Source organism: Engystomops pustulosus, chromosome 6 (genome assembly GCF_040894005.1).
Source record: "Engystomops pustulosus chromosome 6, aEngPut4.maternal, whole genome shotgun sequence".
NCBI classification, from domain to species: domain Eukaryota; kingdom Metazoa; phylum Chordata; class Amphibia; order Anura; family Leptodactylidae; genus Engystomops; species Engystomops pustulosus.
Window position 1 is genome coordinate 13,704,749 of NC_092416.1, and position 119,460 is coordinate 13,824,208.

At 42.9% G+C, this 119,460-nt stretch overlaps 4 protein-coding genes across 6 annotated transcripts; all 4 read left to right on the top strand.

The window, feature by feature from the left end:
- Positions 1 to 3,441: 3,441 nt before the first annotated feature.
- LOC140134586 (B-cell receptor CD22-like) lies at positions 3,442 to 30,942 on the top strand. The gene is made up of 12 exons (XM_072155014.1): positions 3,442 to 3,481; positions 9,134 to 9,194; positions 12,253 to 12,317; positions 13,510 to 13,821; positions 18,107 to 18,394; positions 21,245 to 21,496; positions 23,374 to 23,595; positions 24,057 to 24,147; positions 27,323 to 27,392; positions 27,474 to 27,553; positions 28,280 to 28,334; positions 30,184 to 30,942. The coding sequence occupies exons 3-12, from the start codon at positions 12,275 to 12,277 to the stop codon at positions 30,301 to 30,303; spliced, it is 1,533 nt and encodes a 510-aa protein (XP_072011115.1). The 5' UTR covers positions 3,442 to 3,481; positions 9,134 to 9,194; positions 12,253 to 12,274; the 3' UTR covers positions 30,304 to 30,942.
- Positions 30,943 to 38,594: 7,652 nt separating this feature from the next.
- LOC140065469 (B-cell receptor CD22-like) lies at positions 38,595 to 56,666 on the top strand. 2 transcript variants are annotated; one of them, XM_072113064.1, is made up of 8 exons: positions 38,595 to 38,734; positions 39,636 to 39,989; positions 43,112 to 43,414; positions 45,847 to 45,940; positions 52,038 to 52,074; positions 52,608 to 52,652; positions 54,501 to 54,557; positions 56,437 to 56,666. In XM_072113064.1, exons 1-8 carry the CDS (start codon positions 38,692 to 38,694, stop codon positions 56,536 to 56,538), a joined length of 1,035 nt encoding a protein of 344 aa, XP_071969165.1. In that variant the 5' UTR covers positions 38,595 to 38,691; the 3' UTR covers positions 56,539 to 56,666. The 2 variants fall into 2 exon arrangements, with proteins under 2 accessions (XP_071969165.1, XP_071969166.1); XM_072113065.1 differs by having other exon boundaries at positions 45,850 to 45,940.
- Positions 56,667 to 72,193: 15,527 nt separating this feature from the next.
- On the top strand, positions 72,194 to 93,872 carry LOC140065470 (uncharacterized). 2 transcript variants are annotated; one of them, XM_072113066.1, is made up of 5 exons: positions 72,194 to 72,265; positions 72,498 to 72,608; positions 76,553 to 76,693; positions 77,633 to 77,779; positions 92,895 to 93,872. In XM_072113066.1, the coding sequence occupies exons 1-5, from the start codon at positions 72,214 to 72,216 to the stop codon at positions 93,095 to 93,097; spliced, it is 654 nt and encodes a 217-aa protein (XP_071969167.1). In that variant the 5' UTR covers positions 72,194 to 72,213; the 3' UTR covers positions 93,098 to 93,872. The 2 variants fall into 2 exon arrangements, with proteins under 2 accessions (XP_071969167.1, XP_071969168.1); XM_072113067.1 differs by having other exon boundaries at positions 77,639 to 77,779.
- A 4,340-nt stretch (positions 93,873 to 98,212) lies between these two features.
- On the top strand, positions 98,213 to 116,181 carry LOC140065855 (uncharacterized). Its single transcript, XM_072113413.1, has 11 exons — positions 98,213 to 98,327; positions 100,838 to 100,946; positions 101,898 to 102,129; positions 102,408 to 102,468; positions 102,668 to 103,027; positions 105,008 to 105,361; positions 108,299 to 108,601; positions 110,799 to 110,898; positions 112,085 to 112,121; positions 113,251 to 113,325; positions 115,490 to 116,181. Exons 1-11 carry the CDS (start codon positions 98,213 to 98,215, stop codon positions 115,559 to 115,561), a joined length of 1,818 nt encoding a protein of 605 aa, XP_071969514.1. The 3' UTR covers positions 115,562 to 116,181.
- Positions 116,182 to 119,460: the final 3,279 nt, after the last annotated feature.

Sequence of the window (119,460 nt, forward strand, 5' to 3'; positions counted from 1 at the left end):
CAAGATAGGGTCTGGAGGTTTGTTCTTAAGTTGAATTTGTATGTAAGTCGAAACTGTATATTTTATAATTGTAGATCCAGACAAAAAAATTTTTGGCCCCAGTGACTATTGGAGTTTAAACATTTTTTGCTGTAATGGGACCAAGTATTATGAATAAAGCTTCATTACAGACACCTTACAGCTGATCATTGCAGTCTGGGACTATAGTAAAGCATTCAGAAAGCAAGTCAGAGGGGTTTGTCTGTAACTATGGGTTGTCTGTAAGTCGGGTGCCCTTAAGTAGGGGACCGCCTGTATTGAAAATCTTATTTGAAAATATTCATCTTTTGTATATATCTTTTTACATGTAACATTTTTTAAATGTTAATTACATCTTATTAAAACCTATTTTAAATCTTATTTTAAAATTTACACTTTTTTATATATATTTTTGACATGTAAGATTTTAGATTTTTGATTGTAATAAATTAGCAAAAAATATTTCTTTCATAATGGTGACTTTGGGATATTGATTGCAGAACAATCGTGGGGAATTTTTGTTATTATTATTGCAAAAAAGCATAATGTAAAAAAAGCAAAAAAGGGTCCGAAGACTTTTCAAATGCAATGTATACACTAAGCATAGAGCACATAGAGCACAAAAAAGAACCAAACCCAGTGATGCTCTCTGGATATTACTATTTTGAAAGTTGTCACTTTTTGAACACCACATACTGTTTAACCTTTGAAGTATTGCTGTATGATTTATGAAAATGCTTTTATTTTTATATGTTTGCTGAATATTCTGAACCTTAGATGATACCATACTGTGGATGAAAGTTGATCACAGTGCCCTCCTCTGCACCGAAGAATGCAACACTCCCTAGGCTGATTTTTTACATACGCCACCAGGGATTTACAGATACTACCGGTTCCAGGGAAAGCAACGTCCTTTGCTTATGCAATGCCCATGTGATAATTTACTAACCAATAAACTATGGACATTACTTCTTTATCCCTAACTAACCAAGCCCAGGTCCTGCCCCACTGAAAGTAACAGAATAATCCTTTGTGACTCAAATAAAGCATCTGATACCTGCCTAGCCTTGTATAGCATCAGGTCTTCACAGAGATAGTACTTATGTCTTGGTGTGATTTCTTTGAGCTCACTCAGTGGATTATATTAACAATTAGAAATCCTGAGGCTCTGTAAACTGCAACAGTATCTGACAAACCCATTGATGCAAAAAAATGTAAGCAGTGGTTGTCTGTGGATTATAAAAACATACAAAATATATGAGCTCCATTTTATGCTTATTGACAGTGAATTTTTATAAACATTTATTTATAAGGAAGTTTTTTTTTTTTTTTAATGAGAGATTTATATTCCCGGAATAACCCTTTAAGATGGTCTGTATGGGAAAGAGACAAAACGTAATTATAATATTGTAATCTTACAAATTAAAAAAAAAACAACTGCCAGAAATGTTTTATTTGGTCAACAAAAATGTAATAAAAGCTTATAAGAAATAAATATTAACTTTTTGACTGCGCCAATAAAAAAATCAACACATCTATGAAGAAATATGCCAATAAGTTTAGAAGGTTTGGTAGGAAAACTATCCCTCTATGCTACCGTGTATTAGGCAGTTCCATCTAAAGCTTTGTCTAAATTTTTAGAAGTTTAGTGATATGATGTAGTATGAAAGACAATCAAGTAAATACACCTAAAGGAACAAACTCCCAATTGTGGACATCACAGTTTCGATTTTAAATTTGTCACTGGTTTGTAATCACCGTTTTGTAAGAATTTTTTTTTTATGTCATCTGGATGAGTAAATGACTTGCATGAGTTGGCAAAAATACGTTCCATGGGAAGTTTGATGTAATATCCAGAATTGTGAAACCAAGAATTTTCAATCTTTAGTCAAAGTGTATTAAAATCTCCAGCTCAAAAAAACAACAACGCATTGATCTAATTTTGTTTCCTTTGCATGTCAATTTCTTTGGCTACAGTAAATATACTTCCATTTTGAAATCTTGGTTAAAATAACATTCAGCTTGAATTTTAGGACTTAAATGAGCTTGGATTTTACCACTTTACCTGCTTATATACAACTACTGCCTGAGACTGTTAGAGCCTGTTATCCAGAAAATTAACATTAGTAATGACAATTATCGTGTAGATATCCATGAAATCTAGATTGATTATAAATATGCTAACATGCTAGTTAGTGGTGTTGAGCAGCTTGACTCCAAAGATTGGACCGAACCATAACTTTGCGGTTCAAGTCCGCTCAACTTTGCATTTCGCATTCACTCAAGGGAGTGATGATCCTCCCACAAATGGTGGAACACATGCACCTCTGGGATTTAAAACCTTTGCGCATCAGGACGTACTATAAAGTCCTGGTGCTGTGGGGGGTATATGCAGAGAGTTCAAGGGCTGAGCTCTCTCCATACACAGCTGGTCGTGTGTATAATACAACTGACACCTGTCTGTTACTGCCGCAGTCAGTGTCAGCAGCAAACTCACCATTTCATGGGCACCACCATTTTAGATGGCTGATCCCCGCCCCACGTGACGTCACTGGAGGGCGGCAATCAGTTCTCATGGCAGCCTACAGTCTCATTGAGACTTGTAGGTTTGCCATGTGTAATGATCTCTAATAGCCAGTAGATGCCAGGCTAATAGAGATCAGCAGTAAAATTGCTATATACAGCAATCAGACCCTGCACTGATCACGGTTGTTACCGATGGGAGTTCGGGTCTGGGTTCTCCAGTGACATATAAGTTGACCTCTATCTACAGGCCACATAGATTCTAACTTGCTGATTGATTCAGATCTCAATGATGAGAACCCCATGGATCACAAGAATGGGGAGATCCATTGTACCCCTGTCGTAACCCAAGATGAAGAGAGAAGCTGGTCGTGCATGTGCTAGCTGATCCAATCATCTCTATGGCACTGATGGAGATAGCTGAGCAGCGTTTTCAGCATCCCATTCAACGGGCTGCTTAGGGCCCATCACCAGAATCCCACTGATCAGCAAGTTGGCTCCTATGTGACTTGTGGATAGGGACTAACTTGTGTCACTAGAGAACTCCTTTAAGCATATTTGAGCGTTATCTACCTCATACAGACAAGTGTGGGACAAGGGGGTATTCATACCTTACACCTCCTTGGCCATCTCTTTTCCTTTTTTTTTGTTTGTGGACTTTGGTACTGTTTTAATAGATTTTTAACATTTTTTTGGGTATGTATTTTTGTTGAATGTAATAAAGGAACTTTTTGATGCTTATAAACTTGGGCCCTTCATAGCACATGCCTTTGTCTTTTTGTAGTCATGTATGTTTTTGAGCTATTTGACCTCTTATGATCCCATAAGTGTGTTTCAATAGAGGATGTTGCACATTTCAGGAAATAAGATCTTACTCAATTGTTTGATACAGACAGCACACTACGGTGGTGTCTTTCACTCCGGGAACCTGGCTTGTAGGGTAAGTCATAAATTACCGTACCTATATATCTATCTGATGTTTATTCTATACCAGTCCTTTAACAATAGTCCTTGATGTATTGGTAACAACTGGGGACATGTATCTTAGTTTTCTTTTCTTTGGTGTATGATTAAAACTTTTAGGTCCTTTTTGCGCTTTATGTATGATCATGTCTTTTTTCTTGTGATACATGTGTATTTTTTAATGTCCTGGCAGGTGCAACTTTTGGCTTTTTTTGAAACTTTTTGTTGCAAATGACTGTAATCAACATGGATATAACCCATGTGATGTGTAATATACAGAAGAAGATACAAGCCATGTGAGGGGGTTATTTACTGGAGAGGACACAAGCCATGTGAGGGGGGGTTATATACAGGAGAGGACACAAGCCATGTGAGGGGGTTATATAGAGGAGAGGATACAAGCCATGTGAGGGGTTATATACAGGAGAGGACACAAGCCATGTGAGGGGGGGATATATACAGGAGAGGACACAAGCCATGTGAGGGGTTATATACAGGAGAGAATAAAAGCCATGTGAGGGGTTATATACTGGAGAGGATACAAGCCATGTGTGGGGTTATATACAGGAGAGGATACAAGCCATGTGAGGGGGTTATATACAGGAGAGGACACAAGCCATCTGAGGGGTTATATACAGGAGAGGACACAAGCCATGTGAGGGGTTATATACAGGAGAGGATACAAGCCATGTGAGGGGTTATATACAGGAGAGGATACAAGCCATGTGAGGGGGTTATATACAGGAGAGGATGCAAGCCATGTGAGGGGCTATATACAGGAGAGGACACAGGCCATGTGAGGGGATAATATACAGGAGAGGACACAAGCCATGTGAGGGGTTATATACAGGAGAGGATACAGGCCATGTGAGGGGGTTATATACAAGAGAGTACACAAGCCATGTGAGGGGTTATATACAGGAGAGGATACAAGCCATGTGAGGGGTTATACACAGGAGCGGATACAAGCCATGTGAGGGGCTATATACAGGAGAGGACACAGGCCATGTGAGGGGATAATATACAGGAGAGGACACAAGCCATGTGAGGGGTTATATACAGGAGAGGATACAGGCCATGTGAGGGGGTTATATACAGGAGAGGACACAAGCCATGTGAGGGGGTTATATACAGGAGAGGACCCAAGCCATGTGAGGGGTTATATACAGGAGAGTACACAAGTCATGTGAGGGGTTATATACAGGAGAAGATACAAGCCATGTGAGGGGTTATATACAGGAGAGGAAACAAGCCATGTGAGGGGTTATATACAGGAGAGGATACAAGCCATGTGAGGGGTTATATACAGGAGAGGATACAAGCCATGTGAGGGGGTTATATACAGGAGAGGACACAAGCCATGTGAGGGAGTTATATACAGGAGAGGATACAAGCCATGTGAGGGGTTATATACAGGAGAGGATACAAGCCATGTGAGGGGTTATATACAGGAGAGGATACAAGCCATGTGAGGGGGTTATATACAGGAGAGGACACAAGCCATGTGAGGGGTTATATACAGGAGTGGATACAAGAAATGTGGGGGGTTATATACAGGAGAGGATACAAGCCATGTGAGGGGTTAAATACAGGAGAGAAAACAAGACATGTGAGGGGTTATATACAGGAGAGGATACAAGCCATGTGAGGAGTTATATACAGGAGAGGACACAAGCCATGTGAGTGGTAATATATAGGAGAGGACACAATCCATGTGAGAGGGGTATATAGAGGAGTGGATACAAGCCATGTGAAGGGCTTATATACAGGAGAGGATACAAGCCATGTGAGGAGTTATATACAGGAGAGGATACAAGCCTTGTGAGAGCTTATATAAAGGAGAGGACACAAGCCATGTGAGGGGGTTATATACAGGAGAGGATACAAGCCATGTGAGGGGTTATATACAGGAGAGGATACAAGTCATGTGAGGGGTTACATACAGGAGAGGACACAAGCCATGTGAGGGGTTATATACATGAGAGGATACAAGCCATGTGAGGGGGTTATATACAGGAGAGGACACAAGCCATGTGAGGGGTTGTATACAGAATATGATACAAGCCACGTGAGGGGTTATATACAGGAGAGGATACAAGCCATGTGAGGGGTTATCTACAGGAGAGGATACAAGCCATGTGACTGGGTTGTATACAGGAGAGGACACAAGCCATGTGAGGGGGTTATATAGAGGAAAGTATACAAGTTATGTGAGGGGTTAAATACATGAGAGGACACAAGCCATGTGAGGGGGTTATATACAGGAGTGGATACAAGCCATGTGAGGGGGTTATATACAGGAGAGAACACAAGCCATGTGAGGGGGTTATATACAGGAGAGAACACAAGCTACGCGAGGGGTTATATACAGGAGAGGATACAAGCCATGTGAGGGGGTTATATACAGGAGAGGATACAAGCCGTGTGAGGGGGTTATATACAGGAGAGGATACAAGGCATGTGAAGGGGTTATATACAGGAGAGGACACAAGCCATGTGAGGGGTTATATAGAGAAGAGGACACAAGCCATGTGAGGGGGTTTTATACAGGAGAGGACACAAGCCATGTGAGAGGTTATACACAGGAGAGGATACAAGCCATGTGAGGGGGTTATATACAGGAGAGGATACAAGCCATGTGATGGGGTTATATACAGGAGAGGATACAAGCCATGTGAGGGGGTTATATACAGGAGAGGACGCAAGCCATGTGAGGGGTTATATACAGGAGAGGACACAAGCCATGTGAGGGGTTATATACAGGAGAGGACACAAGCCATGTGAGGGGGGGTTATATACAGGAGAGGACACAAGCCATGTGAGGGGTTATATACAGGAGAGAATAAAAGCCATCTGAGGGGTTATATACTGGAGAGGATACAAGCCATGTGTGGGGTTATATACAGGAGAGGATACAAGCCATGTGAGGGGGTTATATACAGGAGAGGACACAAGCCATCTGAGGGGTTATATACAGGAGAGGACACAAGCCATGTGAGGGGTTATATACAGGAGAGTATACAAGCCATGTGAGGGGTTATATACAGGAGAGGATACAAGCCATGTGAGGGGGTTATATACAGGAGAGGATGCAAGCCATGTGAGGGGCTATATACAGGAGAGGACACAGGCCATGTGAGGGGATAATATACAGGAGAGGACACAAGCCATGTGAGGGGTTATATACAGGAGAGGATACAGGCCATGTGAGGGGGTTATATACAAGAGAGTACACAAGCCATGTGAGGGGTTATATACAGGAGAGGATACAAGCCATGTGAGGGGTTATACACAGGAGCGGATACAAGCCATGTGAGGGGCTATATACAGGAGAGGACACAGGCCATGTGAGGGGATAATATACAGGAGAGGACACAAGCCATGTGAGGGGTTATATACAGGAGAGGATACAGGCCATGTGAGGGGGTTATATACAGGAGAGGACACAAGCCATGTGAGGGGGTTATATACAGGAGAGGACCCAAGCCATGTGAGGTGTTATATACAGGAGAGTACACAAGCCATGTGAGGGGTTATATACAGGAGAGGATACAAGCCATGTGAGGGGGTTATACACAGGAGAGGATACAAGTCATGTGAGGGGTTATATACAGGAGAAGATACAAGCCATGTGAGGGGTTATATACAGGAGAGGAAACAAGCCATGTGAGGGGTTATATACAGGAGAGGATACAAGCCATGTGAGGGGTTATATACAGGAGAGGATACAAGCCATGTGAGGGGGTTATATACAGGAGAGGACACAAGCCATGTGAGGGAGTTATATACAGGAGAGGATACAAGCCCTGTAAGGGGTTATATACAGGAGAGGATACAAGCCACGTGATGGGGTTATATACAGGAGAGGACACAAGCCATGTGAGGGGTTATATACAGGAGTGGATACAAGTAATGTGGGGGGTTATATACAGGAGAGGATACAAGCCATGTGAGGGGTTAAATACAGGAGAGAAAACAAGACATGTGAGGGGTTATATACAGGAGAGGATACAAGCCATGTGAGGAGTTATATACAGGAGAGGACACAAGCCATGTGAGTGGTAATATATAGGAGAGGACACAATTCATGTGAGAGGGGTATATAGCGGAGTGGATACAAGCCATGTGAAGGGCTTATATACAGGAGAGGATACAAGCCATGTGAGGAGTTATATACAGGAGAGGATACAAGCCATGTGAGAGCTTATATAAAGGAGAGGACACAAGCCATGTGAGGGGGTTATATACAGGAGAGGATACAAGCCATGTGAGGGGTTATATACAGGAGAGGATACAAGTCATGTGAGGGGTTACATACAGGAGAGGACACAAGCCATGTGAGGGGTTATATACATGAGAGGATACAAGCCATGTGAGGGGGTTATATACAGGAGAGGACACAAGCCATGTGAGGGGTTGTATACAGAATATGATACAAGCCACGTGAGGGGTTATATACAGGAGAGGATACAAGCCATGTGAGGGGTTATCTACAGGAGGGGATACAAGCCATGTCACTGGGTTGTATACAGGAGAGAACACAAGCCATGTGAGGGGGTTATATAGAGGAAAGTATACAAGTTATGTGAGGGGTTAAATACATGAGAGGACACAAGCCATGTGAGGGGGTTATATACAGGAGAGGATACAAGCCATGTGAGGGGGTTATATACAGGAGAGAATACAAGCCATGTGAGGGGGTTATATACAGGAGAGAACACAAGCTACGCGAGGGGTTATATACAGGAGAGGATACAAGCCATGTGAGGGGGTTATATACAGGAGAGGATACAAGCCGTGTGAGGGGGTTATATACAGGAGAGGATACAAGGCATGTGAAGGGGTTATATACAGGAGAGGACACAAGCCATGTGAGGGGTTATATAGAGAAGAGGACACAAGCCATGTGAGGGGGTTTTATACAGGAGAGGACACAAGCCATGTGAGAGGTTATATACAGGAGAGGATACAAGCCATGTGAGGGGGTTATATACAGGAGAGGATACAAGCCATGTGAGGGGGTTATATACAGGAGAGGATACAAGCCATGTGAGGGGGTTATATACAGGAGAGGACGCAAGCCATGTGAGGGGTTATATACAGGAGAGGACACAAGCCATGTGAGGGGTTATATACAGGAGAGGACCCAAGCCATGTGAGGGGTTATATACAGGAGAGGATACAAGCCATGTGAGGGTTATATACAGGAGAGAATACAAGTCATGTGAGGGGGTTATATACAGGAGAGGACCCAAGCCATGTGAGGGGTTATATACAGGAGAGGACCCAAGCCATGTGAGGGGTTATATAAAGGAGAAAACCCAAGCCATGTGAGGGGGTAAAGATTATCTTCTAAGTAAAGAAAAGTAATAATTAAGTGTGCAACTGAGGTGATGGCCGTAGATTGCAGATTGGTGACGATATAATATATAACATTCTTCTATTTTTGAGTGAAAAAACCTCAGCATTTACATTGTAACTTTTTCTACATGTTAAAAATATTCAATCTTTTTTATGTTGTTTTAATTCGTTTACCTTTACAGCACAAGTAAACATTTGATATAAACTTTGTTATAAACTTCATAAGTAAGAAGATTGTCTGCTTTTTTTCTGCTCCTTTCTCTTGTAGTGAGCAGTATGCGTATGACGTCCTGTAGTTGTGAAGTCGCTGTATACAGCGTAGAAATAAAGTAAGCTATTGATTAACTATTTCCATAACTAGAACATATTTCCCTTGATGATGGTCTGTATAGGGTTAAGTCCTCAGACACATTAGCAGGTTCCTTTATCTCTCAGGTTTGAAAGGCAGGGGAAAAAGAAGGGAAAAGGAACAGATAGAAGATAAAGTATATCAAAGTTTACTATAATCATCCAGACTGTTATTTTTTAAAATTTTTCTAAAAATGTAGTTTCGCTTGAAATCATTTCTTTTTTTTTTTGGTTAAATATTAGGTACAAGTAGTCCCCAGGTTAAATACAAGATAGGGTTGTTCTTATGTTGATTTTGTATGTAAGTGGAAACTGTTTATTTTAGAATTGTAGATCCAGACAATTTTTTTTTTTGCCTCAGTCACAATTAGAGTTTCAAAATTTTTGCTGTAATGGGACCAAGGATTATCAATAAAGCTTCATTACAGACACCTTACAGCTGATCATTGCAGCCTGGGACTATAGTAACATCCAGAGAGGTCACCAGAGGTCACAGTGGGCAGAGAGGTCCGTCTGTAACTAGGGGTCGTCTGTAAGTCGGGTGTCCTTAAGTAGGTTACCATCTATTTTAGTAAAAATAAATAGCACTGCAGAAGCTGAGGGTTTACATTTTTTTCTTATTGTGGTCACTGTATTAGGGTGAAAGCACTTGCCAAGGATTAAAGGTGTTTTTGTGTTATGCAGTAATTTTTGCATTAGTTTTTATTAGTATTATTACATCTAAGTACACACTGGAGATTATTTTTCTTTTTACATGGAAATTACCACAGAGAGCAGATTTCACATGTGACCGGGGGAACATTGTACACAGTTTTAAAACTAAACATTTGATCTAAACTTTGTTACAAACTTCATAAGTAAAGCAGCTTCTCTGCTTTTTTTCTGCTCCTTTCTCTTGTAGTGAGCAGTGAATATGAAGTCATATAGTTGTAAACATTGGGGAACATTGTACACAGTTTTAAAATCTTAAAGGGGGTTTTCTAGTTACTGCAACTTGAGAACTCCCTCCAGATGGAACGGAAGGCTTAAAGAGGACCTGTCACCTAAATTTTCGGCACTAGGAGTTGTTACTAAAGTAAGCAGCTCCTAGTGCTTGATCAAACGCCGCAGTGTTACAGTGATAGCGTTACCGGAAACCTCCGGTAACGCTATCAAACACTGCGACGGAGTACAGTGTAATCATCGGACAGCTTGCAAAGCTGTCCGATGTATTCATGAGGGGGTGGTCCGAGGCGCTGCCTCTTCCCCGGACCGCCCCGCTAGCTCCATAGGCCGGCAGTGACTGACACGCGCTAGGCGGCAGTCACCGCCCCTAGCCACGCCCCAACCCCGCCCCCTCATGAATACGTTGGACAGCTTTGCGAGCTGTCCGACAATTACACTGTACCCCGCCACAGTGTTTGATAGCGTTACCGGAGGTTTCCGGTAATGCTATCACTCTAACACTGGGGCGTTTGATCGAGCACTAGGAGCTGCTTACTTTAGTAACATCACCTAGTGCCGATAAATTGGGTGACAGGTCCTCTTTAAAAATAAAGGTTACACATCCAGCTACAATCCTCCCTTTGATAAATACAGCAGCCACTAGTATTGGCCATAGTAGACATGTGACCCCTGACATACCTGAACAGTCACAGTGCAGTGAGACACAGTTTAAAATATCCAGTTTTAATAAATTCACTCACCGGTGCTACGTCCTCTTAGTAGATTGGGCAGAATTTACTTCTGTTTGGACCTTAAAACATGTCTAAAATGGTGGAAGGGGAGACTATAGTAAATGTGACCGACCAGCCAATCATATGCTCCGCCACATATGAAGTAGGATAGGGGAAATATGGAAAAGGGTAGGAGAAGGCATAAATAATATCCCTCAGTGGTCTCACCACACCGTAACCATGCACGATAGACCTCCAGGGTGGACGTGAGCTACTGTGGTCGCAATTTTGTGCGGCTAGCTCACGGCAGTCATATATACGCACATGTGCATGTAGCCTAAGAGTCTTATGGCACCACTTATGAATGACAACACCCAAGGGCAAAACTAGATGTGGTTGGGGTCCAAAGCAAACTAACTTAACCCTGTATTTAAAATTCACTTAGTGTCCTCCTTGTATCATTTTAATGCCCCCCCCATAATGTTTTGTCCTTTCCGCACTTCCTCACCACCCCACACACACACACTCATAATGCCCCTTACCTCTCTCTACCAAAACAAAATACCCCCTATCGGTAGCATATCAATCTATGCCTCATTTTCCGTATCCATCTAAACATATTGGGGCTCATTTACTAAGGGTCCGAACAGAATATTTCCGTTTTGCTCCGAATTGCCCCAGGATTTTGGCGCACATGATCGGATTGTGGCGCCAGCTTTCACACGACAGATATCGGGGGGCGTGGCCGTCGGACAACCCGTTGGATTCGGAAAAAACGTGGAATTTAAAAATACCGGCAGACCCGAATCCTTGTCGGACAACACGCTGCGGGATCGCGACTGGACCGGGTAAGTAAATGTGCCCCATTGTTTTTCATATGTTCCTCAACTTGAAATACTCCTGTTTCTGGAGGCCCCCAACTTCTTTTGTGACATAGCCCCTTCTGCACAGGCCCCATAGAAAGTCCAGTTCCCCTTCCATAGAAATAATGATGGTAACATGTTGTTGTAACTATTGTTATACCTTATTACAGCTCCTATTATTCTATCTGTCTGAGGGCTCATTCACACTGCCGTCTGCGGGGCCGTACATGCGGCCGCAAATTTGCGGCCGCATGTACGTCCCCATGGACGGCAATAGCGGCACGGCGGGGATCCGGTGCCACACATGTGTGGCACCGATCCGGGCCGCACACCGCAAAAAGATAGAGCAAGCTCTATCTTTCGGCGGATGTGCGGCCGTGTGCCGCTATTTCCTATGGAGGGAGGAGGGGTCACCCCCTCCTCACCTCCAGCACACGGCGGTATGCCCGCACGGCGGGCATACCGCGTGTGAATGTACCCTGACATCTTCTATGTGTCTATGATTTGGTTTCTTGTTTTAGTTGCTGACCTACCTCACCCAGAATGGAGGCGTTGCAGCAGCTTTATCTTCTCCTCATCTGTCAGGGTAACTAGACGTCAACAATTTTTATTTTCTACTAATAAAAAATCTGATAAAACATACAATTTCCTTCCTGATTTATTCTTCATTTCAAAATTTTTTTTGTCCATTTAGAAAAGCTGCCATTTTGCATAAGCTCTACTGATGGCATATAGCATGTTGTTTCTGTAAACTGTTTCCAAGATAATTACAGGTAGTATGTTATAGAGCAGGAGGAGCTGAGCAGATTGTACATAGTGTCCTATCTGCAGGCAGCATGCTATAGAGTAGGAGGAGCTGAGCAGATTGTACATAGTGTCCTATCTGCAGGCAGCATGTTATAGAGCAGGAGGAGCTGAGCAGATTGTACATAGTGTCCTATCTGCAGGCAGCATGTTATAGAGAAGGAAGAGCTGAGCAGATTGTACATAGTGTCCTATCTGCAGGCAGCATGTTATAGAGCAGGAGGAGCTGAGCAGATTGTACATAGTGTCCTATCTGCAGGCAGCATGTTATAGAGAAGGAAGAGCTGAGCAGATTGTACATAGTGTCCTATCTGCTGGCAGCATGTTATAGAGCAGGAGGAGCAGAGCAGATTGTACATAGGGTCCTATCTGCAGGCAGCATGTTATAGAACAGGAGGAGCTGAGCACATTGTACATAGTGTCCTATCTGCAGGCAGCATATTATAGAAGAGGAGGAGCTGAGCAGATTGTACATGGTGTCCTATGTGAAAGTAGTATGTTATAGAGCAGGAGAAGCTGAGCAGATTGTACATAGTGTCCTATCTGCAGGCAGCATATTATAGAAGAGGAGGAGCTGGGCAGATTGTACATGGTGTCCTATGTGAAAGTAGTATGTTATAGAGCAGGAGAAGCTGAGCAGATTGTATATAGTATCTGATCTGCAGGCAGCATATTATAGAGCAGGAGGTGATGTAAAGATTGTACATAGTCTCCTATCTGCAGGCAGCATATTATAGAGCAGTAGGTGATGAGTAGATTGTACATAGGGTCCTATCAGCAGGCAGCATGTTATACAGCAGGAGGTGATGAGAAGATTGTACATATTGTCCTATCTTCAGGAAGTATGTTATAGAGCAGGAGTTGATCAGCAGACTGTACATAGTATCCGAAATGCAGACAACTGGGATTACTTTTTTAAAGCATTACAATGAGAATCTGTGACTGCGGCCTCATGTTCTGCTCGTTGCTTCCAGGCTTCTATCTGGGGTCTGTGTGTCAGCGATGGACGTTCCCTTCTAGGATTACGGCTCTGCTCGGCTCCTGTGTGGAGATCCCTTGTACATATCATCCTGCCAGGACGTCAGATACATCCGGCACTGTATGGTATATACCAGCAATTATAGAAGATCACCAAAAACGAATTAAACAGTTGCCGGGAGATAAGAGCTGTGCCCTGCGAATAGACCCTGTGAAAAGAAGAGATGTTGGTGAATACTATCCAGGGATAGATAGAAGTATAAATGCAAAACGGAGACATGACAAGACTTTGTGGCTCAGTGTGACAGGTAAATACACAGAATGTGATATCACACCTACACACCATGCACATGTACAATCATGCCTAGACTCTGCAAGGAATTCACACAAAATACAAAGAGATTCTTCTGCCAAGATTTCAATATTGTTCTGCATGATATTTCTACTTTCCCATTGTGAAAAGTAGGTTCTGATGAAACAAAGGGCCAGGGCAACGCATTTTGGTGCCTTAGGTGGACCAAAGAACTGTTCCTACTCTTCACCCTCAAGTTGTTAACTCGATTGTGGGAAAAACATGGAAGATCCAGGGATGATTTATGAGGTAAAAAACAGTAGGGCCATTCCCTTATAAAAATCATAACACAAAAATCAGTCAACCGATGTATTAACAATGAGGCAATTCAGAATTTTGCATGTAAACACAAACAGAAAACATAGAACACACACATATATATATGTTCAGTTTCTGTACTTTACACATGAATATATCCCTGCAGTGACTATATAATACACATAAATATATCCCTGCAGTGACTATATCATACACATAAATATATCCCTGCAGTGACTATATCATACACATAAATATATCCCTGCAGCTGTATACCACACACATAAATATATCCCTGCAGCACTATACTGTACACATAAATATACCCCTGCAGTCACTATACTGCACACATAAATACATTCCTGCAGTCGCTATACTGTACACATAAATATATTCCTCCAGTCACTATACTGCACACATAAATATATCCTGCAGACACTATATCAAACACATAAATATATCCCAGCAGTCACTTTACCATAACATAATAATATCCCTGCAGTCAATATAACACACATAAATATATCCCTGTAGACACTATATCAAACACATAAATATATCCCAGCAGTCACTATGGCATACACATAATAATATCCCAGCAGTCACTATACCATACACATTATAATATCCCTGCAGTCAATATAACACACATAAATATATCCCTGCAGTCACTATACCATACACATAAATATAACCCTGCAGCACTATAATGTACAGATAAATATATCCCTGCGGTCATGATAACACACACATATTTATATTACTGCAGTCACTATCCCGCACACAAAAATAGATCACTGCAGTGCTATACTGTACACATAAATATATACCTGCAGTCGCTAAACAACACACATAAATAGATCCCTGCAGTCACTATACCACACATAAATATATCCCTGCAGTCACTATACCACACACATAAATATAAATTTGCAGTCATTATACACCATACACATAAAAATATCCTTGCAGTCACTATACTGTACACATAAATAAATCCCTGCAGTCACTATACCGTACACATAAATATATCCCTGCAGTCACTATCCCACACACAAATATATCCCCGCAGTCACTATATACTGTACACATAAATATATTACTGGAGTCACTAAACTGAACACATAAATATATCCCTGCAGACACTATATCAAACACATAATTATATCCCAGCAGTCACTATACCATACACATTATAATATCCCTGCAGTCAATATAACACACATATTTATATTCCTGCAGTCACTATACCGCACACAAAAATAGATCCCTGCAGCACTATACTGTACACATAAATATATACCTGCAGTCACTATACCATACACATAAATATATCCCTGCAGTCACTATACCGCACACATAAATATAAATTTGCTGTCACTATACACCATACACATAAATATATCCTTGCAGTCACTATACCATACACATAAATAAATCCCTGCAATCACTATACCGTACACATAAATATATCCCTGCAGTCACTATACCGCACACATAAATATATCCCTGCAGTCACTATACTGTACACATAAATATATCCCTGCAGTCACCATTCTGTACAAATAAATATATCCCTGCAGTCACTATATGCTGTACACATAAATATATTCCTGCAGACACTATATCAAACACATAAATATATCCCTGAAGTCAATATATACTGTACACATAAATATATTCCTGCAGTCACCATACCGCACACATAAATAGATCCCTGCAGCACTATACTGTACATATAAATATATCCCTGCAGTCCCTAAATAACACACATAAATAAATCCCTGCAGTCACTATACCACACATAAATATATCCTTGCAGTCACTTTACTATACACATAAATATATCCCTGCAGTCACTATACAACACACATAAATATAAATTTGCAGTCACTATACACCATACACATAAATATATCCTTGCAGTCACTATATACTGTACACATAAATATATCCCTGCAGTCACTATACTGCACACATAAATATATCCCTGCAGTCACTATATACTGCACACATAAATATATTCCTGGAGTCACTATACCGTCCTCATACAAATATCCCTGCAGTCACTATACCAGACACATAAATAAATCCCTAATTCTGTCGACAAGGGAAAAGAAAGGTGGCACCAACGAGCATCCATTGCATTCAATTTAAAATATGATTGAGACCGTGGAGTTTCAACATCCCCAAAGTATGAATCCATTCCAATTCCTTACTCTTTGTTATCCCTTCCCTATCATCTCTATCTACATGATCTATGATCTGGAATTTTACCATATAACAGTAAATTCTCATTGTATCTGTTGACATTTTTGGATCCCACTGATTTACAATATTTTGGGTCGCAGATTTCATTGGTCTAATGCAGTGGTGGCGAACCTATGGCACGGGTGCCAGAGGTGACACACGGAGCCCTTTCTGTGGGCACCCAGCACAGAATTTACCAGATAGGACTCAAAGCTTCCTTCTGCAGTCTAATACAGCCCAGGACAGTCCACGCTCAGCGCTATTTCAATGTGACACCTACTTGGCTGCCAGGACTACAGGAGGAGAGAGAAAGTGTGGACAGAGATGGGTTATCATTGGAGCTCCTGCTTTGGGTCCCCTTATTCTTCCTCTTCAGGGGACCCTGGAGGGAAGCTACATTCCAAATGTCTCCTGCTTTCTATTGTATTGGTGTCCTCAGGGCGCCAATATGATTGAAACTTGTGATACAGCAGAGATCAATAGATTATTGCTTAAATTGTCATGTTGGCACTTTGCGACATAAAAGTGGGTTTTGGTTGTAGTTTGGGCACTCTGTATCTAAAAGGTTTGCCATCACTGTTCTAATGTATCTGAACTCCTGGATTTGGCTCATAAAAACGTATACATTAGACCGGACAAACCATTGTGACATTTGGAATAAAACCTAAGAAATGCAGAACATACATGATAGAAACATGACATAAATGTAAACACCTGATGGAATGAGTGAATGCTGATAGAAAAATAGCCTGACATGTTAAAAAATAAGGCAAATATGTTAAAAAAAAACACAAAAGAAAAGTATTTTGTAGGCCTCTTCAAAGGAAATCTACCATCAAAATCCATCTTGATAAACCAGGGACATTACCCATAGATCCAGGCACCGGGACTGTGGTAATCTTATTATATTTATTATCCATGGACTAAAATTAGATTTTAAAATTATGCTAATGAACCAATGTCTATTAGTGCTGTAGCTTCACAGGCTGATACACTGTGTCATCCTCCACTCTGCTCCTTCAGCATTTCAACACTCCATTTACCTGCTGTAATCTCACACAGTGGGAGGTAGAAGTGCCCCAGCACAAGTGTAGCAGCCTAAATGCCAAATTTTAGAAGGAAGGAAGCCATGGATAACAAATATAAGAATAATATGAGTATTACTGCCTAAAAGGTGTGGTTGAAGTGAGAACTTGAGCACCAATCAAAGCTCTTCAGTGTAGAGAAGATACCAAAAATTCTTTGTTGAGTCTTAGCAAAGACATTGGGGGTCATTTACTAAGGGCCCGATTCGCATTTTTGCGATGGGTTAACCTAATTTTTCCGTTTTGCGCCGATTTTCCCTGTATTGCCCCAAGATTTCGGCGCACGCGATCGGATTGTGGCGCATCAGCGCCGGCATGCACGCGACGGAAATCGGGGGGCTTGGCCGTACGAAAACCCGACGGATTCAGAAAAACCGCCGCATTTAAAAAAAAAAAAGTGTCGCTGGACACGCACTTACCTTCACCCGGCAATGGATCGTGAACTCTGGCGGACATTGGCGGACTTCAGCGCAGCAGCGACATCTGGTGGATGTTGGAGGAACTACCTTAGTGAATCGCCGGAAGACCCGAATCCACCGCAGAGAACGCACAGCTGGATCGCGACAGGTCCGGGTGAGTAAATCTGCCCCAGTATATGTTGATGTTTGAGAAATGTTTGTGTAATTGACTGTCTTATTTTTTCCACAGATCAGATGAACATTGATCTTTATGTACCAAAAGTTCTAACGGAAGGAGAAGTCAACACGCTACAATGTTCTGTAGATCACACGTGCGGCTCCAGTCCTCCTGATCTACAATGGAACAAACCCGGTCATTTGATAACGAAGTCAGTGGTTCTAATGGATGGATCATGGAGAGAAGTATCAGAACTGACTTATACTCCTTCCTATGAGGATGATGGGAGTCTTATCCAGTGCACGGCTACACATCCTAATGGAAGAAGTAATGACGAGAAAGGGACAATAACTATCCACTGTATGTATTATATATAAACCTATGCAATAAGAAACATGCAATAACAAGAAGAAGAAGGTGTTAGGACCAACTTTACATAATAACTTATAGTCCTCATTTTCTTTATCGCTTTGTAAGTGAAGAACATTTTCCCCATTGCATAATGAAAGTGAATGTGTCACTTACAAAATTTTGATTTCCTATAGTTATTTACTAACATTTACTAATCTGCAATTCCCACTACTTTTTGACCACTGATCATATAGTAATTAACACTCTTGTTGCATCACTACTGACAATAGATGATGTCACAGCTTATCTCCTCCCCCTCCCTGTACAATGACCTCTATATAGATAACACTGACCCATCATTACATCACTACTGACAATAGATGATGTCACAGCTTATCTCCTCCCCCTCCCTGTACAATGACCTCTATATAGATAACACTGACCCATCATTACATCACTACTGACAATAGATGATGTCACAACTTATCCCCTCCCCTCCCTGTACAATGACCTCTATATAGATAACACTGACCCATCATTACATCACTACTGACAATAGATGATGTCACAGCTCATCTCCTCCCCCTCCCTGTACAATGACCACTATATAGATAACACTGACCCATCATTACATCACTACTGACAATAGATGATGTCACAGCTTATCTCCTCCCCCTCCCTGTACAATGCCCTCTATATAGATAACACTGACCCATCCTTACATCACTACTGACAATAGATGATGTCACAGCTTATGTCCTCCCCCTCCCTGTACAATGGCCTCTATATAGATAACACTGACCCATCATTACATCACTACTGACAATAGATGATGTCACAGCTTATCTCCTCCCCTCCCTGTACAATGACCTCTATATAGATAACACTGACCCATCATTACATCACTACTGACAATAGATGATGTCACAGCTTATCTCCTCCTCCTCCCTGTACAATGACCTCTATATAGATAACACTGACCCATCATTACATCACTACTGACAATAGATGATGTCACAGCTTATCTCCTCCCCCTCCCTGTACAATGACCTCTATATAGATAACCCTGACCCATCATTACATCACTACTGACAATAGATGATGTCACAGCTTATCTCCTCCCCCCCCTGTACAATGACCTCTATATAGATAACACTGACCCATCATTACATCACTACTGACAATAGATGATGTCACAGCTTATCTCCTCCCCTCTCTATACAATGACCTCTATATAGATAACACTGACCCATCATTACATCACTACTGACAATAGATGATGTCACAGCTTATCTCCTCCCCCTCCCTGTACAATGACCTCTATATATATAACACTGACCCATCATTACATCACTACTGACAATAGATGATGTCACAGCTTATCTCCTCCCCCTCCCTGTACAATGACCTCTATATATATAACACTGACCCATCATTACATCACTACTGACAATAGATGATGTCACAGCTTGGCTCCTCCTCCTCCCTGTACAATGACCTCTCTATAGATAACACTGACCCATCATTACATCACTACTGACAATAGATGATGTCACAGCTTATCTCCTCCTCCTCCCTGTACAATGCCCTCTATATAGATAACACTGATCCATCATTACATCACTACTGACAATAGATGTCACAGCTTATCTCCTCCCCCTCCCTGTACAATGACCTCTATATAGATTACACTGACCCATCATTACATCACTACTGACAATAGATGATGTCACAGCTTATCTCCTCCCCCTCCCTGTACAATATCATCTATATAGATAACACTGACCCATCATTACATCGCTACTGACAATAGATGATGTCACAGCTTATCTCCTCCCCCTCCCTGTACAATGACCTCTATATAGATAACACTGACCCATCATTACATCACTACTAACAATAGATGATGTCACAGGTTATCTCCTCCTCCTCCCTGTACAATGAGCTCTATATAGATAACACTGACCCATCATTACATCACTACTGACAATAGATGATGTCACAGCTTATCTCCTCCCCCTCCCTGTACAATGACCTCTATATAGATAACACTGACCCATCATTACATCACTACTGACAATAGATGATGTCACAGCTTATCTCCTCCCCCTCCCTGTACAATGACCTCTATATAGATAACACTGACCCATCATTACATCACTACTGACAATAGATGATGTCACAGCTTATCCCCTCCTCCTCCATGTACAATGTCCTCTATATAGATAACACTGACCCATCATTACATCACTACTGACAATAGAAGATCACATCTTTACAGAAAGTACCACCATGTATAATATTATCTTTTATTTATGCTTGTCTTTGTCTAATTTTAATATATATTCAATACTAGACATGTTTTTATTTGATTATTATTACCATGAATTTTCAGTTGCCAACTATTTAATCATTTTCAATATATCAGAATAGAGTATTCTGCTAAAAACTTTGGGGCACATTTACTAAGAACAGTGCAGTGTGTACTATGTGCAGTTGCCTGTGTATACTGCAGAGGGCGCCAGATTCGGGAAATTCTGGTGAACGTTCTTCATGAATCTGGCGCCCCCTGCACTGCTCCGACAGAGCGCACTTTTTTATTTGGTGCTCTTTTAACATGATGCATGCAACACAATTCTATCGGACTATGCATGTCAAATTTGGTGCACAGTCCAACTGAGCACCGGAACGCCCCCTAATTTGTGTTGAATGATGACTAGTGCAGCTCCGTCACAATAGGGTCTGAAGATGTCTGTATTGTTCATTTCCTTCTTTCTCACTATAACAATGCAAGACTAATGTACAGTAATTTCTACATTTAAAATGATAAATTTAACTGTAATAAATTTCCCTCCACAGATTTGCCAAAAAATGTCACTGTTGTTGGGTTTGATGAAGTGATGGAAGGAAGTGATGTAACGTTACAATGTAACAGCGTCTCCAGGCCTGATGTATCTGAGTATGAATGGTACAAAGGGGAAACCAGATTACCAGACAGAGGACGGGAGATGACAGTGAGGAGTGTGACCAGGGACATGGAGCCCTATTCCTGTGCTGCCCGAAATACTGTGGGGAGAGGAGAATCCGCCCCAATACTGATCCCTGTCATATGTATGTATATAACCAGGAGCATGGAGTATGTTTTGTACGTCTATAAATCTGTGATTTTGAAGTGAACAAGTAAATAATCATAGCACCAGAATTACACTTTTTTTAAAAAATAAAGCACCATGACCAAGTTTCATACATACTATAAATACAGCACCAGAACCATGCGCAATTTATAAATACAACAGCAAAACCAAGGTTGGTATATAATTACAAGGTTGGGCTTTATAAAGAAATACAGTACCAGAACTGGGAATTGCACATAAATACAGCACCAGAACTGGGCTCTGTACAGATATAAACAACAAACAGAACAAAGCTTATGCCACTAGCACCGCACCATAACCAGGACCTGCTTAAATAAACTGCAAAAAAATCAAGCTCAGTACATTGACAGTGCCCCAAACATATGTTTCTATATACAATGCTCCCAATTGAACTTGGCACGAAAAAAAACCCTACGCGTTTCAGCTTGTCTATGCCTTACTCATGGATTAACACTAAAGCTTCATTACAGACGCCTGTGATAACTGTTATAGCTCATTATTGTAGCCTAGGACTAAAGTAGAGTAAATTACCAAAATCCAGAGGTCCGTTTGTAACTAAGGGTTGTACAGTGGCGTAACTAGGAGAGGCAGGGCCCCATAGCAGACTTCTGAAGGGGACCCCCTGCCGGCTTAAAAATATACATATATTACATTCCTATATACTTAACCATACAGTTCATCACTCATACACACACATTTATACACTGTTACACACATATAGGGCATATACACATCACATATACACACCTACAGTGCCATATACAGACATACAGCTTACATACACACATAACGTACTGTATTTATACACACCATATGCACATACAGCATATACACATCACAGATACACACACATAAACAATATATATACCACAATATGCAGCATAATAATGTATATAATGGAGAACATTCTTCATTCTTTAGTGGCAGGTCGGATGACGGGGCCCCCAGACACTGTGGGCCCCATAGCGTCTGCTATGGCTGCTACCGCTGTAGTTACGCCCCTGTGGTCGTATGTAAAGCAGGTGTTCTTAAGTAGGGGACCGCCTGTATATACAATGCTACCAATGTGTTTGCTTATATGCAAATTGTTTAAATGTAAATGTTTTGGGGTTATTGTACAGATACATTTGCATTCCTGGCACTATATTATACAGCGCTTTTCCAAAAAGTTTACATCTTCCAAGTGTGTCCTAAAAAGATTTTTCATGCATACGCTGCCTTTTAAATAAATAACAATTCCCTGAATTGCCCCGGGTTTTTGGCGCACGAGATCGGATTGTGGCGCATCAGCGCCGGCATGCATGCAACGGAAATCGGGGGCGTGGCCGTTGGAAAACCCAACGGATTCAGAAAAAACGCAGAATTTAAAAAAAATAAGTGTTGCTTGAGAAGCGCTTACCTGCACCCAGCATAGAGGATAGTGAACTCCAGGGAACTTCAGCGCAGCAGCGACACCTAGTGGACATCGGGCGCACTACCTTAGTGAATCGCCAGAAGACCCGAATCCCCGACTGAGAACGTGCCGCTGGATCGCGACAGGACCGGGTAAGTAAATGTGCCCCATCATCTTCATAAATTATAATTAGTATACCCATTCTTCTGTTCCCCTACCCCCCTTCCCACCCCACCCTGGAGTAGATAGAGGCACACAAAAAAATAAAATAAATAAAAATTAATTAATTAATAAAAAAAAGAAAAAAAAAATATATAAGTAGATTAAAAGAAAAAAGTAAATACATAAATATTGTCCTAATATTAAATATATTTGTGATTTAGCAATTGGAAATAGATTTGCCATTTTGGAAATTTCACAGATTTTCTCCTCTTCTGTAGATGCACCAACTGGAGTTCACGTCATTGTGGAGGATGAGGGTGAATTGGTGTGTGATTTCCGGAGCAGCCGTCCTGATGTCACTCACTACACCTGGATGAAGGATGGATCTATATTACACAATGAGACAGGGAAGACTCTGACCATAGATAACAACGGCCGCTATTCATGTATCGCTCATAACCGTGTTGGGAATTCCTCCTCAGAAGAAATGCACATACAACGTTAGTGTACTGTAATGATCATGGTCCATCATTGTAAGACTATATGAAGCAGATATACTAAAACTTTTCTAAAAGTTAGGCAGTGTAACGATTGACTAGTTAATCTTATACTGCTCCAGATATATTATCAAGCTACATCTTTCCATCCTGCACCCTGTGACGTACACGCTCAGTGGAGGCAATAAGAAGCAATGGGAGATGGATGCAAAGTATTGTATCCATCCCCAGCCTCCGCTGAATGTATATCTTGCTCAGCTGGAGGAAAGTCCCCAGTGTATCAGCCAATCACTGGTTACTGCTAATATTCACTCCCTCAACCATTTTCAGATGGAGGAGGGAGAAAAAGGACAAGATATTCCATTGTATGTAAATATAGTAATATACATCATAGCCCATAGGTATACAAAAACAATATAGCTTCCTGTACGCACACGTTAATTATATATTTTAATTTCTTATAGGTGAGACAGTGGATTTACCTCTGATTTTGGGGATAGTTTCTGGAGTATTCATCCTGCTGTTTATTCTTCTGGCCGCCTACATCTGCATCCGGTAATTATGAGAATGTGTTCACCAATCTCATCATCATAATGGAACATTTCTAAGATTCATTCCTTTCTACCTTGTATTCATTCCCATCATTAACCAAAATGTATGTATGTGGGTAAAATTAGCAAAATAAACAACACTTTGTGGCATGATCGCTGATGATTCTTAGAAAATTACAAGGTCATTTAACAAAATTCCCAGTATTTTCCCCCATTCCCAGAAATATTTGATTTTAAATCATTGTTCCATCATTTTGTTGGTATTATTATACATTTAAATATGGATAATATTTCATAAAAAATTTTCCCTCACACCATGCATCACTCTTAGAGACATAGGGGCACACTTACTAATCCGTCTGCGGAGTTCACAGAAAGTGCACTGTCTGACAATCATGCACTGTGCTGCGATTCACAAAGATCCTGCGCCCGATATCCTGCATGTGTCGCTTCCCCGCTCAGGTCCCCGGAGTTCACCTTCTTCTTCCTGGTGCATGTAAGTGCATTGTCCGTGTATAATGCGCTGTGCTGCGATTCACAAAGATCCTGCGCCCGATATCCTGCATGTGTCGCTTCCCCGCTCAGGTCCCCGGAGTTCACCTTCTTCTTCCTGGTGCATGTAAGTGCATTGTCCGTGTATAATGCACTGTGCTGCGATTCACAAAGATCCTGCGCCCGATATCCTGCATGTGTCGCTTCCCCGCTCAGGTCCCAGGAGTTCACCTTCTTCCTGGTGCATGTAAGTGCATTGTCCGTGTATAATGCGCTGTGCGGGGAGTCACTAAGATCCTGCACCCGATATCCTGCATGTGTCACTTCCCCGCTCAGGTCCCAGGAGTTCACCTTCTTCTTCCTGGTGCATGTAAGTGCATTGTCCGTGTATAATGCGCTGTGTGGGGAGTCACAAAGATCCTGCGCCCGATCTTCTGCATGTGTCGCTTCCCCGCTCAGGTCCCCGGAGTTCACCTTCTTCTTCCTGGTGCATGTAAGTGCATTGCCTTATGACACAATTTGAAAGTTAAATCCTGTGCTCAGTCCGAAATAGTCGGATCGGCCTCCGGGATGCCCCCCCCCCTGTTTTCTGTTGCATGAAACCCAGTGCAGCCGCGCAAAACCCTAAAACAGCGCACAGTCCGACGAAAGTGAGCAGCGCGACCGTTAGTAAAGAAGCCCCACAGACTCATGCCATATCAACACAATAGGGCAAATTTACTTACATGGTCCTGTCGCGATCCCAGATTCGGATGGTCTAACGAGGATGAAGTCCGGCGCAATTCATGAAGATCGTGCGCCCGAGTTCCTGCATCCGTCGCTCCCCCGCCAAGGTCCGCCAGAGTTCACCTTTTTCTTCTTGTGCTTGTAAGTGCGTGTCTTGCAACACAATTCTAAATGTTAAATCTTGCGCGTTGTCCTGATCCATCGGGTTGTCCGACGGCCCGCCTCCCAATTACTGTTGCGTGCAAGCCGGCGCCGATGCGCCAAAATCCGATCGCATGCTCCAAAATCCCCTGTTAAATGCGGCGCAAAACGGAAATCGACGGGAAACCCGAAAATGCGCTCCGCGGACCCTTAATAAATGAGCCCCATTGTGTGAATATGCACAACTCTCACTTTACAGACATAAGACAAAATTGAATCTGCACAGAGAACTCCCACCCCAATCACCAATCCAGCCGCCACTATATATCGAATCTTACTCGATAAATTGAGCCAACACCACATTTCATCAGGACTAGGCGAGGAGGTAGGCAAGACATTCTCTACAGAGGAATGGTCCAACTAATTTTTATTATCATGTAAATTACTAGAAACTAACTATAAAATCACCTCAAAATGGTATAGGGTCCCGTCCAAAATACACAATTTATTGTACATGTTCAGACGAATCCTGGAGATGTAGACAAGCACCAGGCACAATGCAACACATCTGGTGGGAATGTCCCATTATCCAACCGTGCTGGAACCAGATTTGCAGATTAACCTCTGATCTGAGAGGCCACATAGTAGACCACCACCCTGCAATACTTCTACCATCTATGTTACCCAAATTTATAATGAAGGCCGAACATTCTCTACTGGGGTATATGCTGATTCCTCCACGCACCATGAATCTCTCCCGGAAATCAACCAGAATCCCCTCAACCATTGACTGAAATCCACTTCCTGCAGAGAATGGAAGAACTTACAGCAGAATCCCCCCCAAAAAAACCTAGAAAATTACCTATAAACATGGGGTCCCTGGATAACTTTCCACCTCTCCCCAGAATACTCCTTCTTTGTAGAACAATAGCTAATGATACAGAGAAATGTCCTATTAAGCTTCTTGTAGACCACCCTTCCTCACCCAAGTTTTATCCTTTTCCCTCTAACCACAATCCCATCTTCCTACATCTGCCCTGCCCCACACACATGAACATTTGGGAAAATCTCTCCACAGTTCCCTATTTTTAATTTCTCTTGCCATAACGGCACTGATTTCTTGTTAACCCATATAACCGCTAATGTTGTAACATTTATGTACAGACTCAGTTTTTACCAGCATATTGACTGCGATTATTAAATGCCATGACCCATAAAATATTCATATGTAATGTTATATATATATATTTATGGTTGACACTTTCTTCCAATAAAGCAAGAATGATAAGAATTATGGGTAATAATGATAATAATTAGAAAAAATAGGAAAAACTAATACAGGCAGAACCCAGGTTACATACAAGATAGGTTCCGTAGGTTTGTTCTTAAGTTGAATTTGTATGCAACCCGAAACCATATACTTTAGAATTGTAACCCCAGGCAAATAATTTTTGGTCTCTGTGACAATTGGATTTTAAAAATGTTGGGTTGTCATAAGAACCAGGATTATAAATACATCTTAATTACAGACGCCTATGATAACTGTTACAGCTGATTATTGTAGCCTAAGGCTAAAGTACAGTAATTACCAACATCCAGAGGTCCGTTTGTAACTAGGGGTCGTCTGTAAGTCGGGTGTTCTTAAGTAGGGGACCGCCTGTAATGATAAATCACAAAAAAAAAAATCACAATTTTAATATCTCATTTATTTTATACATAGATATGTGATAGTGTTAAATGTGAAAGAAAAAACATTCTTATACATTTTTTTACTTGCATAAAACCTCTTAAATCTAATTTCTGAAATGTATTGACTTTAGCCGAAACAAGAAGTTTTCTCCTCCGACCTCTACTACTCCTGGACCGGTACCTGCCAGGACTCCTTATGATGTGAGTGTTTTTCTGCTTCTGCCCATTGTCCAGGTCAATTAGCATAAAAATTTCCTCCAATGCTACAATTCCTTCTTGCAGATGACTAAAGCTAAGAATGAACATCAATATGGAAATATCCAAAGTAATTCCAATACCCAATCTCCGGTAATAGGATCAGAGTGAGTTTCTACTTTAATTCATGTTTTTCCTTATTAACGTTCCAAAATCCTTGTGACCTGGTGGTCACCATCAAGTTTTTAGCATTTTCATGTGTTTCTACTTTTTTCACCTGCTGTTTGTTACGTTTCTATAAGACTATTCTATAAGACTATTAACCTTTCAGCACATAATGAACTGCTACAAATCAAATGTGGAAGACTTAACATCACAATATTCCATCCATACAATTATTAAAGGAAACCTACCTCCACGGATCTACCTATCAAGGAGGTAGAATGCAGGCCACCGGCTGTGTGGTCTCTGTTCTGAAGCCAGAGCTACTGCGCATGCGCAGAACCCAGCTTCGCAGACGAGTGCGCGCAGACACCATGAGCTACACGCTGAAGATGCATTGGTAGGCAAATGGGGCGTGGAGTAGCTGCGCCGTGCAGCCTCAGCTCCGCCTACTCCACGCCCCAGTAGCCTCTTTAGAAAATTTGAATATTGGGGGAATTCAAATTTACAAAAGTTATGGGCCACAAAAGAATTATCCCTAAAAAGGGCTCTACTACTCTACATTAGAGGAACCTGCCAACGGATCTACTGTAATAGGCAAATCCATGGAGGTAGTTTTCCTTTAACTTATTAATGACAGGGATAATTATGATCCAATCAGTACCATGTCTAGCCACATGGGGCAGTATAAATTGAAAATTTTTTTTTTTTTTTTGTTATATTTATTTTAGGCTTTCAGTGAATGTGAAGGTTGATGAAAACTATGTGATCTACAGTAATGGCGAAGTAAGTGATTCTCAAAAAGTGAAATATTCACTCATAATAAACACATATTTATTGACATAGTGCCATCAGATTTCACAGAGCTTCACCAGTCATGGGGTACAGTACATACACCAACGATATTATTATCGGAATAGTATGGACATCAGTTAAAACAATAAACAAGAATTAGCGACCTGCTCTCAAGAACTTACAATCTATTCGGAGTAACACTGGAGGTGTAAGTGTGTGTACAAATACCTATACAGTTTTCCTAAGGGCTAAAATAAATAATCTTCAGGAGTATGCTCAAAAAGAAAAAAATACAGAGAAAATAGCGCCACCTAGCACACAATTACCTTTCAGAAATTCTGGGAGTCCATTGACAACCTGATCTTATCTCAGCTCCAGATTATACACAGACCTGAAGAAGGACCCAATTTAAGGTGCAAAACACATAGGGGGTCATTTATCTTATTTCCTTCTCCTCTTTGCTCTTTTTGGGCCTGTTGTAAGTTTATTTTTTGCACCTCATTTGTCTTTGTTGCACAAATCATACTACTGCCTTTCCTAAGCATGGTCAGGACTGGAGTGTTATTGAACCCATATCGGTGCATTGGTATAATAAATATGGCACAAACATCTGTAAAGAGGCGCAATGTAATGGTAAACAACACACAGCGAATTGAGGCGTAACATTCCAAAAAAAGTGCAAAATAGGCACAAAACAGCCATTACGCAGCAAAAAGACGTAAAAACACCAACGGCAAGGAAAGACAAAAAATGATAAATGACCCCCATGGTTTTGTTGTGTACTATTTTTATCTTCTCAATATCTCCCCAACCATTTTGGAAATATTTTGGATCAGCGTAATTTCTAATATGTCCATTTTTCACTCCTTGGGGGACATCAACGACCTACCCTAGTTTCATTTGTCACAAAATAAATAATGCTGCAGGAGCCGTCACCAAACGCCATCTTTATTGATACGCCATCAGGTGTATGCGAAAGCCACCTGTTAGTTGGTATCAGGTGCTGAGGGATGAAATAGACAGGAAGAATCCATTGGGGAGGGTGGGGGTTCGGTAGTAAAAAGAGAGTTACAGTCAAATTATATTGGGTTCTTTTAGAGGTTTGAGACTTTAGTACTTGAATATGGAGATTGATAGTCCAGGGTGGGGAATTCCAGAACATTGGTGCAGCTCAGGAGAAGTGCTGTATAAGTAGAAGGTTCAGATTAGAGAAGAAATTAGTTTTGGATCACTAACAGACCAAAAAGCACTGGAAGGGCAATAGACTGGGGCGGAGAGGAGAGGTAGGGAAGGGCAGCACTGTGACAAGTGCCATTGGTTGTGACACTCAACCCAAACTCCATCAGGACCCAAATTACATGAAAACATGATCACCGTTATCATTTTTTTTTAGACATAATATGAAAATGAATACTCTAAAAATTAAGAGTTTTCACAGCCACTAGAGGGGATTACACTATGGCTGATTTTGATGCTACCCCAGGGACCAATCTTCTAAACCAACCAACAAGTTTGATACTAGTTCATAGATATAATAATCATAACATACTCATTCATCTCCTTACTCATAGGTCTTTCAAAGGTCCTTAAACTGTAGAGCCGAACTTATCTATGTATCTAGTTTTTTTTTTTTAATTAGATCGATTAGGGGGCCACAATTTGCCTACAACACAGGGCCTTTTCCATCTCTGACAACCCATGTAGGGCAATCACTAGTGGCCTAAAAGATCTGATCACAGCTTTACTGACCTACAACTTTTGGATGATATCCTAGATTTTGACAACAATTATCAATGCTTTAATGAAATTTTTTAAAATAGTCTTTAATCTTATTTTTCAGATCATGCAGCCATCAAATGAACTGGAATATTCTGAAATAGCCCATAGACAGCAGAACCAAAATCGACCAATCAGAGCCAACAATGTAGAAGTTGTGGAATATGCAACTTTAAAACATTAATAAAGCTTTCTGGTGTAAAAAAAACAAAACAAAACAACTGCAGGACCTCAATTTAGTGGCAAGAGGCTAAAGAGAAGAATATTTTGTAGTGGAGGACCAAACGTGACCATGCATTATACAGCCTATTGATGTGAATGAGAACTTACTTCTGCGTGAGGGTCCCTTCTACCAAAAAAGTGATCTCCAAAGTCGACAAACTTCTACATATAAAGCTTTTGACTCTCTATAACAGTGGTGGCTAACCTATGGCACAGGTGCCAGAGGCGGCACTCGGAACCCTTTCTGTGGGCACCCGGGCCATCACCCAAGCAGCACACCAGACAGGACTCAAAGAATCTTCCTGCAGTTCCAAGCAACTTTTCAGTCATATATTTAAGTGATACTTACTTCGCTTCTTGGGTATGTAGGAAGAGGGAGAATGAGTAGACAGGGACAAATTATCTTTGGAAGCCTTCTGCTGGCCTCAAAATTCTCTGTGTATAGAGGGACACTGGCTAAAATTATGCAAATTACCCATATTGTCCTCAGGAGGCCAATTTGATCGAACGTTGTTGAAGAACAGGGAGCAATAAGTTACTGCTTTAATTTTTGGTTGGCACCTCACGATAAATAAGGGGGGTTTGGGTTGCAGTTTGGGCACTCGGGCGCTAAAAGGTTCGCCATCACTGCTCTATAAGCTATTTGTTAAATTCCCTTTTATTTTTTTACTTGTATTTAAATACTTTTATTATACATTATATATTTAGATTTTACAAAAATAAAGTAAACATCTCAAATAAAATGTTTATGTGCAGTGTAAATTATTGGGTATATTTAGGTCTTAAGTTGATTATAATTATTATTACAGGCGGTCCCCTACTTAAGAACACCCGACTTACATACGACCCCTATTTACAAACGGACCTCTGGATATTGGTAATTTATTGTACTTTAGTCCTAGACTACAATAATCAGCTGTAACAGTTATCACAGGAGTCTGTAATGAAGATTTATTGTTATTCCTGGTTCTTATGACAATCCAACAATTTTTAAAATCCAATTGTCACAGAGACCAAAAAAATTCTGGCTGGGATTACAATGATAAAATATACAGTTCCGACTTACATACAAACTCAACTTAAGAACAAATCTACAGAACCTCTCCTGTACGTAACCCGGGGACCGTCTGTATTATTATTATTCTTTTTTTTATATCAATAAAAATTTGAGCCGTGAACCTAATAAAAGTTCATAGTGGGAAAATGTATATTTTCAGGCTAATGGCTCATTATGTCAAATAAGATCTTTGTTAAAGAAGTTTACCTATTGGACTTTGGATATTGTCAGAACCTCTGTATGGATTCTAGCTGCAAAGTTCTGAGATTGTTACCACACCCAGAGCTTCTCTGCTGGAGCTGTGATTGGCAGCTAGCCCATTTTGAAACCCCATTTCATACTTGAGTCTGAATCTAGCCTGAACCCATAACCCTGTTACTAAGCCTGTTCCCAAATTCGCTTAAGTTTGTTGATTTTTTTAAACCGGCTCTCTGTTCACCTTACTTCTGTTCTGAGCACATACTCAGAGTAGGGATTCTTAACCAGAAGTCCCTTAGGTAGGGATTTGGGGTTGTGGTTGAGTTCAGGGCCAGCACCCCTTTCAGGTGCTTTGGTGTTTTCATCCACAAAATTTCTGACAAATCAACACGAAATGTTAAAAATACATGAAAGATCCAAGTACCACACCTGAGATGTGAGAATGAGGGTTCAATGACGCTCAACCATAGCCAAATGGAATCACATGTGCAATGCTTCCCATACACGTCTATGGGGGAGCCTAAAATAGCAAACAGCCTACATCATCTTTATCTCTTTTACACAGTTGATTGGAGATTGGTGCAAATTAGAGGTCATCTCAATATGCAGCTTGACCCCATCATGGAGATAAGGTGTCCCCATTTTAAAGATCTAGCATCTCCAAAATAAACATACAAGTAAATCTATAAATATATACGGAGCCGCTCACCTGCATTACATCACATGACCAGGAATATAAAAGGCCATGCACCTGTTTGACATCACATGACCAGGGATATAACGAGCCGTGCCACTGTGTGACATCACGTGACAAAGAATATAATGAACTGTGCACCCGTGTGACATCACATGACCAGAGATATAATTTTCTGATTAAATGGCTAATCCACATACCAGAGTAGTATAGAAGTTGTATTTTTGTAGACTCATATAAGGTGATATATATATATATATATATATATATATATATATATATATATATATATATATATATATGCTGTACAGTAGGAGGCAGCATTGTACTGTTAATTCTCTGTACACAGCCAATAGTATTAGATTCCTTGTTTTGCAAAGAAGCTTAGCCCAGCCAAAATACAAACACCCATCTGTACACAGAACTGTTTCAGGACGCATCCCCCTTATCAGTGCAGATAAAGGTCCTTGATTTGCCTTAATGAAATATAAGAAGCTAATTAGAGGAAATTATGAGTAATGGTGTCCTGTGTTACTAATTGAATGAAGTCAAGCATGCTTCCCACTGCTTTGTTCAATACTATGGAATTTTTTGGAAATTGCTGAGACCAGTACTAACCGATCTCCCACACCTTCGTAGACAGTAAATTGGATACCCGTTGGCTGTGCACAGCAATTTCAAACATTCATATTGTTGAATGGAGGAGCAGAACCTGCTGCTTCATTCGAGTCGTAACGAAAGCCCCATTCGCAGAATAGGTCCCGGTAGTCAGACCCCCACAAATTAGATTGTTATAACAATAAAACTTGGTGCAACTGTAACCCCTTAGCGCTCCGAGCCGTACTAGTGTGGCGCTGGCTCGTGCAATTAGTGCTCAGAGCAGTACTAGTATGACGCGAGCGCACCCAGGCTCTTCCGTGTCCCATCGCCATGGGACGCGGGTGATGGAGGCAGGAGAACCTCCTGCTGACTTCACCTGACCAATCGGATCGGTCCCACCCGCCGATCGCTGCGATTGGCAACTCAATCCTGACTGGCCGATTGCAGCGTTTTTGGGCTAAAAAATAGTTTTTAGCTCCTCCTCTTCCTCTGGTGGCACCATTTTTGTTTCGTATTGCTGGAGAGAATAGCAGAGCGTTACTGTTTGCACCAAAGCACTATTTTCCTATCTGATACCTATTGTTCTCTATTGATCCCTATCTGTTGCCTATCTGTTCCCTCCTATGTCTCAGCAATGTCTTGTGTGTTCCCTGTGTGATCACCTTGCCTGATCACATTTGTCTTCCGTTTTTTCTGTCTGTCCATTTTGAACCCAAATGCATTTTTCAGTGCGCTGTGTTAGCGTTGTTCTGCACTGGACGTACTGTTCCGGGTGCCGTGTGAATAGCGCTGCACAGTATCTTTAGGGGTACTTAGGTTGTCTTAGTGCAAGTTAGGTACCCGGTATTATTTTTTTCCAGAGCGCCGTAGGTGTACCCATAGTTGGGCACACTTATCTATTTTTTGTGTGTGCCATCTGTGCGGCTTGTCCGTGTGGTTTGGTGTGCATTATTTTTTATTTTGTGTGCCAATTAGACTATCTATCCATGTAGTTGGGTGCACATCATCTAATTTTCTAATATAACGTTCTCTAGTTTTTTTCTGGTGCACTTATTTTTTTGTGTGCAATGTCTCACCGTACACCGTGTTGGAGGCATACAACATGCTGGCTTCTGACAGTGAGTCAGATAGTGGGGATGATGTCCCCTTTTACCTATCATCATCCTCATGCTCATCTTCCAGTGACCTGGGAGGACCCCCAAGAAGGCGTTGTAGGGTTCCCGTGCCTGGGACTTGAAGTGCCTCAGGTCCCTGACTTTTTGGGCCAACCTGAAATTAAATTTGACACGGCAGGGCTCAGAGCTGTGGACTTTTTTAAGTTTTTTTTTATAAGTAGCTGTTGAATTTAATTGTAGCCCAGACCTATCTCTACGCTGCACAGCATATGCCCAAAACCCCTCTTCATTTTATGCACAACCCTACAGGTGGACCCCTGTCACTGCAGCAGAGATGCACAAGTATTGAGGCATAATACTTCTTATGGGGATAGTAAAAAAGCCTTCAAACAGGGACTCCTGGAGCACAAACATACTGGACCACACCGATGTTCCGCATGGCAATGAGCAGGATGCGCTTTGAAGACATCCATAAGTTTTTGCACTACACTGACAACACACAGTGCCCACCCAAAGGTTACCCCAGTTATGATTGTTTATTTAAGGTCAGGCCCATATTAGTTCATTTTAGTGCCAAGTTTGCCCAGGCATATACCCCCGCCAAACATGTGAGCATAGACGAGTCCCTGGTACAATTCAAAGGGAGACTTCTATTCCGCCAGTACCTGCCCAGTAAGAGGTCAAGATATGGCGTTAAGATGTATAAGCTGTGATAAAGTTCACCAGGGTATACCTACAAGTTCAGGGTATATGAAGGGAAGGACTCCACTATAGTGCCCCCAGAATGCCCCCCCCTTCCTGGGTGTTACAGGGAAGATAGTGTGGGATTTAGTGCACCCACTACTGAACCAGGGCTACCACCTCTACCTGGACAATTTCTACACCAGCACCAAGTGCCTCGCTTCCAGAAATACTGCGGCATGCGGCACTGTATGCAGAAATCAGAGAGGTCTCCCTAAGTCGCTGCTTGGGCAAAAACTTAAAAGGATTGATTGCAGGGCACTATGCAGCGACTCTGTATTGTGTGTTAAGTACAAGGACAAGAGAGAGGTCCTTGTATTAACCACAATACATGAGCACACCACCACCCCTGCCCCTGTACGAGGTACCAGTACAGAAACCCCCAAGCCGGATTGTATTTTAGATATAAGTACAAGGGAAGGGTGGTTTTTTTGGACCACATGCTTCAGCCGTATAACGCCATGCGGAAGTCGAGGGTGTGGTACAAGAAGCTGGCCGTGCACATCATGCAGATAGCATTGTATAATGCTTACGTGCTGCATCAATGTGCCGGCCAGAGGGGAACTTTCCTGGAATTTCAAGAGGTGGTAATAAAGTACTTTCTTTTGGAGACCAGGAAGGGGGCCAGCACTTCTGGAAGCAAGGACACACATGTTGTACCAGGGCAGCATTTTACAGGCGAAGTTCCCCAAACTGCCAAGAAGGGAAGGACACAGAAGAGGTGCAGGGAGTGCTCCAAAAAAGTCATTCGGAAGGACACCATTTATCATTGTGAGACATGCCCAGAAAAACCAGGACTATGGGGGATAGCCCCGCCGCTGCAAATTCGCAGCCCGATACATCAAGAGGCTTCTGCCTCTTGATGTATCGGGCTGCCAGCAGCGCAGCGTTTAACCTACACCAGGCAGGGCCTGGAGTAGAAAAAAACGCAGCTGGCGACTTTTCACGTATGAAAAGTCGCCGGCAGCAGTGAGTGCGCAGGCACGGGGACAGTAACGCCCCGCGCCGGCCCACTCCCGTCCGGCCGCGCCCCCCGCTCGGCCGGCCACGCCCCCCCTTCACGCCCCTTCACGCCCCACTGGCGTGAAGGTGGCGGATTGGGGAAAATAATCGCAAAAGCTAGCAATAAGCTAGCATTTGCGATTATTTCAGGGCCTCTGCGCCACTGGGGGTGTGCAGAGGTCCTGATAAATATGCCCCTATGTATAAATTGTTTACGAATTTATCATACATCCCTGGATTTTAGATTACCCTGTTGTACCCTGATGCTCTATGCACAGCTTATATATCATGGTGCATGCCGCACTTTAGCTTCTACGCCCTGCCATGTGTGCAGCCTGTAGATAACTGCCCCATATAGGGCATTGCTGTACCCGGTAAAACATGCATCATGATTTTTGGGGTGTTTGTCTCCCGTGGCAGGAGCTGGGCACAAGATGGCATAATGGATATTTTTTTACGATTCACTATCCATTATGCATTTTTTGGGGGGGGTCCACCTGTGGGGTTAAATGCTAACTTTACCCCTTGATTAATTCATGGAGGGGTGTAGTTTCCAAAATAGGGTCAGTTCTTAGGGGTTTCTACTGTACTGGCCCCTATTGGCATCAACAAATGCTTCATGATGCCAAAAAGAAAAAAAAATTGTACAATGTCTTTGCTACAAATGCCAGTTACTCCCTTTTGAGCCCTGCCGTGTCTCCATCCTACAGATTATTGCCTCCTATGGGGTATTGCCCTAAACGGGGTAACCCACAGAATGATTTTTTATGTGTTTTTCCCCAGTGGCATGAGTTGGAAAAAATACTTTGTCACTTCAATGGCATATTTGATAAATTGCAATACAATTTTTACTCCGCACTACTCACTTTGTGTTGCATTTGAGCCAGAATCTTAGAGGTTAAAATGCTCATACAACCCTACATACATTCTATGAGGAGTGCCCTTTCCAAAATGGGGTCACTACTTTGGGGTTTACATTGTACTGGTACATCAGGGGCTTCCCCGACACCAATCTAGTAAAAACTGAGCTCCAAAACCTAAATGTTGCTCCTTTCCTTGTGAGCCCATCCTGTCTCTATCCTGCAGATTATTGCCCCCTATGGGGGATTGCCCTAAAGGGGGTAACCCGCAAAAGTTATTAATAAAACTTGAAACCTTCTCACATCCGTAAAAAAAATGGAAACGTAAAACAAATTATGGAAATAAAAAGAAGACCAATGGCAAAAGGTTTCTACCAAAAAAAAAAAATGTGGTTTCACTTTTTGTCTAAAAAGTAGAACATTTGAAACTTTGAAAATTGTCATTTTTTTCCCAAATTATTCAATTTTTACCCCCCAAAAATAAAGTGATCACCGAAATTACACTACTAACAAAAACTGCAATGTCTCCCGAAAACAGGGATATCTTAAAGCGTTGAAAAAAGAGACACTGGTCAAATTTTTTAAAAAAGTACCGAGCCTTAACGTACAAACAGGCTGCGTCTATAAGGGGTTAAGGAAAACCTGTTGGGAGGACCCCCCCATATAATGGCACCATCATATGCAATATCAGCTCATGGCATTTCCCATAGTGAAAGGTCATTTAGATCCTTATATGCAAATTTATGTTAACTAGTCATGCAGTCATGGAGCAGCTTCTTCTTGTCATACACTAAGTCATTGCCCAAATCCACACAAGATTTGGCAGCCTCCTAAGGCTACATTCACACGACTGTATGGGGGACGTATATACGGCTAATATACGTCCCCCATAGACGGCAATGGGCGCACGGCACCCCACGGGAGTGGTACGGTGCAGCACACGTGCAGCACCGTACTGCTCCGTACCCGGGAAAAAGATAGGACACGTCCTATCTTTTTCCGTAATACCGCGCCGTGCGCCATACATCCCTACGGTACGGTACGGTGGGCAACGGCAGTGTGAATGCAGCCTTAAGCTGGTGGCAAACAGTGAGGGACATACCAACCACATGTCACAGTCATGATTTTTCTCAGTGACTGTTTTACTACTTAAGGTAAATTTTGTAAAAATATGAATCATCAAATCTTGTAACTTGTAAAATTTTAGGAAAGCAAGCATAGCGAATGTACTATAGGAAAAATGATTGATTGATGTTGTATTTTCTGGACGCAGCATAGGGTGGACACACCTTGTGACCGATTCCTTATGCAATGTTTATTTTACCTGTGGGTTGATTTGGTTGCCCATTGACTGACTTTAAGGGACATCTACCACCAGGATAAAGGACTGTAAATCCAGCGCACTGACATACTGATGTGTGCCCCCTCTGGCAGGATCTGTTCTTCTTTTAGCTTCTTATGCCTGGTTTTTACAAAAGAAGGCTTTTGAAATTATTCAAATGATTCAGGCTCTATAATGTTAATGGAGCCTGGAACCCCTCAAGCTAATTTGCATAAATTTTACTTAATGCCAGCATTTTATAGATTCTTCTGCAATTTTTTGGAGCCAGATATACCAGGGGTTCAGGAATGGACTGTGTGTGTAGGGGGGAGGTCATTTCAACTTAGCAAAAAGGCTAAATTCAGCCGTACTCAACACTGTTGAGAAATACATATCATTGATTTATTCCATATTGCAGTGAATTTACCCAAATCTCTAAAAATCTGTTTTTTATAGCTAATACATTTTTTTTATGTTGCTGTTTATATTCTGTTGAGGAAATCACCCTGGACACCTCCTCCGTGCAGGGTGTACACAGGGGAAGTGAGGCAAGAGCAGAGACAGAAGCACCAGGCTGGAGGAAGCCGCAGAGTTACACCAACAACAGAGGTAAGTACCAAGCGCACCTTCCTACTGATAGAACAGGTGATGGGGGACACTTTATTTTGTTTACACCTTATGTATTTTGCAGGTAAATGATTACATCATTGGAGAATCCCAGCATCTGATCATCAGGATTTCACTTACTATTCCTCTGCTATCATGAGAGGGAGATCTGTGCTTCTAATTTTCATTCTTTTCCAAGGTATTGAAAAACTTTTACTTTGTTTTTCTTATTTCTGAGAATAAACATAGCACCCTGCACCTTATTTTTTCAATTTCACGGTGCAGCTCCATACCTATTTTTCTTTTAAATTCTTTTGTGATACGCTCAAAGGAACCCGGAGGAATCAATAGATATAATGGGGCACATTTACTTACCTGGTCCAGTCGCGATCCCGCAGCGCGTTGTCCGACGAGGATTCGGGTCTGTTGGGATTCACTAAGGTGTCGCTGCTGCTCCGAGGTCCGCAGGAGTTCACCTGCTTCTTCCTGATGCATGTAAGTGCTGATCTTGCGACACAAATATTAAATAATATCTAATCTAATATCTAAATTCCGCGTTTTTTCCAAATCTGTTCCGAATTTCTGTCGCGTGAAAGCCGGCACCGATGCGGGACAATTCGGCGCAAAATGGAAATATTCAGGTAACCCGGCGAAAGTGCGGCGTTCGGACCATTAGTAAATGAGCCCCAATGGGATCACCGGAGTTCACAGAAAGTGCATTGTCCGTGTATAATGCCCTGAGCCGTGATTTGCTAAGATCGTGCGCCCAATATCCTGCATGTGTCGGTTCAGACAGACAGAGTTCACCATCTTTTTAGAGGCGCATCTTAGGTCTAGGGGTGCAACATAATTTAAAAGTTAAATACGGCGCTTGGTCCGAATCTGTTGGACCGTCCGACGGCACCCCCCCCCCAAATTGTGTCGCATGGAAGCCAGCGCACAAGGTTCGCATGCACCACAATCCCAGTGCAGACACCTCTTAAATACCTGTGCAAGCCGTTTTAGCCCCGAAAAAGGTGAACAGTAAATGAGCCCCAATATTCTGTGTATGGTCAATGATATGGACAATAATTTACTTCAGGTATCTTTCTATCAAACAGTTTGCGCTGGTCAAGAAAAGAAGTTTCATTTCCCTGATAAAATTCAGGCCGTACTTGGCTCTTGTGTAGAGATCCCATGTTTCACTACAGCGCCCCCTACAGCAGGACGAAGTAACAAAGTGGTTTGGCATGTGCAACCGGCTATGTCTAGAAGTAGGATCATTTATAGCACGGATGTGTCCGAGATTTCCACAGTTTTCAGAGGCCGCGCTGAACTGGTGAGACGGACAACTGAGAACTGTACCCTCCGAATTCACGACGTGAGAAGACAAGATTTGAAATCTTATTTTCCCAGAGAATCAAAAATCTCTATTTTAAGACCTGCTTCTGTTTATGTGAACCTAGAGGTCAAAGGTAAAAGATGTTCATACTCTATTTACCTTCCTTTATTCTGTACCTTCTCGCTTTCTGCCCTTCAGCCGCCCTTTTACTTACTCCCCGATCCTGCTCACAATCCTAACCCCTCCATTACCCCTTCTTCTCCTCCTCTATTTTGATCTAATTTTCTTCAATCTCTGTTCCTCTCTTTCTTGTCTTTCCATCTCCTTTTCACCTTTGTTTGCAACTTACTTTCCCCCTTTTATCCTCTCTTCATTCTTATTTTGTCCATTCTTATTCTTCCTTTTCTTACTCATCTTTCTTATCTACAATCTCTCATTTTTCCTTCCCACCAGCCATCACACCACATCTCATTCCTTGCTTCATTTTGCATATGCCTCTTGGTGAGCTCACACCTTGTTCTCTGATAAATATAGAATCTGGATTATTACATAACGCATTAGGGGTCATTAATGTTTAGTCCGTAGATTTGTTTGTGTCTTTTACAGTTTCCTTCAGATTTTGGAGAGATTAGGCAGCTAATTGTGTGTGTTTTTTAAATTATATTTTAAAAAGTCACACACAAAAGTTGCAAACATTTGTCCAACCCTTTACATTTTTTGCCTACACCTGCTCGGGGAATGGAGTTTATTTGCCCCAAAGTTGCAACTTTTTACGTGATTTGTGCTGAACTTTTCCAATTTACAAACTTTTGGATTTTAGAGATAGATCAGGCACGACACTGAAAAATTCTGGTGCAGCTAACTTGGCTAGGCGAGTGGAAAAGTTGCAAATATGAGTTCTCTCCCCAATTCTGCACCTGGGTGTGTCAATGTAGCCATAGTGTCGCTGGATTATCATACTTGACTTTGATGGTAGATTTTCTTTAAAGTAGTCAAAACAGCACTGCCTATAGTTAGGAATCTATCCTGGAATAGATGTACTGGTTTGTCTTTAATCATCATTTTATTAGGCTTCCTGAAAGTCATGCTTGATTTTAGGGGGGCTGCCTTTCAAGGTAGCAAAATGAGGAATTGTTTTCCTTGTCCATCCTGGAAAACATATTTGCATATTTCCCAGAATCCCCCCAGTGGAGCATCAATGGTCTCCATACACCTACAAGGCAGCCATAATTTGCAAAGTCTCCATATGGAAAGCTCTAACTTCTTGACTCTTTACGTCGTTGTGATAGGAAGATAAATGGTTAACAAAACATATAGAATGTCAGGAAAGTAAAACGTCAGCATTTGATCTGCAATAGGATAAGAATAGACATCGTAGGTCATTGTCTGTATTAAAATGTCTACTGCTTGGCCAAATAATGTGATCCATGTTTGGTAAAATGCTGAGCTGTCATCTTTTGATAGTGGTATAAACCCTATATACTAGGTTATACTCATATTACAGTAATATGAGGTATTTAGTAATAGTAGTAATGTAACATTCATTTAGTAGTAGTGCATTAGTAATGATGGTAGTAATATAGTGATAGTATAGAAGAAGTGTTGGAGTAGTTATTATAATAATATCAGAGATGTAATAGGAAAGTATGAGATAAGTAGTAGTTTAACTATAGTGGTAGTGCAAAAGGAGTGGGATGAGTAGTTAGATGGTTGTAGTAGTGTAAAAGTGGTTTTCCCACAAATCAAAGTTAGGCCCTATCTACAGGATAAGGCCTTACTTTCTGATCAGTGGGGGTCTCAGTGATGACGAAAACAAGTGGTCAGATGGGGTCCCAGTAACCTTGGTTGGACTCTTTGTCGCTCCCGGAGAGTAATGGAGAAGACAGCTGTGCATGACCGTTCTGCTCCATACATCTCAATAGAGCCGACGGAAATTGCCGAGTGCCGCGCTCAACGATCTCCGTCTGCCCCATAGAGATGATTGAAGCAAAACGGTAATGCGCTGCCATCTGCTCCATTACTCTCCATTACTATCCTGTGGATAGAGCCTACATTTATTCGTGGGGGAAACCCTTTAACAGTTTAGCAGTGGTGTTATAGAAGTTGCATAATAATATAGTAATATAAAAATATGTAACTATTGTTTAGTAGTAGCATCAAAGAAGTATAGAATATTGGTAATATATAACTAGTTAAAAATAATATAATCGTTCTATTATAGTATTAATGGAAATACTGCTACTAGAAATAATAATGATAATAATAGTACAGTATATACTCGAGTATAAGCTGAGACCCCTAATTTTACCACGAAAAACTGAGAAAACCTATTGACTGAAGTATAAGATAAGGGTGGGAAATGCATTGGTCACAGCCTCCCAGTATATAGACAGCCAGCCCCCAGTAGTATATAGCCAGCCAGCTCCCAGTAGTATATACCCAGCCTGCCTCCTGTAATATACAGCCAGCCTGTCCCATGTAGTATACAGCCAGCCTGCCCCATGTAGTATACAGCCAGCCTGCCCCATGTAGTATACAGCCACCCTGCCCCCTGTACAATACAGCCAGCCCACCCGGCCCCCTGTAGTATACAGCCATCCCACCCTGTAGTAAACAGCCAGGCCTCCCAGCCCCCTGTAGTATATACAGCCATCCCAGCCTGCCCCCTGTAGTATACAGCCAGCCAGCACTTAAAAAAAAATAAACTTACATACTCACCCTCCGATGGCCCCCATGCTCAGTGACGCTTCCCAATGTCGGCACGGCTCCTCTTCTGTCTACCCTGAAGCTCCTCTTCTGTCTTCGGTCTTCTGTAACAGCCTGGCGGGCCGCGTCTCTATGCCTGGCTGCGGGCCGCGTCATAGTATGCGCCAGACGGGAGATAACATGGCCGTGCCCTGCCGGCTGTTACAGAAGATCGAAGACAGAAGAGAAGCCACGGCGACATCTGGGAGCCGCGCTGAGCATCGGGGCCTCCAGAGGGTGAGTATATAAGTTTATTTTTTTTATTGACTCGTGTATAAGCTGAGGTGAGGTTTTTCAGCACATTTTTTGTACTAAAAAATCTTGGCTTATACACAAGTATATACGGTAATATAGTTTTGGTGCAGTCTTTTAACAATAGAAGTAGTAAAATATTACTATAGTACTAATGTTGGTAGCATATCAGTGATGTAAAAAAAACATAGTAGAATGATCCCTGTGCATTGACCCAATTAACCAATGAGGTCACTAAGTTTTGAATCTTCTCTGCAGATAGCCCACCAGTGCCGGTACTATCCATGCCCGGGGAAATGAGAGTGGGTGAAACTATTACAATCACTTGTATGGCAAATTTCACCTGTGCCTCCAGCCCACCTACCTTTACATGGAACCTCAATGGCCCTTCTGTTACAGAAAGATCAGACCTTGGGAATGGAATATGGCAGACTGCAAGTAATCTGACATACAAACCCACAGAAAACGAGAATGGGTCAGTAGTTCGATGCACAGTCACGCATTTCGGCGGGCCAACGATATCAGCTACTGCCATGATCAATATTAAAATCAATATTAAAGGTGAGTGTAATATATACAGGTTATGTAATTTACGGATTTGCATTGAATTTATATATTTAACTATTATTTTTATGTTTACCCTGTTGTGTTGTTTGCTGTAAGTTATGGGGCTATCAAAAAACTGTAGCCTCATAGACAGTGATGCAGCCTATGGCTTGTCAGGGCTGGGAGTCTGTGGACCATCTGGACCACTGCGGGAGATGGTACTAGCCGACAGCTGGGACTGGAGTCTAAGTGGCACTTGGTCTTCACCAGAGCCCGCCACAAAGCGGGATGGTCTTTCTGCGACAGGGTACCACCAGGTCGTTCCACAGGTACTACTAGCCCGCGTTGGCTGCCTAGGTAGTAATGTAGGAGACAGTACCCGGGGAGACATCAGAAGAACAGGACAGGAAGGCACACTAGGACTCACGTCAGGAATCACAGGAGCTGACACACGGACCAGGAGCACAGCAACGGATACACGCAGGATACAGAGGAACGCAGGATACACAGGGGAGCTTTCTCTTCAGATCCGGCAAGGGTTGAAGATCCGGAAAGGGTCGCAGGAAGGGGCAGGAATTTATATCAGGCCAGCACCCTAGGAGACGAGGATGCGCGGGCCGAGCCGCGGGAGCTGCGGAGCAAGGGAAGTTGAGAAGCGCCGGGTTTCGGGGGCACATGGAGGAACACAGGTGCGCCCGCGATCCAAGACAGGGATCGTGGGAGCACCTGTGACATGGCTCAATGGTATTCCATGTTGTATATTTCCTCCTTAGGAAAACAGTTAGAATTACCAAATTCTACATTATCTCAACACAGAGGGGGTAATTTTCTAAGGGCCCGATTCGCGTTTTTGCGGCGGGTTAACCGAATTTTTCCGTTTTGCGCCGGTTTTCCCTGTATTTCGGGGGGCGTGGCCGTGAAAAAATCCCGACGGATTCGGAAAAACCGCCGCATTTATTAAAAAAAAGTGTCGCTCGGCACGCGCTTACCTTCAACCAGGATGGCTCGGTGAACTCCAGTGCGTTCCGATGCTCTGGACGTCAGAGGAACTGCCTTAGTGAATCCCGGCCGGACCCAAATCCACCGCAGAGAATGCGCCGCTGGATCGCGAATGGACCGGGCAAGTAAATCTGCCCCACAGGGTCTTTCTCTGATGCAAGTCATGAAATTCTTGGAGGGGGTGGAACTCAGTAGTGTCACCACAGGTCTGATCTCCTCTCTTCTGTATGGAATCTCTTCAGCTATTCCCTACAGTACGTCTGAGTACAACAAGGAGTCTGGTCATGTCTATACTGACATGGAGTTGTCAAAGGAGTTGTCCGGTCATGGCAAATAAGGCCCTATCCATAGGGCCTAGCTTGGTAAACGGTGGGGCTTTTCCCCACCGATCTCGTGAACGGGGGTCTGTTGTACTCTCCTTGCACCAAAGATAACCAGAGTCGTGCAAGCGCCGGTCGTTCAATTTATCTTTATGGAGCTGATGGAGATAGACGAGTGCAGCACTCAACTATGACCGGACAACCCCTTTAATAACCAGAAAAATCTGTCTACAGATAGGCGTCTCTTCTTTTTAGAGGAGGTGCTGACTTGTCTTTCATGGTAGCATTGCAACAATGGTATCAGATTTTGCATATTGTAACTTTTCCCAGAGAGCACTGCCTGTAGAACTCCCCATGTGCCCTGATATCTCCCCAAATAAAACTAAAAATTTTGAGAGAGAGATAATGATGGAGGTGATGGTGGATATGATCATGATGATGATGATGATGATGGTGGATATGACCATGATGATAATGATGATGATGGCGGATATGACCATGATGATGATGATGATGGTGGATATGACCATGATGATGATGATGGTGGATATGACCATGATGATAATAATGATGATGCTGGATATGACCATGATGATGATGATGATGGTGGATATGACCATGATGATGATGATGGTGGATATGACCATGATGATGATGATGATGATGGTGGATATGACCATGATGATGATGGTGGTGGATATGACCATGATGATGATGATGATGATGGTGGATATGACCATGATGATGATGATGATGATGGTGGATATGACCATGATGATGATGATGATGGTGGCGGATATTACCATGATGATGATGGTGGATATGACCATGATGATGATGATGATGATGATGGTGGATATGACCATGATGATGATGATGATGATGGTGGTGGATATGACCATGATGATGATGATGATGATGATGGTGGATATGACCATGATGATGATGGTGGATATGACCATAATGATAATGAGGATGATGGTGGATATGACCATGATGATGATGATGATGGTGGATATGACCATGATGATGATAGCAACAATCACTGTGAAAATGACAGAGCTGAAGATGATGATGTAAAAAATATGAATAGGGGAGGTGGATCTGATGCTTCTGATATCTTTACAGCAGACGAGGACCAGAAAGCAAATCCTTACATCGGGCCAGTGATCGGAATTCTTTGTGTGATCTTACTTTTGGGGATAGGCTTCATCATTTGGAGGTAAAACTAGATAATAATAATTAAATACAAATATTATATGTGATTCTTATATGGCTTTACAAAAAATACATAAATATATAATCGAAAAATTTATTGAAACCTGAAATGCAACTTGAACATCAAAATTCATCATGATGAACCAGGGACACTCACTTAGATCCAGGCACCGTGACTGTGATAATTTTCTTAAATTTGTTATCCACGGCCTCCTTCCTTCTAAAATCAACTATTAAAATTATCCTAATGTGTCTAATGGGCTCTGGGGTCCCTTCCTGCTGCAGCTTCACAGGCTGATACACTGTGCAAGACCAATCCACCCCAACTGTGCGCTAAATCTTCCACTGATGCAGTGAGATCACATCAGGCAGAGGGAGTGGATAGTGCTGAGTGTGCAAGAGAAGGATGAGACAGGGTAACAGCCTGTGAAGCCGCAGCATGAAGTGTCTTTTGTAACACCCCCCGCAGAGCCAGTCCATGTTGTAGCTTCACATGTTGATACACTGTTTCCCCCTCCCCTTTCTCCATCACCACTTCCTCTTTCTCTGCCTGATGTAATCTAACACAGTAGGAAAGGGTCCTGTTTGTGAAGCTACAGCACAGAGGGGCTTGGTAAAAAAAAAACCCATATGCCGTCAAGTTCATTAGCATAATTTTAGAAGTTGATTTTAGAAGGCAGGAGGCCAGGAATAACAAATATGAGAAGATTACTACAGTCACAGGCCCTATTTTATCATGCTTCATTTTGATGGTAGTTTTCTTTGAAAAACACAAGGGCAACACACTTTAAATTTACACTTTTACAGGGATATGAAAAAAATATGTTTGAAAAATTGCTAAATATTGGGGGTCATTTACTAAGGGCCCGATTCGCGTTTTCCCGACGTGTTACCCGAATATTTCCGATTTGCGCCGATTGTACCTGAATTGCCCCGGGATTTTGGCGCACGCGATCAGATTGTGGTGCATCGGCAACGGCATGCACGCAACGGAAATCGGGGGGCGTGGCTGAACGAAAACCCGACGGATTCGGAAAAAACGTTGCATTTAAAAAAGGAAATTGTGTCGCGGAGCTTGCACTCACCTTCATCCAGGATAGGATCGTGAACTTCCATGCATTTCAGGGAACTTCAGCGCAGCACGTCAGAGGAACTGCCTTGATGAATCCCGGCCGGACCCGATTCCAGCTCAGAGAACGCGCCACTGGATCGTGAACGGACCGGGTAAGTAAATCTGCCCCATAGTGTTACTAAAGTTACTAATCTACTATAATATAGTACTATAGTCAAGGCATAATAGAATAATTGTAATATACGTGCCAGCATTGTCTTCTGTCTGCAGAATGTGGCTTAGAAGGTGTTGATTTTCCTCTGTGTGTGAACTGTGTCTAAGGTTGCTGCTGTATTGGGACTGGTTGAACCACACCTGGGTCCTCTGAAGCCTAGCTCTGTCCAGCAAACTGTTAACTTGAGTTATGGCCGGTGCAGTCAGCTGCTGGGGGTGACGCCCAGGAACTCTATATATCTGCACAGCTCGATTACACCTTCCTGGCTTTACTAGTCTCCTGCTACCTTTCCCTAATGCTGTTCAATATTGCTCTGCTTTGTTATTTTACTATTTACCTTGCTATTCAACTCTGAGCTTTGCTGCCTTCTTTGATTTGACCCAGTTCTGTCTGATTTTGCTTGTCTGGTATCTTTTGCCTGTCCCTCTGTGTTTGGTTCTCTTCCCTGTGCAGTCAATAAATGAAGGGATTGTCAACCAGAAGTCCATAACCAACAGGGTTTGCGATACTTGTTAGGTAGGTGACAGTTGTTGTGCGTGGGTCTAGAGCCTGCACCATCTTCTCTACCTCGACAGTGACATATATCGAAATTCATGGTTCCATCCAATGAGTGAGTGGCTGTTACCTGGATAGGACCTGAAATGGGCGAAATAGCAACTGGCTCCTCCGCCCCTTGTGTCCTTAGAAGATGTAATTCATCCAGTAGGATGATATATGGAGATATTTAAAAAAAAAAACGCCAAAGGATGGTTTTTTATTATGGTTCAATTTGGATAAAGTGTTTCAGATCCAGGGGAAACCAAGACAGGACAGAATCAAATCTGCTGTCTTGGTTTCCTCTGGATCTGATGAAGAAGGTAGTAGTATGCTCCCGAAAGGTTGAATCAACATTGAACCATAATAAAAACCATTATTGAACACGTTACTCCATATTGTGGGGTCTATCAGTTGGCTCTGAGAGGAAACCAGCTGTAATACAGAAATGGCGCAGCTCATTTGCATAAAGGATATGTGACAAATGGACAAATGAAGATGAGATCACTAGCCTGATGACCAGATGGTTTTTTGGCATCGGACCCCCACCAATCTGGTCGTGATACCTTATCCTTATCTAAGAAACAGAATCTATATCATACACATCCCATGGACAGAGGAAGCAGAATGTTTGTAAAAATCTTGTAAAATTCCTCTCGCCTTTTTCTGACCTCTTTAAGATCTCAGTGGAAAAATATCTGCATCATCACTTTTTTTTTAATGACATTAAAGAACATCAAAGAGGAATTTGCTAAATGTTGTGCAAGATGTAACTAACCTAAACAATTACTGTAAATACCAACTTTTCATCACTTCTTAGCCACAATCGCTTGTTTACCTCCCGGAAATAAGGAGCTTCTGCTTTTCTTTTTTTTATTGTTATGTGTTTAATAACAAATTACAAGCGGTCCCCTACTTAAGGACACCCGACTTACAGACGACCCCTAGTTACAGATGGACCTCTCTCCCCCCTGTAACCTCTGGTGGCCTCTCTGGATGTTACTATAGTCCTAGACTGCACTGATCAGCTGTAAGGTGTCTGTAATGAAGCTTTATTGATAATCCTTGGACCAATTATAGCAAAAAATTTAAAATCCAATTGTCACTGGGATAAAAAAAATTCCGACTTACATACAAATTTAACTTAAGTACAAACCCAAGGAACCTAGCTTGTATATAACTACCTGTATTGCTGAAAAGTGTTGGACCCTCCAATAGTTGTTCCATTGCATTGACTGTAGTTTGATTATATTTTTCTGTTTTGAAGTTATCTTTCTCTAATAATTGCTTTGTATTAAATTATTTAAAAAAAAATGATAAAATTCTGTTCTGGAACAAAATCTATGTGTTTAACATTTTCTAGTTGCCTATAAACTCTGTGTAAATGTTAAGAAACCCTCATAGCTTGTTATCATTTATGTATGAATCAAAAGGTGGCACATTTAGGAGCGGATATCAGTTTTTTTTACAAATTTAAATAAGAAAATATATAATAATAAAAATAATAATAATCAGAATTAAAATTTTATTAGTAGTATTATATTAGTATTCATTTTCCATATTTCTTCATTTTGGATGGTATTTAAAAAAATGTTACTGTGTGAAGATGATTTCTCATAAATGTAGTCATGTTGTCCCTTAGAAACAGGTTAGCTTCCTCGGATATGACCACCTCTCATTTGGCCAGATATGCACTACTTGTCTTGTCTGACCACCCGGCTTCAGAGTTCTTTACTACAGGACGGCTGTGGGACCTGCAGTAACTCCCGGACATTTCATATACAAAAACCTTTTGTTTTTTTTTTGTGCAATCACTCCAGCAGAGGTGGTCGTATCCAAGGACACTTTTAAAAGATCTGTTAATTAGAAACACTCCAAAGAGTACCAAATGTTTACATTACACCACAGAAACTATTCAAAACAGCCCTCGTTATGCTCATTAACCGTTTTAGCATCGAACATGAAATAAAACAACCACTTTATAGCATAGATATGTTATATATGTTCTATGGGTACGATTACGGTGATATCCCATTTATATAGCTTTTTTATGTGGGAATAATTTTGCTAAATAAAACAATAAATAAATCACTTGCTTTAGCATCAACATCTTATAAGTGACTGAGTGATATTAGGGCTTATTTGTTGCAAGTGAGTTTACATTTTATTGGAATCATTGTGGTCTAAATGTGACATTTTGATATTTTTTATTGCTTTTTTGTTTGATTGGATGCACAAATCAAAAATCCAAATTTTTTAACTTTATTAATAGTTTTTTCTCTGTATTTACTGGGCAGGTATTGAGTTAATTTTATTGTTTGGGTTCTTGCGGCTCCAGCGATATCATATAAGTGTGGACAGTCTGGGGCTTTTCACTTTTTGACAACATGTGGATGTTTCATATAATATATGGGGACTTTTATAATTTATTTTATTTTATTCTTTTATCTGTAAGTGATCATTTCATTGCTTGTTCAAACTAATACACTGCAATGCTGATGTATGGCGATGTAATAGAATAGTCAGTCTAGGCTGGGCATACTATATTTTTTATAGGCTGGGCATACTCGGGGCAGGGGGATGGCTATATACTAGAGAGCATGGGCTGCTGGCTATATACTAGGGGGCATGGGCTCACTATATACTAGGGGAAATGGGCTGCTGGCTATATACTAGGTGGAAGAGGCTGGCTATATACAGGGGGCATGGGCAACTGGATATGTACTAGAGCGAATAGTCTGGCTATATACTGGGGGTCATGGGCTGCTGGCTATATACTGGGTGGCATGGGTTGCTGGCCCATATAAATTTGGATGCAAGGGCAACTCGCTATATACTAGGGGCATGGGCTGCTGGCAATATATTAGGGGACATGGACTTCTGGATGTATACTAGGGGGCATGAGCTGCCTAGCTATCTAGGGGCATTGGCAGGCTGGCTATATACTGGGAGCAGGGGTTGGCTGGCTATATACTGGGGGCATGGGCAGGATGGCTGTATACTAGGGGACATGAGCTGGCTATCTATATAATAGGGCTATATACAGGGGAAGGCTATATACCGCAGGGCAGATGCTGAAAGGCTATATACTGGGGACAGGGGCTTGCTATATAGGGGGGCATGGGCAGGGTAGCCATATACTGGGAGCAGGGGCTGGCTATATACTAGGGGCATGAGCTGGCTGGCTATATACTGGAGGGCAAGAGGCTGGCTGGCTATATGCTGGATTGGAAGGGCTGGCTGGAAATATACTGGGGGCAGGGGCTAGCTATATACTGAGGGTCTGGGCTGGATGGCTATATATTTGGGGGCATGGGCTGGCTTGATATATCCTGGGGAACATGTGCTAGCTGGATATATATTGTGGGTCAGGGTGCTGGCTATATACAGGGGGCATGGACTAGATGTCAATATACTGGGGGGATTGGTGAGCTGTCTAGCTTTATACTGAGTGGAGACTGTGACCAATGCATTTCCCACCCTAGGCTTTTTATCAAGTCAATAGGTTTTCCCAGTTTTTTTTTTTTTTAGGTACCTCAGCTTATACTCGGGTCAGCTTATACTTGAGTATATAATGGAGTTTTGTATTTTGTACTTATTTGTATTAATCTTTGTATAATCTATGACAAACCTGGTTTTAAATGTGGACCAACATGGAAATAATGGTGCTCTATAAATAATAATAAATAATATTTAGAAAAATAAGTGGTTACTTAAAAACCATGGCAACACAAGACATTTGAGAAATGTAAGTTATGAATTAATTTGGGTGCTTTGACTATCTGCTTGAAGAGTAGAGAATTTTGAAAATGGAAAATCTTTCCAAAAATTTCCAAAAATCTTTGCCAAATTTCAGTTTTTTTAATAGCTATATGAAAAAGATATCATACAATTTTTTAAACTAAAACGAAGCACCGTGTGTCATGAGAAAACTATTTGAAAATCCCCTGGATATATTTAAAGTGTTCCAAAGCTATAAAAATTTATTGGGCAGATGTGATAATGGGACTGTGTCCTGGAGCCCAAAATAGGGTCCTGGAGGCTTTAGAAATGGGTTCTTTCGATCTGTGATCGCTGCTGGCTCTGATCACTGATTATTGATTATCCCTTAATTGCTGCCATTTCTCCTGGGATCTTGTCGCTCTTAAAGGAGCCTTTCTAATGGATAACAGTAGGGCTCGGTGGCAGCACCACTTGCGTATCTAGCCTATGAGTGTTCAGGTAATTTCATTACTATGTGCAGACGACATTCCTAATATGTTCTTTCTTTTTTTGCCATAGAAAACGGGATTCTTGCTTGTGGCAAAAGAAAACAGAGGTAAATATTTACTTATCTGTATTATATTGGTAGGAGCACGTTCTATCCTGTGATGATTACAGTGGTGGAATAACTGCTGTATACAAGGATAAGTGGGTTCTCTCATATAGCCCCCATTGTATGAAGCTTATCCAGGACCAGAACTGGGAAAAAATATGCCAAGGTTCCTCTACGTCTTTCTAGTGCTAGGTAAAGTGGACCATTTTGGGTCTTATGATCACAAAGACTCCCACAATAAGTAGAGCTAGGAATCACAAGGTCCCCTCAGCTTCCCTATAGAAAATAGGAGTTTCAGGTTCCATCTATAGTGTAATCATTCCCAGAGGTCCCATTACAAAAAAAAATCTATGATAATTATCATGTTTATTACGAGAAAACCCCTAAATTATCAGTAAATAAAATTAGAACTATAGTGGAATGTTACATCTACGTCACAGTAGCGGATTATTGTTTCAATATTTAATAGGGCACATTATTATTGTGGTTTCATAACTATGTTATCCTGCTTCTAATTCTGAAATTTTTGTTTTTAGGCCATTAGTAAATTACACCTCGAGAAAAATGCATTATCTAAAAATGTAAGTTATCTTTCTATTACTCATTATTGCTTTTTAAAGGTCAATTTTATGCCTGATGCAAGTTGTCTTGTTGATGATGATGACGATGATAGAATAATTGCAGTTATTTTCATCACTTTCAGCTTGTATAACCTTTTTGCATAGATTTTTTTTCTGTCAGATTTAAAATAAATATAAGTATTGAAGCAGAATGTCAACCACGTCTGTGGAACATAATTGCTTTTTAGGAATATGTAAAATATAAAGATTAACAATCAGTTTTACTTGTAATACCTAGCTACACCACATGGTGTGCTTTTAAAGGATATTGTAGTATGGACAAGTTATTATTTGAATTGTACTTTAACTTTTTATGTGGTTAAGTGACCCAGTAAATTATGACATTTCCAGGATCTATGCAGCCATTAACCCTTTAACCCCTTTAGGATGCAGGGTTTCTTTGCTCATTTCTTGCTCTCCACCTTCAAAAAATTCATACATTTTTCATTTTTCCATGTACAGCGTTGTATGAGGGCTTACAAATTTTAGAAATTTTACTTATACTTCTCTGTTGCGTTATTTATTATTCCATGCCTTGTACTGGGAAGCTGGCAAATAATTGAAAATGTGAAAAATATTGAAAAAAAAGCAATTACATCACATTCTTGTGGGCTCAGTTTTTATAACTTTCACTGTGCACTCCAAATAACACGTCTGCTTCATTCTTTGGTTGGGTACAATTGCGGTGATACCAAATTTATACAGGTTTTATTGTGTTTTAATACATTTTCAATTAATATGTTTGAAAAAGAAAAAAAAAAATTCACCATCTTCTGATGCTAATAACTTTTCATACTTTGGTGTACGGAACTGTGTTAGGTGTCATTTTTTGGAAATGAACTGCCATTTTTATTGCTATAATTTTGAGGACTGTGCAACATTTTTATCACTTTTTATTCAATATTTTTATGTCATGTAAAATGGTGTAAAAGTCGAGTTTCGGATATTTGGGCGCCATTTTCTGTTATGTGGTTCCCCTCCGGCAATAACCATTTATTTTAATAGATCAAGCATTTTGAGACGCGGTTATACCGTATATATTGTGTCTGGGATTTTACTGTTTATTACATTTTGTATCAGTTCTATGAAAAGGGGGGTAATTTGAACTTTTAGGTTTTTAACTTTTTTTAAAAAATGTTTTAACTTTTTTGGAAAATTTGAATAAAGAAATTGAAGAAAAAAAAAAGAAAAAAAAAAACTTTTTTAAAATTATTTTTAATACATTTTGAACTTTTTTTTTACTATTTTTTAGACCCCCTAGGGAACATCCACCCTAGATGGTCTGATCGCTCCTACTATATACTGCAATTCTGCTGTATTTCAGTATATGGCATTTTTGCATATTATACATTGCAATGAGTCACTGGAAAACCAGAAACCAGATAGCCTCGGGTCTGACAAAGACCCAAGGCTGTCATGGCAATCGCCCCCTTATGACGTTTGGGGGAGAGAGGATTGGATACAAGATGATGCTGCCCACGCGCCACCGTCTTTTACATGCCGCCGGCAGCTTTGAACTGCTAGAGCCCACCGCGGGTATTAGTGGATCAAAGTATATGGGGATTTTCCTCTTCACCAAGGTGTTGTGTGCCACAATCTTTTTGCCGGTGGCAATGTGCGGGGTAACACCCACGATCGGTTCTAGCAATATGCAGCAAAGACTTACCGGCTTACCTTGATCCCTCACCTTGCACCCACATCCAACCCGTGACGTGCTATTATGCTATTAAAGGGTTAAACCTTCACTTACTAAATCTTCCACAAATATAAGTCTGAATAACTAGTCTTTACTTACATTTGGATTTGCAGAGTTCGGGATATACAGATCTACTAGAAAGACAAACATCATCTTACTATACCATAGAGGTAAGAATATCAAGATGAGTTTATACTTACATACATATCATATCCTTTATACCACCAACTCACAAAACCTCAAGAAATTACCAACTGTTACATTTATATAATTTATATAATCCAACAAACAACTGGAAAAATGACCAAAATTTCTGTAAAACTAACTTATATGACCCCATTGATATTATTTATCCTCAATAGTATAATTGTGTCTCTATTTGCATGGCCAGAGATTAGATTCATTTTTTATTTACATGTGCACTGGCTGCATCTGGTACTGTAGTTCTAATTCCGTTAAACTCTTGGAGCAATTTTATTCCATAGCAGGTTCCTTCAATTTAGAAGCTCATTAGCATTAAATGTAGTGTCTTGTATTCAAATGAGTATTCCCATCTGAGCCTTCACATTTAATTTAATTCATCTGCTATATACATTTCTTCAATTGTTATTGTTGACAATTTGTTATAATTGTAGTCATGTTGTGACTAAGAAACAAGATAGTTGTCCTTGGATAGGACCACCTCTACACTCTTGCAGTGGTGGACACGCATGCGCTATCAAGGTGTCTGACCACCTGGTTTAAGCATTCATTACCACAGGACGGCTAAGGGACATGCAGTAACATCTGGGCATTTTAATTGCACAGTTGGTTTCTTTATGAAGTCACTCCAGCAGAGGGGGTCATATCCAATGAAATGGGAAATTATCGTCGCATAGGAATTTAAAAATGTCAATGCCAATTATGAGAGAGGAAAGTAGGTGAGTGTAGAAATAACAGGTTTAGCAGACGCACTGCCCCATTGACAATAAGGAGTATGAATATGTATGTTTCAAATCAATTTTTATTTTTTTATTTGTGGACAACGTGTTTTGAGGACATCCTCTCCATCAGGTCAAAAAATGACATACTAAAAGACATTATAAAAAAAAACAAAGGAATTTTTAATGTATGTACATGAAACCAAAAAAATGTAAAATATTGTACAATATAGTATATAAAAATGTATAATACAGTAAAATTTTGTATATAAAAATGTATAGCATATAAAAGTTAAAATTTGCATAAACTTTATATATATATATATTAATAACAAAATTAGTTAGTGGTATTAGAATTCATAAAATAATAGTCATAAATATTTAAAACATTTAGTAAACTGACCATAGTATTCACAAGAAGAGATCAAAACGACAGACATAAATAATGACCTGTAGAGGGCAGTAATGTTTTTATAAATAATTAATTAAGTAGTGGAAAGGAAAATGAAACAAACCGTGTACAATGAATATTATGATTGGATGGTAAACATGATTGTATACAAAAATGAATGCAAATCAGTATGATAGAGGTGAGGAATCTGGTGGCGGGGCTGTGGACTTACCTTGGGGCAGTGTAGATCGGAGAATGCAAGATAAAAAAGGAGGAGAAAGAAATTCCCTCTCCTCCTTTTCCATCTTGCATTCAGCGATTTACGCTAACCCAAGGTAAGTCGACAGCCGTACCACTATGCATAACTGCTGGGACCCTCACGGGTATAAGTGATCGATAGAGCCGCAACTCAACCACGCGTCCTATCGCTCCCTTCAATGTCCATGACATCTTCTACGCTCCTTTGTTATCACCAATCTTTTAGACATTGAATGGGGCCTCAGGAAATATGCTCAACCTGCTGTTTCCTATCAATTAGTTGTAATGAGACTTACATTTTCATGATTTGTGATGGTCCTTGTATTTTAACCCCTAAAAGTCAGACTTTCATACCCACAAAAAGTACCGGAGATACAGTAGGAGAACTGTATAACATTGGACAACATGTAAAGTAGTGTAATAATTTGCTACATTTCTAATCACAGATTTTTAAAACAAGGTAATATCTTCCTTTCACAGCCAACGGCCCGCTGCCATGTACCTAGACAAGGTCGAAATATGATGAAGCCACCTGAAAACGAATCTATATACGAAGAAATGTCTATAAAACGGACTAAATAAATGCCAAGAAGCAACAAGGAACAGATCAAAGTAATCTGAATGACCAAAATTGCTCCTCTGTTACAAATTGTATTTTGCTTTTTGCGTCCCAAGTGTTTTCATTAAAAGCCTAAAAATGTGAATGTAAATAGGATTGTTATGTTGTTGTGATTGCTTTAGCTTTGAGAACCTAAAGGGATGTCTACTTATCTAGCTGTGCAATTTCCTGAAGACCAATAGGTATGTACAGTCATGAAGTGTCAGAGATGGACCCTGTACGGGGTACCATGTATTTACTCCCACTTGGATCCACAAAATCAATAGCGCATAGATTTTTACCTTATCTTATGAGAACCTCTTTTTCATCTTAACCCTGCAAACTAACAGATTATTAAGTTGCGCTGCAGCAAGGGCAGTATGGAGAAGGATCACGAGTAGTGTTTAGGGAGCCCAAATTGCAAAGTTTGGGGTTGTCCCGAAATTTGTGGGTTTGGGTCCCCCCCCCCCGGACTGTCCGATGTCTGTTCCATGAGATCTGATTACCTCAAGCGATGACCCTCCACAAAATGGTAGCACAGGATGCCTCCGCATTCCATCAAAGTATTTTAAAGGCGACTGACTTTTTTAGTGGCTTTTAAACACTCAACACCCGTGCTCGGTGCCACCATAAATAGCAGGTGTTATTAGTGGGGTTTTGGGTGCTGAACAGATTTTTAAAATTCTACCTCTGCCAAACCCAAATTTTAACAGGTCTGCTCAGTAATCACCAGCTGAGACCTATCCTTACAGGGTAAGGATTGTTGCACAATGCAGGCACCCATTGCATTTGTTTCAAAACATACACTGCCTTCTGTGGTGTCATTAGGGTGCCGTGAAATGTTGTCATGACAGTTTGGAGTTTCTGTGACTGTCCCAGGCTTTTCCTATCTCTAACAAGTTCCCCATATACTTCAATACAGTAGTATTGCAGTGTATGGTATGAGTGATCAGTCCCCCTGAAGGTGCAAGTACCCTAGGGGGTCTAAAAAAAACGGGATTTTTTTCTTTATTTAAAAAATGAAATAAAAAAGACCTAAAACTCAATTTCCTATATTGTATATAAAACGAAATAATCATATGCATTCATAAACCGATCTATCAAAATCATAAAAACAATTATTTCATTTCACAGCACCTAAAAATGTTAATAAAAATTGAACAAAAGGTCGTACAGTTCCCAAAATGGTCCCCATGAATCTTTTTTTAAAAAAAATTGAAATTAGGATATGTATACATTTGGTGTCTATTTGATCGCACCATCTCAAAGAATAGAGGGCAAGTGTCATTAGACTACACAATGATTTTAGAAGGGGGGAGTAAAAGCACGGAAAACCCCAAATCTACAGGGGGTGGTTAATGACAATCTCTCTACATTTGTTCACATTCCTCATCTATAACTGTTTCAGTTTTCTTTTGCCTTGTTTTCTGCAGGACCAGTGGCGTTGTGTCCAGCAGTCTCCCCTCATCAATAAAATGTCCAGTAGTCTCCCCTCATCACTAAAATGTCCAGTAGTCTCCCCTCATCAATAAAATGTCCAGCAGTCTCCCCTCTTCAATAAAATGTCCAGCAGTCTCCCCTTTTCAATAAAATGTTGAGAAGTCTCCCCTCTTCAATAAAATGTTGAGAAGTCTCCCCTCATCAATAAAATGTTCAGCTGTCTCCTCTCATCAATAAAATGTCCAGTAGTTTCCCCTCATGAATGAAATGTCCACAGCAGCCCCTCCAAATTATAAAATATCCAGTGGAGCCACCTTAAAAAAGTTAATCTAGTTCTCACCCTCTGGCGCTGACCCCTGGTGTCCTCTTCTCCCAGTACCCACGTCTTTCTGGCTGGCCTGGCAGAAGCACATTTATGCGATCTGTTGGCACACAAACTATGACGTCAGCAGAAGCTGCTCTATAGTTTCTGTGCCGGCAGATTGCATGGACGTGTTTCTGCCGAACTGGCCGGGAACCTAAAGACGTGCTATGGGGAGAAGAGGAAGCCATGGGTCAGTGTCGGAGAGTGAGAATATCCCAGCTTATACTTTAGTATATACTTATTACAAAAATGATTTGAGCCTTTCCCCAGAAACTGTTGACAGAAGGACATAAATCTTACTGCTGTTACACAAGAAGCCAAAAAGGTTTTCCTGCTTGTCTACAACATCACAATAATGACGATAACTGAACCATTTTGTCTGGAGATAAGTGAGATGATTCGTCTGGTATTTAAGTGAGATGATTTAGTCAGAATGTGGTTATGTTACGTAAAAATCTTCCCAGGTTCCTCTTTTCTTAATGATGAGGTTAATATTATGTAACAAAATGGTCCATAGACAGTAAGATAATGTGTAATATACCGATGACACACACTCTGAATATTAGATTTTTATTATTTAAATACAGTTTTTTCTTAGAATTTCAAAGTTTTAATTACTTTTTGTGAGTCTCCTTGTTGCTCTTCTTATTTCAGTAAGGGTGAATGGAGAGACCTCAATACTAGAGATGAGCGAACATGCTCGTCCGAGCTTGATGCTCGGTCGAGCATTAGGGTACTCGAAACTGCTCGTTGCTCGGACGAATACTTTGCCCGCTCGAGAAAATGGCAGCTCCCGCCGTTTTGCTTTTTGGCGGCCAGAAACAGAGCCAATCACAAGCCAGGAGACTCTGCACTCCACCCAGCATGACGTGGTACCCTTACACGTCGATAGCAGTGGTTGGCTGGCCAGATCAGGTGACCCTGGGATAGACTAGCCGCTGGCCGCGCTGCTCGGATCATTCTGTCTCTGGATGCCGCTAGGGAGAGAGCTGCTGCTGGTCAGGGAAAGCGTTAGGGTGTTCTATTAGCTTACTGTTAGGCAGGAGTGATTCTCAAAGAACCCAACAGCCCTTCTTAGGGCTACAATAACGTTCTACTTTTTTTATTTTAATTTGCATCTTTTACCATTTTGTGAGGAATTAGCAGGGGGACTTGCTACCGTTGTGTTTAGCTCTTAGTGGCACACATATCCATAGCAAAGGCTGAAGTGGCAAAATTCAGTAGGGGTTGGATTTCTATTAGGCAATAACTCAGTGTCATCTCATCTGGCATAGTAGTGTGCTTCCTTTGATACTTGGCTAGAAAATAGCCATAGGAGAATACAAATAGCTTCTTGAAGCCTACAGTAGCGTTCTATATATTTGATTTCTGGTTGATCTGCTGGTGGCTGTAGTTTCTGCAGTGCATGTACTTGCCAATTCTGAGCAATTTGTAGTGAGACTTGCGACCGCTGTGTTCTGCGCTTAGTGGCGCACATATCCATAGCAAAGGCTGAAGTGGGAAAATTCAGTAGGGGTTGGATTTCTATTAGGCAATAACTCAGTGTCATCTCATCTGGCATAGTAGTGTGCTTCCTTTGATACTTGGCTAGAAAATAGCCATAGGAGAATACAAATAGCTTCTTGAAGCCTACAGTAGCGTTCTATATATTTGATTTCTGGTTGATCTGCTGGTGGCTGTAGTTTCTGCAGTGCATGTACTTGCCAATTCTGAGCAATTTGTAGTGAGACTTGCGACCGCTGTGTTCTGCGCTTAGTGGCGCACATATCCATAGCAAAGGCTGAAGTGGCAAAATTCAGTAGGGGTTGGATTTCTATTAGGCAATAACTCAGTGTCATCTCATCTGGCATAGTAGTGTGCTTCCTTTGATACTTGGCTAGAAAATAGCCATAGGAGAATACAAATAGCTTCTTGAAGCCTACAGTAGCGTTCTATATATTTGATTTCTGGTTGATCTGCTGGTGGCTGTAGTTTCTGCAGTGCATGTACTTGCCAATTCTGAGCAATTTGTAGTGAGACTTGCGACCGCTGTGTTCTGCGCTTAGTGGCGCACATATCCATAGCAAAGGCTGAAGTGGGAAAATTCAGTAGGGGTTGGATTTCTATTAGGCAATAACTCAGTGTCATCTCATCTGGCATAGTAGTGTGCTTCCTTTGATACTTGGCTAGAAAATAGCCATAGGAGAATACAAATAGCTTCTTGAAGCCTACAGTAGCGTTCTATATATTTGATTTCTGGTTGATCTGCTGGTGGCTGTAGTTTCTGCAGTGCATGTACTTGCCAATTCTGAGCAATTTGTAGTGAGACTTGCGACCGCTGTGTTCTGCGCTTAGTGGCGCACATATCCATAGCAAAGGCTGAAGTGGCAAAATTCAGTAGGGGTTGGATTTCTATTAGGCAATAACTCAGTGTCATCTCATCTGGCATAGTAGTGTGCTTCCTTTGATACTTGGCTAGAAAATAGCCATAGGAGAATACAAATAGCTTCTTGAAGCCTACAGTAGCGTTCTATATATTTGATTTCTGGTTGATCTGCTGGTGGCTGTAGTTTCTGCAGTGCATGTACTTGCCAATTCTGAGCAATTTGTAGTGAGACTTGCGACCGCTGTGTTCTGCGCTTAGTGGCGCACATATCCATAGCAAAGGCTGAAGTGGCAAAATTCAGTAGGGGTTGGATTTCTATTAGGCAATAACTCAGTGTCATCTCATCTGGCATAGTAGTGTGCTTCCTTTGATACTTGGCTAGAAAATAGCCATAGGAGAATACAAATAGCTTCTTGAAGCCTACAGTAGCGTTCTATATATTTGATTTCTGGTTGATCTGCTGGTGGCTGTAGTTTCTGCAGTGCATGTACTTGCCAATTCTGAGCAATTTGTAGTGAGACTTGCGACCGCTGTGTTCTGCGCTTAGTGGCGCACATATCCATAGCAAAGGCTGAAGTGGCAAAATTCAGTAGGGGTTGGATTTCTATTAGGCAATAACTCAGTGTCATCTCATCTGGCATAGTAGTGTGCTTCCTTTGATACTTGGCTAGAAAATAGCCATAGGAGAATACAAATAGCTTCTTGAAGCCTACAGTAGCGTTCTATATATTTGATTTCTGGTTGATCTGCTGGTGGCTGTAGTTTCTGCAGTGCATGTACTTGCCAATTCTGAGCAATTTGTAGTGAGACTTGCGACCGCTGTGTTCTGCGCTTAGTGGCGCACATATCCATAGCAAAGGCTGAAGTGGCAAAATTCAGTAGGGGTTGGATTTCTATTAGGCAATAACTCAGTGTCATCTCATCTGGCATAGTAGTGTGCTTCCTTTGATACTTGGCTAGAAAATAGCCATAGCAATAGGATAGGATTGTTTGGTTCTAAAAACTCAAAAAAAAACAAAAAACACAAAAAAAAACAAAAAACACAAAAAAACACACACAAAAAAAAAAAAAAAGTAAAAAAAAAAAAAAGTTATAACTCTCATTTTAAAAATGTTTAACCCCAGGGCTAGGGGTAGAGGACGAGGGCGGGGACGTGGGCGTCCAACTACTGCAGGGGTCAGAGGCCGTGGTCCTGGGCGGGGTGAGACACCACCTGCTGATGAGGGAGCAGGGGAACGCCGCAGAGCTACACTCCCTAGGTTCATGTCTGAAGTTACTGGGACTCGTGGTAGAGCACTGTTGAGGCCAGAACAGTGCGAACAGGTGATGTCGTGGATTGCTGACAATGCTTCGAGCAATTTGTCCACCACCAGTCAGTCTTCCACGCAGTCCACCCATGTCACCGAAATCCCCACTCCTCCAGCTCCTGCACCTCAGCCTCCTCCCCCCCAGTCTGCCCCCTCCCAGGAAAATTTGCCATTTGAACCGGCATACTCTGAGGAACTGTTTTCTGGACCCTTCCCACAGTCACAAACCACTTGTCCGGTTGCTGCTGAGCAATTTTCCGATGCCCAGGTTTTCCACCAGTCACAGTCTGTGGGTGATGATGACCTTCTTGACGTAGTGGAAGTGTGTAAAGAGGTGTCCGACGATGAGGAGACACGGTTGTCAGACAGTGGGGAAGTTGTTGTCAGGGCAGGAAGTCCGAGGGGGGAGCAGACTGAGGGATCGGAGGATGATGAGGTGACAGACCCAAGCTGGGTTGAGAGGCCGGGTGAACACAGTGCTTCTGAGACGGAGGAGAGTCCTCGACCTGAACAGGTTGGAAGAGGCAGTGGTGGGGCCAGACGGAGAGGCAGGGCCAGAGCTGGTGCATCAGCGCCACTGTCAACTAGTGAAGCTCCCGTGGTGAGGGCTCTTGCGGCGAGGGCTAGATCTTCAGAAGTGTGGAGGTTCTTTAAGGAAACACCGGATGACCGACGGACTGTGGTGTGCAACATTTGCCAAACCAGGCTCAGCAGGGGTTCCACCACTACTAGCTTAACTACCACCAGTATGCGCAGGCATATGAATGCTAAGCACCCCACTCAGTGGCAACAAGCCCGTTCACCTCCGGCCGTGCACACCACTGCTCCTTCCCCTGTGTCAGCTGCTAGTCAGCCCCCTGCCCAGGACCCTGGCCCAAAAACCCCATCGTCGCCTCCACGATCCTCCACAGCATCCACCAGCGTTCAGCTCTCCATACCCCAGACGCTGGAGCGGAAACGCAAATATAGTGCAACCCACCCGCACGCCCAAGCCCTTAATGTGCACATCTCCAGATTGCTTAGCCTGGAGATGCTGCCCTATAGGCTAGTAGAGACCGAGGCCTTTCGCAACCTCATGGCGGCGGCCGCCCCTCGGTATTCGGTCCCCAGCCGCCACTACTTTTCCCGATGTGCCGTCCCAGCCCTGCACCAGCACGTGTCAGACAACATCATCCGTGCCCTGACCAACGCCGTTTCTGACAAGGTCCACCTGACCACGGACACGTGGACGAGTGCTGCCGGGCAGGGCCACTATATATCGCTGACGGCACATTGGGTTAACTTGGTGGAGGCTGGGACCGAGACTGACCCTGGGGCTGCTCATATACTGCCGACGCCGAGGATTGCGGGGCCTACCTCGGTCCAGGTGTTTCAGGCCTACTATGCCTCCTCCTCCTCCCACCCCTCCTCCACCTCCTCCTCCGAACTACCATCCGTGGGCACGGCGCCATCAGTCGGTAGCTCTAGGCACAGCAGCAGTGCCGTCGCTAAGCGACAGCAGGCGGTGCTCAAACTGCTGAGCCTAGGCGACAAAAGGCACACCGCCCAAGAGCTATTACAGGGCATCACGGCGCAGACTGATCTGTGGCTGGCACCGCTGAACCTCAAGCCGGGAATGGTTGTGTGTGACAACGGCCGTAACCTGGTGGCGGCTCTGCAACTCGGCAGACTGACACATGTGCCATGCCTGGCCCATGTGTTAAATCTGATAGTGCAGCGTTTCCTCAAGACATACCCCAATCTGTCTGATTTGCTCACGAAGGTGCGCCGCATCTGTGCGCATTTCAGGAAGTCCAGCCCAGATGCTGCCACTCTCAGGGCAGCGCAGCGCCGCCTCCAACTGCCCGCTCACCGACTGTTGTGCGACGTGCCCACGAGGTGGAATTCAACACTGACCATGTTATCCAGAGTTTACCAGCAGCGCAGAGCGATTGTAGACTGCCAGATGTCAACTTCCACCAGAACTGGTAGTCAGGTCAGTCAGCTTCCTCAAGTCTACAATGAGGAGTGGACGTGGATGTCTGATATCTGTCAGGTGCTGAGTAACTTTGAGGAGTCAACACAGATGGTCAGTGGCGATGCCGCCATCATCAGCCTCACCATCCCGCTGCTTGGCCTGTTGAAAAACTCTCTGGTCAGCATGAAGTCGGAAGCTTTGCGCTCGTCACAAGAGACGGGGGAAGAATATTCCCTTGTTGATAGCCAAAGCACCCTGAGGTCTGTTTCTCAGCGCATATCGGAGGAGGTGGAGGTGGAGGAGGATGAGGAGGAAGAGGAGGAGAATGTTGGCGAGACACAAGAGGGGACCATTGTTGAGTCCTTCACTGTTCAGCGTGTATGGGCAGAAGAAGAGGAGTTGGAGGAGTTGGAGGAGGAGGAAATGGACAGTCAGGCCAGTGAGGGGAGTGAATTCTTACGCGTTGGTACTCTGGCGCATATGGCAGATTTCATGCTAGGCTGCCTACCCCGTGACCCTCGCGTTCAAAGAATTTATTCCAGCACCGATTACTGGGTGTTCACTCTCCTGGACCCACGGTACAAGCAAAATCTTGCCACTCTCATCCCTGCAGAGGAAAGGAGTGTGAGAATGCATGAATACCAGCAGGCCCTGGTGCACAAGCTGAAACAGTATTTCCCTTCTGACAGCGCTAGCGGCAGAGTGCGTAGTTCTGCGGGACAAGTAGCGAGGGAGAGTAGGCGAGCAGGCAGCTTGTCCAGCACTGGCAAGGGTACGCTTTACAAGGCTTTTGCCAGCTTTATGTCACCCCAGCAAGACACTGTCACCTGTCCCCAGTCTCGGCAGAGTAGGGCTGATCTTTACAGAAAGATGGTGAGGGAGTACGTAGCTGACCATACCATCGTCCTAAATGATCACACAGCTCCCTACAACTACTGGGTTTCAAAGCTGGACATGTGGCACGAACTGGCGCTGTACGCCTTGGAGGTTCTTGCCTGCCCTGCCGCTAGCGTCTTGTCCGAGCGGGTTTTCAGTGCAGCTGGTGGCATCATCACCGATAAGCGTACACGCCTGTCGACTGACAGCGCTGACAGACTGACGCTTATTAAAATGAATAAAGGCTGGATTTCTCAGAATTTCCAATCTCCACCAGGTGAAGGAAGCTCAACCTGAATAATTGATCCACTCCTCCTCCTCCTCCTCATTTTCCTCCTTCTCCTCCTCTTTGTACAGTAAAGCAGAGGAAAATGGCTATTTTTTGACAGGGCCCACTGGCTCTTGCTATACTTCATGCATTTAATTTTTCTGGAGGGCCACCTACCCGGTCCTCTGTTTGAAACAATTTTTGTGAGTGCCACATACAGGCACTCAATCTATTCCATTTTTCTGGAGGGCCACCTACCCGGTCCTCTGGTTTGAACAATTTTTGGAACTGCCACATACAGGCACTCAATCTATTCCATTTTACTGCAGGGCCACCTACCTGCTCCTCTGGTTTGAAGAATTTTTGGGACTGCCACATACAGGCACTCAATCTATTCCATTTTACTGGAGGGCCACCTACCTGCTCCTCTGGTTTGAAACATTTTTGGGACTGCCACATACAGGCACTCAATCTATCCCATTTTACTGGAGGGCCACCTACCTGCTCCTCTGGTTTGAAACATTTTTGGGACTGCCACATACAGGCACTCAATCTATTCCATTTTACTGCAGGGCCACCTACCTGCTCCTCTGGTTTGAACAATTTTTGGGACTGCCACATACAGGCACTCAATCTATTCCATTTTACTGGAGGGCCACCTACCTGCTCCTCTGGTTTGAACAATTTTTGGGACTGCCACATACAGGCACTCAATCTATCCCATTTTACTGGAGGGCCACCTACCTGCTCCTCTGGTTTGAAAAATGTTTGGGACTGCCACATACAGGCACTATCCAAATTAAATTGTCTCCATAGCAGCCTCCACACGTTGTCTCCATTGCTACCTCCAAAAGTCGTCCATATAGCTGCCTCCATACATCGTCCCTTTATCAAACGAGGTGTGTCAGGCAGAAATTTGGGTTGTTTTCATGGATTCCACATCAAAGTTGTTAACTTTGTCGCCACCCTGCTGTGTAATCCACAAAATATACTTGCAAACTTTTACCATTTAGGGATATTATTTCAGCGCTTCTTGCGCATCTGTTTACATTCCCCTCACCCGCCATATCCTAAACTTATAAGAACGCTACTACACTTGATCTTATACAAAAGTGCTGTTTGGGGAGTAGCCTAGAGACAGGGGCTTGGATTTGCGAAAGCTCGCCTGGCAGCGGAGCGCCAGCTCCATGCGCATCATGCGCTTCTTGCGCATCTGTTTACATTCCCCTCACCCGGCATATCCTAAACTTATAAGAACGCTACTACACTTGATCTTATACAAAAGTGCTGTTTGGGGAGTAGCCTAGAGACAGGGGCTTGGATTTGCGAAAGCTCGCCTGGCAGCGGAGCGCCAGCTCCATGCGCATCATGCGCTTCTTGCGCATCTGTTTACATTCCCCTCACCCGGCATATCCTAAACTTATAAGAACGCTACTACACTTGATCTTATACAAAAGTGCTGTTTGGGGAGTAGCCTAGAGACAGGGGCTTGGATTGGCGAAAGCTCGCCTGGCAGCGGAGCGCCAGCTCCATGCGCATCATGCGCTTCTTGCGTATCTGTTTACATTCCCCTCACCCGGCATATCCTAAACTTATAAGAACGCTACTACACTTGATCTTATACAAAAGTGCTGTTTGGGGAGTAGCCTAGAGACAGGGGCTTGGATTGGCGAAAGCTCGCCTGGCAGCGGAGCGCCAGCTCCATGCCAAGATCCAACTAACATAGTTTTAACTGCAGCACCTTTAATCTACTACTAGTTCACTGCCTCCATACATGGTCCCCTTATCAAACGAGCTGTGTCAGGCAGAATTTTGGGTTGTTTTCATGGCTTCCAAGTTAACTTTGTCGCCACCCTGCTGTGTAATCCACAAAATATACTGGCAAACTTTTATCATGTACCGATATTATTTGAGCACTTCTTGCTCACCTCCTTTGGTTCCTCTCTGCCACCCATTGGTTTGAAGCCTGAGTCCATTTAGGGTATGTCGCCATGACACTCTCTAGCCTGCCGCTGCTGCCGCTGCCTCTGCATGCCGTCCCCTATAGTGTCAGGGTCAATTATTGCATGTTTTAGATGCTATCTAGCTTCATTCTGTCACTCTGTCATGGCCATGCTGTTGCCCATAATTTTGGCATAATGGTGCGTTTAAGCAGCCTCAGAGGCATCCATGCATGCTGCCCCTGCTGTTTCCTGTCCATTTCCGTGGTGTTTCCATCCTTTTCTGAGGTTCCCAGGTGTTTGGCCAAGCTTCCCTGTGCAGAGCCTTGGTCCCCTTGAAAAATGCTCGAGTCTCCCATTGACTTCAATGGGGTTCGTTATTCGAGACGAGCACTCGAGCATCGGGAAAAGTTCGTCTCGAATAACGAGTACCCGAGCATTTTAGTGTTCGCTCATCTCTACTCAATACGTGTTCCCTGCATACAGTACGTGGCATATATTTGCTAAATTATACAGCAAAAGTCAGTTCCAAAATTGATTGTAGCTTTTAACCTGTAATATGCCATGGAAAAATTGTGATGCATGGGCACCACAAGCTGAAAAAAAACGGTTTTCCACCTTTATACAGGGATCTGGACTTAGATATGACCGGAATAACAGGTCTTGAGTACAATCAGAAAACATGGCACACAGGAATGTAAAAAAACTACGACGTTTCAGTCATCCTGACCATTGTCAAGTTAGACTCTTTGGCTAAAGTCTGAAAGCCAGATCTAACTTGACAAAGGTCGGGATGACCGAAACGTCGTCATTTTTTGATCTGTTATTTATACTCCTTCTTACTTATACATTGCTGTGAAGGCTATACTATGTGAAACACTCACTGAAATAAAATAGAAAGAGTTTGGATTGAGAATCCCACATTGAGCAACGCCAGCGAGTGTGTGTCTCTATTGTTCTAGATACTTCTCTGAGTAGTCCTGTATAGTTGTTAGCTGACCCAGATGTTTTGGGAGAAGCCAGTGTGAAGCACCAGAGCATCAAGCAAATGAATCAGAAACAAGATGAGGAAAGTGCAGATCGAGTTCTTGCATAGTTGAAATTCAAGCAAAAGATCACGGTGAGACACCAGGTTCAAAGTTAGTGCAGACCGGGATTATTATCTGAGACCTTATTTTATAAATGTGTGTGTGTTCTAGAATAGCCTTGGCACCACCCACAGGAGAAAGGGTGAAAGTGGTGGAGGTGGCCATCAAGAGGGCTAACATGTTACTAAAGGCGGACCACCAATATTACATTTACATTTCTGTAAATCTTTATTTGCCTTGCGCAGTACGGAGGCAGGGATAAAAGTTAGGTAAAGTCTGTCAATTTAAGGAAGAGAAACTGAAGGAAAATGTTGGTGATATAAGAGTGGAACATAAAATCATTTAAGCAGGCTCGGATTGAAAAGCACCAGTACGTCCCAATACCCAATTACCTCTGCCCCCTGCTGGCCTTTGACCCCTAAGCTTGCAGCCACTTAATCCACCTGCTCCCCGTACCCTGGGTCAGGATTTAAACTTTATCTGTGTCCTCCATAAAGAGTTGAATTACATGATGGCTCTGAGGACTATAAGCTATTGGCATCATCACTGTTCCCCTGCTGCAGATGTGTGGCCAGCAGCTACCATGTGATGATGTGCTGGCATCACAACACATAGCTGCGGCAGAGGATGAAGATGAGAGCTGGGAATGGAGACAGGTGAGTATGTGGTGTTTATTTTTCAATTTGAAACAAAAAAAGAGGACAAGTGGGGCCACAATATGAAGGAGAGAAGAGGGGTTACAATATGCAGGGGAGATGAGAGGCTAAAATAATAGGGCTAGATGAGATGGTGCCACAATATAAGGAAGAGATGAAGGGGCCAAAATACGTGGGGGGATGAGAGGCCACATTATGAGGGGGAGATGAGAGACAACAATATTAGAGGGAAGTGAGAAAGCGATATATGAAGGGGGGATCAAAGGGGCCACAATGTGGGGAAGAAATGAGAAACCACAATATGAGAGAGAGATGAAAGGGGCCACATTATAGGGAAGTAACAATATAAGAGGGAGGTGAGGGGCTACAATATGAAGGCGGACATGAGAGGCCACAATATGAGGGAGAGATGAGAGGGGCACAATATGAAGGTAAGATGATAGGGGACACAATATGAGACAGAGATGAGAGGCCACACTATTAGAGGGAGATGAGAAGGGGTCACAATACGAGGGGAAGATAAGAGGGGCCACAATATGAGGTGAAGATGAGAAGCCACAATGTGATGGAGAAATGGGAAGGACCACAATATAGGGAGGAGATGATAGAATACAATGTGAAAGGGGATGTGCAGGGGCCACAATATAATGGGGACATGAGAGGGGCCACAATATGGGGAAGAGAAGCCACACTATGAAGGGATATGAGGGGCCACAATATGAGGCATATTTCATAGTGGGCCACACTATATGGGGGAGATGATAGGGGTTCACAATCTGAGGAGATGAGTAGGGCCACATTATGAGGGGGATAGAAGGGGCCACAAACAGTATTATAAGAAGAAGAGAAACCACAAAATGAGAGAGAACTAAGAGGGACCACAAATTGAGTAGAAGATGAAAGGCCACAATATGTGGAGCAGAAGAAGAGATCACAATATGAGAAGAAGATGAGAGAGGTCACAATATGAGGTGGAGATGAGAGGGGCTACAAAATGAGGGGGAGATGAAAGACCACAATTCGAGGGGGAGGTGATTGGCCATAATGTAGGGAGGAGATTAGAGGCCACTATAAGCCAGGGAGATGGGAGGCCACAAAATTAGGGGGTAGATTAGAGGGGCTACAATATAAGTGGGAGATGGGTCACAATATCAGGGGGTTATGAGAGCATCCCCAATCAGAAGGGGAGATGAGATGCCACAATATAAAATGGAGATGAGAGGTGCCACAAAATAGGAGGAAGAAGAAAGGAGCCACAATATGAGGAGGAGATGTAGTAGCCACATTATGAGGTGGGGGAGATGAGGGGATACAATATGAAGGGAAGATGAGAAGAGCAACAATATAAGGAGGAGAAGAGAGGAGCCACAATATCAGGGGGAAGTGAAAGGGCCACAATATAATGGGGAGATGAGGAGAGCAACAATATAAGGGGGAGATAAGAGGAGCCACAATATCAGGGGGAGATGAAAGGGCCACAAAATAATCGGGAGATGAGAAGGGCCGCAATATAGGGAGGAGATGAGAGGTCACGTTAATAGGGGAGAGTCAAGAAGGAGATAAAAGGGGGATCACAAAATGTGGGGGAGATAAGGGGCCATAATATGAGGCAGAGAAGAGAGGCCACAAAATGAGGGGAGATGAGGGGCCACAATAAGAGACATATATCATTGTGGGCCACACTATATGGGGGAGATCAGAGGGGGTCACAATCTAAGGAGATTAGTAGGGCCACATTATGAGGGGGAGATAGGAGGAGCCACAAACAGTATGAGGAGGAGATGAGAAACCACAAAATGAGGGAGAGCTAAGAGGGACCACAATATGAGTAGAAGATAAGAGGCCACAATATGCAGAGCAGAAGAAGAGATCACAATATTAGAAAAGATGTGAGATGTCACAATATGAGGAGGAGATGAGAGGGTCTACAAAATGAGGGGAAGGTGAGAGACGACAATATGAGGGGGAGGTGAGTGGCCACAATGTGGGGAGAGGCCACTATGAACCGTGGAGATGAGAGGCCACAAAATTAGAGGGAAGATGAGATGGGTCACAATTTCAGGAGGTGATGAGAGCATACCCAATGTGAAGAGGAGATGAGATGCCGGAAATGAAGTGGAGATGAGAGGTGCCACAAAATAAGAGGAAGAAGAGAGTAGCCACAATATGAGGAGGAGATGTGGGAGACACATTATGATGGGGGAGATGAGAGGAGCCACAATATCATGGGGAGATGAGAGGGCCACAATATGAGAGGGGATGAGGGGCCACAATATGATTGGCAGATGAGAGGACACAATATGAGGGGTTGTGAGAGGGGCCACAATATGAGGGGAAGATGATATGTCACAATAAAGGGGGGGAGGGCTGAGAAGGGTCATAATATGAGGGGAGATGAGAGGGATTACAATATGAGGAGGAGATGAGGGGCCACAATGTGAGGACTAGATGAGAGGTCACAACATGAGGAGGAGATTAAAGGCCACAATATGAGGGGGAGTTGAAGGGCCACAACATGAGAAAGAGATGATAGGGGGCACACTATATGGGGGAGATGAGAGGGGGGTCACAAATTAAGGAGATGAGTGGGGCCACATTATGAGAGGAAGATTTTGGGTCACAATCTAAGGAGATGAGGTGCCACAAGGAGAAGACGATACCTGTTCAAGTGCCAAGGTCCAGAGCTGCGGGGGGGGTGGGGGGGGGGGTGGGGTGGCCCACATAAGTCTGTTCATAAGGAATCCATGAGGGGCTGTATATAAAATAACCATGAGGGGTTGAAATAAAATAACCATGAGGGGGCTGTATATAACATAACCATGAGGGGGTTGTATAAAAAATAACCATGAGGAGCTGTATATAAAATAACCATGAGGGGGCTGTTTGGTTTTATAAACTAGGGATAATTTAGGGAACAGGAGTTTTAGTTTCTGAATTTTTAATGCCACCACAGAAGTTCACTGCAAAGGGGCCCACTGAGGCTCTGTCGCCCAGGGGCCTACTAAAACCCGGAGCTGACCCTACCTGGATATAAATTCATAATTTCACAGTCCTGCTGCTACTAATAAACACACACAAAGGTTTGATGAGACATAACTCCAGGGTCAATGCCTAACACTGGCTGCAGATTATGTGCTCGAATCTGCTAACTGGATCACTTTAGATTTGGAGGGAAATAGCAGATCAAATTGAGTTACTCCAATTATTTTCTAGAAGGTGCTGTCCCTGCAGCAAACATAGGGTTAACATTCATTACTTTTAGGTTTTATTTTCCAGTGAACAGGGTCTCGATTCCTTGAAATAATAAGAGCCTCCCAGTCTCCACCCAAAGAAAATAAAAGAAGAACTTCCCTTGTGTTTTCACATTTCTCCGGGTACCAGCCATCAGAAGCTGAACCATGACTTCCCTCCCTAGAATTGTGAGCCTCCTCTTAGTTCTTACGGCAAAAAGTAAGTGTTTACAAACAAATAAGATATCATTTTTTTCCTTTGTTAATTGCATTTTTTTATAATAGTAATATAATAAAAAAATATAATAATTGTAAAAATAAATCAAATTTCATGAAAATCCGAAAAATTAATCCCTGTAGTGCAGATCCTCTTCAGTTTATGGTAGGTCCTGTATGTATATATATCCTAATAGTGTGCTAAATGTTGTGACTGATATGTGACATGTCCTTAGGTGCCGCTCTCTTGTGTACGGAGTGTATGTCTCTAACGTCTTCCTCCTGCTCCGGCAGCAGCGTGACTTGTCCGGTAGACTACGTGTGTCAAGCTGAATACATGGAGACTGGTGAGATATAGGATGAAGTTCATTGTTTGATAATGGGCGTCATTTACTAAGGGTCCGAATCGCGTTTTTACGTTGTGTTACCCGAATGTTACCGTTTCGCGACGATTTTCCCTGAATTGGCCCGGGATTTTGACGCACGCGATCGGATTGTGGCGCATCGGCGTCGGCATGCATGCAACGGAAATCGGGGGGCGTGTCCGTCGGAAAACTCGTCGGATTCGGAGAGACCGCCGTATTTTTTTTAAAAAATGTGTCGCTTGACACGCGCTTACCTGCACCCGGCCTGGCTTGGGGAACTTCAGTGAACTCCGACGGAATTCAGTGCAGCAGCGACACCTAGTCGACATCGGGGAACTACCTTAGTGTATCCCGAATCCTCCACAAAGAACGCCCCGCTGGATCGCGAATGGACCGGGTAAGTAAATCTGCCCCATAGTGTTGTAAGACTTTACCGGCGGTCCCCAACTTAAAGACGACCCCAGTTAAAGACGGACCCCTCTGCCCCCTGTGACCTCTGGTGACCTCTCTGGATGTTACTATAGTCCCAGACTGCAATGATCAGCTGTAAAGTGTCTGTAATGAAGCTTTATTGATAATCTTTGGTCCCATTACAGCAAAAAAATTTGAAACTCCAATTGTCACTGGGGCCAAAAAAAACATATTTGTCTAGATTTACCATTATAAAATATACAGTTTCAACTTACATACAAATTCAACTTAAGAAAAAAACAATGGACCCTATCTTGTACGTAACCCGGGGACTGCCCGTATTAACTAAATTATAATAAATATTTTCTGTAAATGAACTATAACAGTTTTATAAGGTTCTATATTTGGAGGCATTTATCAATAGATGTTTTCAACTTATTGGATTGTTATGCAACTTTGGCAGCTGCTCCCTAATGGAATTAAAATGTTTAAAGGAAACCTACCACCATGGATCTACCTATTAAGGTAGATCCGGTGGTAGGTGCATCTACTGTATGTAAGGATAGCCCTTTTTAAGGCTTATCCTTTAGTTCCCTGTATCTTTTGTAATCTTTAATGGTCGTAATATGCAAATTTACCAAAGAGGCTCCTGGGGCGTGGAATAGCCGGAGCTGAGGCTACACGGCGCGGATACTCCACACCCCAGTAGCCTCTTTGATCCTCCTAACCGAACATCTTCAGCGCAGCTACAAGGAGCTGCACGCACACGTCTGCGATGCCGCAGTTTGGAACCGTGGGGGTAGGTTTCCTTTAAACCATTGTATGTGGTCTCCAGAAACATGTGGGTGGTAAACGTTCTAGGTTTAAGGCTGATATATTTTACTGATATGAGGATGGGTTGTAACATAAGAAAAGCTTCCTTCCTCAGAATTCTATCGAAGAACATTATTCGATGTATGGAATATGGAAATATTGTTACCAACAATGTCAATTTTAGCAGGTTAAAGGTTCCAATAGCTTATGGTATGTTGATGCCTTTTGTCAGCATTCTTAAAAATTCCGGTATATATTGTAACTATCGCTATCCCGGCTGTCATAGTGACCGTGGCGTCTATAGGACATTATCGAGATGATCAGCACACTCCATTTAGGGCACATAGGTGCCGGTCATTGCCGTGGCATCCCTGAGGTCCGATGAAGGACCCCAGGGCTGCCTTCAATAGAAGCCTGTAGATGCTTTCTGCAAGATCTAACAGCGCTAATGTCAGCCTATGCAGAATTGTGAAAATTGACCAAATTTCACCAAATGCTCTCTTTTTCATGAATATACATACATCTTTTTCATAAATAGGCATATCGACCAAAAAGGACCACTAACCCGAAATACAACAAGTCACCAAAAATACAATCTCAAAAGTAAATTAAAACATCTTTAAGCTATTACCATATAAAATGACACGTATCAGTTTTGAAAAATAGGACTTGGTCATCAAGCTACAAATGAGCCGGGTCACTAAGGGGTTAATCAATATTAAAAAAAAATATCTAAAACATATTAGGTATCTCCACATTCCCAAATATTTAATCTATCAATACATAATATAATAATCATTTGTAGACTGTAACAAAAAAAAAAACCCTCCAAATCAAAACTGCCATATGGCCAACCAACATGACGAAGACGCCACGTGTCGAAACACGTTGATCGTAACCATATGCTGTTTGCTGTAATGTTTTCAGTGCTACAAGTGAGCCGATTGGATGGCCAATTGGTTGCTCTGACAGGTTTCAGTCTCACAGAGACTTATAGATTAGTCATGGATACCTATCTCTGGAAACCCAGCCATTGGCAGTAAGATTACAATACACGGCAATACAGTGGTAATGTATGAACAATCAGACCCTCTAGGTTTAAATTTCCCTAAGGGGCCTGAAATAATACTGAAAAAAGAAAACAAATATATAAAAAAAAATTAAAATCCCCCCTCCCTTTACCTAGAAAACATATAAAAAAATAAACATGTGAAGTAAAGTCATAAATAGAGATGAGCGAGCACTAAAATGCTTGGGTGCTCGTTATTCCCGATTTCCCGATGCTCGAGTGCTCGTCTCGAATAGCGAGCCCCATTGAAGTCAATGGGAGACCCGAACATTTTATTTATAAAACAGAACATTAAAAGAACAGTGCAAAAAAAAATATCCCAGATGTTTCCTGATGTTTTGCTTGTTAGAACACATTGAAATAACACTATTCCTCACTTTCCAGGTGTGCGCGCGTGTCTCCCGCTAGGTTCGGAGATGTCCGGAACATCTAGAATGTGAAGAATAGTGTTCTTTCAATGTGTTCTGCACTTAAATGCTCCTGTATTCACTGTTTTTAATGCTTTAATTCTATTCTTCACATTGCAGATGTGCGCGTGTATCTCCGAACCTATCAGAAGACACGAGTGCACATCTCCGAACCTAGCGGGAGACACGCGCGCACACCTGCAAAGTGAGGAATAGTGTTATTTCAATGTGTTCTTACAAGTAAAACATCTGCAAACATGTGTAATATTTTTTTTAACAATTAAAATACTTTTATTTAATTTATTTTATTAATTTACTGCTCGATGTTGAGCCGGTGAGATACTCGTCCGAGTAACGAGCCGGTCCAAGTATGCCAATACTCGACCGAGCAGTATACTCGCTCATCTCTAGTCATAAATATGTTAGGTATCGCCATGACCTAAAATGCCTGTTCTATTAAAATGTAAAAAAATTAATTCCGAGCCATGAACCCTGTAATGGAAAATAGCGCTCACATGTCTGAATCAACACGTTTTCAACATTTTTCCATCCATAAATATTTGAATAAAAGATGATCAAACAGTCGTATAGGTCCCAAATTGACATAAATGAACATGTCAGCGCGTTCCCCAAATAAACCTTACACAGGTTCTCGCACATTGAAGTATTAAAGTTATCAGCCAAATTTTCAAAAATTGAAAAAAAAAAATTTCATTTAAAATTTAATTTTTTGTACAAAAGAATGAAATTTTTTAAAATCTACTTCAACCTATATGAATGTTGTATCCCTTTGATTGTACCGACCCAAAGAATAAAGGGGAGGTGTGAGTTACAGCACACGAAGAAAGCCATAAAAGACAAAAGCCACAAGAGCCACATGTTGCAAATGTTTTTTTGTTTTTTTTTTGTTAATTATAACACATTTGGATTTTTTTCTCCAGCTTTCCAGTACATTGCATGGAATAATAAATGATACCAATAAAAATAATATTTGTCCCACATACACATCTGTAAAAATAAAAAAAGTTACGGCCTTTGGAATGAGGGGGGTGGGTAACAAACAGGAACACAAAAAGGTCCTGAGTCCTGAAAGGGTTAAATATTTGGATATGTGAAAGAATGTGACAGAGTTTATAGGGGGCTGGCACTTTGTTATCAGCTTGTTGCCAGGGAACGCTTCTAATAACATTTTTGATCATAAAAAAGCTTCTTAAATTTATTCCTAGATGGGATTAAGACTGTGATCAGGACCTGCGCCCCTTCATCTGAATGTTCCATGAACGGCAGCATGTCCACAATATACGGGAAAGTCAGGACCATCATATTATGTTGTTCTGTTGACAACTGTACTCCTTCTCCTCCTTCATGTAAGTCATCCATGTCTGATTTTTTTGGTATGTCCTGCCCTGTAGGATAGGACAGGACATCATTTATTGACTCAAGGTCCAAGCTCAGTACCTGCTCCAGCATAATAACTTAAAGGGAACCCGTCACCACATTTTTTACAAATACAGATAGTGACAGGTTCCCATAGAGCCCTTGTAACTAACTGACACCTTTATTTTAGTTAAACATTGTTCCCCTTTGATTCCCATATTTTCAACTTTATAGTTTTACCTGGTATCTAAGCATGGCTACAGCGAGTCAAGGTGGGCGTGGCCTACTCGGGTTGAATCCAGCAGCTCTTCTCAAGCCTATCTCTGTATGCAGCTTTAATGTCATGTGACCAGGGTGACATCATTGCAGGTCCTATAGCTTTGGTAACATTAGAAAACTGTACACCAAGCATATATCTCATGAAATCACAGCATATTGTATCACATGAAATCACAGCAGCCTGCATGGAGAGGAGTAGGAGTCCATGGAAGTTGCTGTGATTATTTTATGTGGTCAGATAAGTACACGGAGTAATTTGCTAGTTTTAAGTAGCTTAAGAACCTTTGATGATGTCACTCTGCTCACATGACATTAGCCACAGCCCCTTGACTCGCTCCAAAGATGTATATATACCAGGCAAGATTATAACTCTGATTATATGGGCATCTGAGGGAAACTATTTTTAGCTAAAAGCAGGGGGTCAGATAGTTACTCGGGCTCTACAGGAACCTGCCACTATCTGTATTTGTGAAAAATGTGGTGACAGGTTCCCTTTAAGTGGACAACTTTTCATGTAATCTGATGAAAAAGGAAGGTAATACATGTACCAGTCCATTACTTTAACAAAGATTTATAAACTTTTTAAAAACAATATCTTGTACCTGTCATGAGAATTCATACTCTGTTTCTCCTCTCTTTCTCCAATTTAGTCCCAGTGCCAACACCAGTCTCCACCCCTAATGGAGTGACCTGTAGATCCTGCATGTCTGCTGACTCTACCTGGTGTGACACATCAGATACCATACAATGCACCGGGGATGAGGACATGTGTTTTCTGAGGACCACACAATTAACAGGTAACAAAACCTTTTGTACTTCACTGTAAATGGCCCCATTGTTCTCCTAGATAAGATTTATCAAGAAGTTAAACTATTTATTACCAACTTTATGAGCCCCTTTTTAGCTGCTATCTGGCATTGCAGGCTCACAGTTTTAGCGACTACTGAAAGTTTCTAGTTGTTTGCCAAACTTAAATGTGTTTATGTTGCACAAAATGCAAAATGAAAGACAGGTGGCTAAAGATAGCAAAACAAATCCCAATAATTTTTTAAGCATATCAATGCAAAAAAAAAAAAAAGGGTCAGAACAGGTTGGGCCCCTTTATTCTGAAAATGGGGCATTGGTGACTGGAGACCCAGAGAAGGCGGAGATACTTAATGGGTTTTTTACCTCAGTTTATACAATAGAAGAAAGAACTTCTGACGTGGGTGGTGCCAGTTCAGGTCATGCACCCTGTAATATACTAGACTGGCTAAATGTAGATATTATCCAATCTAAGCTCAATAAAATCAATGTGTACAAAGCTCCTGGACCAAATGGGTTACACCCCAGAGTTCTTAACTAGAGATGAGCGAACACTAAAATGCTCGGGTACTCGTTATTCGAGACGAACTTTTCCCGATGCTCGAGTGCTCGTCTCGAATAATGAGCCCCATTGAAGTCAATAGGAGACTCGAGCATTTTTCAAGGGGACCAAGGCTCTGCACAGGGAAGCTTGGCCAAACACCTGGGAACCTCAGAAAAGGATGGAAACACCACGGAAATGGACAGGAAACAGCAGGGGCAGCATGCATGGATGCCTCTGAGGCTGCATAATCGCAACATTATGCCAAAATTATGGGCAACAGCATGGCCATGACAGAGTGACAGAATGAAGCTAGATAGCATCTAAAACATCCAATAATTGACCCTGACACTATAGGGGACGGCATGCAGAGGCAGCGGCAGCAGCGGCAGGCTAGAGAGTGGCATGGCGACATACCCTAAATGGACTCAGGCTTCAAACCAATGGGTGGCAGAGAGGAACCAAAGGAGGTGAGCAAGAAGCGCTCAAATAATATCGGTACATGATAAAAGTTTGCTAGTATATTTTGTGGATTACACAGCAGGGTGGCGACAAAGTTAACATGGAAGCCATGAAAACAACCCAAAATTCTGCCTGACACAGCTCGTTTGATAAGGGGACCATGTATGGAGGCAGTGAACTAGTAGTAGATTAAAGGTGCTGCAGTTAAAACTATGTTAGTTGGATCTTGGCATGGAGCTGGCGCTCCGCTGCCAGGCGAGCTTTCGCCAATCCAAGCCCCTGTCTCTAGGCTACTCCCCAAACAGCACTTCTAAGAACCTTTTGTATAAGATCAAGTGTAGTAGCGTTCTTATAAGTTTAGGATATGGCGGGTGAGGGGAATGTAAACAGCTGCGCAAGAAGCGCTGAAATAATATCGGTAAATGATAAAAGTTTGCCAGTATTTTTTGTGGATTACACAGCAGGGTGGCGACAAAGTTAACAAGTTTGTTGTGGAAGCCATGAAAACAACCCAAAATTCTGCCTGACACAGCTCGTTTGATAAGGGGACCATGTATGCTTACAGTTCATGCCAGTCGCTGCACTGGCTGCCAGTCTCCTTTCGAATACAGTTTAAAATAATAATAACCCTCATCCATAAAGCTCTGTATAATGCTGCACCCCCCTACCTCTCCTCTCTTATCTCAGTCTATCGCCCAACCCGTGCTCTTAGAACCGCCAGTGATCTTAGATTAACCTCTACCCTAGTGCGGACCTCCCACTCGCGTCTCCAAGACTTCTCTAGAGCTGCACCAATTCTATGGAATGCTCTGCCCCGGACTATCAGACTAATACCTAACCTCCAAAGTTTCAAACGTGCTCTTAAAACCCATTTCTTTAGGCAAGCCTATAACACTCATTAACTGCATGAAGTTTTAACTCTTCTACTAACCCGTCCTGTGTCGTCCTCCCATCTGTTATCCAGCAACCAACAGGCACCAGACTTCTCTGCAGTCCCATTCACCCTGGACCTGGTATATAAGATGACGGCTGAGTGGTTCAAGCGACAGCAATTCCATTTATTATATTTTTTTCTATTCCCTAAGAAGAATGGCTTGACCATTAAATATTCTTTTACCTCGTGTTACCCCATCATCTTCATAAACCGTAAGCTCTGGCGAGCAGGGACCTCACTCCTGTTGTTCCATACAAATGTTGTGCTCTGTTACATTACATTTGTATTTGTTTCCTATGATTTGTAAAGCGCTACAGAATATGATGACGCTATATAAATAAAGATTATTATTATTATTATTATGGAGGCAGTGAACTAGTAGTAGATTAAAGGTGCTGCAACTATGCTAGTTGGATCTTGGGATGGAGCTGGCGCTCCGCTGCCAGGCGAGCTTTTGCCAATCCAAGCCCCTGTCTCTAGGCTACTCCCCAAACAGCACTTCTAAGAACCTTTTGTATAAGATCAAGTGTAGTAGCGTTCTTATAAGTTTAGGATATGGCGGGTGAGGGGAATGTAAACAGATGCGCAAGAAGCGCTGAAATAATATCCCTAAATGGTAAAAGTTTGCAAGTATATTTTGTGGATTACACAGCAGGGTGGCGACAAAGTTAACAACTTTGATGTGGAATGCCCTGTAATAGCTCTTGGGCGGTGTGCCTTTTATCGCCTAGGCTCAGCAGTTTCAGCACCGCCTGCTGTCGCTTAGCGACGGCACTGCTGCTGTGCCTAGAGCTACCGACTGATGGCGCCATGCCCACGGATGGTAATTCGGAGGAGGAGGAGGTGGAGGAGGGGTGGGAGGAGGTATAGTAGGCCTTTGAGACCTGGACCGAGGTAGGCCCCGCAATTCTCTGCGTCGGCAGTATATGACCAGCCCCAGGGTCAGACTCGGTCCCAGCCTGCACCAAGTTAAGTGTAGTAGCGTTCTTATAAGTTTGGGATATGGCGGGTGAGGGGAATGTAAACAGATGCGCAAGAAGCGCATGATGCGCATGGAGCTGGCGCTCCGCTGCCAGGCGAGCTTTCGCCAATCCAAGCCCCTGTCTCTAGGCTACTCCCCAAACAGCACTTCTAAGAACCTTTTGTATAAGATCAAGTGTAGTAGCGTTCTTATAAGTTTAGGATATGCCGGGTGAGGGGAATGTAAACAGATGCGCAAGAAGCGCTGAAATAATATCCCTAAATGGTAAAAGTTTGCCAGTACATTTTGTGGATAACACAGCAGGGTGGCGATAAAGTTAACAACTTTGATGTGGAATCCATGAAAACAACCCAAATTTCTGCCTGACACACCTCGTTTGATAAAGGGACGATGTATGGAGGCAGCTATATGGACGACTTTTGGAGGTAGCAATGGAGACAACGTGTGGAGGCTGCTATGGAGACAATTTAATTTGGATAGTGCCTGTATGTGGCAGTCCCAAACATTTTTCAAACCAGAGGAGCAGGTAGGTGGCCCTCCAGTAAAATGGAATAGATTGAGTGCCTGTATGTGGCAGTCCCAAAAATTTTTCAAACCAGAGGAGCAGGTAGGTGGCCCTCCAGTAAAATGGAATAGATTGAGTGCCTGTATGTGGCAGTCCCAAAAATGTTTTAAAACAGAGGACCGGGTAGGTGGCCCTCCAGTAAAATGGAATAGATTGAGTGCCTGTATGTGGCAGTCCCAAAAATTTTTCAAACCAGAGGAGCAGGTAGGTGGCCCTCCAGTAAAATGGAATAGATTGAGTGCCTGTATGTGGCAGTCCCAAAAATGTTTCAAACCAGAGGAGCAGGTAGGTGGCCCTGCAGTAAAATGGAATAGATTGAGTGCCTGTATGTGGCAGTCCCAAAAATTTTTCAAACCAGAGGAGCAGGTAGGTGGCCCTCCAGTAAAATGGAATAGATTGAGTGCCTGTATGTGGCAGTCCCAAAAATGTTTCAAACCAGAGGAGCAGGTAGGTGGCCCTGCAGTAAAATGGAATAGATTGAGTGCCTGTATGTGGCAGTCCCAAAAATTTTTCAAACCAGAGGAGCAGGTAGGTGGCCCTCCAGTAAAATGGAATAGATTGAGTGCCTGTATGTGGCAGTCCCAAAAATTTTTTAAAACAGAGGACCGGGTAGGTGGCCCTCCAGTAAAATGGAATAGATTGAGTGCCTGTATGTGGCAGTCCCAAAAATTTTTCAAACCAGAGGAGCAGGTAGGTGGCCCTCCAGTAAAATGGAATAGATTGAGTGCCTGTATGTGGCAGTCCCAAAAATGTTTCAAACCAGAGGAGCAGGTAGGTGGCCCTGCAGTAAAATGGAATAGATTGAGTGCCTGTATGTGGCAGTCCCAAAAATTTTTCAAACCAGAGGAGCAGGTAGGTGGCCCTCCAGTAAAATGGAATAGATTGAGTGCCTGTATGTGGCAGTCCCAAAAATGTTTCAAACCAGAGGAGCAGGTAGGTGGCCCTGCAGTAAAATGGAATAGATTGAGTGCCTGTATGTGGCAGTCCCAAAAATTTTTCAAACCAGAGGAGCAGGTAGGTGGCCCTCCAGTAAAATGGAATAGATTGAGTGCCTGTATGTGGCAGTCCCAAAAATGTTTCAAACCAGAGGAGCAGGTAGGTGGCCCTGCAGTAAAATGGAATAGATTGAGTGCCTGTATGTGGCAGTCCCAAAAATTTTTCAAACCAGAGGAGCAGGTAGGTGGCCCTCCAGTAAAATGGAATAGATTGAGTGCCTGTATGTGGCAGTCCCAAAAATTTTTTAAAACAGAGGACCGGGTAGGTGGCCCTCCAGTAAAATGGAATAGATTGAGTGCCTGTATGTGGCAGTCCCAAAAATTTTTCAAACCAGAGGAGCAGGTAGGTGGCCCTCCAGTAAAATGGAATAGATTGAGTGCCTGTATGTGGCAGTCCCAAAAATGTTTCAAACCAGAGGAGCAGGTAGGTGGCCCTGCAGTAAAATGGAATAGATTGAGTGCCTGTATGTGGCAGTCCCAAAAATTTTTCAAACCAGAGGAGCAGGTAGGTGGCCCTCCAGTAAAATGGAATAGATTGAGTGCCTGTATGTGGCAGTCCCAAAAATGTTTCAAACCAGAGGAGCAGGTAGGTGGCCCTGCAGTAAAATGGAATAGATTGAGTGCCTGTATGTGGCAGTCCCAAAAATTTTTCAAACCAGAGGAGCAGGTAGGTGGCCCTCCAGTAAAATGGAATAGATTGAGTGCCTGTATGTGGCAGTCCCAAAAATGTTTCAAACCAGAGGAGCAGGTAGGTGGCCCTGCAGTAAAATGGAATAGATTGAGTGCCTGTATGTGGCAGTCCCAAAAATTTTTCAAACCAGAGGAGCAGGTAGGTGGCCCTCCAGTAAAATGGAATAGATTGAGTGCCTGTATGTGGCACCCACAAAAATTGTTTCAAACAGAGGACCGGGTAGGTGGCCCTCCAGAAAAATTAAATGCATGAAGTACTATAGCAAGAGCCAGTGGGCCCTGTCAAAAAATAGCCATTTTCCTCTGCTTTACTGTACAAAGAGGAGGAGAAGGAGGAAAATGAGGAGGAGGAGGAGTGGATCAATTATTCAGGTTGAGCTTCCTTCACCTGGTGGAGATTGGAAATTCTGAGAAATCCAGCCTTTATTCATTTTAATAAGCGTCAGCCTGTCAGCGCTGTCAGTCGACAGGCGTGTACGCTTATCGGTGATGATGCCACCAGCTGCACTGAAAACCCGCTCGGACAAGACGCTAGCGGCAGGGCAGGCAAGAACCTCCAAGGCGTACAGCGCCAGTTCGTGCCACATGTCCAGCTTTGAAACCCAGTAGTTGTAGGGAGCTGTGTGATCATTTAGGACGATGGTATGGTCAGCTACGTACTCCCTCACCATCTTTCTGTAAAGATCAGCCCTACTCTGCCGAGACTGGGGACAGGTGACAGTGTCTTGCTGGGGTGACATAAAGCTGGCAAAAGCCTTGTAAAGCGTACCCTTGCCAGTGCTGGACAAGCTGCCTGCTCGCCTACTCTCCCTCGCTACTTGTCCCGCAGAACTACGCACTCTGCCGCTAGCGCTGTCAGAAGGGAAATACTGTTTCAGCTTGTGCACCAGGGCCTGCTGGTATTCATGCATTCTCACACTCCTTTCCTCTGCAGGGATGAGAGTGGGAAGATTTTGCTTGTACCGTGGGTCCAGGAGAGTGAACACCCAGTAATCGGTGCTGGAATAAATTCTTTGAACGCGAGGGTCACGGGATAGGCAGCCTAGCATGAAATCTGCCATATGCGCCAGAGTACCAACGCGTAAGAATTCACTCCCCTCACTGGCCTGACTGTCCATTTCCTCCTCCTCCAACTCCTCCAACTCCTCTTCTTCTGCCCATACACGCTGAACAGTGAAGGACTCAACAATGGTCCCCTCTTGTGTCTCGCCAACATTCTCCTCCTCTTCCTCCTCATCCTCCTCCACCTCCTCCGATATGCGCTGAGAAACAGACCTGAGGGTGCTTTGGCTATCAACAAGGGAATATTCTTCCCCTGTCTCTTGTGACGAGCGCAAAGCTTCCGACTTCATGCTGACCAGAGAGTTTTTCAACAGGCCAAGCAGCGGGATGGTGAGGCTGATGATGGCGGCATCGCCACTGACCATCTGTGTTGACTCCTCAAAGTTACTCAGCACCTGACAGATATCAGACATCCACGTCCACTCCTCATTGTAGACTTGAGGAAGCTGACTGACCTGACTACCAGTTCTGGTGGAAGTTGACATCTGGCAGTCTACAATCGCTCTGCGCTGCTGGTAAACTCTGGATAACATGGTCAGTGTTGAATTCCACCTCGTGGGCACGTCGCACAACAGTCGGTGAGCGGGCAGTTGGAGGCGGCGCTGCGCTGCCCTGAGAGTGGCAGCATCTGGGCTGGACTTCCTGAAATGCGCACAGATGCGGCGCACCTTCGTGAGCAAATCAGACAGATTGGGGTATGTCTTGAGGAAACGCTGAACTATCAGATTTAACACATGGGCCAGGCATGGCACATGTGTCAGTCTGCCGAGTTGCAGAGCCGCCACCAGGTTACGGCCGTTGTCACACACAACCATTCCCGGCTTGAGGTTCAGCGGTGCCAGCCACAGATCAGTCTGCGCCGTGATGCCCTGTAATAGCTCTTGGGCGGTGTGCCTTTTGTCGCCTAGGCTCAGCAGTTTGAGCACCGCCTGCTGTCGCTTAGCGACGGCACTGCTGCTGTGCCTAGAGCTACCGACTGATGGCACCGTGCCCACGGATGGTAGTTCGGAGGAGGAGGTGGAGGAGGGGTGGGAGGAGGAGGAGGCATAGTAGGCCTGAAACACCTGGACCGAGGTAGGCCCCGCAATCCTCGGCGTCGGCAGTATATGAGCAGCCCCAGGGTCAGACTCGGTCCCAGCCTCCACCAAGTTAACCCAATGTGCCGTCAGCGATATATAGTGGCCCTGCCCGGCAGCACTCGTCCACGTGTCCGTGGTCAGGTGGACCTTGTCAGAAACGGCGTTGGTCAGGGCACGGATGATGTTGTCTGACACGTGCTGGTGCAGGGCTGGGACGGCACATCGGGAAAAGTAGTGGCGACTGGGGACCGAATACCGAGGGGCGGCCGCCGCCATGAGGTTGCGAAAGGCCTCGGTCTCTACTAGCCTATAGGGCAGCATCTCCAGGCTAAGCAATCTGGAGATGTGCACATTAAGGGCTTGGGCGTGCGGGTGGGTTGCACTATATTTGCGTTTCCGCTCCAGCGTCTGGGGTATGGAGAGCTGAACGCTGGTGGATGCTGTGGAGGATAGTGGAGGCGACGATGGGGTTTTTGTGGCAGGGTCCTGGGCAGGGGGCTGACTAGCAGCTGACACAGGGGAAGGAGCAGTGGTGTGCACGGCCGGAGGTGAACGGGCTTGTTGCCACTGAGTGGGGTGTTTAGCATTCATATGCCTGCGCATACTGGTGGTAGTTAAGCTAGTAGTGGTGGAACCCCTGCTGAGCCTGGTTTGGCAAATGTTGCACACCACAGTCCGTCGGTCATCCGGTGTTTCCTTAAAGAACCTCCAGACTTCTGAAGATCTAGCCCTCGCCGCAAGAGCCCTCGCCACGGGAGCTTCACTAGTTGACACATTTGGCGCTGATGCACCAGCTCTGGCCCTGCCTCTCCTTCTGGCCTCTTCCAACCTGTTCTGGTCGAGGACTCTCCTCCGTCTCAGAAGCACTGTGTTCACCCGGCCTCTCAACCCAGCTTGGGTCTGTCACCTCATCATCCTCCGATCCCTCAGTCTGCTCCCCCCTCGGACTTCCTGCCCTGACAACAACTTCCCCACTGTCTGACAACCGTGTCTCCTCATCGTCGGACACCTCTTTACACACTTCCACTACGTCAAGAAGGTCATCATCACCCACAGACTGTGACTGGTGGAAAACCTGGGCATCGGAAAATTGCTCAGCAGCAACCGGACAAGTGGTTTGTGACTGTGGGAAGGGTCCAGAAAACAGTTCCTCAGAGTATGCCGGTTCAAATGCCAAATTTTCCTGGGAGGGGGCAGACTGGGGGGGAGGAGGCTGAGGTGCAGGAGCTGGAGGAGTGGCGATTTCGGTGACATGGGTGGACTGCGTGGAAGACTGACTGGTGGTGGACAAATTGCTCGAAGCATTGTCAGCAATCCACGACATCACCTGTTCGCACTGTTCTGGCCTCAACAGTGCTCTACCACGAGTCCCAGTAACTTCAGACATGAACCTAGGGAGTGTAGCTCTGCGGCGTTCCCCTGCTCCCTCATCAGCAGGTGGTGTCTCACCCCGCCCAGGACCACGGCCTCTGACCCCTGCAGTAGTTGGACGCCCACGTCCCCGCCCTCGTCCTCTACCCCTAGCCCTCGGGTTAAACATTTTTAAAATGAGAGTTATAACTTTATTTTTTTTTTAACTTTTTTTTGTTTTTTTTTTGTGTTTTTTGTTTTTTTTTGTGTTTTTTGTTTTTTTTTGAGTTTTTAAAACCAAACAATGCTATCCTATTGCTATGGCTATTTTCTAGCCAAGTATCAAAGCACACTACTATGCCAGATGAGATGACACTGAGTTAGTGCCTAATTGAAATCCAACCCCTACTAAATTTTCCCACTTCGGTCTTTGCTATGGATATGTGCGTCACTAAGCGCAGAACACAGCGGTCGCAAGTCTCACTACAAATTGCTCAGAATTGGCTAGTACATGCACTGCAGAAAGTACAGCCACCAGCAGATCAACCAGAAATCAAATATATAGAACGCTACTGTAGGCGTAAGTAAGCTCTTTGTATTCTCCTATGGCTATTTTCTAGCCAAGTATCAAAGCACACTACTATGCCAGATGAGATGACACTGAGTTAGTGCCTAATTGAAATCCAACCCCTACTAAATTTTCCCACTTCGGTCTTTGCTATGGATATGTGTGCCACTAAGAGCTAAACACAACGGTAGCAAGTCCCCCTGCTAATTCCTCACAAAATGGTACTAGATGCAAATTAAAATAAAAAAAGTATAACGTTATTGTAGCCCTAAGAAGGGCTGTTGGGTTCTTGGAGAATCACTCCTGCCTAACAGTAAGCTAATAGAACACCCTAACGCTTTCCCTGACCAGCAGCAGCTCTCTCCCTAGCGGCATCCAGACACAGAATGATCCGAGCAGCGCGGGCAGCGGCTAGTCTATCCCAGGGTCACCTGATCTGGCCAGCCAACCACTGCTATCGACGTGTAAGGGTACCACGTCATGCTGGGTGGAGTGCAGAGTCTCCTGGCTTGTGATTGGCTCTGTTTCTGGCCGCCAAAAAGCAAAACGGCGGGAGCTGCCATTTTCTCGAGCGGACGAAGTATTCGTCCGAGCAACGAGCAGTTTCGAGTACCCTAATGCTCGACCGAGCATCAAGCTCGGACGAGCATGTTCGCTCATCTCTATTCTTAACCCCTTAAGGACGCAGCCTGTTTGCAGGTTAAGGCTCGCAACTTTTTTTTGAAATTTGACCAGTGTCTCTTCCTGTGGTAATAACTTTTGAACGCTGTTACTTATCAAAGCGATTCTGAGATTGTTTTTTCCCCACATGTTGTACTTCATTTTAGTGGTAAATTTTGGCTGATAAGTTTTGCGTTTATTTACAAAAAAAAGAAAAAAATGATGAATTTTTAGAAAAATTTGCCATTTTCGAAATTCTAAATCATTGCGTTTTCAGGCAGATAGATTTACCACCTAAATAACTTGCAGAATAACATTTCCCATTTGTCTACTTTACATTTTCATAATTTCTGAAATGTTTGGATAATTTATTTTGCCGTCACGCGGCCTACAAATCGAATAGCGATTTTCCGTATTTTCGGAATTGACTATTTTGGGGATAAATACTGTTTGAAATCAAATTTTACATATTTAGCAACAAAACCCCCTATATAACCAACCCATTTTCAAATCTGCACCCCTCAAACTATCAGAAACAGCATTTACAAAGATTGTTAACCCCTTGAGATCTTCATAGTAATTGAATCAAAATGGCGGTGAAATTTAGAAATTTCAAATTTATCAAATTTTGTCGGTTATACGTTCATTTAGCCCTAAAATTTACACATTTCCAAAAGATAAAAAGAGAAAACTCACCATAAAATTTGTTCTACAATTTCTCCTGAGTGCAGCGACCCCCCACACGTGGCCGTTACTTGTGTTATGGGGGCACAGCGAGGCGCAGAAGGGAAGGAGCACCCTGCTGCTGCCAGGATTTTAGTTTTCTGGTTGCCCCCTTTTGAAGGCTATAAAATTTTCGCTTTTCCGTTATTTGGGCCATGTGACGGCATTTTTTTTGCGGGACGAGATGCTTTTTCCAGTGTTACCATTTTGGGGTTGGTATCACCTATTGTTGAAAATTTTGGAACTTTTTTTGAGGTCATGAGTAGAAAAGCATCAATTCTGTACTGGATTTTTTTACTTTTTTTTTTTCCGTGTTCACCGTATATCCTAATAATCCTGTTATCTTTATTCTATGGGTCGATACGATTACGGGGATACCAGACATGAATATTTTTTCTTATGTTTTACTAAATTTGCCAAATAAAACCCTAATGTGGGGAAAAATCTATCATTTTTGCATCGCCGTCTTCCAAGTGGCATAACATTGTTACGTTTTTGGCTACAGAGCTGGTTGATGGCTTGTTTTTTGCGGGACATGTTGTTCTTTGCAACAATATCATTCTGGAGTACATATGTTTTGTTGATCACTTTTTATTGCATTTTTAGTGGGATATAATAGGTAAAAATCATAATTTTTGGCGGGTTTTTGACGTTTTTTTTTTACGGCGTTCATCATATGGGTTCAATAGTTATTTCGTTTTATTCTATGGATTGTTACGGATGCGGTGATACTATATATGTTGGGTTTGTGTTATGATTTAGACTTTTTTGAGCGTTATATGTCTCTTTATATGTTTTGGGGCTTATGGGCATTTTTAGTGATTTATAAAGTAATTTTTTATTGAAAAACATTTTTTTTTACATTTTTTACTTGATCCACCATGGGATATGAACAAGCAATCATCTGATTGCTTGTTCTTGATAATACTCTGCAATACTAATGTATTGCAGGGTATTATCAGTGCCAGCCTATGCAGATGCATAGGCTGACACTTTGCCTTTAAGATGACGTCACAGACGCCATCTTAAAGGTAAACCCTCCAGGCTTCTCTGGGGTCCCGATCGGACCCCAGAGGAGCCAAAACAGCGATCGCCCCCCCCCGAAAACGGTGCGGGGGGGCCGATCGTGGGGTAAAGACCCCCAGAAGGCATGTTAAATGCCACGGTCGCGTTGACCGCGGCATTTAACGGGTTAAACACCCGCGATCGGAGCCCACTCCGACCGCGGGTGTTAGCCGGGGATGTCAGCGGTAGATTACCGCTGAAATCCCGCGGCTAGCGATGCCGGTTCGGCTGCTATACAGCGCTGAACCGGCATCGTCTCTGCGCCGTAGCTGTACTGCGCTGAGCGCTAATCGCGGGACTCAGCGCAGTACAGCTACGGCGCAGAGCGCTAAGTGGTTAAAGAACTCAGTTCTGTTATTGCTGTACCGCTGTCTAAAATCTTCAGGGATTCCGTAATGTCTGGTGTGGTGCCAAGTGACTGGCGCAAGGCAAATGTGGTGCCAACATATAAAAAGGGCTCTAGAACTTCGCCAGGCAATTACAGGCCTGTAAGCTTAACTTAAATATTGGAAGGGTTAGTAAAAGACTATATACTGGAGTATGTGACATCTTATGGTTTAATAAGTGACAGCCAGCGAGGGGTTACCAAGAATAGAAGTTGTCAAACTAACCTTATCTGCTTCTATGAAGAGGTGAGCAGGTGCCTGGATGGAGGAGCAGCTGTGGATATTGTGTTCTTGGACTTTGCAAAGGCATTTGACACTGTCCCTCATAGACGCCTGATGGGTAAAATTAGGGCTATTGGTTTGGCAGAAATCATTTGCAATTGGATTGAGAACTGGCTAATGGATCGTATCCAGAGAGTTGTGGTCAATGATTCCTACTCGGAATGGTTACCAGTTATGAGTGATGTACCCCAAGGTTCTGTGCTTGGCCCACTACTATTTAATATATTTATTAATGATATAGAGGTAGGAATTAATAGCACTGCGTCTATTTTTGCAGATGACACCAAACTGTGTAGTGTAATACAGTCTATGGCGGATGTTCATAGGCTGCAGGGTGACTTGGACAAACTGAATGTTTGGTCGTCCACTTGGCAAATGAGGTTCAATGTGGATAAATGTAAGGTTATGCACCTGGGGGCTAATGATCCAAAAGCAAAATATGTCCTTGGGGGAGTAAATCTGGAAGAGTCCCTTGTTGAGAAGGACCTGGGGGTACTAGTAGATCATAAATTGAATAACAGCATGCAATGTCAATCAGCTGCCTCTAAAGCTAGTAGGATCTTGTCATGTATCAGTGGTCTGGACTCTGGGGATAGAGATGTAATATTACCACTGTACAAGGCACTGGTTCGGCCACACCTGGAATATGCTGTCCAGTTCTGGGCACCGGTCCATAAAAAGGATGCCCTGGAGCTGGAGAGGGTTCAACATAGAGCCACAAAAATGATAAGGGGTATGGAGGGTCTTAGTTATGAGAAAAGATTAAAACAACTAGATTTATTTAGTCTGGAAAAGAGACGACTACGAGGGGACATGATTAATTTCTATAAATATATGAATGGTCCATACAAAAAATATGGTGGTAAGTTGTTTCAGATTAAATCAAATCAAAAGACGAGGGGGCACTGTCTCCGTCTGGAGAAAACAAGGTTTAATCACTGGAGGCGACAGGGCTTTTTTACCATGAGAACTGTCAATCTGTGGAATAGCCTGCCTCAGGCGCTGGTCACAGCAGGGACAGCGGAGAGCTACAAGAAGGATCTAGATTAGAGATGAGCGAGCACTAAAATGCTCGGGTGCTCGTTATTCAAGACAAACTTTTCCCGATGCTCGAGTGCTCGTCTCGAATAACGAGCCCCATTGAAGTCAATGGGAGACTCGAGCATTTTTTTTGCTAAAACAGAACAGTAAAAGAACACAGTGCTTAATTACATATTCCAGATGTTTCCTGATGTTTTGCTTGTTAGAACACATTGAAATAACACTATTCCTCACTTTGCAGGTGTGCGCACGTGTCTCCCGCTAGTTTCGGAGATGTCCGTAACATCTGGAATGTGAAGAATAGTGTTCTTTCAATGTGTTCTGCACTTAAATGCTCCTGAATTCACTGTTTTTAATGTTTTAATTCTATTCTTCACTTTGCAGGTGTGCGCGCGTATCTCCGAACCGGAAGACACGTGCAAAAGACACGTGAAGAATAGAATAAAAACATTAAAAACAGTGAATACAGGAGCATTTAAGTGCAGAACACATTGAAAGAACAATATTCCTCACATTCCAGATGTTCCGAACATCTCCGAACTTAGCGGGAGACACGCGCGAACACCTGCAATGTGAAGAATAGTGTTATTTCAATGTGTTCTTACAAGCAAAACATCAGGAAACATCTGGAATATTTTATTAAACAATAAAAACACTGTTCTTCACTTAATTTAATGCTCGATCGCGAGCAGGGGAAATACTTGTCCGAGTAACGAGCCGGTCCGAGTATGCTAATACTCCACCCAGCAGTATACTCACTCATCTCTAGTCTAGATGCCTTTTTACACCTAAATAACATTGATGGTTATGTTATATAGAATTGTTTCCCCTAAATCCCTTCCACATCCAATCCCTTCCCTTCCTTGGTTGAACTTGATGGACATGTGTCTTTTCTCAACCGTATAAATTATGAAACTATGAAGTGTATCTTTACTTTTCACTGTGACTTTTGCTGTCGTTTCTCAGGTACACCTTGGTCTGCACTTTGTGCTCTATGTATCTTTATTTTCCAGATGTTCCATGCACCTTTTCACTAATGTGTCACTTTTTTGCATATTTTTGTGACTTTTAAGATATTTTATATATTTATATATTTTATACTTTTTAAACCTGCGCCTGGTGAAGGGCAGGTGCAGAGGAAGGATTTTTTTCCATGGACTCTGTTTTAACATGTAAATTGTATTTATTATTTTCCATGCTTTAAACGTTTAACATTTTGCACATAAACCTGTTGGGCATTGAAAGTGTGGGCTGTGTTTTTTTTTAATTATTAGATTTTTACTTTCACATTTTATGAAAATGTATTGGTTACTTCTGAGGGTGAGGTCACACGTGGCATTAATGCATGTGCTTTCAAGTGCATCAGTTGAGAAGAGCAGATTTGCCTTATTACATTGCTGTGAACATGGTGTTTACAAATCACATGCATCTACGCAATGTTAACAAATATATTAACACTGTGTTAACACACATGCTTGTTAGTACCCCATTAACAAACTGCACTTTGTAGACACATGCGTTAACACCACGTGTGACCGCAGCCTCATATGTTGTCGTCTCACTGGGGTGTAACTACAGTGCTTAAAAACGCAGGACACAACCTCAAATCCAAAATTTACAGTAGTGTCCACTACATGTCCCCCCATGTGTCCCCCATACATGTCACCCATTGTCTAGTATAAAATATGACATAATGAGGAAAATCTTATTTGAATCTTTTCAGGATCCAAGTCAATGGACGATGGCCAATCAGCTCTTCGGGGATGTGCAACAAAATCTCTCTGTGACTTTGGCAGCCGGTCTAAAACTATTCAAGGCGCAACAATCAGTTCCAATTACATCTGCACCAGTGATGGAATAAGCGTCCATGAGGTCCTCCTGACTCCGGCCATTGTGTGTCTTCTACTGCTGAAAGTCTTCTTCTAACACTTCTCTTGGATGAATGTAGCAAGGGAAATATTTCTTAGCTAAAATATCTATATTCTCATCTAATGATGTTACATTTTACGTGGAATGTTTAACTTGCTTTGCACACAGCTTCATATTTTAAATTTGACACTTTTTATACTTTGGTCCAAAAAAGTTGAGTTTTTTCAGTCACTTTTATTAAATGCATTGAATACATCGGCCAACATTTTTTAAAGACTAGGTGCAGTTTGCCTGTAAAGGGTGCAGGGTACACCGGATTCATGATTTGTGGGGCACGTTCTTCATAAATCAGGCACACCCTGTACTGCACCGACAGCGTGACCGTTCTATTATTGGTGCACCTTTGTGCGTGACACAATTCTGTTGGACTCGGAGCATGCACCGGAATGCAGCTTTAGGTTTTAGAAATTTGTGTTGCGTCGTGTACAGTGTAGACACAGACACTTTATACATACATGTGCAAGCAGTTTGGATGTTCTGTATACAGACGGTCCCCTACTTAAGGACACCCGACTTACAGATGATCCCTAGTTACAGACGGATCCCTCTGCCCCCTGTGACCTCTGGTGACCTCTCTGGATGTTACTATAGTCCCAGACTGCAATGATCAGCTGTAAGGTGTCTGTAATGAAGCTTTATTGATAATCCTTGGTCCAATTACAGCAAAAAAAGTAAAAACACCAATTGTAAGTGGGGCAAAAAAAAATTTGGGCTGGATCTACAATTATAAATTATTCAGTTCGAACAAACCTATAGAACCTATCCTTTATGTAACCCGGGACTTCCTGTAAATATAAATAGGCCTGTAAAATAATAGAATTTTTAGGAAAATCTGGAAAATTGCTGATTGATTTTCAAGCCTCCTAACATCCTAATAAAATAAAATAACACAAATTAAAATATGTCAACGTAAAGCAGATGTATGGGTAATGTTTGTTAGTAACCGATTGGGGAGGTCAGACTAACCGTGTGATGAGCATAACATTTAGAAATCAGAAATTCCCAATTTCTTTTAACAATTTCACCAAATTGAAAAATTTTTCATAAATAAATGCAAAACATTTTAACCAAAAATAAAGCACTAAGGTGAAGTACAACATGTCCCAAAAAGCAATCTGAAAATAACATTGATAAGTTACACATGGCAGATTTGAAATATCAGACCGGGTCCATAAAGGACATCTACCACCACATGGTGGTAGAGTGTCCTAGATAGGCTGCTCGTTACGTCTAGGAGATGGGGAGACTGTGTTTTACATGTATTTTGGCTTCTTTATTGCTGAAATAATAACTTTGTAAAAGTGCTGGAAGTGCTCATACTGATGGCGCCCGACTTTAATATATTCACGCCCCCCCGCTGCAACCCTCCTTCTGCTGTCGGCTGGGGAACTAATAGAGAGCACATGCCCCGGTCTCTCCACGCACCGGCTCTGACATCACCGGCCGGATAATAGTTCCCCAGCAGGTGGCAGGAGGAGGCTTACAGCAGGGGGTTTGCATAAATTAAATTCCGTGGAAGCTGAGAGGTGCTCGGGGCCACCAGCCTGAGAGCCTCCGGCACCTTAACAAGGTCATTATTTTGGCTATAAAGAAGCCTAAATACATGTAAAACATGGTCCCTCCATCCACTAGACGTAAAATGCAGCCTATTTAGGACATTCTACCACCAGTACTCTGGTGGAAGATGTCCTTTAAGGTGAAAACGAGCTGGGTCCTTATGGGGTTTAATAATAATGGGTCGAGCACAGAACCCTGGGGTACACCATTTATAACTGGTGACAAGTGATGAACAGACCCACCAGTATTTGGGTCCAACAGGACCAAAAGTCCGTGTTCATGGACATGGACCCGAATGTGAACACCCATTGTGGGGGATTAAGGAAATCCATCATGAAACCAGGGACATTACATATAGATACAGGCACAGACTGGTAATCTTCTTATATTTGTTATCCATGGGCTCCTTCCTTCTACAATCAACTTTTAAAATTATGCAAATGAGCCAAAAGGCTATGAGTATGTTATCAGAAACCCTCCATGCTGAAGACCCAAAGGCTGTTACACTGTGCAGAGCAGGTTTCACTCTCACAATCCCCATTGCACTTCCTGAAATCAGTAATGAGCATACAGTAAGTGTGTGTGTGTGTGTGTGGGGGGGGGGGGTGGGATTTGTGTAACAGCCTCTAAAGGGGGTCTGGTAACACACACATAGCCCTTCCAAATCATTAGCATAATTTAACTGTTAATTTTAGTAGGAAAGAGGCCATGGATAACAAATATAAGAAGATACTGGATCTAAGAGTAATGTCCCTGGTTTATCAGGATGGATTTTGATGGTAGATTTCCTTTAACCCTTTCAAGGCTAAACCTTGCCTGATGTTTTTCGATGCTATCTTCTGCTTTTAGTTAAGCAAAAACAGAAATTTGGCAAACATGCTAAATTTTCTTCTTTTCAGGCAGATAGGCATAGCAACCGAATAACTTCATAACTAACATCTCCTTGACTAACATAGCCGAACCCTGTAGTTCAAAATATACATCCTCTACTTTCACCAAATTAATCATGTTTTTACTTTGTTTTGTATAGTGAAGATTGGAGGGTCTATACATTTCTTGTTTTTCTGAAATCCTACTGCAAATGTGATGCATCATCAAATCCATCCTCTAATCCTGAGCTATTATAGCCAAATCTTAGTATCTGAGTGGGACCTGAGTGGCTGGATTATCTCACTGCCTAGTGCTAGAATATGTCATGGGTGGCTTAGTCCCGGGGAAAAGCCCCATCAATTCCTGTCAGGGACAGTGAGGAGATACAAGAAGAGGAGGAGGCTGCAGTGTAGTGAAGGGATCCCCCTGGGGCACTTCTGGTGTATGTGTGGTAGCAGATCCCTGGGCAGATGATGAAGGGGAGACCCGTGGTGATAACAGCAGCAGCCAGGGATGACACTTGGAGACAGAAATCTTGAACAAAAACTCACAGGGGGTCATTTACTAAGGGCCCGATTCGCGTTTTCCCGACGTGTTACCCGAATATTTCCGATTTGCGCCAATTTTCCCTGTATTGCCCCGGATTGTGGCGCATCGGCGCTGGCATGCACGCAACGGAAATCGGGGGGCGTGGCCAAACGAAAACCCGACGGATTCGGGAAAAACCGCCGCGAAGCCTGCGCATACCTTCACTCAGCTGGCCTCGGTGTATTCCAGTGCGTTCCAGGGAACTTCAGCGCAGCAGCGCCACCTGGTGGACAGCGGAGGAACTGCCTTAATAAATCCCGGCTGGACCCGAATCCAGCGCAGAGAACGCGCTGCTGGATCGCGAATGCAGCGGGTAAGTAAATCTGCCCCATAGTCTCTTTAATGGCACACAATCAAATGAAGCAACAGGTAACAGTCTTTAAATGTTCCTCTCTACAGAATTCCATGAGGCAGTAGATTGGTCGGATGTAGATTTGTAGCTTTGAAGCATAATTCAGCCCTGGTCCAGTGGTTATAGGCTAGCTAGGAGCCAAGAAGGGCTCTGTTGGACAGCAATCTGGATGTGGTTTCTGCGGTATTGGCACGCAAAGCCTCAGGAGAGAAAGACTTACTCCTGTCACTAGGACTGACAATTTAGGAATATAGAAAGACAGAAATCCAGCCAGAGGGAATATTTTTAAACTTCTACATCTGGAGATTATCAAAGGCTCCAACCAATCACCAGCCTTGAGCTGCAAAAAGGATAACAAACTGCAACATTTGATATCAACATTAACCCTCCAGTTCACAGGCATAGAATATTGCATGCATAGTACACTATTATGGCACTAAATTGCAAAGGATAGTATATAGGGGCAGTCCAGCATTACAAAGATACATTACTAAAGATTAGAATGGGAAGCTGGCCATACTTCCTTCATACAACCAGGAGGAATACTGGAGTTAGATATTTTTAGTAATGACCCATCCGTTGGGCCATTACACAATGCCACCGATGCTTCAGCTTCCTCATGGGAGACGTCATTTTTCAAAAATGTAATGAGAAGCCAATCTTGAACTCCATATGCTTTAGGTTTCCAATCGCAGTGGAGGTCACCCTTAAGCGTTACTGTAGACAAGGCCTTAATTTATACTATGTTGCATTGTTTCTCCAAGCATTCCTTATGTTGTTTCATTGCTCCACAGAATCTTCTGTTACTATAGTTTTAGCATATTGAAGGCATTTTTTCTTATGGTTTTTTTGTCAAGGAGAAGTGTAAGTCTTGGGTATTGACATTCCTAAAATTGACTATGTGTTTACTGCCACCCTAGTCCTTCAGGTATTTTGCCATCACTTGAGGGATTGTGACCTCCTGACTCCCAAGGATTCTAGTGCTATTCACTGTCCTTGAGATGGCACCTGATCCTAATTCTGAGACTGTGAAAGGCATTAAAATGAAATTTACATTCAATATACAGAAACCTCTCATGAACGTAGTTTTGCTGAGTTACTTGCATTGCTTCTGCAAGTTGTAACCCCCCCTGGTAAAAACAGAGACAATTATGGGGCGCAGGTACTCGATAAAAAGGTTTGTTTTATTCAACTAAATAAAGAAACCCTTTATATTGGGTACTTGCGCCCCACAAACATCTCTCTTTTTACCAAGGGGGGTGGGGGGGTGGTATAGCTTGCAAACTACCCTTCCTATTCATTGCTACACTCCCTCGATACCCAACCCTTGGGTGAGGATGAAGACGAGGCAGTGGCCACTCACCACATATGTCTATACCAGTTTTGTGCCTGTAATCAGCACAACCATAAAAGGTAGGTACAAAACCTTACCTACTTACATACCCCCCAACCTACCAAGGATAACCTAGATAGCACTATTTCTCTCTGTATTTCCCCCTTTTTATCCCCCCAATACCTTTACTAAGAGACAGAGAAGTTAGAGGTCCTCAAATGTTGATTTGTTTCTTTTCATATTTATTCATTTATTGATTGAATTAAACTCAAAGTGATCTGGGGCACTCTTTAAATATTTTTCATATAACTTGGAATGTCTGTGTAACTATGACCTAATATTTCGTAATGTTAGGCCATCTGCAATTGACCGTTCTTTGACCATTTACTGGTCAATTTCCATAGTGCTGAGGATGGCGTTTAACATTGATGCAAGGAGTCCCTGCTTGCCAGAGGAACAGCATTACGACAGCTGTCATGAAGACTACAGTGTGTCCCTGGTGATTCACTGGCAAGCGGGGGCTCCTTGTATGATAGTACAATGAAGAAGGTTCCCGGCACGAGTTGTCTTGATAGCAATTCAAACTTTATCTGTTGACCTTGTGATCCTTTTAGTTTAGATTACTATTAGGATGGCCAGAAACTTCCTCGTTGTACTGGATGCTCATCCCTGCAGCCTTGGGTTTCTTCCATCCACCAACATCAGCAGCGAGTTGGCATTTCTTTGAAAGATTTACCCCCCATGGGATCAGGCATGGTCTGGTTTTCACAGACTGGAGTCGGTAATCTCATTTATCAAGCTGTCTAAGAGTAAAAATGTTCTTAGTTGCCCACGGCAACCAATCACAGCTCCCCTGTAAAGGATGATACATGTATGACATACAGACCGTTTTTGCACACATACGGCTCAGAAACTGAGGACATATGGACCACAAAGATGGACCACTGCAGCCGGAGAACAGTACAATTTATTGCGCATGTAGTCAATTTATTACATAAACAGACAGATCAGGCGGGATGTATTAACGCACTTGCACCACAATTCTGGTGGTTTTGCGCCAAAAAAAACTATGTGAAAAGCCTTACCACAGTTATCAAAGCTGTTTTTAGCCATTTTCCGACTTGTCCGACTGAGGGAGCGTGGCCTTCAAAAAAGGGGCTTGGTCTAAAAGGAGGCGTCGTCTATTTTAATGTTCCGTGTGCCAAAAATTGTGGCGCAGAGTTTAGACCACTTTAAATTAGATTTAAACTGGAAACCGACAGTCTTATCCTGCACCAGATACATTAACACAGTGATAAATCCGGAGCAGAAAATGAATAGGGTTTTCCTCCAGTAAACTGATGGAAGTTGGGACACATTGATAAATCCCCCTCATTGGCTTAGCAGAAGACCAGTTGATTCCACTGTGGAGGATATTTATCATACGCTGGCGCTCCGGTGCCAGCGTATGATCGCCCCGCCGCTGCGAATTCGCTTCTGCCTCTTGATGTATTGGGCTGCCAGTAGCGCAGCGTTTATCCTACGCCAGGCAGGGCCTGGAGTAGAAAAAAACGCAGCCGGCGACTTTTCACATATGAAAAGTCGCCGGCAGCAGCGAGTGCGCAGGCGCAGGGACAGTAACGCCCCGCGCCGGCCCACTCCCGTCCGGCCGCGCCCCCCCCCTTCACGCCCCACTGGCGTGAAGGTGGCGGATTGGGGAAAATAATCGCAAAAGCTAGCAATAAGCTAGCATTTGTGATTATTTCAGGGCCTCTGCGCCAGTGGCGGTGCGCAGAGGTCCTGATAAATATGCCCCTGTGAGTCTATGCTCTATGTCAGTGATGGCTAACCTATGGCACTGGTGCCAGAGGTGGCACTCAGAGCCCTTTCTGTGGGCACTCAGGCCATCACCAGAGATGACTCCAGGTATCTTCCTGCAGTCCCAGACAGCCCAGGACTTGCTGTGCACAGAGCTATGTTAAAGTGACAGCGCTACCTGGGACTATTTTCTGCTTTATTGGTGTCCTCAGGGGCTGGTATCAATGAAAGCTGTGACAGAGAAGGGAGTATAAATCACTAATTACATTTCTGTGTTGGCACTTTGCGATAAATAAGCGGGTCTTTGTTGTAGTTTGGGCACTCGGCCTCTAAAAGGTTTGCCATCACTGCTCTATGTGATACATAGCGATTCTTCATCAGTTATGAGGGGCCAAGTAATGGGGGGGGGGGGCACTTTTTTAAGCTAAATGTTGGACGCCATTATTCTCCTTGATGTCCCCCACTTTGACCCACCATGCACCTTTCTCCCAACCTGTGAATATTTTTAAGAAGATTGGTGAATGCTGCCTATTATTTTCCTTCTTCATGTTTAGTAATATCTTTTGTACCTGGAATCCATGGTTGACCTATTTGGAGAAGACATTATTCTGTGCATATTACTTTGTTGTCTGTATTGTTCTTTTACCCAAGCCAATCACAGAACTTGGATTATTAATGACCTCATTAGGGCTTCACTCCTCATCTCTCAGTTTTACACCGGCTCCACTTAGGTGAAAGTAGACTAACAGAATCTTTCCTAACTTCTACTGTGACCTGACACCCACTCTGCTTACAGATGTGCCTTAGGCTATATTCACACTGCCGTTGCCCGCCCGTACCATACCGTAGCGGGCAACGGCAGTGTACGGGGAGAGGAGGAGGAGGTGAGCGCAGCTCACCCCCGCCCCTCTCCATAGCAACCTATGGCGCACGGCGCCGTATTACGGGAAAAGATAGGACAGGTCCTATCTTTTTCCCGGGTACGGAACGGTACGGTGCCGCACGTGTGCGGCACCGTACCGCTCCCGTAGGGTGCCGTGCGCCCATAGAAGTGTATGGGGGACGTATATCGGCCGTATATGCGGCGGCCGTATATACGTCCCCCATACGTTCGTGTGAATATAGCCTTACTCTGACTCTGTTCGGGCCGAGGACCTCCCCCTGTGCGCTTGCGTCGGCCTTATATCCAACATAGCAATAGCATCTCACGTTATGTAAATTAGTCATTATTCATATTTAGCTAGAGGGCTACAAAGGTTGTGCCTTGGCATCTTAACCCCCGAAAATCAGCCCTACCCTACATTTAACTGGACCTCTGATATTATTCTGCAAAGGATCTCTACATTCAAGTACGTCCATTACAGCTTTGAGATTTCCATTTATGGGAACGCAACAATAACATTTTGCACATCCTCCGGTTAATCTTAGTGATCTTAGACGTTGCATAGTTTAGAAACCAAGGAACCCGAGGGATGTAATATTCTTTGTAAGATGTTGTGGTCTATGTCTGCTCATGGGAATGTGGATTGCATTGGCTGAAGAAACCAAAACTATTGAGTCTTTGTAGCCACTTCTCTAGCCTAGAACATCCCACCACTGATGGTGACAAGTTTTATCTCATTATTTGCTAATCATAACCCACATAAAGCCTCAACTTTATTCCCAGGAATTCACTGACTGTCATCTGGTCAGAACATAAAATAGTCAAGACTTTTACTAATCCAACACTGGGTCACTAACAGAGACGATAGATGGAGGAATGAGAGGAGCTGCTGGGACCTATTACCGATAGAAGGCAAGTCTACCAATATCAATGAGGAAGTCAATAATTTGGCTATTTACAAATTATATCAAATCACGTATAGTCAGCTTCCGAATATATATCAACAACTCAGCCAAGTGCTAAATATACTTGATGCTTCGTAAGTCATTAATAACATATTACATGGTCTTCTTTGTCTTCTTCGTCGCCTTCTTCATCATCTTCTTTATCATCATCTTCTTCATCATCATTGTCTTGTTCTTTTTCCTCATCATCATCATATTCTTCTACTTCGTCTTCTTCATCATCTTCTTTATTATCATCTTCTTCTTCATCATCTTCTTCGTCATTTTCTTCTTCTTTTTCCTCATCATCATCATATTCTTCTACTTCGTCTTCTTCATCATCGTCTTCTTAATCTTCTTCTTTATCATCATCTTCTTCTTCATCATCTTCTTCGTCATTTTCTTCTTCTTTTTCCTCATCATCATATTCTTCTACTTCGTCTTCTTCATCATCATCTTCTTCATCATCATAGTATCATCTTCTTTATCATCATCTTCTTCTTCATCATCTTCTTCGTCATTTTCTTCTTCTTTTTCCTCATCATCATATTCTTCTACTTTGTCTTCTTCATCATCGTCTTCTTAATCTTCTTCTTTATCATCATCTTCTTCTTCATCATCTTCTTCGTCATTGTCTTCTTCTCTTTCCTCATCATCATATTCTTCTACTTCGTCTTCTTCATCATCATCTTCTTCATCATCATAGTATCATCTTCTTTATCATCATCTTCTTCTTCATCATCTTCTTCTTCATCATCTTCTTCGTCATTGTCTTCTTCTCTTTCCTCATCATCACATTCTTCTACTTCGTCTTCTTCATCATCATTATCATATTGCCCTTCATCATCTTCTCCTCATTATTATGATAACTATTATTACTATTATTATGATTATTGTTGTTATTGTTGTTATTATTTTTTTTATTCATTTATTTTTTGCTTTTTACAGAAAACTGAATTTAATTAAAAACTTCAATTTATCAGGAGATCATGAAGTTACATATTAATTCCATAATCTTGGTCTTCTGCCTCTTTGTTCTTCAAGGTAATATTAACATAACCAGAAAATGTGTATCCCAGGCCGGGCAGGCCAACGCTACCATCACTATTATCAGTACATAAACCGTTTGACTCTACAAGAACAATAATTAATAATAATAAAAATAAAACGATGCAATTAATAATATGATGATAATCAATAACTTTCTAATATTTTGGTTTGGCTTGTTGATTTTTCTTTTCAGGCTATTTTACTAACTCAAAAAAACAAGTGAATTGGACAGTTACATTATCAAAAACTAAAAAAACAGCAATAAACTCCACAGTGGATATTCCCTGTAACATCACCGGTCCGGATGACCCTGGAAAGTATCATCTGATCTGGTATGAATATGGAGTCACTGAACATCAACAGGTGTATAACAGCGATAACCAGAGTCAGGTCCACCCGGATTATATAAACCGGACCTCCCGTATAGGTGGTGGAGCAAACTGTTCTCTGAGAATCAAAAATATGACAAAAACAGCCTGGTACTTCCCAAAAATCACCGGTGACTCCTATAAGATAAACAAAGAGGAGAATCCGGTCATGATCAGTGTTACAGGTATGTTACACATCAAAGTCATTCGTAATATTTCTTACATTTTTTGGACGTATACTGGAAATTTATATGTTGCTCCTAATATCGTCTGTATTTATCTTCTCTGAGGAAGATGAGGGTTTAAGTCCTGCAGGTTCGGACTCAAAAAAAACTTATATAGCAAAAAGTTGAGGCTTAAAAATAGCAAACACAAACTAAAAGCCGCACAAAAAAAATCCCTTGATTTTCTCAGAAATTAAAGGTGCGCCTTATAGTCCAGTGCGCCTTATATAAGAGCCGTACTTACAGACAACAGCTGCCTTGTAATGTGCACAGGTCTGCCACTTGCTGGTCATTCATCCTTATAATCTGGTGCGCATTATAATCCAGTGCGCCTTATATATATAAATCATACTTACAGACAACAGCCGCCTTGAACTGTGCACAGGTCTGCCACCTGCTGGTCATTTATCCTTATAATCAGGTGCGCCTTATAATCCAGTGCGCCTTATATATAAATCATACTTACAGACAACAGCTGCCTTGAACTGTGCACAGGTCTGCCACCTGCTGGTCATTCATCCTTATAATCAGGTGCGCCTTATATATAAATCATACTTACAGACAACAGCTGCCTTGATCTGTGCACAGGTCTGCCACCTGCTGGTCATTTATCCTTATAATCAGGTGCGCCTTATAATCTAATGAGCCTTATATATGAACCATACTTACAGACAACAGCTGCCTTGTACGGTGCACAGGTCTGCCACCTGCTGGTCATTCATCCTTATAATCAGGTGCGCCTTATAATTCGGTGCGCCTTATATATGAACCTAGACGTTTTAGCAGGCATTTATTGATGGTGCGCCTTATAGTCCGAAAAATACGGTATTAATATTTGCATAGTTCAGAGTAGATTAGGGAGCAGTTGCGTCCTCTGATCTGGAGTAGATCCAACCACATGTATTGTAGGATGCCTGCTCCTGCTCCCCTCGTAGCTCATCCTCACATAGGGTCAAGTCCATCTCCTTCATACTGACCCACAGGTGAATCCCCTCTCAGACCCCTGAGCTAAGTGGCTACCCTGGTGCATAACTGAATACCGTTACTCTGATTTATACAGATATTCGGCATACAGAATCTTTTTCTGGATCACTATTCACTATCAGATGCTCTTTAACTGTCTCTCCACTCCTGCAATAAACCACAAGCCATATGTGATCTGAAAGACGGAATATCTATCTTTAATATGACACCAAAAGCATTGTGCTAGGTGCTATAGAACCAAAAGTATGGATGTCTACAGTCATTCTCCCCCATGGAGGTGTTATGCCTTGATAGTTGTGTAATGGTAGCAGCTGGACTGTAAGAAAATGCATTTATATTCCAGGATTGTAGCTAGACTTGGTGCACTGGGTTGGACCCCTGTTTAAAAAAAACATATTTTCACTTAATACAGCACAGCCCCTTCCTTCTGTAAAAGCTGTACCACGCTCCTGGTTAATTACAACAGCAGTCAATGGGAAACTGTTTAATGTAGAGAACACAGATCACAGCAGTGTGAGGACACACTAGCAATGGATTTTGGAGAAGCTACAATCCTGGAATATAAATCCATATTTCACTGTCCTGTTGCTACCAAAAACAACTTTCTCCAGGTACAATGCATAACACAGGCTGCAGAGAGCACAGAGCACAGTAGTGTGAGGACACTGCCCTCAGTGCACTTAGAGAAATTATATTTCTGGAAAACAGTCCTGCTGCTACTAACATACAAAAGGGAAGGTTTACACATCACTTCAAGGACAAGACCTAACACTGGCTGCGCATTTGTATGGTCTAAACTGCTTCTTTATTACATGATGGAGTAGAGGCAGGCAAATTAACCCCTTTAAGACCAAGATTTATAATTTTTTTTTTTTTAATTTCCGTTTCCTCCACAAGCTGTAAATCTGTAAAACAAAAAGGATAAACTCAGTTTAATTCCTGAATTCTCATTGGCAGGTTGTTTGAACAGAGCGACATGTAGCGACTGGAGCTTCACCTTCCCTACAACCATCGATGCTTTAGAAGGTTCATGTCTGGAGATCCCCTGCACCTTAACCCATCCCGAAAATATCACAGATTTCAACTTAATTTGGTTCTTAAGAACTAAGAAAGGAGACAAAATATTTAATACAACTACAATACACAAAGAGATAAAGCGAGAAGGAATCACGTCTCTGGTGCAAGCGAGGAACAGCAACTGCACCTTGTGGATTGACTATGCCAAAAAAGAGGAGCAATATTATCCGGGAGTCAGCAAGGTGATAACTGCCCCTATTCTGGATGGAAAGCGGTGCAAAGTTTCAGCTACAGGTATACAGAATAATGTCTGGGACAGGTCGTAATGTCTGGGACAGTATAGGGACAGGCATTTACCAACACAAGGACATCTACTACCAGGAGGAAGGACTGTAAACTAAGCACACTGACATACTGGTGTGCGCCCCCTCTGGCAGGATCCGCTCTTTTTAACCTCTGAGCACCACTACGTCGTGTCTCTCTGCCTCTCTCTTGCATCTTCTGCCATTGGTGGCCTGTTCTTCCTCTTGCATCTTCTGCCATTGGTGGCCTGTTCTTCCTCTTGCATCTTCTGCCATTGGTGGCCTGTTCTTCCTCTTGCATCTTCTGCCATTGGTGGCCTGTTCTTCCTCTTGCATCTTCTGCCATTGGTGGCCTGTTCTTCCTCTTGCATCTTCTGCCATTGGTGGCCTGTTCTTCCTCTTGCATCTTCTGCCATTGGTGGCCTGTTCTTCTTCTTGCATCTTCTGCCATTGGTGGCCTGTTCTTCCTCTTGCATCTTCTGCCATTGGTGGCCTGTTCTTCCTCTTGCATCTTCTGCCATTGGTGGCCTGTTCTTCCTCTTGCATCTTCTGCCATTGGTGGCCTGTTCTTCCTCTTGCATCTTCTGCCATTGGTGACCTGTTCTTCCTCTTGCATCTTCTGCCATTGGTGACCTGTTCTTCCTCTTGCATCTTCTGCCATTGGTGGCCTGTTCTTCCTCTTGCATCTTCTGCCATTGGTGGCCTGTTCTTCCTCTTGCATCTTCTGCCATTGGTGGCCTGTTCTTCCTCTTGCATCTTCTGCCATTGGTGGCCTGTTCTTCCTCTTGCATCTTCTGCCATTGGTGGCCTGTTCTTCCTCTTGCATCTTCTGCCATTGGTGGCCTGTTCTTCCTCTTGCATCTTCTGCCATTGGTGGCCTGTTCTTCCTCTTGCATCTTCTGCCATTGGTGACCTGTTCTTCCTCTTGCATCTTCTGCCATTGGTGGCCTGTTCTTCCTCTTGCATCTTCTGCCATTGGTGACCTGTTCTTCCTCTTGCATCTTCTGCCATTGGTGGCCTGTTCTTCCTCTTGCATCTTCTGCCATTTTTGACCTGTTCTTCCTCTTGCATCTTCTGCCATTGGTGGCCTGTTCTTCCTCTTGCATCTTCTGCCATTGGTGGTCTGTTCTTCCTCTTGCATCTTCTGCCATTGGTGACCTGTTCTTCCTCTTGCATCTTCTGCCATTGGTGGCCTGTTCTTCCTCTTGCATCTTCTGCCATTGGTGGCCTGTTCTTCCTCTTGCATCTTCTGCCATTGGTGACCTGTTCTTCCTCTTGCATCTTCTGCCATTGGTGACCTGTTCTTCCTCTTGCATCTTCTGCCATTGGTGGCCTGTTCTTCCTCTTGCATCTTCTGCCATTGGTGGCCTGTTCTTCCTCTTGCATCTTCTGCCATTGGTGACCTGTTCTTCCTCTTGCATCTTCTGCCATTGGTGGCCTGTTCTTCCTCTTGCATCTTCTGCCATTGGTGACCTGTTCTTCCTCTTGCATCTTCTGCCATTGGTGGCCTGTTCTTCCTCTTGCATCTTCTGCCATTGGTGGTCTGTTCTTCTTCTTGCATCTTCTGCCATTGGTGACCTGTTATTCCTCTTGCATCTTCTGCCATTGGTGGCCTGTTCTTCCTCTTGCATCTTCTGCCATTGGTGGCCTGTTCTTCCTCTTGCATCTTCTGCCATTGGTGACCTGTTCTTTCTCTTGCATCTTCTGCCATTGGTGACCTGTTCTTCCTCTTGCATCTTCTGCCATTGGTGGCCTGTTCTTCCTCTTGCATCTTCTGCCATTGGTGGCCTGTTCTTCCTCTTGCATCTTCTGCCATTGGTGACCTGTTCTTCCTCTTGCATCTTCTGCCATTGGTGGCCTGTTCTTCCTCTTGCATCTTCTGCCATTGGTGACCTGTTCTTCCTCTTGCATCTTCTGCCATTGGTGACCTGTTCTTCCTCTTGCATCTTCTGCCATTGGTGGCCTGTTCTTCCTCTTGCATCTTCTGCCATTGGTGGCCTGTTCTTCCTCTTGCATCTTCTGCCATTGGTGGCCTGTTCTTCCTCTTGCATCTTCTGCCATTGGTGACCTGTTCTTCCTCTTGCATCTTCTGCCATTGGTGACCTGTTCTTACTCCTTTCTCTACCTTTTCACTTGGTGGCCTAATTCACATCATGCTCATCCATATCTGATGCTCTAACTGTACCCGCTTGGTGATATATTGATAACCAGGGTAACGAGCATTTCTAAGATACCAAGAATATTGGGGCAGATTTACTTACCCGGTCCGTTCGCGATCCAGCGGCGCGTTCTCTGCGGTGGATTCGGGTCCGGCCGGGTTTCATTAAGGTAGTTCCTCCGACGTCCACCAGGTGGCGCTGCTGCGCTGAAGAGCATCGGAACGCATTCAAGTTCACCGGCCTATCCTGGATGAAGGTAAGTGCAAGCTCCGCTACACTTTTGGTTTTTTAAATGCAGCATTTTTTCTGAATCCGTCGGGTTTTCGTTCGACCACGCCCCCCGATTTCCGTCGCGTGCATGCCAGCGCTGATGCGCCAAAATCCGATCGCGCGCACCAAAAACCCTGAGCAATACAGGGAAAATCGTCGCAAATCGGAAATATTCGGGTAACACGTTGGGAAAAAAGGGAATCGGGCCCTTAGTAAATGACCCCCAATGTGTAGATGCAGGAGACCAGAAAGTCATGGAGGAAGGTGGAAGAGGAAGAACATTACGGTGCTGGGCAAGGCACAAAAGCTAAAGGTATCACATGGTGGTCCTCACACAGCATAGTTTTAATTTTATTAACTGTGCAGACGAAGCTGATTCTAAATATGTACCGGGATTTAGGGGGAGGACTATATGGAAGAGCTTTCACGTGGCAGAAAAATGGAAAAATCTAGAATCAGTTGTATAAAAGTCAACCTATTCACTCTCTCTCTCTTTTTAGGGAAAGTACCGAATCCAAAAATAACGGGGATTGAGAATCTTATAGAGTCAAAAGCCGTCAAAATCATTTGTTCGGTAGCTCACATTTGTGCTTCACGGTCCCTATCGGTAGAAATGAGGATTGATAATATCAGAGTCAATATCACCAGTAAAAACCTGACACAAAATGAGCTGAAAGTGTATCTGCAATATGTTCCTTCCCTCGAGCACAATAACAAGTCCATGGAATGTAAAGCTATATATTCTCCTCCACCAAAAGAGAAGGAAATAATGGTCAAGACCAACGTTATCCTACACATTCATGGTAAGAAATAGAGATGAGTGAGCACTAAAATGCTCGGGTGCTCGTTATTCGAGATGAACTTTTCCCGATGCTCGAGTGCTCGTCTTGAATAACGAGCCCCATTGAAGTCAATGGGAGACTCGAGCATTTTTTTGCTGAAACAGAACAGTAAAATAACAGTGTTTAATAAAATATTCCAGATGTTTCCTGATGTTTTGCTTGTTAGAACACATTGAAATAACACTATTCTTCACTTTGCAGGTGTGCGCGCGTGTCTCCGAACCTATCGGGAGACACACACGAACACCTTCAATGTGAAGAATAGAATTAAAACATTAAAAACAGTGAATACAGGAGCATTTAAGGGCAGAACACATTGAAATAACACTATTCTTCACTTTGCAGATGTGTGCGCACATCTCCGAACCTATCGGGAGACACGCGCGCACACCTGCAATGTGAAGAATAGAATTAAAACATTAAAAACAGTGAATACAGGAGCATTTAAGGGCAGAACACATTGAAATAACACTATTCTTCACTTTGCAGGTGTGCGCGCGTGTCTCCGAACCTATCGGGAGACACACACGAACACCTTCAATGTGAAGAATAGAATTAAAACATTAAAAACAGTGAATACAGGAGCATTTAAGTGCAGAACACATTGAAAGAACAATATTCTTCACATTCCAGATGTTCCGAACATCTCCGAACATAGCGGGAGACACGCGCGCACACCTGGAAAGTGAAGAATAGTGTTATTTCACTGTGTTCTTACAAGCAAAACATCAGGAAACATCTGGAATATTTTATTAAACAATAAAAACACTGTTCTTCACTTAATTTTATGCTCGATTGCGAGCTGGGGAAATACTCGTCCGAGTAACGAGCCGGTCCGAGTATGCTAATACTCCACCCAGCAGTATACTCGCTCATCTCTAGTAAGAAACCATTGGTACATTGTCCACTGCAGAAGGTCTCGAAGACCTGTGATGAGTAAAGGACACAAGACATGCTTAAGCAATGGGCTCAATCATTTAGACATTGGGATAAGCTCCATTAGTGCTGATTATACAGAGGGGCAATAGATGATTCTAGAAAGTGTCCTTCCGGTCTGGAATAAGTCAGTAAACCTCTCAATACAAGTAGGATGATAATTCAAAGTCCACCATACTGTTTATTATGGTGGAATAGAGGAACCTGGTCCAACATGACTTTTTATTGGATAGGTCTATAGTAATTTTAGGCCTCGGGACGAGCACTAACACCATGAGCAATGACCTATTACCATATCGTCTCAGGAGGGAGTTTTTTCTTATTTCAGCTCTAATTAAGGATGAAGGTAAGTACCATATTTATGTCTAACATCCATTACATGAAGGTGTATTCTGAAAGGGCCTATGAGTCCTATCTATGCATCCGTAATGTCGTACAAGACGTTGACATGCTATAGCGTGAGTTCTTACTCTCCGGTACTAATCCGAAAATCAGTATATAGTTTGGGGCTCAATTACTAAGGGTCTGTCGGACGCACTTTCGTCGGGTTTCCCGAATATTTCCATTTTGCGGCAAATTGCCCTGGGATTTTGGTGCACGCGTTCAGATTTTGGGGCATGGGCGCCGGCTTGCATGCAACAGAAATCGGGGGGGGGGCGTGGCTGTCGGACAACCCGATGGATTCGGACAAACCGCAGAATTTAAAAAAGGATTTTTGTCGCAAGATCAAGCACTCACATGCACTGGGAAGAAGCAGGTGAACTCCGGTGACCTCGGCGCAGCAGCGACATCTGCAGGAACTCAGACGCACGATCTTAGTGAATCGCGCCGGACCTGAATCTTCATCGGACAAAGCTCCGCGGGGTAAGTAAATGTGCCCCTATATGTCTATGAGTAATTCATGTCTCTGAGTATTCATTTCCTGGACATATTTGTCTATATGTATAATAATGTAATGTATACGGAAATTACTAGAAAACTGATCACTTAGAGCCAACAGGCATACACAGAGACGGACCTGGGGTCCTTTATTGTGTCCTCGAGCGCCATGTAAAGTCATCATTCTGCGATGGTGTGGAGAGACATCGATGGTTATAGTGAGAGCCACACGTCTGCACATACATTCTGTATTTAGTGAGCTACTACATACGCCCAGGATCTAATGTCCTGACATGTAAAATACTAATAACTCATGACATTTGTTATCTTTTCTTGTTTTTAGATAATCCGCGGTGTTCACTAATAATAGTCATCACTATTATTGTAGTCCTTGGAATCATCTGTTTTCTTTTACTCGTTTTGCTCGTCCTAATGTATAAAAGGTAAAGAATTCAAAAATATTCACAATGTAATTTATGGAGACTTAAAGAATTTTAAAATAATTTAATTTCAAGCCAAAGTAGCTAAAGGAAGCGACCCGGTGGGCGAGTGAAAATTAAAAAAAATCTGTAAAAAAAATTAATAAACAATATAGAAGTTTTTTTAATGAAAAATCTGCATTTTATAGCACTGGTGATGGCACACCTTTTGGAGAGAGAGTGCCCAAAGTACAACCGAAACCCACTTATATGTCGAAAAGTGCCAACATGACAATATAAGCAGTAACTTATTGATCCCTGCTGTATCACAGGTTTCAATCGTATTGGTGTCCCGAGTTCACCAATACAATACGAAAGATGACGGAGAACTTGGATTTAGGGTCCCCTGAAGAGGAACAATCAGGGTTCTCAAAGCAGGAGCTCCAATAGTAATCTATCTCTACCCACACCTTCTCGTTCCTCCTGTAGCCCTGGCAGCCAAGGATGTTGCTTTAAAATTGCTCTGAGCATGGCACGTCCTCAGCTGTATTGGATCACAGGAGGAAACCCTGAGTCCTGTCTGGCAAACTCTATGTTGGGATTAACGCCTAGGTGCCCACAGAAAGGGCTCTGAGTGGCACCCGTGCCATAGCATCGCCACCAGTGCACTAAAGGGTGGTCTATATCAATTTCAAGGACAATTGAAGCAATATTAGTTCGACCAATTCAATTAGGATTTGAATCTCTTGAAAAAATTAAATAAAACTTCAATTAATCAAACTTTGAATGAATTTTCTATGCCAGTGAATAGTGGTTAGTCAATCCATGCACTGAATTCTTGTGATGCTTATGAAATATTCTATATTGGTGGCTTTTACACATTAAAAATGATGTAGATGTTTTTGACCATCTGGCACAATGTGGAGAGGACTTTTGCTTTGGTAGTGTAGCATCTCTCCACATTGCACCAAATACCTATAAAGAAATTTATGCTACAGACTTGGTATCTGAGGAGGCCTGCACTGGTCGAAATATTCACACAATGCTCCGAAACCTCACTAATAAAGAACATTTCATGCTCATCACATTTAAGTATGTGGATTTACTTACCAGTAGTTGCATACGAGTTGGAAACCGACTTCCATATAAAAAAAAATCTCTAGCAATAATTTTTTTTTTACGGTTTTTGAACTTTTTTTTTTTTTAATAGAAAGAAAATATATCACCGTCCGGCAGTAACCAGTGAGGTAGGTAACTGATGCTAGTCCCACTCTAATTCATCTGACATGTGTACTTAGGCTGACTTTGAGGAATATACATATCACCTTTTACCATATGAGCTTTGACACATCTCAATATGTTCGCAATCTACTACGTGCCATCCTGCCATATGCTCAGCAGGAGACCATTGCAGGCAATGGAGGACAGATACAAAATAACGGGGGTCATTTATTCGCGTTTTCCCGACGAGTTACCCAAATATTTCCGATTTGCGACGATTTCCCCTGTATTGCCCCGGGATTTTGTCGCACGCGATTGGATTGTGGCGCATCGGCACCAGCATGCGCGCGATGGAAATCGGGGGGGGGGCGTGGCCGAATGAAAACCCGACATATTCGGAAAAACCGGCGCATTTAAAAACGGAAAATGTGTCGCTCGGGACGCACTTACCTTCACTTGGTCCAGCTCGGTGAATTTCAGGGCATCCGGATGCTTTTCAGCGCAGCAGCGCCACCTGGTGGACGGCGGAGGAACTACCTTAGTGAATTCCGGCTGGACCCGAATCCACCGCAGAGAAGGCGCCGCTGGATCGCGAATGGGCCGGGTAAGTAAATCTGCCCCATTGTGTCTCTCCCCGACCTCCGCTGAGCGTACACTCACAGATGTCAAATAAGGACAGTGGCGTCACTGGAAGAAACATCCTGAACATCAGCAGCAGACAATCACTGCTGCCAATATTCGCTCCTCCGCCCGCTTTAAGGCGTACGGGGAGGAACAGGACAAAGTCTCTGGGGGAGATTTATCAGAAGCCTCTGAGAGCAGAACTGTTTTAATTGCCCAAGGCAACCAATCAGAGCTCAGCTTTCATTTTCCAACAGCTGTTTATAAAATGATTGGTTGCCGTGAGCAACTAGAGCAGTTCTGCTCTCAGAGGCTTCTGATATATCTCCCCAACTATGTGCACACAGTAGGATACGTCCCAGCTCTCCAATTTTAAGAGTTTTTTTTACAAGTCACTTCAAAAACGTGGTGTGAACCTCACCTGTGTTACCTGCAGGATGCATTGCACATTAGGATGTATGTACTGATGGCTGCCCAAAATGGGGTCAAATTGTTTGTGTCGTGTAATTAACATTTTTGTGATTTCTTACATAGACAACAGAGATTCCAGAACCCACATATGCAAGTCTGGATAAGAAAGAGGTGGAAGAAACCTATGACACCTTAAAGGTAACAATCCTGTATAATTTGCAAATCTGGGATACAACTGTCGGTCTCTGCATTCCTCATGATAAAGGGGCGTTCCTATTTCAACAAGTAATGGATACTGTTTGAATAATGCAAAGTTATACATATTTTCCAATATACTTTTCTGTATCAATTCCTCATTGTGTATTTCCAGTGGTCAGAAATCTGACCACGGTCACACGGGTGCACAGCTAGTTAGTATCACAGATGTCAAGGCTTGGGGTTAGTGAACCCCCTGGACCACCATGGACGATGACACAAGCCGACACCTGGGACCAGAATCTAAGTGGCACTCGGTCTTCACCAGAGCCCACCACAAAGCAGGATGCTGTGGTGTGATGCCACCAAGTCGTTCCACAGGTGCGACTTGCCCGTGGTGGCAGCCAAGGTTCGAGGTACAGAATCACTGGGAAGTGTCGTGGTCAAGATGGTCAAGGCAGGCAGCAGTGATGCAAGTTCGGGGACGGAGCAGGAGGTTGAGGATGGCAGCGAAGGAGCAAAGTCAGGGTCAGGTCTGGGGTCACAACAGGAGATCAGAATACAAGGATAACGCACAGAAAACTTTCCCATAGGATAGGAGCACTAAGATCCAGCGGGGATAACCAGGAGAAGTCAGCTTTCACGGAAAATCCATAAGTGGCCAGCGCCTATCCGCTGCGTGCCGGCCCTTTAAATCTGCAAGTGCCGGCGTGCATGCGCCCTAGGGAGCTGGCACGCTCGCGCTGGCCAGCCGGGATAGGAGTAGGAACGCAGAGAGGTGAGTGAGCTAGGGCCCGGGTGCCGCCACTGAGAGGGGCACAAGTTTGCCTGCAATCCAATACGAGGATAGGTCTCCATTTTCTAGTTTTTTGCAGTGTTCCCTGTGGAAGTTGCAACTTTTAAAAAAAGTTTTGGCGCAAATGTTTGGCTGCCCCTGACCAGGCGTAGAAAATAGCTTAAAACTGTTTGCGACTTTTGTAGACCTTTTGCATGTATCAATAAGGAAAACCCACTAAGATACATGTGACCAGCAGGAAGGTCAAGAAAAGTCTAAAAAAAGGGATGGACAAAGCCAGAATTATGATACATGTGCCCCAATACGTCATGGGCAGCGCGTTGGCTGATTGATTAGCATTAGTGTTGCAGTGTTGGGGTCTGAGTTCAAGTCCCTGGGTCAACATCTGCAAAGAATTTGTATGTTCTCTCCGTGTCTGCGTGGGTTTCCTCCGGGTCCTCCGGGTTTTCTCCCACACTCCAAAACATACTGGTAGGTTGATCAGTTTGTGAACCCCATTAAGGATAGGGACTTATTTGGCAAGCTCTGTGTAATCTGTGTGAACTATATAAAGGAATTATTATAAACCCGTGGAAGTGTCAGATTACATAGAAGACCTAAGGGCAAGGAGACAGGAAGTGATTCACCGCCGATAGGTCCCGACTAGAGATGAGCGAGCACTAAAATGCTCGAGTGCTCGAGTCAAACTTTTCCCGATGCTCGAGTGCTCGTTTCGAATAACGAACCCCATTGAAGTCAATGGGAGACTCGAGCATTTTTCAAGGGGTCCAAGGCTCCGCAATAAAATGTGTGATTTTATTGAGAAATAAGGAAGTCAGTCCTGTTTGTTTCTTCGTTTTTTTTATTCAATTAAATATTCGTGGAACTTCAAAAAGGAGAATGACCTGTGTTATACATCTGCAATGTGTTCTTCACACATATTGTTCATACTATTGTGAAGAACACCGTTCGGCACTAATGCCTTCTGATAAATTAGCAGATGGACGGAAACATCTGCAATGTGTTCTTCACTGTGTTCTTCACTTAAATGATCCTTATGTGAAAGCTCGATCTCGAGCAGGGGAAATACTGTATGTTCGCTCATCTCTAGTCTCGACTCAATGATTCGAGGAGAACTGAACATAACACAAAGGAAAATAAACATAATGCAGAGGAAGATAAGCTGCGGAGTAAAAATTTAGCAAGATCCAAATTAATGTTGGTTGAAAGATGTTTAGAGCTCATAATAAAGCAGAAGCAACTTATAAATCTATTTTTTACCGACTTCCTTTTTGTGTGATCTCTGCAGCTTGTTAACAATTTTGCTTTGTTCATTGTATTATTTTCTGTGGTATATAGAAATGTAGTTTTTGTTTCTTGTCTTATTTACAGACTTATGACGGAGGACAATCGTCTACTGGGAATGAATATGGAGCTCCTGGCCATGAAAATATGAAGAAGTGATTTTTTGCTTAGACTTATTGCTATAGGGTTTTTTTAGTTATATTTAAAGGGTCTGACTATCAACAAATGATGTCATAGGACTGGGAGTCATGTAATACCTTATTTCTCATGGCGGGTTCACTTAGTTATAAAAGGTCATAGGTGGGGTGAGAAGCTTTTTTACCCATTGTAAATACTGTACAGGAAGTCCCCGGGTTACGTACAGGATCGGTTTTGTAGGTTTGTTCTTAAGTTGAATTTGTATGTAAGTCAGAACTGTATATTTTATAATTGTAACCCCAGACAAAATTTTTTTGGTCTCTGTGACAATCGGATTTTAAAAATGTTGGATTGTCATAAGAACCAGAATTAACTATAAATCTTCATTACAGACACCTGTGATACCTGTTACAGCTGATTATTGTAGCCTAGGGCTAAAGTACAGTGAATTACCAACAACCAGAGGTCCGTTTGTAACTAGGGGTCGTCTGTAAGTCGGGTGTTCTTAAGTAGGGGACCGCCTATACATGAAACCAGCAAAGGCGTCTTGCGTAGTGGTCGGAAGCTGTAACTACAGCTTCATATCCCACTGAAAGTCTAGGGGGGAAGGACTAGAGTTGAGCTTCAGGCCACTACAGAGGACACGGCACCATGACCAACACATCCCACTGATGGCCTATGCTGTGGTTAATTCCTGACAATCACTTTTAAGGTAGAAAATACAAAAAATAGTTGCCTCCATAACAATGACTGATGACTATGAATTTCAGAAGCTTTACCTATGGTGACCGGCTAATTGTCAGCCACTTCTTCACAAATTACAGAACCAAATGGACCTCATAAACTGAGGTGAGTAAGTCCACAGGGGAGATTCTTAAACTGCGTCCGGATCTGGCCCGAATACTACAACATTTCAGTCTATGGGGAACTTCCAACTGCTAACATGTGATCAGTGCCGGCACAAATCATCACACTAACAGTATTTAATACTATAACAACCACAATTGGTGGCAGCTTTAGCGGATGATCCGGAATACAGAACCCAAACTTGTGGTTAAAGTTCAGGGACTGTTCCGAACATTGCGCTTTGGGTCCGCTCATCCCTAGTCATAACCATTGACCAAATATGTGATTGCTACATTTTGATCCTCTATGCTCAGAATTCTGCGACACTGATGAAACTTAGGTAGGACGATAGACGCAGTTATCTGTCTGGTGGTCTGTAAGGAAGACGTGGCAATACTTGTGGAGACCATCCACAAACTCATCATCCAGCGAGAGGAAATCATGTGATATGTGGAGATTGGAGACTTTCACTTCTGCATTTATCACAGCCTCTTCCATGTCTTCTCATTTCACTTTCTTGGGTTTAAACTGTACAAATAGCACATTTTCATTTCACTTTATTGGGCTGCCAGAACCTGATGACTCCAAGAGGACCAATCACATCTCCCGGAATGGCTATTCTTATAAATTCTCCCCATGAGACATCAGAAGAATATATCCGAGAACACCGAGGAGACCCTCTGTTATTTCTCTTATAAATATATAATTAAAATAAAAAATCAATGTTACCATTCCTCTGGTCAAAGAAGTGTCTCAATATCCAGTGTAAATACAATGGGGGTCATTTACTAAGGGCCTGAATCGTGTTTTTTAAGTTGGATTACCCAAATATTAACGTTTTGCGCCGGTTTTCCCCCAATTGCCAAGGGTTTTTGCGCACTCGATCGGATTGTGGCGCATCGTGGCCGGTGAGCACGCAACAGAAATCGGGGGGCGTGGCCGTCAGAAAACCTGACGGATTCGGAAAAACCACCGTATTTTTTTTAATAAAATGTGTCGCTTGACACGCGCTTACCTGCACCCAGCAACGGATCGTGAACTCCAGTGAACTCCGACGGACTTCAGCCCAGCAGCGACACCTGGTGGACATCGGGCGCACTACCTTAGTGAATCGCCGGAAGACCCGAATCCTTCACACAGAACGCGCCGCTGGATCGCGACAGGACCGGGTAAGTAAATCTGCCCCATTGTATCCAATGTACAGTATACATTGTATCCATCGTGTAAATTGATTTCAAAAGACGGCAGCATTGACATGAGATCTGCAATGTTTTATAGTTTGCTATGTAATGTGCCGCACGTTGTACAGTATATGAGCCGTGGTTGGTTCTGCAACAAAGTCAGTAGAAGGATTGTAAAGATTTACCTTTCAAAATAAAAAAAATCATGCAGCTTACTTATCGATAAACTGGTTTCAATACCCCCAAGGTTAGCTTTATTGTTAATAGACCTTCGCGATTTTACTACATCTCACAGAGTTATAGTGGCCCATCTGCTAATAGCAACAAAACTTGTTATCGCCCGACATAGGAAGTCGCCGACCTGCTCACCAGTGGAGGAAGTTATAGAGAAAGATAACTCCACCTGTGCCTACGAGAGAATGTTTGCCTACCAATCCCACACAATTCTATCTTTCAGAAAGCACTGGTCCACCTGGATAGAAAGCCAGTATTACCGTCCGTGATCACCTTGAGAGGGTTGGACTGCCTACTTAGCCTTTGACCTTGTATCTGCAAAGATACTATCCTTTCTCGCCCAGCAATTAAGTTCAAATCAGTTTGATGCGCCCACGTGATTACCGTATTTTTCAAACTATAAGGCGCACAAAAATTCCTTTGATTTTCTCAGAAATCAAAGGTGCGCCTTATATATGAACCATACTTACAGACAACAGCTGCCTTGTACTGTGCACAGGTCTGCCACCTGCTGGTCATTCATCCTTATAATCAGGTGCGCCTTATATATGAACCGTACTTACAGACAACAGCTGCCTTGTACTGTGCACAGGTCTGCCACCTGCTGGTCATTCATCCTTATAATCAGGTGCGCCTTATAGTCCAGTGTGCCTTATATATGAACCGTACTTACAGACAACAGCTGCCTTGTACTGTGCACAGGTCTGCCACCTGCTGGTCATTCATCCTTATAATCAGGTGCGCCTTATAGTCCAGTGTGCCTTATATATGAACCGTACTTACAGACAACAGCTGCCTTGTACTGTGCACAGCTCTGCCACCTGCTGGTCATTCATCCTTATAATCAGGTGCGCCTTATAGTCCAGTGCGCCTTATATAAGAACCATATTTACAGACAACAGCTGCCTTGTACTGTGCACAGGTCTGCCCCCTGCTGGTCATTCATCCTTATAATCAGATGTGCCTTATAGTCCGTTGCACCTTATATATGAACCGTACTTACAGACAACAGCTGCCTTGTAGTGTGCACAGGTCTGCCCCCTGCTGGTCATTCATCCTTATAATCAGATGTGCCTTATAGTCCGTTGCACCTTATATATGAACCGTACTTACAGACAACAGCTGCCTTGTACTGTGCTCATGTCTGCCACCTGCTGGTCATTCATCCTTATAATCAGGTGTGCCTTATAGTCCAGTGCGCCTTATATATGAACCGTACTTACAGACAACAGCTGCCTTGTACTGTGCACAGGTCTGCCACCTGCAGGTCATTCATCCTTATAAACAGGTGCGCCTTATACTCTGGTGCGCCTTATATATGAACCTAGACGTTTTATAATGCATTAGTCCCGTCTGCGCCCGGAGATATTCTATAACTATGTTATAAGAGACAAAGCTTACATGTCTTTATGTATTATGAATGCTTGAAACAAAAAAAAACTAATAAAATTCCTTGAATTTAAAAAAAATCATGCAGCTCTGATCTACTGTAAGGGAGAAAGAAAGCCCCACCTGTTGGGAGGTAGAAATCATGTAACCTTCCTGCGTGAGTGTTTGATGCATCCAAGATTACCCAAAGTGCAAACTCAGGCAGGAATGTGGCTTGTGGATAATATTATTGGTATCGTTCAGTGAATAGAATAAATAAACATAAAATAA

Bases quoted from the DNA above. Each gene is read 5' to 3' on its own strand.
- LOC140134586 (XM_072155014.1), top strand. From the start codon at position 12,275: ATGGAGGCGTTGCAGCAGCTTTATCTTCTCCTCATCTGTCAGG. The intron at 12,318-13,509 runs GTAACTAGACGT...CGTTGCTTCCAG, and splicing joins TCTTCTCCTCATCTGTCAGG to GCTTCTATCTGGGGTCTGTG. The intron at 27,554-28,279 runs GTGAGTTTCTAC...TATTTATTTTAG, and splicing joins TCTCCGGTAATAGGATCAGA to GCTTTCAGTGAATGTGAAGG.
- LOC140065469 (XM_072113064.1), top strand. From the start codon at position 38,692: ATGAGAGGGAGATCTGTGCTTCTAATTTTCATTCTTTTCCAAG. The intron at 45,941-52,037 runs GTAAAACTAGAT...TTTTTGCCATAG, and splicing joins ATAGGCTTCATCATTTGGAG to AAAACGGGATTCTTGCTTGT. The intron at 52,653-54,500 runs GTAAGTTATCTT...TTGGATTTGCAG, and splicing joins AAAATGCATTATCTAAAAAT to AGTTCGGGATATACAGATCT.
- LOC140065470 (XM_072113066.1), top strand. From the start codon at position 72,214: ATGACTTCCCTCCCTAGAATTGTGAGCCTCCTCTTAGTTCTTACGGCA. The intron at 72,609-76,552 runs GTGAGATATAGG...ATTTATTCCTAG, and splicing joins AGCTGAATACATGGAGACTG to ATGGGATTAAGACTGTGATC. The intron at 77,780-92,894 runs GTAACAAAACCT...GAATCTTTTCAG, and splicing joins GAGGACCACACAATTAACAG to GATCCAAGTCAATGGACGAT.
- LOC140065855 (XM_072113413.1), top strand. From the start codon at position 98,213: ATGGCGTTTAACATTGATGCAAGGAGTCCCTGCTTGCCAGAGGAACAG. The intron at 103,028-105,007 runs GTATGTTACACA...TCTCATTGGCAG, and splicing joins GGTCATGATCAGTGTTACAG to GTTGTTTGAACAGAGCGACA. The intron at 108,602-110,798 runs GTAAGAAATAGA...TCTTGTTTTTAG, and splicing joins CGTTATCCTACACATTCATG to ATAATCCGCGGTGTTCACTA.